Source organism: Neomonachus schauinslandi, chromosome 10 (genome assembly GCF_002201575.2).
Source record: "Neomonachus schauinslandi chromosome 10, ASM220157v2, whole genome shotgun sequence".
NCBI classification, from domain to species: domain Eukaryota; kingdom Metazoa; phylum Chordata; class Mammalia; order Carnivora; family Phocidae; genus Neomonachus; species Neomonachus schauinslandi.
In genome coordinates, this window is record NC_058412.1 from 88,864,870 (window position 1) to 88,996,604 (window position 131,735).

Consider the following 131,735-nt stretch of genomic DNA (forward strand, 5'->3'; position numbering starts at 1 on the left):
GTTCACACACTGCTCCCCACCCTCACCCCAGAGGAGGCTCCCCGATACATGCTCTGAGGGGAGGCAAGTCAGGCTCTAAGCACCTCCTAATTCCACAATCTCCCTCACCTCAGAACAGGAGGGCTGAGTTACACACCTGAGGATCACTGATGAGTTCTGAGTCACCAAATCGCCAATATTTGTAGGTGGGACCATGGATGTAGCCATTCACAAGGTCTAGAGAGACCCATCCTACATGTTTTCTGTGTTTGCTTCTTGTGCACGCTAATATCCCCAGCTTTTTGCTCACCCAGGACTTTCCTCAGGATATCTGTCCACAGACACAGACTGACAAAAATTCAGGATGGTCCTGGTCAATGCCAGCAAGTGAGGTCCTTTGGAGGACAGCCTCTCGGGCCGTGTGTCCCCAGCCCCTATGGATCTTTTTGTTCTTCCCGTGGGATGGTTTCTGCTTCAGGCCCCATTCCTGCTTGATGTTTCTGAGGTCAGGGTATGTCGTGGAGAGGGTAGGCTGAGGGTCAGGCGGGATGGACTTCCCCTCAGGCTGAGGAGGTGGGACTCCATTCTGCAGGAACTACAGAAGGTTTTTAAGCAGAACTATGATATGCCGCATACATAATCTGTTATCTTGTGTGTGTGCCCCTCTCAGGGAGAGAAGGAGAGGCAGTTTGCTTCTGGGCCCCAGGGAAATATTCACTTTTAAGTCACTTATTGAGCCAAAAAGAATTAACCTCAAACTTGGGGAAAGTTAAGGAGCAAACTGGTGGCTCAGCGAGCTGGCTGCAGGGGTTTATCAACCGAAAAGCCAGAGGAGGTCAAAGCCACTTCCCCTGTGCTCTCATTGTTCGAGCTCAACAAACACTGGGAGAGAACCGTGCAGAACTAGCCCCTGGGGGCTGTGAGAAGCATCGGGGAGGACGTGCGCTGCACAGTAAAGAGAGGTGTTCAGCTGTCGGGCACCCTCATCCCCTGTTGCTGCAAGCACATATGGGGTAGGGCTAAGGTGACAGGTTGAGTCCACACACAGTGGCAGGAAATTAATCTCACTGCATTATAGCCCCATCTCACCCCCCTTCCTCTGTAATTATATGAAATGCCCTCTCCCCAGTGTGTGAATGTAAGGAAGAGAAAGGCCTCTGCACTCGCCCTCACGATACCCCTTGCTCTCTGAGTTTCTCAGCTGGTCAAGGTCACTTTCACACGTCCTGCTTTTGCCAATGAGCAACTCAGGCTGCTGCAGGGCTGCCTCGGGGAGCCTGACACGGAAGTCCCTTCCTAGCGATCTTAGAATAAGTTCATTTTATTTGTAATCACGGGGCTTGGAAAGACCGGAATTCAAACTCTGAGAAACCAGGGCTGAAGGCAGGACCTTAAGGTAACCCCAGAGCATGGGGGGCTGCCAACTCAGCCTCCAGGATCCTGACTAGAGGATGCTGGCCCTGGGGGCTTACTGTCATGAGGAGGAGGATGGAAAGGGCCCCTGAGACAGTCCCCATGATTGATGATCCAGGGACATTTCCTGCGATCTTTTATTACTGAGACCTGCCACCTTCATTCTCCAGCTCCCGCTCTTTCTCACTTTAAGATGAGCCTCTCATTTTGGTTTGGACAGGCTTAGCACATCACACCTGGAGAGGACAGGCTATGCATAAAATCGCAAATTCTATGTAATTGAATTCCACAAACATTTAAGGGAAGCCTTCCCTCCACATCATTTTAGACATTACAGCAGAGCCCCATCATCAAGGTATTTAATTGACTTGCCCTCCATGGATGCAAAGAAATAGAGAGCTCTGGAGGCAGGGCAGAGGGAAGGACTCTCCTCAGGTAGGTCCCTTGATCAATAAGCATTCATCCAGAGGCCACAAATGCAATCAAGCCAAAAAAAAAAAAAAAAATTAATGCATTTAAAGCCAACTCAGACAAAGAATACGAGTGGTTTTAAGGTTTTCCTGCCACAAGGGGGTGAAAGAGGTTCCTGAGGGGATGGCCAGTGTGTGTGAGGTGATGATGATTCCTTCGATATTCAGAAGGAAGAATCCAAGAAGCCACTGGTGGCCTGACAGAAGACTGGCTGTAAGGGACACTCAGAAAACCTGACGCGCTGTCTCTGGGCGAAGGGTCATGGCCACCAGGAAGGGCTGGTACGTTGGAACCTTCCTGCACTTGCTGCACCGTTACCAACAGTGACACACCGTGATAACCCCCTTGATGAACGGGGTCCCTCTGTGCGGTGAGATGTGCTGGGCCATGCTGCGCACGTGGTGCTGGAGGGTTGCTGTTCAGGGCTGTGGACCCCAACTCGTGATATCTGCTAAAGTAACATAGACCTTTCACATTACACTCTTAGTTTATAGGATCTCTACATTTTATATTACAAAATTTCTAGGGTCATTTTAACCACAGGAGGTTTTCACTTTATGCTCTTTTAGAAACTATTTCAAGATGCATCTCCAGGGTATGACCTGAGATCTTGTAACACCCAAATATAACCATTTTGGTCATCTACATCATCAGTGATTATTGCCAGAGCCAGCATGCATCACCACTCTGGAATGACGACCTGAATTCACCCCTCATCCCGGCCATCCTAGCTTTTCTCTGCAAGCCTCCCGTATCCTTTGCTGATGGTTACAGAAAGAGGGGTAGGGACGATGACTCATGTCCATGCCTTTCTTAGGAAGGGAAGGACACCAGCCTGGGGCAGAGGCTGTGAGTGAACCTGAGCTGGCCTCAGGCACGTAAATGTGACATCCCCATCACTGAGGACACATGAGGCTCCAGACCAGGATGGAGCATGCCAGCCAGTCACCAGGCTCCAAGCCACTCACTATCCCAGACTTCTGTGTGTGTGGTGGCACCTGAGCTGGCTTCGGGGCATCTCAGTGTCGCCCCCTTGGATTCACCATCCCTGACGTCCCTGACCACCTCTGCGTGGCCCCATCCAGGCCCATTCTGTCACCTGCCTTTGTTTCTTCATGACTTTCCCAAGCTCTGCAGTTACTTTATCAGCAGTTGGTTTGTACGATCACTGTCTGTCTCCTGCAAAGGCTGGTTCTTTCTCTTACCGATCACCATAACCTGTGAGCTCAGATCAGCACTGAGCACCAAAATAAAAGTGTTTTGGATGAGTGCGTGCATGGCTAGTCATGCACACCGATCATTTGGGAATGAGTTCTAGGGGCTATCGTTAAATGTTCTAGAGTTCACTTCAGGCAGGGGCCCTTGTGTGCTGGGGTCGTGGTCAGAGAAGGCTTTCTGGAGAAGGCGGGCCTTGGCTGGTCCTAAAAATGGGCAGAGTAGTTCATGGGCATTGGATGGGGCAGGAAGATGCTTCAGCTGTCACAGAGGCCAGTGTGCCTGGACCACCATCAGACACCTCCCAGCTGCTGCTTACCTCTGGGGGAGGGGGCTTTGGGACCATTCTGAGTTGACCTTTGACAATCCAGGGCAGTGGTACCCAGAGTGCTGTGTAGGCTGGTGCAAAACCTTGTCTTTCCAAATCTGAAAGCTCTACTTGAAGTTTGGGTCTGGAGGGCCCCTGTTGGTTGCTAAGGGAAAGCCCCAACTTGTGGGGGTGGGGTGGACAGGGTCCAGGGCATAGATGTGGGGCTCCTTATGCCTGAAGTTGCTTGAGGAGGGTGTGGAAAATGCTGTCGGTCTCCTAGGGCTGCTGAGGAGGTGTGGGAAGCAGAGTCCAGGGAGGTCCATGTGCTCACAGCTTCTTTTTTTTGTGGCACATTCCTCAAGATCCATCCTTCAGGCTCTGTGGCTCAGCTGAGGCTGGGGGATCCGGTCTGGTTCATTTTCCATGGAATCAAATTTGCTTTTCTAACTTTTAAGCTGAAAAACATATTTATTTTTCTCTTTGACACACCTCTTAGCAGTGATGAGAGTTTTCCCGGCTGCACCACTCTAATCCAGCTCTGCTCCCAGAACAATGGAGCTGGGTTTTAGTCCAGAAGGCGATCTCTTCTGCATTGATGAGCGAGTGAAAATTGAGGAAGTTTAACTGCACCAGGAACCACAGGATAAAAAACAGTATAAACTGCCATGTCTCTGCAAACCGTGGTTTGGCAAACATTTATGCTGAACATTAGCTACACCTTCTCCTCGGTTCTGCTAACAGTGGCCTTCTGCAAACAAACACAGGCCTACAGTCTTTTGCAGACAGAGAGAAGTTTGCACTGTGCTATGCAGTCTGAGCGGATTCACTAAGTCTGTCAAACCTGCCTCGGTCAGAGTGAGTCTGTGAGGGCCGAACGCTGCCAGCACCTGGGGGGCAGGAGCCCGGGGGAGGAAGGCACCCGTGGCCTTGAGTCCGGAGCTGTCTCCACGGCGCCAAGTCTTGTCCGTCGGAAGAGGGGAGGCTGGGGCGGGTGGGGGCAAAATGAGGGACATGAAGGCACTTCACAGATAGCCTTGTGGCTTGGGGGTGTGATGGTGGGAAGAGGGAGGCACCCGTGGCTCGTCTCTAATGGCTCATGAATTCTGGGCCTATCTTTTTACTGCTTTGGACTTCAGCTTCGTACAATCTGTGTTCTGGTTTCCCAGGACTCACCAGCAGGGACTGTTGTCGGCTGGGTTCTCCAGGAAGCAACTGGGCATGGGGGGTAAAGACGTTTCCTGAGGAGTGAGTGTCTGTGTGTGAGTAACGGAGGAGGCTGGACCGGGCAGCCAGGGGGCACCTGTGGCCAAGGCAAGTGCTCCCCGGGGCCACGGGTGCTGGGTGGAAATGGCCAGGCTCCGTGCCTCCACCTGGCTCAGCCCTCGGCCAGGGCTGTCCTGGGAATTGTGTGGCCACAGCTCCAACACCACAGGCTGCCAGCCGCCACGCTCCTCACAGAGGGCAGCCAGGATCTCGGTGTCTGTCGGACACAGGGCCATGTAAGAGCAGCTGAAGAGGTCTTGGCTCCTACCCTCAGAAGCCAAACTGAAAGTTTGACCTGCCAAGTATTTCTGGGCATTTCTCAGGGCCACCCCCTCCAGTACCTGCAGGTGGCCGTCCTTTCTAGTTCCCCTCTCTGCCCCACCTGGGGGTGGCCCTCTGTCCAGGCTTCTTTCATCTGTGTCCTGGTGGGCCCCACCGTTCCCACCTGACCCAAGGGATGCCAGTTGCCAAGGGGCTCCACAATGAGGCGAGAAGAGCTACAGGCTGGGCTCTCTGAGTTTGACTGGGAACCCCTGTCTGACAGGCTCAGCTGTGGCTGGACTGAAGGCAGGCCGAGCGAGACCCGTGTGGCCCCTAGCCTGAGGGGCTTCATCGCTGTGTCACCAGTCAAGCCTGGCTCCTTCTTTGTCTCAGATGCTGGGGCACCCTCTGCCTGCAGGATTCCGGGAGCCTGGCTCAGCGACACAGCCTCGTCAGGATCCCACACGGGTATAAGCTAGTTTCCTGTTGTGGGGACAGTGGGGCCTGGGATCCTGAACATGTGGGCAGCTTGAGCCTTTGGGCCACCACACAAGGTTTGGGTGAGACCTACAGGCACAGATGGACAGAAGGGCAGACGTGGGTGGGGCTGAGGTAGGGGTGGAGGGGAGGAGCGGTAAGGAGTTTGGGATGACTATGGGTGGTGTCTGTGCATGAGGGGCGGCAATCACAGGATGGAGGATGCACAGGCTTGGGTGCTGTAGGGCTCAACTCTGTCCCCACCAAGTCCTGTGCTGACGCCTGGCTCCCAGTACCCCAGAGTGTGACCAAATGTAAAGATAAGGTCTTTAGAGAGGTAAATAAGGTAAAATGAGGTCTTAACGGTGGGCCCTAATCCAATTTGACTGCCGTCCTTATAAAAAGGGGAGATTACCCTTTCGGCTGGAACCGCCATCTTCCAGTAATTCGCCAAAATGACCAACACAAAGGGAAAGAGGAGAGGTACTCGCTATATGTTCTCTAGACCTTTCAGAAAACATGGAGTTGTTCCTTTGGCCACATACATGCGAATCTATAAAAAAGGTGATATTGTGGACATCAAGGGAATGGGCACTGTTCAAAAAGGAATGCCCCACAAATGTTACCATGGCAAAACTGGAAGAGTCTACAATGTTACTCAGCATGCTGTTGGCATTGTTGTAAACAAACAAGTTAAGGGCAAGATTCTTGCCAAGAGAATTAATGTACACATTGAGCATATTAAACACTCAAAGAGCCGAGACAGCTTCCTGAAGCGTGTGAAGGAAAATGACCAGAAAAAGAAGGAAGCCAAAGAGAAAGGTACTTGGGTTCAACTGAAGCGCCAGCCTGCCCCACCCAGAGAAGCACACTTTGTGAGAACTAATGGAAAGGAGCCCGAACTGCTGGAACCCATTCCCTATGAATTCATGGCGTGATAAATGTAAAGAAAATAAAAGACCTCAAGACTGTAAAAAAAAAAAAAAGGGGAGATTAGGACACAGACACATACAGGAGGAGGAGCACGTGGAGACACAGGGAGAAGGCAGCCATCTGCAAGGCAGGGAGAGAGGGCCCAGGAGAAACAGCCCTGCTGGCTCCTTGATCTTGGACTCTGACCTCTAGATCTGTGAGGAATAAGTGTCTGTTGTTTCTGTCAGCCTCTCTGCGCTGCTTTGTCCCTGTGGCCGGGGCACACCGGGACAGGCGGGACTCTTCCAGGGGACATGCTCACTCTCCCAGACATGGGGTTGCAGCCTGCTGTGCACGTTCTTCCAGCACATCCGTGCCTTCTGTGCATCCTCACCTCCACTCCCGGCCTGGGCAGGGCCCCTGGGAGGCGCCCAGGCTTCTCTGACTGATGCACAAGCGGAGGTGCCTCTGGGGAGAAGACAGGGCCGCCTGTCTGAACTCTGGCTCTGGCCTGCCATGGACCCGCTCTGTCATACAGGCAAGGTCCTGGTTCTCAGACCCTCAGTTTCCCCATCTGTAAAGTGGGAATGAAGAAACTGGGACTACCTTGAAGGGTTGGGGTGGGATTTCCAAGGGATGGGGCGCATGATGGCGTTTACTCCCCACTGACCATGTGCTGGCCCTAAGGACACAGCTTTCCTCCTTCCCTAGGGCCACCACCATCTTCCAGAGATGTGGGGACATGGGTTTGATTTTCCCAGGCTCAAAATAAAATAGGATCGATTCTATCCAAGGAAGGGAAGGGGACCAGAAATCTCACTCCAGGGCAGTGGAGAGAGCATACCAGACCTTCTTGGTCCTGGGACTTCACATCTGACACTTGATACTGTGGGAAAACTAGAAAGGCCACCCTCTGTTTCTCCTGAGCACCAGTGGCAAACAAATCGGATTCAACCAAAAGGCATGTGTTGGGGCATTAAGACTGTGAACCTTGGATTCAGGTAGAACTGTAGCATGATTCAGATTTTTGTTATTTGTGTGACCTGGGACAAATTCTTTCCCTCTCTAAGCCTTGGTCTTCCTGCCAGGATACAGGGCTCACACTAGTGTGCAGCACCTAGCTCCTGGCATGGACAGAAATTACATCCCTAGAGCCTGGTGACTGACAGATGCCTTGCTCTCTGTAATTCCCTGTTATCCTCAGTGTCACTGTTCCCTTATCCTTGGACTGAGGTGTTACTCTTGACTAAAGGGGGATGACCCAATCAATTCTTCAGCCACCAGATTATTATTTTGTAGGTCGGTGGCCTTATTCTGTGGGAAACGAGGCTTCAGCCTTTGGCTATGCCCAACATGAACAGACGTGCGGTGATGACCATCTGTGGCTGCTCACTGGCCATGTGTGGTAGGTGAGACCATCACCCATGTTCAGGTAGACTTGGAGAATGTCTCCATCTTGTGCACGAGGCTGGGCAGGAGCACTCCCATGAGTGTCAGTGACGGTGTGCCCTGGGCCACGTGCTGCATTTGTGAACGATGTCAATGCAAGTGTAAGAACTGAATGAGCTACCAGGAGTGCAGGATGAAAAGTTGGGTCTTTGCTGAGTTTGCTGCCCCAGGCCTGAGGAGTGCCCCCACTGCAATGAGCTTTTGGGCTCAGGTGTCCTACGGCCTGGACATCGCCCAACCCCATCCTGTAGCCCATCTTCTGGGGTGCTGGTACCCACAGTCTTGGCTTCTACTCCTGTTCTCCCTCCTGGGAGGCTGTGCACTTCCCTAGATGTGATCCCTTTCTGTCTTTGTCACCCAAGGGCCCATCACAGCCTTTGTACCCAGCTGTCCCAAGGCACTGAACCTCTGGTTCAAAGCCTTGTCTAGGGCTCCGAATGGATGAATCCTGTGGGTAACCAAATGAAAATCCACAGTTCCCCATGACCCCTCTGAACTTCATCCAACCTCCGTTTTCAAACTTGGTCCTCCCCTTCTTCATTGAGAAGACACAGCACCTTTTCTATGACCAGCTTTAACCACGTGCGAGCTGAGGGGTGGAGGCACATGGCTCCCTGGCAGCACCTGGACCCTTGTCATGGAAATGACAGTAAGAGCTGGCCTGGCAGGATGGCCTCCCTGGCCCTCACCTTGACAGGGCAGTGGGGGAAGGGAGCTTGGCCGCCAAAGAGGAGACCTGAGTCCTCTTTACAATGATCTGACCACGCCGAATTAAGTCCCCTCTATGTGGCACCTACAGCCTCTTCTGACCCGGGGGATTTCTATGGCACCCAGCGGACAGGAGATCTCCCTTTGCAAAGCCCTAAGTCCTGTGAAGTGGGAGGTGTGTTATCACTGTTCTGTGACTGTTTGACTAGGACCACCCCGGGCTGATGGAGGCAGGCGATGGGTGGCCAGGCAGCGGCAGCCGGGCTGGCCTCAGGAGCCTCCTTCCAGGAAACGGGGGCGCCTGCCTTCCCCGTGTACAAATCCTAGCGTGACTCTGGGGAGGGGTTGCTAGTGAAGTGTGGCTGTTCTATGAGTGATTCCAAGCTCACTTCGCGGGTTGGTGCTCCACCTGGGGGGTGGCTAAATCAGACTCGGTTTTTCAAATGTTTATGCTGCAGGTGACCGGGGTGAATAATCGAGTGCAGGGTTCTTGGCCCTGCTGATGTTTGGGGCTGGCTGACTCTGTCGTGGGGACCGTCCCATGCCTTGTAAGATGTTTGCAGCACTCCTGGCCTCTACTCGCTAGATGGGCAACTGTGACAGCCAGAAATGTCTTCAGACATTGAAAAATGTCCCCACAGGGTAGGGAGATGGGAACTATCCTTGTTTTGTTCATTCATTTGTGGCCAGACCTTGACTATCTCTGTGCCTGGGGTAAGGGGTCCAGGGCTCTGGCTTCACTCTCTCCAGCCTGCATGCCTTTGGCTTCCTCCACTGTTGTCCCTACTTCCCCATGAATTAGCCTCTGACAGCCCTGGGGCTCAGGTCGGGATAAGTTCCCTCTCTGGTCTGAAAAGCCAGACTGGCTCCCACTCATACTCTGCCTGACGTTGGAGGAAGCCTGACTTCCCCAGCTTCCCGCCTGTCACCCATCCTCCTCTGGGGTATCAGATCCCCCAGCCACGTGCCTTCTTGCCCAGGCTTCCAGGAGACTCGGGTGGAGCCTTGTAGTCTCCTGGTTGTGCTGGGGAAGGTGTTGGTGCCAGTGCTGCTTGGCTGAGCCCAAGGCCAGGTTCTGTTCCTTCCTTGCCTGTGACGATGGGGACGGCAGCCTCCTGAGCTCTGGTTCTGCATCATGTCACGCCTGGCACAGGGCTGCTGTGAATATGAAGCTGGATCCATTTGCAATGCCCTCTTTGAATTTAAGGTCCATATTATTTAAAAAAAAAAACAAAAAAACTATTTGGTGCCTGGGTGGCTCAGTTGGTTGGATGGCTGCCTTTGGCTTGGGTCATGATCCTGGGGTCCCGAGATCGAGTCCTGCATCGGGCTCCCTGCTCAGCAGGGAGTCTGCTTCTCCCTCTGACCCTCCCCCCTCTCGTGCTCTCTCCCTCTCTCATTCCCTCTCTCTCGGATAAATAAATAAAATCTTTAAAAAAATAAAAATAAAAATAAAAGAACTATTATCTGAGAATGCACAAGATGTCAGATGGAGATTGGTTTGGGTTGCTCGAATAGCGGGATCTCTTTGGGGATGACAATGAGGGGGGCGTCAACTGGGGACCTCCACACTGCATTCCATCTAGGACAGAAATGAAGGGTGAGGGATCCTGGAGAGGCCTAATGTCTGCTTCTAAATCAGGTAACGTCACTGGACAGTGACCATCTCTTGCTTCCAGTTGTTCTTGAGGGATAAAGGAAAGTCCTGCCTCAAGGTGCCCCAGTGGGAGACTGTACAGCTCTTCACCAGCTCTCATCTACTCCAGCCCCTCTTCCATGTACCAGGGATATGTCATGTACCAAGTCAAATAGAAAAAAATGCATATTTAAGAAAAAGTGCTGGGACCATATCCAGGGAATGAAGACATGAGCTGACTGCGAAGAATGCTAACTGTTCCCCATCTTGTCCCAGCTATACATCTTGATTAGCTTAATAAAATAGTTTGAATGTAAATATGGGTTCTCTGGCGTAGACAGACAACAGACCCAAATCACTGTCTGTTTTTCAGCTGAGTCATGAGCTAGGTCAGGTGACATGAGGTGTCATAGCCTGTCTCACTGGCCTGGGTAAGCACAGCCGTGTGCTCACCGTGTGCTAGAGGAAAGGGCATCTGAGTGACAGAGGGGAGTGATGGTAGCACTCAGCTCAAGGTGCAGTCATCTCGCTGCCCGGAGCCTGGATCTGCCTTGGAGGCCGCTGCACTGTGGGGCCTGCTGAAGCAGCAGTGAGGACCATGGCACGTAGGCCAGAGCAGTCTCAGAGCTGTTGCTGAACTCAGTGGAGGCAGAAAAGCCGAGACAGCCTGTCCCACCGTGCCTTGCGCCTCTCAGCACTGTCTGGGTTTGGAAGCCCTGGGAATGTCTCCAGCCTGGTGCTTCTTGGAGGCACCCACATTCTGCTCTATCAGCCCTGTGATGCTTCCTGAGCCAGCCACACTGTCTTTTCCACCTGGTGGATTTGGGCACATCTCTTGAGCCTCCAAGGGCCTGCCCCTGCCCTCAGATGCACTCTCCACGACAGAGACCCGTGTGGCCCTCCACTTCCCGTGGTCACCATGCCCTGCTGTGTCGGCTGCTGTGCTCTCTCTTCTCATTTCCCTGGGGCCTGTTCAGAGGCTGCAGTGGGCCATGGCCCATCGGTCATCCCTGCAGCACAGGGCGGCCCCGGCCCACGGGAGCTTGCTGTGCCCTAAGTGCAGGGCCGGCAGTTCCCGCCCCTTCCCTCCTCACCCATGCGGAGCTCTGATGCCTTGCTATGGGGCTCAGCCAGACGACAGATTCATTACTTGTTTTACATGCTTGTCTGGCAGGGAGCCAGCAGTCTGCAGGCCCTGAGCATCTGCGGCTTTGGCGTCTGCCGTTGCTTTGCTAGGTTGAGCAGAATCTTTAGATGAGTACCCCACGAGAGGGAGGCCACCACCTCTTGGGCAGCACAGCTCCTCCTGAAGACCAGGGAAGGGCTTTCAAGACGTCACCGGGTGGGGACATTGCAGCCATAGCCTCTTTCCACTTAGGGCTCTACCTGAGGCTCCCAACTTCGAAGGCAGAACACAGGGGTGAACGCGGCCTCTAGATAAGAGAGGATACAGCTGCATTTTTTTAAAAGGCAGCCCCAGCTCAGGGTCTGAATTTTAATGGTTTGTTGGCAAATTGGGTCACCAGATGTCAACACCCATGACAACAAATACAGGTGAACTTCGAGGTGCGTGAAACCCTTCTCATAAGGGCTGTTGCTCAAGCCAGTCTACAAGGGGCCTCTAGGAGACCCTGTAAAACCTCAAAGGCAAGGCCCTGACCCTCAGGCCAGGGGCTCTGAGAGGCAGCGCTGACCGTGGCTCAGTGGCGGTAACATTTGGCATCATTTTCTGCAACAATAGCAGCTGTTGGCAAATGGACAGGCTGATGCATTTTAAACCCAGAGGCTGCTCTGAATGAGATTTCCTCTAACATCTCGAGAGGGGCACGGTGACTGGCTGGCTGTGAGGAATGCCCTGTCCCAGCTTTTGGAGAGGCTGGTCCTGTTTCCTAGCCATAGCTGTGTGGCCTGACTGTGACGTCTTGGACAGCCGCGGTGGGCACAGTGACGGACGGATGCAGCCCCTCCCACCGCGTCCTCCTCGGGAGCCACTGTAGCCCCCCGGGGAAAGCTGGACTGTGTGGTCAGGCGGAGACAACTGGTGAAATGGCGATCCTCGGTGAAGCAGAGGACCCCTGATGAATCCGGGGATGCCTAGTGAAGCAGGGGCAGAGAGGAGCTTGAGGGGGTGAGGTAGGCAGGCCGGGGACATCTCTGAGGATGCGGGAGGGACATGTGTAGAGGAAGAGGACCTGCCCTAACCACATGTACCAAGGTGTCCTTTTCCAGGGAAGTCACCCCAGCCCCCCTACTCGTTCCCGCCACCCTCTGGCAAAGATATGCTGTGAAACACAAACCAAAGTAGGTTTTACGTTCCCGAGAGTCTTGACCCACAAACAATGTGATCTGTGCCCAGATGTGATTTTTCTTGCTTTGTAGAGCTATGCCAAGGCCGTGTGGTTTTTAAGAGGAAGCCGAGTGGGCTTAGGATGTGATGGTTGGGGTTGCATCTTGACTGCTATTTCCCTGGCACATAAGTTTGAGGAAAAATTACTTATAAAATGCTTGTAGTAAGGGTTTTTGCAAGATTGAAATGAGTGGCTGTGGAATGGGGATCTTCATCTGTGGTCAGGGGCGAGGTGGAGTTTCTACCTGTTGTGTGAGCGGCAAGGCCACACATGCTTCTTCAAGTTGTCCTCTGACTGGTTTGGCCGTGACCTTAGCACCGTCACACCCTTAGGGCCACCTGCGCCATTCGGTCTTGTGCTGGTTCTTGGGAAAGGCTTGGCAGAACTGGAGAAAGTACAGAGAGGCTGAGTCCCTTTCACCTGAAGCCTTTCCATGTGGAAACACAGGGGGCTGAGAGAAGATGGGAAGGTGGTCTAGCAGGAGACAGAGCACCTGGGCACCAAGGGGCCGGGATACAGCAGCCATGACGGGGGCGGTGGAGATGGTGGGGTAAACATATGGGGTGGATTCTACTTCTCAGCCAAATCCAAAGATATAGAACTTTGGGCACCTCTTGAACTTAAAAGGGACCGATTTAGGACCACTACAAATAGGCCATTTCGCACAAGGTCTGTCGTGAGGAATACACCCTGAGATGTTGGGCCAAGAAGATAGGAGGACACAAACAAGTCGTGGGACGGGCTATCCAGGACACTGGGAGCAACCACGGTCACCCCATCTCTGGCATGCCAACCTGGGCCAGGCACTGGGCTCCGTGTCCATGAGTTCGCCAGCAGTCCTTGGAAGTGGACATTTGTTATCCTCTCCTAGAGATGAGGTTCAGAGATGTGCACCCACATGGATCACACAACTGGCTTGACCCCAATCCATGTGCACCATCACCAAGTTACTGTGACTCTTACAGGGAGCTTTGGGCTTCCTCTATATATTCTTCTTCGGGTTAGGGTCTTAGACTGTACTTTTGGAGCATCCACTAGAGACAGATGCTAGATGGATCTTGGATTTGGCCCAGGAAGGCAGTGCTAAACACTTTCAGAATATGAAGCATTTAAGGGCAAGGGGAAGAGGGGCAGGTGAGGGAGAGGAAACCTGAGTCTGTATTCCAGGACACCTGACATGTGCTGCCCACGAGCACGACCAGACAGTGGCCCTGGTCAGTGACATCAGGATTTCTGGGGCTGGGATCCAGGTGGCAGGGAGTTTTTAAGTGCCGTGGATGGAACCACTGTTCTAGAGAGATGGCCTCTGGGTCCCCTAATATTATTATTAGGACAAGAATATTAACGGTGTTCAAGGTGAAAACTTAAGCAGCCAGGGGTGTTGTGACCCTTGTCTTAGGAGACCCTCCCACTCTTCTACCAGCTGAGCTCTGAGTTGCTCTGTGGTTATTTAAGACGAGTGAGAAGTAAAAAATGAAACCCAAGAATGGATATTCATTAGAAAAAAAAAAGTCTTAAGCAAGAAAAGCTAAAAGATAATTTTTGTTAAATAATGAACACTCGTAAAACAGCAGTGAAATGGTATTAAAATGTCTGATTACTTATTTCTCAGCGTTCGTCTGATAATGTAAGCAGCATGAAGCAGTAGTTGCACTTAAAAAAATGACAAGAAAATAGCTATTCATTTAGTCGACAGGGAAGGTTCATTTCCTTTTAAAGATCACTGGTGTCACTGCTTATCGCCAGGGTGACTGTCAACACAGGCATCTTTATGCTGAGACGGTGCCCATAGCTCCTTTGCCTACAGTTCCCGGATCACACCTCGGTCCTTCCGGGAGGGGTTGGGAAGGGCTGTGGCCTGCCCCCTGCCCTAGATCAACGAGGCCCCGGGCCCACATATTGGTGCCTGGTGGCTGCTGAGTTTGGACACATTCCAAAGGAGGCCCGATGTTCCTAGGCTGGGGGCAGCGTGGAGGGAGTGTCCACTGGGCCTGGGGACAGACCCCATGCTATTCATTCTGACGTTGCACTCTCAGGGCTGGATCCATCTGAAGACCAGTGACAGCTGGCAGTCCTGTCAGCAGTTTTGTCTCCCTTCCCGCCAGCCCCATTTTCTTCCTGCAGGGAAGGCTCGTGGGCGGGGGGAGTGCTGGAGGAGTGAAGCAGGGCCACAGACAGAAGTGACGTGTCTCCTGCCCTCTGCCTATTGCACCATATTCCATAAAAAATAAACACATATGTACTGTTCATGTATTGCTAATGCTATGGCATTCCAGGCCCTGGCAGGCTGCAGAGAGGGCTGCACTGTCACGAATCCACCAGAATCCATCCAAGACGGCTTTGCGGGTCAGGATCTTTGGAGCTTCCCTTTGGAAGGGTCAGCAGTGCCCATCTGCCTCGTGCTCTACACAGTGCTCTGAAAATGAAATTAATGGGTAAAAACAAAAGAAATCCCTGGGTAGAAAATCCCAGGGCTTTATGGAGTCGTTTGGCAATAACTTCTAGTGCACAGCATCGCACAGGTGTGTCTACCTGCGTGTCCACCCCTTGCCAGCCCTGCCTTCTCGGCATCTGCGTACGACTGGCCCTGGCTTCTTCCCCTGAGCGCCTGGATGAAGCTCATAGGTGGTTGTTCTTGGAGAGGTAGGCGATGAGGGCCACGGCCACGCCCACATAGATGCCAGTTCCGATGGTGATGGACAGCACAGCCAGGAACAGGGCCCGCCGGGAGCTGGTGCTGGCCTGGTGGAAGTCCCCCTTGGCCACGGCTTTGTTTGTCTGTTGGAGAGAAAGGAGGGAGGAGCAAAGGAAGTCAGGATGAGCAAGTCAGAGCAAATGAAATGAGTGGGGTGCCCACCTCTGGTGCCCTTCCAGCCTTGAACTTAGCTGACACCAGACAGGGAGGACTCGCTAAGGGGTAACTGGGCATGCTCCCAGCATGATGGCATCTGTTCCGTGACTGGTAGAGGAAATGGGGGAGTATTGCCCCCCTAGACTGCAAGACAGGCAAAGCTTAAAGAAAGGAAAGAAAAGAGCCCCCAGGAATGTCCATGGCTGGCAGCACTCCACCACCAATGTGGGGTCGGGGCCTTGGGCACCAGGATGTGAGGGAGAGAAGAGATAGGACACCCCCAGCACCCTCATTTCTACCGAAGGATGACCTTTCTTTCATTTGAATAACACTGAATTTTTAAAAATATGTTACACTTACCTGATTTAATCTTTACAACATAGTAGGGGTGTGGGGAAGGAAATGACAGTTCTCACTTCCCAGAGAGGAAAGTATGGCATAAGATCATTAAATCAATTGCAGGATACTTAACACATCATTCTTCAGCTGGTGGCCATGGAATCATGCATTTCTGACTATAATCCTTCCTCACCATAGCTGGAGTTGGTAGAACTCATCCATCAATAAAATATTTGATATAAGACAATACCCATATTTCTGTTCACTCAGTTGCCTAACAAGGTGTTGCTTTGATAATATTCATGTTTCTTGAGGTCACGGGGTGAATGGGAATATGGAGGTCTTGGATGTTGTATCTGGTTGGGTATTTTGTAGCATATCCTATGTACCCATCCCCAACCCCTTCCTTTGCCGTTCCCCTCCACAAGTGAGATTAGAAACGTGACACAAGAGTGGGAGAACTGTCGTGTGCTGCAGCTGTAACCATCCTGAAGGGACCAGCTGAGTAAAATGGTAAATTTGGCTGATGGCGGTGGAGGCTACCATGGCACCCTGACCCCTGGGAGGGTCATATGATGCTGAGGAGAGCTAACCCCAAGCTGGCTGGGGATTCTTTGTGGTCAGGGTAAAGGCAGAGCCCACTCCCTTAGCTCATTCTCTGGCCCATCTCCAGAAAGCCAGATTTTCACCAGCCCCCCTCTCCGCGTGTCCTCGGGGATATTTCTGCATTGTGTAAGCCGGTAGGGGAGTCGGTATGTTCTTTACTCAAACTAAAATATGTCACCGCATGTGCCATGGACCACAAAGGATGAGACTCAGAGGTAACTCGTGAAATGAATTTCCACCCTCCACAGTCCTGACCCTGATCGATGAGATGTGGATCTCTGCGTCGGGCTGAGGAGGGACCCTGGTCCACTTGGTGGCCTCTTTTTCCCTCCCTGATGGATGCTGGAGGTCAGTTTTTGTCCTCCTCCCCTCATTTTCTGGCTTGGAAGGGAGCTTGGGAGCTTGCTGCCGACAGTTCTTAATGAAGCAGAGCTAAGGGAATGCAGAATGGGAAGCCTCCTAGGACAATACTAATTAATTAATTAAGCCTTAATTAGCTGCATTTCATTTTATCTAATGCAGTACTCTCTAACACTCCAGCGTCCCATAACATCATTCACTTGAACTGCCCTTCCTTAGCCAGGCGGCCACCCTCTGTTCGAATGGGGCTTTGCTGCTCTCTCTCATTATCACCAGCCCGAGCCCCCAGGAGAGGACACAGATGTGCAGAGAGGAGGGCAGGGTGCACTGGGCACTCCCTCCCCTTGAACACAGCCCTCCCCAACCCCCCACCCCCCTCCGGCCCCGCCGGAGCACCTTTGTCCCAACCGACCTATCTTATCGGAGCCCATGCGTTTCAGTAACTGTTAGTAGTTGTCTTCCCGGCTCAGCCGTAAGCTCCAGAGGCAGGTCCACGTCTGCCTTGTCCATGAGGTCTGCCTGGAGCCTGAGGAATGGCAGGCACTCACTGCACTCTTGAATGACCAGCTGAGTGGGCTGTACAAGATCAGCTCCCTTCAAACACTTCCAGGTGGTACTGGCCCCAGGTGCATGCTCCTGGGTTTGCTGGTGGCCTCTAAGAGGAAGGTAGTAGCATGGGGCAGCCTTGACCTAAGCTCTGGCCCGACCCCACAAAGCTCCCCTCTGGTGGGTTCTGAGCTCACAGCCAGCCCTCTCAACCCCAGGAACCTGGAGCGTCTGCTGGGGAATCGAGCTCCACGGTTGACTCTCATGGTCCAAGCTGGGAGAACTCCATCTACGATTTGTTTGGTTATAGGGCAACTGTTCCAACAGGAAGTGTGTAGTGTTGAGCTGCTATCAGCTGAGATGCGTCAGGACCAGCAAACAGCCTCATTGACAAGCAGTCTGCTTTCAACAATGCCGCTCGGTGTCTGCATTTCGCAGAAGCTCCCATGAGGTAGCTATGCCATCTGCACCCCACGGACTGGGCATCCTGGTCTAACAAAGGTGGTGTCTGATGCATCCTTTGTTTCAGAAAATGGATCCTGTGGCTACGAAGCAGGTTGCACATCTGTCTGAGAGGGTGCAACTGCAGAGAAATATTTCCATTCTGAAAACTTCTGGGCTGTCTCCAGGCTCATCTTGCTAGGCATGAGGGCAAGGGTTCTTGTCCTGGGTCCAGGGGTCTTCGAAGCCCTGATGCTGAAAGTAAGACTGTGTGTGCATGAGCATTTTTATGAGTTGAAGGTCAGCCACGATCACTGGATCCCCAAAGCAGCCACGTTCCCAGTTGCTCTGACTGCTGCATTGGGGCGGGCGCTGGTTGGAGAAGGAGAGGGGGTACCAAGGAACAGAGCCAACCCCGTGTCTCCTGGCAGGGACAGGAGGACGTCACAGGTGCTTCTTGGCTGGAATGAGCTGATGTTGTTTGCTTGTCCTAATTGGGAATCTAGACTTGTCGACACCCTGGTCTGCACATGCAGCCTCTGGTTTGTAAGTGAGTGCGCTGCAGGCATTGCTGAGAACCCGTACTCGGAACGGCCCGTGGGTCTCGTGAGCACAAACTGCACCCCGTCGGACGGCTCTGCAGCAGGAGTTCTCGAACCTGGTGCACATTCCAACTGCCAGGGAGCTTTAAGAATTCCTGATGCCCCGGTGGCACCCCGGGCTAGGAAAGTCAGAAGCTCTGGGCTGGGACCTGGCTTCTGTGCCTTTCATACTCCCAGGTGATTTCCACGTGCAGGCAAGGTCGAGACCAAGGTGGCCAACTGTCCTGGTTTGCTCAGGACTGAGGGGATTCTCAGGACTTGGGACCTTCAGTGCTGGAATAGGAACAGTCCAGGCAAACCGGGATGAGACTCGCTGTTTCGCAGGAAGGCAGCCCTGGATCTGGCATGGAGAGCATCCTGGTGACCACCTTTTCTGACGGAAGCACCTTTTCATGTCAGCGGGCCTGTGGTAGAGGGAAGTGCCCAACCTGAGGTCCACCTACACGTTTGGTTGTGGTAGCTGTGTGCCCTCATGGCCTGTCCGACTGGTGTGCAAGGCACCGTTTTGATTCCTGCATGTGGATGTTTGCAGGAAGGGAAGCCACATCCTGGGCACTCATCGTTTTGTTTTTAGTTGGTGGGGTGTCATTTCCAAACCTCATTCCCTCTTGACCGGTTTATGGCCCCCAGGAGTTTATAATCTGTTGGCATTTTACCTCCTGATCACCTCCTTTCTAAGGGCAGCATCGGGCTCAGCCCTGTTTTGGCAGGGCCAATGTGCCCTGCAGGTTGGGGCCCCATCCTTAATCTGAGTCTGTCCTCCTGGGGAAATGCCTTCCTCTGTGGAAGGTGATGTGTGCCGAAGGAAACAGAAGGCTTACACCCCCTCCTACTTGTTCTCAGACATTCAAATGGCTTACTTGAGTGGTGTTGGGCTTGTTTGGGGCCCCTGCCTCCTGATTTGCCTGCACCTCTCCTACTCTCTCTAAATGCTGCCCATGACAGACCCTTCCATGGCAGACTTGCTGTGGTCCCTGTGCCTGCAGCATGGCATGTGTGGCCTTCTGACCCTGAACTCTGTTCCTGCCCAGCCTCATCTCCTCCCACTGTGGGGTGGCCTGCCACCAAGGCCCTCCCACTGTGGGGTCAAGGATACTCCCAGCCCAGGGAGTGTGTGTGACTTTATTTCAAATCAAATGCTCCACTGACTTTAAAAAGGGAACACTGAGACTCAGTGTTCCCATCTGTGCAGTGGAGCCATGGGAATGAGGTAGGCCTGGTCAGTGGAGGCTCCGAGACTGCCTCCTGCCCTTCGCCCTCCAGACCCATGCTCCTCCCACATTTGCCTGCCCGTGGCCCGGAGGCTGACTGGGCTCCTTCTCTGGTCCCCAGCTTCTCCCTGAGTGCTGCCCAGCAGGCCCATCAGACTGGAGGAAGGGAGGGGCTCACCATTTGTGAGGGCCTAGCACTGACGCCTCCTGCAGGTTCTAGCCCTCTGTCCTACTCTCTCCAGGCCTCCACGTGTGGTGGCTCCGACACACCTGTCCCCGTCACTGCACTGTCCCTTGCGGCCCCTTGCCAGCCACCTTTGTAAATCGACCCTCCCCAAATGATCTAACTGGGGTGAGCCATCTATTTCCCAAGTGAAGCAGCTACAGCTACGGGGGTGACAAATGTTTGCACCCACCATGATCTGGCTGTGGGCCTGCAGCAGCCTCTGTGAGGACCTGACCCCCAGGCTCTTTGTCACCCGTGAGACACTTGCTGGTGTCCAGGCACCCAAACCAGCCTGCTCTCTCCTGATAGCTGTGCTCATCATCCACTGCGGAGAAACACATCATCCCCAACTTTGTGGCTTCAGACAAGAATACGCACTGATGTGTCTACCGGTTTCTGAGGCTCAGGAATTTGAGACCTGCTCAGTGGGGCGGCTCTGACCTGACCTCAGGGGGGCCTGGGCTGTGTCTCCTTAGCGTCCTTACTGCGTTGTGGGCTGAGGCAGGCCACTGGGCTGGAGGGGAGGCAGGTTTCACCTGCTCACAGTGTCCTCCTGCCAGAAGCTTCTGGGCTCCTTCCTCATGACTCTGCTCACCTCCAGTCTGCCCAGAGTCCCCTCCTAGGACAGAGGCCTGTCCTTGGGGCATCTCGGGATCTGCTCTGCGGGCCCCTTCACAGAAGTGCAGCCATAGCTCAGGCTGGCTCCTCCTTGCCCAGGTGAATGTAATCTCCCATGAAGCCATGGCACGCACGCATGATGTCATAGTCCGGGGCTTCTCCAGCCCCCGCAGAGTCAAATCGGCGCCGACTATTTGGGCAATGACCATTCCGGCTCCCGGGACTAGGCTAAGAGGCGCTCCTCCCCACGGAGCTCATGTTCCAAGGGCGGTTGCCCACAGGCAGCTCTCTCTCAGTGCCACCTCTGTCATCCCTGAAGGCCAAACTGCGCGGGTCACCGCACTGGACAGAAGGAGGTGTGACACTGTGAGCTGGCCCCTCTGGTCCAGTCTGCAAACAGCCTTTCCCATTCAGGCCCCTGCAGAGGAAAGAAAATCTACCTGCTCCCACTTTGGGCTGGGAACCTTACCTCTTGGGACTGGGTTTGCCTTCCCTGCCCTTTCTCCAACAGGTCATGAGTGAAGTTTGTTACTTTCATCTGGGGGCCTTTTGCTTAGAAAACAGAAAGTGCAGGTGGCTGGCAAGGTCCTGAGCAGCACCCAGCTGTACCTTCTGTGGGACCCAGATCTGCACCCTTTGGAAGGCGGCTGGGAGTAAAAGTCACAGGGGACGGGGGAGCATAAGGAATCTGCGATCAGAAGGCAAGAAGCCCTTGGTCCCCATGGGGCACCCTGGGGGCAGGGCTCAGCCACAGCCCCGACTGGGGAAATGTCCTCCAAACCCGCACCCGGAGGCGTTCAGCCCTTCAACACCCCACTGGAACATTTCACACTGAGACATTAAATGTGCACTCTGGCTTTTCAGTTACACAATTACCCTCACTTATCTGGTTGTGAAGATACATAGAAAACCCGACTTTTAAACTAAAGAGCAAAAGGAAAACATTAATGCTAAAAGTCATGAAAACCAACGGCTTCCTTTCCTCTCCCTTGAGTGAAGGGATTTACACTGAAGAAATAAAAATCGTATCAGCAAAGAATGCGCAACCAGGACAAACATGCTTTGGCTAAGCGTGAGGTCAGTCAGCTGTGCCACGGGGGCTGGGACAGGCAACAAGTCGGTCCACCATGTCAGGAGAACACGCCATTTATCACATGGCAGGAAGCTTCTTGTACTCAGTTAAAACTCATTTTGCTCAGGTTTTCACGAGAATGGCCAGCTTGCAGAGGACTGAAGGCAAATTTACATTTCTTGGGGGGCACTTTTTAATGTTTATGCTTATTTATCTAGCCACACCTCTCTCTGTTGGCAGTGACAGAACCTGCCGAGTGGTAACTTTTAGGGGCTTTATCTGCAGGGACTGGCTTCTCCTTGTGGTCTCCGACCAGACTGGGGGCCCTGCTTTCCTCTGCTGCTTCCTGTGTGTCCAGGTCCTGCCGTAGCCAGGGATCAGCCAGGCTGCCCAATTCTCCCCCCTTCCTAATATGGCTCCCCTTCTCGTTGCCCACTCAGCTCTGGGCTGACCTGCGATTTATCTTGGCGTTCATTGGCATGCTGAAGCTCATGACCTTATTTGTTCACTTTCGCCTGCCTTCCTTCTTCTGCTCACTCACAACAGCTAGAAGTACTGTCTGAGGCTCGACGTCATAAGAGACGTGGCCCAGGAATGGTTATATAGCCGCTTATCAGCATTTGCCAATTTTCAGAACAGGAGAGGAGAACCAAATCAGACATCTGAAGCCCTGTGCCCCCATGGAGAGGACAAAGGGGTTGGGTGTTTGCAGGCAGGGAAGGGAATCTGAAGGGACCTCAAAGCATGCTGTGAGACCCAGGTTCACTCCATTAGGAGGGTAGGCGTTTGCCTTTCACTTTAGGAGAGCAGCTTAAATGCGACGCTGCGGGGTCTTGTGTGTGTCCCCTACATGGAGGGCATGAGGCCAGTTCTTGCCTGGAGAATCTCGAAGGCAGAGGTGGGCTGGCCAGTGGCTTCAGGGTCAGAGCTGAAAGAAGTGGTGCTCTGTGGGGACAGGCCAGGCCCTCCCATCGAAGACCAGACAGGGTGGGCTGCCACGGGGACCATCTTAGATCCTGTCCAACAGAGACCAACTGAGGGGCAAGCAGACCTCCACAGAAAATGCTGATGGAAAATGAATGGCTTGTCTCAAGCAAACTGTAGTTTGAGGATGAAGAATGTGTGTGGGGTCTGCTAAGAACCCACCAAAATGCACAGATGGGAAAGAAAGCAGTATACATCCTCCAGGCCCAGAGGGTGTGAGGCCTAGTGTGACAGGTTGAGTTGGGTAAGACTGCTCTATTCCCTATCTGGCCTCACCATGGCCAGACACCATGGCTGGCAAGCTGGAAGAGGGGGTGGGGGGTAGAAACGGCACCTCTCCTTCCTGGGCATGCAGGCATGTCCCAGCGGTGTACAGCTTGAAAGAACAGTGTTGCACACCGACCCCCAGGCTCAAATGGAAAAGAGACTCACTACCAAGTATTGGCGAGAATGTGGAAAAACCAAATTCTCATACAGTTCTGGTAGGAGTGTAAAAATCTTATCACTACTTGGGGAAAGGATCAGTACTTCTTACAGCTGAACATATGGGCATATTATCCAACAACAAATTTACTCTTGGTAAATACTTAAGAGATATTATTTATATGTTCACCAAAGGACCTTAACAAGAATGTTTGTAACAATAACCATCATAATAGCTCCAAACTGGAAGCCAGCCAAATGTCCAACAGCAATAAAAAGGAATAAATAATAATGGTACCCAGTAACGGTAAAGAAATAAATCTCAGAAACATAATGTGGAACGGAAGAAGCTGGACACAGGATTCTCTTTACATAGAGTTCAAAATAGGCTAAAGTATTCTATGCTGTTGGCATAGAAATCAGGTTACTGGATATCTTTGGGGAGGGTCAGTCATTGGAAGAAAGCATAGTTTAAAAAAATCTACTTTTTCACTCCAAGATACTTTTAGAAGTGATTCTCCCAAAAATTAAATGACCAGATAAGAACTATTCATTAAGAATAGAGAAACTCATTTTATGAAACTAGTAAAATCTTGATATCAAAACCAAAAAAAGGGAAGTAAGAGAGAAGAAAAGGAGATGCTGATTTCTCCGTAAACACAGAAGCAAATCGAGGAAGTGTGCTCCGGCTTCCCTCTCCACACTGCTCTCTGGCCTCTGTATTTGCAGTGGCCTTTTAAACCCCTAACTCACCTACTGTATCCTCACAGGAGCCTTACCTGCCCTGCTGAGAGAGGGGCTCCTGGGGGTCTGGTGCTCACCACCCAGCACCCTACAGCTGCACGTTTCAGGAGCCTGGACAGGATCAGTGCACATTCGCTCAATGAATGAAGAACAGAGGACAGTGCAGCCTTTGTTCCCACTGTTCCCGAGTGCAAACACGCTTTGGTCAGAAACATTCCCACCTTGTACAGGAACCCCCTGGAGGCATCCCCGAGGTTGACATCACCGGCCTTATACAGAGTCTACAAGCTGATAAGGAAGATATAAATCAAGGATATCCATAAAGGAAATATTTACAACCACGCCTCCTTGCTGTGCAAGGTAAAGCCTAGTAGGCTTTGCAGCTGAGCACCAGGAAGGATGTGGCTGTTGAAGTTTGGGCATGATGCAATGCTCTGCATGACAGAGAGAGAGGGGTTTGCTGCCCCTCAGGGAATCCAGGAGAGGAGGGGGAAGAGAAGAGCCAGGAAGAGGGTCAGAGGCTGGGTCAGAGAGGGACTGTCTAGTGTGTGCCCTTCAGGAGAGCTTTCTGTGAGGATGGAGGTGTTTTATGTCTGTGCTGTCCAGCATGGTGACCACTAGAACACCTGCCTCGTGTAACTGTGGAATCTTTCATGGGGACATGCACTGGCCCCCGCTAGGTGACCATCTCCCCTTCTTGAGATGATCTGGAATGTCCCAAAGGATCTGGGCTCTGGTCCTTCACAGATGGGCCAGGAACCTTGGGCCAACATTTCTCTTAGCTCTGGGTTGAGTTTCTTACAAGCTTTGTCAACGTCTTCACTTCCTTTGGCTGGAAATATTTGAGGTTCGAGTAAAATCATGATTTTACTCTGAGAGACACCCTGCTGCTTTGTTTCTCTTACACTTATTTTGAGGGTACGATTGGGTAAGGTCAGATGTTCCCACGTTCCATATCACCCATGGACACATTCAGTCCATTCCTGTTGAGGAACAGGGTCCAGGCACGGCTGGGAGGGCCTGAGCAGAAAATGCCAGCACCTGACACCAGCCTCCAAGATTTGTGACAGGCTCCCAAAGACACCTGCTGTCTCCAGAACCATCTCTCTGGAAATTTATGGCACTTTGGAAACTTTATGGCTCATTTTTCCTCTAGTACCAATATCTGTCTGACTGGATTACATTGCTTTGCATTATTTCAAAGGTTATTTCCATTATTTATTACTGTTAACATTTGCTATGCACTGACAAGTTACTCAGAGCTGTACTTGAAGAAAAGACAGACTCCATGTAACATTCTGAATGAGAGCAGCAAGATAGTTTGGCCCTAAGCCACAAGGATGTAAAACCTCCCAGAGGCAGACGTCTCACACCAATCCTCAACACGCGTGTTTCTTTCCTCACATGTATTTAGTTCCACGTGCGTTTTTATGATTTCCCCCTTTTAAGCAACTGTTGTATTTTAAGCCATTTAAGACAATGGATCTCGGGGCGCTTGGGTGGCTCAGTTGGTTAAGCGACTGCCTTTGGCTCAGGTCATGATCCTGGAGTCCCGGGATCGAGTCCCGCATTGGGCTCCCTGCTCGGCGAGGAGCCTGCTTCTCCCTCTGACCCTCCCCCCTCTCATGTACTCTCTCTCATTCTCGCTCTCTCAAAAAATAAATAAATCTTTAAAAAAAAAAAAAAGACAATGGATCTTCTGTTAGGTCTGTACAGCAGAAAGGAGACTGGTTATGGAACAAATGTACAATTGTGTTAGAGGAAAACCTGACGCGAACCTCAGTCACCTGGGTGCGGGCACCGAGCATGGGCTTTCACAGAACCACCGCACCTGTCCTTGGTCTGGGCCACTGCCCTCGGGGGCCAGACTTCCTGCAGGGCCATCCGAGGGCCCCTATCTTCAAAGTCATTTCTTCTGTGGATCTCATTTCATAGAGAACATAACTGCAACCACACACACGTCAACAGGAAGAGTGGCCACTGTGCCACGCTCGTGTGGGGCATGTGAACTACTGTCATCTGGCATTCTCCACGGAGAATGGCGGATTAGAGGAGCTGCCAGACCCTGGAGCACCCAGCACCCAGCTCCTGAGAGGCCTTCATGAGGGCCTTCCCCCCTGCAGCCTCTGGCCAGTTGACAGCTGACACTTTCTCCACGCCGCCCCCCAGGCTGGCCTCCGGTCCCATCCTGAGAGAAGCTTGCCGTGGTTTCCCCACACACTTGTTTTGTTTGCCTGTGAAGGGAGGGCTGGAAGACTGGAACTCCTCCAGGGAGAGCCCGGAGAACTTGAGAGGAACCCAGGCCAAAAGGAAGCCTCTGGGGAGGGTGGGGGGGCCTTCCACTCCCCCCTGCCTCCTGGTGCCTCTGACCGCCACCTTCCTGCCCAGGCCACCCCTCTACACTCCTACCTAGTGCCCCAGCCCCTCCTGCTGCTTCTGGGGACACAGGAGCTCAGAATGAAGGCTGTTAGGGTTGGCAGTGATCACAGGATCATAGGAAGTTCTATTATTAGTCAGAATTAGAGATGAAATCAGAGGGACTGAAAATTGTCACCTTCTCCATTTCTCAAATTTCAACAGCAGTAAATGGCCATATATTTGCATGTTGGCTTATTCTGTGTCTTTCATTCTTTTAAAAAATGTGTCTATATAAATAAATAAGTGTATCTGCATATACATAGGTAGATACACACACACACACCACATATGTATTATATATACACACACCAATATATGTAATATATATATACATATACACATCCACACCCTCCCCAAATACAGTATTCATAGTGAAAGTGCAAAATTCATAAACATACAACTTGGTGAATTTTCACAACATGCACACACCTGTGTCACCAGCATCTGGATGGAGCGCAGAACACAGTCACTACCTGGAAGCCTTCTCTGTCCCCTTGCTGTCACTCTCCCCCTGCAGAAATCACCGCCCTGACTTAAAACAGCCTATATGAACTTTGCTTTGAAACTTCCTATAACAGATCCACAACAGTGTGTGTGGCTTCCTTCACTCTCAGAGAATCAACCCTGTTGGGTATATAGATAATTTATTCTCTAGTGTCCTACTGTATGAATATTTTATAACTTATTTGCCCATTATCCTGAGCGAAGGTCGTATCCAGTTTTTGGCTATTATGAATAGGGCTGCTATAAACATTCTAGTATCTAATTTTAATGAAAATATATACTTATTTTTGTTGGTATACAGCTAGGAGAATTGTTGATAATAGGGTATGTGTATGTTCAGTCTGTAAAATTGTTTTTACAGTCACAGTAATGGGTTTTCTGATAAACTAATGTTAATACTTTATCATAAACCAAAGCCCATTTTTTAAAAACTTACTGTCCACCTTCTGTCCATCCCAGATACCACACTGTATTCAGATGTCAGGTCTCCTTAGGCTCCTCTTGGCTGTGACAGCTTCCCAGACTTTCCTTGTTTTGGATGACCTTGACAGTGTTGAGGAACACTGGTTAAATATATTGTAGGATGTCCCTCTACTGGGAGTTATCTAAAGGATTTTGGGGAGGAAGAGCACAGAGGTAAAGTGGCCTTCTAATTTTTAAAAAAAAATTTTTTATTGTTATGTTGGTCACCATACATTACATCATTAGTTTTTGATGTAGAGTTCCATGATTCATTGTTTGCGTATAACACCCAGTGCTCCTTGCAGTACGTGCCCTCTTTAATACCCATCACCAGGCTAACCCATCCTCCCAACCCCCTCCCCTCTAGAACCCTCAGTTTGTTTTTCAGAGTCCATCGTCTCTCATGGTTCGTCTCCCCCTCCGATTCCCCCCCTTCATTCTTCCCCTCCTGCTATCTTCTTCTTCTTTTTTTCTTAACATATAATGTATTATTTGTTTCAGAGCTACAGATCTGAGATTCAACAGTCTTGCACAATTCACAGTGCTTACCAGAGCACATACCCTCCCCAGTGTCTATCACCCAGTCACCCCATCCGTCCCACCCCACCCCCCACCTCAGTTTGTTTCCTGAGATTAAGAATTCCTCATATCAGTGAGGTCATATGATACATGTCTTTCTCTGTTTGACTTATTTCGCTCAGCATAATATAAAGTGGCCTTCTAATTACTTCATGTCAGGGTTACATCCTATCAACGGGACTTATCACTGTGGCTGCTGACCTTGATTGCCTAGCAGAGGTGATATTTGTCAGGTTTCTCCACAGTCACTCTTCTTCCTGCCTTTCCATACTGTTATCTGTCACAGGAAGTCACTGCTTAGCCCACACTTATGATATGGGACATGTGCTTTGCTTCCTTCATGTGGAGTCCCTACATAAATTATTTGGAATTCATCTGTATGAGAGATTTGTGTGTTCTCCCCCATGAATTGATTCATCTGGTCATTTATTTATATCAGTATGGACCCTTGGATATTTACATTATACTTTGGCTTATAATTCAGTACTGCATTTTTTGCCACTTTGACCATTGAAAGCTCTTTTAGGTTGGTTCCTGTGTCCCCTTGACATGCTCCATCCTTTTGCTTTTGGAGCACTTTTTCCTTTTTATACTATAGGATGCTGTTCCAGGTTCATCTTGTATATTTCCTGCCCAAATCCTAGAATCAGTCATTATAATATATAATTATACTCACACACACACACACACACACACACACACACACACACACACACAAGCATCCAGTGCTTGTTGTCTCAAGCCACTTGGCACTTAGCTACAGAGCAATAGATCACCAGAACATTCACTACTCTGTCCTAGGTACTGGGTCTTAGTACCAAGATGTCGTGACATAATGACTGATTATCCTCAGTTACAGAGGAGGAAACTGAAGCACAGGGAGGGACAGAAACTTGTTCAAAGTCACAGCACTGTTAAAATGATGGATTTGAAACCTGTAGGTCTGACTCTATAGTAATGCTCTTGCATTAAGCTGTGCTGCTCCCAAAAATGCTCAAAAATACTTTGGAAAGGAAATGAAAAAGAAATTAAAGTCCTCAACCACACCACCTGGGATCACCGTAGTCGAATGGATGATGCTGTGTCAGCGTGCTTCTCTCCTGGTTGGTGGACTGAGCTTCCTGTTAGAACAAGGAAGCCAAACCATCCTCGAGCACCCTTGCTCATTAGTTATCATTATTGTTTCAACTGAAAGCATCTGCACCCTGTTGAATGTGGATCATCTGAATGGGAATGCCAGCCCTTTTACCCAAAACACAGATGAGCAGACCCCATAGCCGGCTTTCCAGCCACGAGCCAGCTTTCCCACGCTGCCAGGAGGGATGCTGATGGCTAGATAGGCACCGTCTGTCCCAGTGGCTGCAACTCCCACTGAAGCAGCTCAGCAAGGAAACTGGGCACAGGCTCCAGAGAAAGGAGGGAGGGTGAGAGAGCAGGCAGGGAAGGAAGTAGGAGGGAGAAAGGCCTCCCCATTGTGGGAGGCAAGTCCTCAGCCTTGAGCAGGCTCTCTGGCCAATGAAATGTCTGCACTAGCAGATGGTCCTGTTGCCCTGTTAACCTACAAGCTGCAGGTCTACACCTGGGCTCAGAAAGGGGGGCCAGGGGAGAAAGAACCTCATGCCACCAGTATATATTGTTACCATTGGATTTATCTTGTATTTGCAGGGCTGAAAATTCTCAGCAAATCCTCATGTGATACCATCTCAACAGTCTCAGAAACCAAAATATTCAGACCATGGGTCCCTCCTCCCTAACCCAGTGGGCTGTAGCAGGAGCACCTGGGCTGGCCAGTTGCAGAGGACAGGCTTCTTTCTCCAACGGTGGCCGGCACGAATCAAGGCACCCTCTCTCACCTGGACAGAAGCCAAGCTTGAAGCGTAGCTGGGGATGGATCTATCATAGAGCCTTGTTGTACACAGAGCTGCTTCCATCTGCTGTAGCCTCCAGGAAGCTCCCCTGCCCACATCTGAGCTCTTTTCCAGTCAAATTCGATGTCAGAGTAGAGACCTACCCTTTGAAACCCAACATCTCATTTGAAACCCCCAAATTCATGTCCAAATGCCATTCTGAGGAACCCGTATGTCCCCTCTGATGCTGGGAGGTCCTGTGGACAGACCAGGGACCGTGTATACACCCCAGTTCACCACTGAGCTGCACTGCCTGCATACAAGGATGGTTTTAAATTATTGGCATTAGGGGACTTTTAAAAATTTCCCCTATTCTTTTAATCCAATAAAAGCAGATTTCCTGCCTTTGCTTTTGAATTCATTCCAACCAAGCAGGTTCTCATTAGCTCGCATCTGACATCTGGCACTTCATTAGAAGGTCTAATAAAGAAGTCAGCATAGGCATATTTGTGATTTGCACTCTGCTCCCAATCGGGGAAGCTGGGGGGGACGAAAGTGCGGAGTTTGCGCACACGTGGGCAGAGTGAATGACAGCACTTTCTCCACAGCTTGAAATCCATGCATCTGAGCTGAAACGGGGCGATGCAGTGGAATAAAGGGGACTCTGTCTGTTGTGCATTCATATTGCATCAAATCATGCCTCAGAGGCAAAATTCTCAAAATAGGGAAAGGAAAAGCAGCACTACAGAAACATCCTCTTTGAACCAAACATTTCCCAAAATGTTTGGGACAGGAGATGTGGCCCAATAGGCATTTGTGGGAAACAACAGGCACTTTTTACTTCAGGTTGAAATATCAGGATTCTTCTCAAATGACAGCTCTCAAGTACTCAGGGAGAGCAGGAGACATCTGGACACCTTTCAGAGAAAATCCCATTACGATGGCTGGTCCAGCTGGAACCTGGTTTCCAAGTGGAAATTCCCATTTTTATTTGGGATTTAAAAAACAAAACAAAACAAAACTTGGGAAATGAGTGTTTTATACTCATAATTAGGTAGATGCAAGGGAGGCCTGTGGAGGTTGGGGAGGGACTGGAAAGTTTGTATCTTAGCTTGGGTTGCTGTAACACATTACCAGAGACCTGGGGCTCATCTTTCTCACAGTTCTGGAGGCCGGAAGTCTGAGATCAGGGTTCTGGTGAGGACTCTCTTCCTGGTTTGCAGATGGCAGCCTTCTTGCTGTGTCCTTACATGGAGCAGGGAGAGCACTTTGGTCCTTTTATCCCCTTGTGGGGGGACTAATCCCATCATGGGGCTCCAACCCCATGGCCTCATCCCAATCCAATACCTCTGGAAGGCTCTACCTCCAAACGCCATTGCATTGGGGGTCAGGGCTTCCACATGTGGATTTGGGGACACAAGCTATCTTCGGCAGTCTGGTTCACAGGCAGGTTTCTGGGGGACAAAGATGCAAAGTGAACTGAACTGAAGCCCTTGTCTTGAAGTGGACACTTTTCCTTTCAGCAGAGGCGCTTTGTGAAGGTTCCTGTGTGATTTACAACTACTGTCCCTTGGGGTATGCCCTGGTGTCACGTCCCAGGGATGCTTGCCATGATCACCACACCTTCATTCCGCTTGACTCAAAAATAAGTTCTGAGACTTGACTCCCTCTTTCCCACTATGTCATCACACATTCGGAGTTACTTCAGGTCAGGAATTCTTGCAGCAGGAAAATAAAAACAAATTACAGGTCCCTTAGGAAATAATACTGGAACGTGCACAACCCCAGCTGGCAGGCCTTGCAGCCAAGCAGAAGGTGGCGAGTTTCCCGGGGAAGAGGCCAGCCAGCCAGGAGCGAGCCCCAAACAGGGACCAGCACGAGCTACTCACTGGCAGCAGATGCAGAACAGTTTTAGCAAGTTCAAATCCAGCTCCTTGCTATGCAAGCCATCATTAAGAGGACTGACTGAATGTTACAAACGAGGGAGCAGCCAAGTGCAGCAAGGCAGAGGCCCAGCCGCCAAGCCAGACGCAATCTCAGCAGCAAACACTGTGATGCTCACAGCTTGGGGTGGGGGCGGGGGGCATGTCTGCAGGACACATCATTGCTGCATTCACAAATCAGCATGGTGTTTGAATTCATGATGGAAAAGGTACTGATTCACTCAAGTGTTTGGGATTTAACTGCAAAATCATTCCTTAAAATCCTTCATTCATTAAAGGAATATTTTTTAGCGCCATCCTCATGCAAGGTGCTGTTGCATGTTGTGTTGAGTGTTGAAGATAAAAGGGTTGAAGATAAAAGGGTGGGGAGCTGAACATTAATGTCATAAATGGTCCCATGAAAGCATGGTACAGAGGAGCATGACCTGACCCAGGGGCCAGGGAAGCCTTCCCTGGGGACTCAGGGCTTGAGCTGGGAGATGTCCTCTTGTGGGAATAGGCAGGGGGAGGGCTGCTGTCAGCTGAGGGTGGAGCACAGGTGAAAGGACCTGTGAGGCCAGAGAGGACAGAACAGAATGGAGAGGCAGGGAGGCCCAGACCGTGCAGGTCTGGTGAGCACCTTAAGGATGGAAGCTACTGAGGGTCTGCTTGAAGAAGAGGGAAGGGAGTGTGGGTGGGAGAGCATGAGGTGTGCATCTTTCAGATGTTCCCCATGCCTGTCCCAGAGCAGCCCAAGTGCGGGACAGGGATAGAAGACTGTGGCTAGTCAAAGGTGATACCAGTGAAACAGAGGGAAGTATATAGATTTGGGGGCACAGGGGCCAGCAGGTTGGTGGCAAATTTGACCTTGGGCCCCGGCTTTGAGGTTACCTTTGAGATATCCAAGTAACGACACATATTTGTCTATATGCATCTGGGCTGGAGTTATGAAACCAGAAGTTCACTATATGTAAGTGGCGGTCAAAGGGGTGGTCAATGAGATGGCCAAGGGTAAAACAGTAAAATAGGGAGATGAAGGGCTTTTGTTGCCTTTTGTTGATTCTCCCACAGCCCCACCATAATGTATCCTTACGTGTATTCAGCTTACTTTTTTCTGCTCAGGACTCAGTGAGCTACTTCAGTCTGATGATTTTATCTGTCTTCACTTTGGACAATTTCTGGCCATTACCTTTTTAAATGTTACTGCTACCTCATTCTGTCCTCACTTCTCTCCTTCCGGAATTCCTATTGGTTGCATGTTGGAACTCTTCTTTCTGTGTGCTATGCCTCCTTCCTGTTTTCCATCTTTCTTATCTGGATGATTCCCATGTATCTATCTCCTGGCATACAAATTCTTTCTTCAGTTGCATCCAGTCAATCTGCTTTTTATTACAGGCACTCTATCCTTTCCAATTCTAAAAATCCTAGCTGTACATTTTCCAAGTTTGGGTTTTGAAAAAATTTTTAAATATGATCTCTTATTCTTTCATATGGATTTCTATTCCTCCTTAATCACTTAAATGATTTTAATCTCTTTGAGTTTGTTGTAGAGTTCTATAATAATCTCAGATTAAAAATGAGTTGTTTTGAGATAATTGAATTCTGGAAGTAATAGTTCTGTTTTGGGAGATAAATTTGGGAGATAAATACCCTGACCACCTCCTTGTATGATTTTCCCCCTTGTACAGATTATAATGTTCTATTGTGGTTTTATCAAGAACTAGGATTAATTATTTTCTTCCTTGCTGGTTTGCAAAACTGTCAGTCCCTAGAAAGCATCTTTTTATTGTCTGTGGCATAAATCCTGAATCTATGTGTATTTTAAATTCTCAGCATGGTTCCCGCACCATGCTTATATGTAAATTTGGGGCCCACACCTAGGATTAACCTGGCCCTGAGTTTCTGACAGTGCCCTGATGGTCCAGGATAGACACAGAGCTTACTGCCTGGTTTCTGAAGCCTAGGGGAAAAGTTTCTAGGCCCTTTCATAGATGGCACTCTCTGAAGCTATGGATTTGTGCATGGTCCTTCCTGGCCAACCACCATGTTCTCTCTTCCCTCAAAAGAATGAGAAACCCAGCCACAGTCCCCGGACCTACCTCCTGGGAATAAGTTACCCTGGGTCTGCATGGTTCTGTGTCTTGCCATGTTGGCCAGCTTGCCATCTTGCTGGAATGCAAGACGTATTTCCTTGCATAGATAAACACTGATGACAGTAGCATGTGTTGCAGGGATAAATATTCCTGAGAGCAGATCTGAGATCCAAGAAACAAGACACAAAGAAATCAAAAGGAACCCCTAAGATGAGGTTAAATGGAGGCCATTAAAGAGCAGTCAACTTAAATTGGAGCAGGAAGACAGAAGACCCCAGGAGTGTGGTCTCCAGGAAAATAAGAAGGAATCCATAGTTTATCTGATATGTTTGGTCATATCATGAAAAATTGTATTTAGAGGCTATTGGTGAGTGTGGTAAAGAGAAAGAGTAAGTCCATGAACTACAGTAATTGAGGCTGGGAGAAAAGCAACAATACCACTTGGCATAGCAGTGACTGGATGTCTGTAGTAGATAATGAGTTAATGAGATGCCGTGATGACCATATTGGGAGGATGGGGGTGGGCAGAGGTGCCATGGGAAGAGTGGGCCGTAGGGACAGAGGACTTTTGTAAGAAAACAAGTCTTCACCCACCACGATAGCTGGCCCGTGGTAAATAAATGGTAAGCCGACAGATTAAGAAATAAAGACGTTTCATAACTTCTTAAGGAACTACTAAATACCAGACAGATCCACTAAAATGTCCCAAACGTCCCTGTGAAAGGGCCTCAGACATTGGGAAGCACTGGTGGCACCGCCATGGATGCTTTGTGCTACAAACCTTTTGTGCAATGTATTTATTAGTTGTGACAAATGGACCACACCCTGAGAGGTCAACAAGAGGGGAGATTGGACAAGGGGTAGATGGGAACTCTCTGTACTGCCTCTGTAAATTTTTATAAATCTAAAACTATTCTAAAGTAAAAGGCTTATTTAAAAACAAGGCCAGGCTATGGGATGGGAGCAGGTGAGAGGCCGGGAGCGGTGACCACAGATGCAGGTCCTCCTTCCTGTGCTCCATCCTTGGGGACCTGGAAGGCAGAGCAGGGCTGTGGGAGAGGCTCTCCTGGCTCAAATCCAGGGCTGACATGAACTAGCTCAGGCCTTGCACTACTCACTATTTTTTGAGTACCCAATTTTATTTTTCTCCCTAAAACAGAGTTGTGATCCCTACCTAGCTGGTTGTTGTGACAAATATTAGCAGCAATAACACGCTGACTTCCCGCTTTATGTGGGTCACCACACTGACACTTTACTTGTCTCATCTCATTCCTTCTTTCCACAGCACTGTGGAGTATGTGCCATTATTAATACTGTTTTCCCTAACAATGTATTATGAAAATCGTCAAGCACACAGAGAAGTTGAAAGAACCTACAGCGAACACCTATGTATCCACCACGTCAGCTGGCTATTAGCATTTTGCTCTATTTATGTTATTAGATGTCTGTTCATCCGTACAACTATCTGCCCATCCATCAGTCTGTCTTTTCTGGGGCGCATTTCAATGTAAGTTGCAGATACTTTCTGCTAAACATGTCTGCATGTGAATCCATTAATGCGAGCCTAGAAATGCGGAATTAAAGTTCAGTGAGGTGAACTTATCCAAGATCACACAGTCGGTGTGGACCTCCTCTCACACAGGCGACAGCCTCCACCCCACGACCGTAACAGGTGCTCATCAATGGAAGCTACTGCCATCATTCTCAATCTCTAGGCAAAAGTCCCTCTTCTTTCCTAGAGATAAATGGGTGTTGGGTGGGGGGTAGATTTAAAGATTTAAAAGCTAGAAGATGAAGAACAGATCTTTCTCTTAAATACTCATAGGGGACATATAAAAATTCTCAGGAGCACAAATGAATGTTTGGACACTTCAGAATGATCAGCTGGGTCCTGGTGCCCCGGGGGCCTCCCACAGGACGTGGGGTGCTTCCCTGACGTATGTGCAGCACCTGGTTGTGCCTGTGGAATTCTATCAGGGTGCCAGTCCAGTGCCTCCACAGAATTGGGGGTCCACACCATGATGCCCAGAAAAGAGAGCCCCAGAACTTGAATTTGTGTGCACAACAAAGTTTCTTGTAATTGCTATAATATGGGTGATATGTCAGTTCTCTTGTTCTCCTCTTAAATACGCTCCTTCCAGTCCATTTCACAGAAAACCAACTACATAATAAACAAAACACATTTGTTTTAAAAAGTCTCCCCACAGCAGGGCCACTAGATAACCAAGAATTAAATTGCTTTAATCATCTTAAGAAAAGCTTATTAAAAAAAAAAGAAAAGCTTTTTTCTTAAGAAGTGACAGTAAAGACTAGCAAAGATTTAAGTAAAACATGAAAAAAAAAAGTGTTATTTATTAGACTGGAAAGTTGGGGGAAATCTAAATGCTTTAAAAGGTGAGTAATTAAATAATCATGTTATCTCCCTATGGTGGGGTATTAGGTAACAATTATGCTCACTGAGCATTGCTAATTATATGAAAAATGCTCACAATATCAGTTACAAAACAGGTGAATTTAAGACTTAATCTTATATATATAGAATAATGCATAGAAAAAGGGATTGGAAGGAACAGACTAAATTCTTAAATGTAGTTGATTTTACAGTTTTCCCCATTGTTTTTATAGTTAATACACCACCCAAAATTTCAGTGGTGGTAAGCAGAAAGCCAAAATTGATACGCGGGGTCCATTTTCTCCTAGACAACCTCAGTCCCACCCCTGAGTGTGTGCAGCTGAGAGGTGTTAGTGTGGGTCCTTGGGGTGGGGGAAGTTCAAGTGCAGCGACCCCAAACATTCGTCCAGCACTGAGGATGCTGGGACGCTGCACAGAACCCAGTGCCCTGCTGCCTGTGCATCTGATCTGACTGCACTCTGCCGACTCTGAGGCACAGCACCTGCCCGGATCCCGGGGCGGGCCTCCCCTGGGGATGCAGGTCCCTCGCTGGCCATCCCTCAGCCCTCTCCGGAACCTGGTCACACTCTCCTTGGCCACCACTCACCACGCAAGGCAAGCCTTTTGTGCTGCTCTGTACCAACCTCCCCTGTCTCCACGTTTCAGACGGTGGCAGGGGGCTCTGTTATAATCATGTGAGCATCTGTCACTCTTGCCGTGAGGACCACACCTCCCTCACTTCTACTTCCTGGGCTCCCTGTTCACCGTCCTGCATCACCCCTGGAGAGAGGAGGAGTGTGAGAAGAGCAGGTGGCTTTCCAGGCCCAGGCGGCCTGCTGATTCAGTGCAAGGCCTGAGAGCCTGGCCTTTGACCTTGGGCATTTGTGGGCCGCTGGGGGGACACTTCATCAATAACACAGTGTGTTCACTCTGTGCACTTGGAAAAGGAAAGGATCACAGCCCCGAGCTGAGAATCATGGGGAGCCCAGGGCTCCGGTTTCACATTTACTACACCATTTATGCTGACAACTGCCCTGCCTCTTTCTGTGGGTTGGTTTGTTTCCAGTAACAATCGCATCTATAGATATTCATCCAGGGCCACATTTAAAAAACACACCAATTCTATTTTTACCTTACACCGTATTGCTGTTCTCAGAAAAATTTGCACGTTCGTCCATTATCGTCCCTTGTAAAAAATCCTGTTGTGCGTCTGGAGCAGAAAGATGAGGGCTGGCGAGCAGGTTCCTGTGTTCCGGGGGCTGGCCTCCCCCTGTGTGCCGGGGGCGGGGGCGGGCAGCAGTTCAGCAGCCTCCTGGACCTTCTTCACCGCGCTCAGTCTCTATGGTATCTCTTCCTTTCCTCCTAGCTCCTGCTCTTCCCAAGGTGGGAGGGAAAGGGTGTGTCTCAAATAGGGTGTTGTCATGGCAACGCAAGGCCGAAGGGCCTTTGACAAACCCTTGGTTTCTGAGTGCTGTGAGGTGAGGCGAGGTCAGCTTTTGCCTTCTGAGGCTCAGAGAGTTGCCTTCCCCGAAGCCCGGCTCCTCCTGGCACGTGGCGGAGTGCTGGGGGCCAGTTCAGGCTTCCATGAGTCCAGGCTTCCCCCAGCGTTTCACTGGGTGAACTGTGACCCCAATTCCACCAAGTTGGCCAGCATGGCCCATCCATCCTGCTTTCTCTGGGAGCTGGCTTGCTTGTCCCGGCCATGTCAGGGCTCTCTGTCACCATCTGTCCCTTTCAGCCTGTGCTGTCACTGAGGGGCTCAGCATCAATACGAGGTGGCAGTGCTGGGTTGTGCTGGTGGCTTTTCTTCTTTGCTTAGAGGACCTGTTTGCCTTCACGTTTTATGATCCTTGGGAAGCTAGGGAATGTGACGTCTGGAGGGAGCACTCTCCCTGACACTGGATAGGCAAGTAGGAGTCCTAGCTTGGCCATTAACCAGCTGTGGGCTGGGTCAAAACATTTAACCCTACAGGGTCTCAGCAGTGTCTAAGATGTTTCCATGATGGTCCTGGATTGTGTCCAGGGAGCTCTGACTACACAGAGTCCACAGGAATTAGAGAGGTTTTCTGGGGCACAGGATGGAGGAACTGCAAAGTGAACCAGGTAGGTAGAGAAAGCAGCCGGCCCGCCCTCATCCCTGTTCCTGCAGCCCGTCCTTCTGGTGAGACCTGCTGCCTCTGGTGCTGGATCCCTGGATGGTGCTTGTTGGGGAAGCATCTGTTTTGCTCTTTGCTTGTTTGTTTTGTTTCTGGAACATCTGCCTTCTCCTTTCCTTGATTTGGAATTTAGGACTTTAATGACTTGGTATGTATCACATCAAGGGATATCAGTGTTTGAGAAAGCTCTCCGCTGTGGCAGGAAGCTAGGGGAGCCATTTTTCTGGTTTTTTCCAGGTTAGCAAGAGGCTTCTGAAGAAGATCCGATGGCCAGGTGGGACTCGAGAACATGCCTCTCTGATTTGAGGGATTGTCATTGCAGGTCCACTTTCCCTCCCATTTCTCCAGCATCCTTCTTTTTGCTGGGGAGAGACTGTTCAAGTGAGGGAAGGGGGCAAGGGACAGAGGGAGAGCCTTGAGGAAAATGTTGCTCTGGGTGGAAGGAATTTTAGGTTACCATATGAAATACACACACACATAGTGCGTTTTGTTGCTTGCTCTTCATTCACTGGCCTGTTTGCGATGTATCTGGCACCTCTGCTGTGTGGGGTGGATCCTGTGGGTGCTGTGCCCTGACCCCTGGACCCCTCTTCAAGGCCAATGCCCCCTCTTTGACTGCAGGAAGGATGGGCTGCCGATGGCTCCCAGGGAACTGTCTTACTCAAGGTTCCCCTTCAGGGAAACGTTGACCAACGCCTGGCAGATGTAGAGGGGGACATTGTCAAGAGAGTTCTCTGTAGGACTGACCAAGATAGGGTTCCCTTATAATGCTACATTAAAATTGCTTTCAAAATATGTATGATGAAAAGGAGTTAATTGTTTTCCTCAATAATGGAAGGATCCTACTTCTGGTTTAGCCTTATATACCAGTAAATAGGGATATAAACTTTCACCAAAGGCTACATTTGACCGAAACTTTGTTCATAGCCGCCCCCCCGACCCAGAAAGAGTAAATGCACAGTGATGGAAGACAGTTGAATAAATTACAATTATCTTCCTGTAGATTTCTGCATGGATATTAAAAAGAGTAATATGGGTTTAGTAAGAAACTTCAAGAGTGTTGGGAGGTGTTGTCAGAGAAAACACTGAGATGCGGTAAGTGTGTCAAATCTCATCTAATTTGAAATAAATGATAGGACCCCACACAGGTAGGTGTACTTGATGCAAAAGTGCACAGATGTGCACATACAAAGGGCTGAAGATAGAGGGGCCATGGTGGGCATTTGAGGTTGGAACATAGACGCCCAGTGAGGGACTAGTGTGGGGGCCCAAGCACAACACGGAGGGAGAAAAGATTGCATGAAAAAATAAGGAGCGTGTGTGAATAATTACATTTGGTGCAGTTGTGCAAAATCATGTGTTTTTTAAATGCATAAAGAAAGAAAATAAAGGCTGTAAAAAGGTATTCTTTTGGACTCCTCATCCAGATGTTTTTCCAATTTAGAAACACAAGTATTTAACCGGAGGCAGGAGCACTGGTTGAAGGACCATGCAGCCCCCAGAGGATACCACATTGTCCATTTAGGAAAATGGGCGATGTCCACCGGTGTCTCCAACTAGCCTTTATCATGCCCATCACTTCCTTTCTTCAGCATCCCCGCTGGGAAACTATAAAAGACTACCAGGGCATGGAAAAGCCGGTCAGAAAAGTGCAAAGTCACAAAACCGGTGAATGGTAAGAGAAAGCTGCCTTAGTAGGAGGCTCTGTGAAGCATACGCAGGAGGTGCGCGTAGAAAGAAAACGTGAGCTGAGCAACGGGTTTTACTGGCAGGACCATAGGGATCTTCTGCACACAGTTTTCTCCTCTTCTGCCGTCATCTGATGACGGGAAGAAAGTACACTCGACTCTACGTGAGTTCCTAATTCACCAACGTGAAGAGAGCCCAGCATGGGGCAAGCGGCGGGCTCTACTACTTTTCCTCCCCTGTGCTGGAGCGCCTCCTGCTGGCGGGAGGGGGCAGGTGGAAGCCCATTTTTCCTCCTGTCTGGGAAACACGGGAGGCTACGGAGTTCCGCAGCCAGGCTGCTCCTGGGGCTGCTCTGTAGGAGATGCTCATTCAGATGGGGTCTGTGAGACGCCAGCACTACTTCCTGCTTTCTGCTTTCTGCTAGGTCACGGTGAGATGCTCAAAAATTTGCCCCTGTCAGCTGTACCGACCGGACCCCGTGTTCTCTGAGTTTCCGCCCAACAACCACAGAGAGATCCCAGGACTTCTCTGTCTGGAAAACACCACTACTGACAAGTCTGCTGGGAAGAAATGGGATGATAAAGCTAATGGCCAACAGGCTAAAAGCTTTAATATGAAAAGAGTGTGTGCCAATCAATAAAATGTAAAAGCCCAATAAAACATAGGTAAGGGTATGAACTAGCAATTTATAGAGGAAATAGTAGAAACAGCAAAGATGTTTAACATTGTAGTAACTGATGAAACACAAACTGGAAAGCGTAAGATCTCTATTTTTATCTATCAGATGAGTGAAAACTGAACCCTGAGCCCAGGTGGGGAAGATAGCAGCCAAATCTTCTTAATGAGGATAAAAATTGGCTCAGACTCTTGGAGGTCAATTCATAATGTACTAAGTTTACATGTGTGTGATCTTTGATTCATTGGGATTTCACTTGCGGGTGTGCTTGCAAAAGGAGAAATTTAAATGAGCGGTATGTTCATTTTTAGGGAAATGATTAGACAGTGCACATTCATACACGAGAACACCACAGAATCACTAAAAACATTGATGCTGATCTCTATGTATTGATACGGAAAGTATTTACAATTATGCGGAAAAGTAAGTTGCAATGCATGTTGGTCCTCTTTTATTTGTAAACCCAAACTACACAAGTGCACAGGTTTATAAATGCACAGTATGAGGAGGTTCCCTTGGGGGCAGCTTTGAGGAATGGGCATAGAGAGAGAGACTCACTTTTATCCTTGCTTCTCCATTCTCCTCCTCCTTCTGTTCACCGTAAGAGTGTTAGTCAGGTGTGATGACTGCCATATGTCCGTGGGCTTCCCTGATAATTAAAGGGATATGAGGCAGAGAGTGGGGGGTGCTGGTGAACTTAAAGGGGCTGGGTCTGGAAAGTACCGGGTGACAGCATGATGATGTGAGCCCTCAACCATGACTCAGAACAGGGCATCTGGTGCAGGGTAAACCACTCGGCTCCCTCTTCTCATTTCCTCCTGGTGAAATGTGGAAAGCAGAAGAAAGCTCTCCCACTCAAAAGCTCATTGATGACTTGAACCTTGGTTTTTACTTTTGTCATAGTGCACTGGTTTCTTTTTTTTACACTTTTGGGTAATCTCTTCAGCTAGAAAGGAAAAAAAAGTAACACTACTTTTCCCCACCATATAACTAATAAAACTGCCTGTGGGAACTCATCTCTCCAACTCAATACTGAACTGAGTCCCAATCATGTACCAGCCATGGGAGCAGATGACAGGACACCTGAACAGGTGGGAGCACACCCTGTCTCAGGTAGCCCACAAGTGAAAGCAGAGAACCACACTCTGCATGGCTTTGACAGGAGCCCATGCAAACCACCAGAAGAAGGTGGGGTTGGGGAGGTCAGAAGGCTGCCTGTAGGAGGTGCTCTCTGAGCTGAGTCCCACCCTTCTCATAAGGACCAGCCTGGTGATGAGGGAGAGAAGGCATTCCAGAAGATAGCCCAGTGAAAAAGTCTGGAGGTGAGGGAGAGTTTGGCTGGTCTGACATCCAGCTGAGAAACTTCAGGGTTGGGCACAAGGGGAATGTCAAGGGGTGATGTTGGAGAGGAAGGCAGACGCCAGCGATCCCATATTTGCATTTAGGGTTGTAACATCTGCCCAAATCGGCAGAGTAAGGGCGTTCTTGGGTCTAGAGATGATCTTTGATCAGTGGGAGACAATTTCCAGGCCTGCCTACTCACTGAATATTTATAACAGCAGTGAACTTGCCACATCGTATTCACATTAAACACAATCCATTCATCACTTCTGATTGTCCTGGGGAGACAAGGACCAGAACAGAACATGAAGAGCCACTGGAAATGATGGAAAGATTACTCTGTGCTACGGAAGCTGACAGTAAATTTATTGGCCAAGAATAAAATAAGAAACATCACATCATCTATGGCAGTATCCTCCAGGGCCTTTGAAATGCCATGGTTTCTTTCACATTGTTTTAGCTTCTCACAGATTTATTCCAAAAGGGAGGAAACAGTTTGGGAGCCCCTGTTTGTGAGACTCTCCCATGCCCATCTCCTTTCTCAGTGCTCAGCTCCAAGAGACCGGTTTCCTCATAAAGGCACAACTGTTTACTGCCCTCTACCCCAAAACACTCATGAAATACCTGGCAGAAAAGGCAATTTCCTGCTGCTTTTCTGGGCTCACCCTACCCATGGCCAAATTACCCTCTTGGTACCTGGAGTCCCTATAATGAAGAGGAGGGGCCAGAGTCCCTGGACAATTTTGATAAAAATCTCATTGAAATGGCACAGTTTGGGGTGCTGCGTGGCTCAGTCATTAAGCGTCGGCCTTCGGCTCAGGTCATGATCCCAGGGTCCTGGGATCGAGTCCCACATGAGGCTCTCTGCTCAGCGGGGACCCTCCTTCTCCCTCTCCTCCCTGCTCGTGCTCTATCTCTTTCTGTCTCCCTCTCAAATAAATAATAAATAAAATCTTAAAAAAAAAAAAAAAGAAATGGTGCAGTTAGCATCTCCTGCATATTTTCACTGGAGTTGTAATGCTGTAATTAAATTAGGTGCTAAGTCCAGGCAGCAAGAATTCCATATGACTGGCAAGGGTTAAAATGAATTGGTTTCCGAGCTCCTCACCGCCTACACTGCCCTCACCCCATGGCCAGCAGCCTGCGCTTCAGCAGTATATTTGGAGAATGAAGAACCATTCTGGTCTTGTCTGAGGGCAGAGAACAGGACCACAGGGTCACGTGAGGTGGACAGTGGTGACCTTTTGTCCACAATTTTCCAGGATCCTGGTTGGTGTAACTACCAGAAATCTAAGCTGTCATCCAAATGTTGAGCCCCTGGTTCCAGAAACCATCAACACTGCAAGCCCACTATTCAAACATAAGTCAGCTGATGGTGGGGTATAGAAACAGCCAAGGAGGTTTATGTTATTACCATTCTTTCAATGCTCATTGAAAATAAGACTGACACAAATAATGTATATTATTTCCCAAGAGAGGTGCTAGAGGCAAGGGGAATCATTAGGCTCTTTTCTGTAAGTTTTACTTATTTGTTTCCAGGTGAGACACCTACAGGTGCAGACATGTCAGCAGATCTTACATCGTGAAATTATGCTTTGAAGTCCTTTCCAGTATACTCCTGATAAACTAATATCATTTCACCTCAGCCATAATGTAAAAAATCTCTCCTTTCTTGGAAAATAAAAGTTTGGGGAAATTCATTCCAGAATGAGGAATGTTGTGTCGGAGGCTGAGAGTCCTGGGGAGGTGTGGCCAATGGAGCTGTCTTCTGGATGAGACGATAAGACCACCGTGGTGGTGGGAGTGTGCAGCTGTGGCTGCCAAGGCCTTCCATGGCCCTCATGACCCTCTGCTGTGCCTCCACCCTCCACAGCCCTCACAGCCACCCATGGTGACTTCTGCTCCGCACCAGGGCAGCTGAGCTGGGGCTGATGCCACGGCACCATTTCAGCCTCACCTGGGCCCACCGCTGGACGTTCTATGAGCCTGTTCTCTGATTGCCCCCGATGTTGATCAGAAGCCCCTGCACCACAGCCTCTGCCTGTACTTTCTTGTGCTTCCTTGTACTTCACAGAGAAGTAGAGGCTCACCAGGTGGGACTTCTAGGGACAGCACTGAATTCTCAACATTGTCCTAGAGAACAGTAATGCCCTGTAGATGACACAGGGATCTGTGATCTCCCCAGTTAAAAACCTCCCCTACTTCCAGTCAGCAGCCAAGCTAGTAAATCTTTGGGACCTTGCTTGATCTGGCTATCCTCTAATCCTTATAGTGTCATTTTTGTCGTTCTTGACAGCTTTTTCCTTAAAGTTTAGTTGCCTGGTATTGACATCACTGCAGCTGGATGCTTCAGAACAACCTACCTCCTAGACAGGAACTCCACGATTCATGGGTTCTTCTAGAAAAGCAATGGAAGGAAGGTAAAACTCACAGTATGGGTGGCCCAAAGTGGTAACAACCAAGGTGCTGATGGATGAAGCCAATGCCAGCTCTGAAGGATCGAGTCCAAGGGCTTCCAGGAAGCAGTGTCTCAGGAGCATGGGCACTTCTGCATGCAGCCCCAGGAGGGATCCTGCTGTCTTTGAAACAGAGGGGCTCAGCTACCCCAACCAATGTGACCTGCCTGGTAAGCCTTTCCTTAGTTGCAGGGGCCTTTAGGTCAACCCTCTGGCTGTTCTTGGCCCTCCAGTTTGCTTCCAGTTTGGGACTATGATGCATGAAGCTGCTAGGTGCAATCCTGTCCAGGTCTTTCTGTGGGTGTCCATTTCTCTTGGGCAAAAATCTGGGTGTGAAATACGGAGATCAATGCTTATGTTTATAAGAAAATGTCAGACCATTTTCCACAGTGGTTGTAGCATTTACCCACCTACCGGCAGTGGGCTCGGGTCCCACGCCTCCACATCCTCACCTGCTGTGATATCAGCATTTTAATGTTCACCATTCCACCGGGTGTGCAATGGTAGTTTCCATTTGTACTCCCCTGATGGTAAGTGATTGTGAGCACCTTCTCTTGTGCTACTTGGTCCTTCACGTATTCTCCTCTGTGAATGAACTATAAAGATCTCTGTCTTTTTATTATTGAGTCATTGGCACTTTCTAGAGTCTCCATATTACTGTTTTTATATAGGCATCATCACTGCCAGCAGCATCTCCCATTTCATGGATGAGTAAAATGAGGCGCGGCAAGGTGAAGCATCCATGCAGCTGGTCCCTGTGGCACTGGGCTTGTGATCCAGCTTCTGACAGTGTGATTGTGCATGGTCCAAAATACGGCCATCCTGACTGCACAGCAGAGTGTCTGGTGCGGGGCCGGGCAGAGGGACAAGTGTCTCTAAGCAGCTGTGTTGTCTACTTTAGCTGCTGATGCTATGTCACCTCCTGGAAGCTGGCTGTACTCTGCATGGTCACCCATCTCCCTGGAAATGGTGCTTTAACATGATTTTGCAAAACCTCCACTATATTCATTTCTCTTTGCTGGCATTTTGCTGGGCTTTGTAAGTCACTTTCAGTTTTGATGACTCTGTGCTTTACAAATGCACGGAAGGCTCCCAGATCTCACGTGTTCCCATGGCACACCATGGCAAAGGCAGCGGTGAGCTTCTTTTCTGTGGCATGTTCATACACTGTGGACTCTAGAAAGTTCTGGAACACTGGAAGAGCTAGGGTGCCTGCCAGTGCCTTTTCTCTGTGGTCCTCATTTTTCTTCCTGTCTGATTTCTTCCTCCTTCCCTCTTCTTCCTATCTCTGTTTTTCTCTTTGGTACGCTGTTATTTTAAAACTGCCATCATTCTTTGAAAGGCCCTGACATCAAAGGCATCTTTTTTGACTCTCTTGCATAAGAAGTTGGACAAGGGACCTGTCTTCATCCCGGTACATGGCTCAACATGGCGAGTAGTGGACGCCATCCATGGAATTCGGAAGAATGCTTCCCTCGCTCTGGGGAGGTCTTTTTGGCTTTGGTGGGGAGATGCAAACCCATAGGTATGGAACAGAGTGAGTCCTCACCTACCCTGCCTTCAGAGTGGCTCACGTGGAATGGGCTGGAACCCCTCTTTCTCACCCAAGTGCTGTGGGCAGCTCCTCATCCAGATGTCCACCGCTACCACAGCTCAAACACCGCTTTCATTCTGCCCCCACTGGGCCCTTTACATGATATTCAATGAGGACAGATACAGAGAGTGGTGGTGGGCACAGCTCTGCCCCCCAAGGTCCTGCCAAATCTCTAAATCCCACCATTGTTTTCTGAGGGGTGGCAGAGGTTTCCTTATCAACCTGATTGGATCTGTATTTCTAAAGAGTATTTCAATCTCCCTTCGGACTCTGTGGTGGCTCTATTTCAGGCAGGAAGTTGGCCTCTGTGTGTAATGTCAGTCCAGCAGGCCCCCACAGGCCTTCACCAACATCCGAAGCTCTCTGAGGAGGAACGGCAGAGGCAGGGAGGAGCAGACACTGTGTCAGAGCATCTCTGGTCATGTGGCCTGGGGACAGTCACTGATGTCACCTGCTGGAATCTTCTTCCACATGGTGGCTGTGGGCCCCGCTCCCCCCACCCAGGGGCTCCTCCAGCAGGTGTGTGAGTATGGTCTGGGAGGAGGAGATCCCCAAGCCACAGAGCAGTGCTCCCTGGCTCATGATGATGGCTACCCTCAGAAGATCACCATCCTCTGCCTTTTAGGGTCTAGATCTTACAGTCGCGTGGGGACTTTGAAGAGTGTACAGCATGGACTTGACTTCCCTCCTGCCCAAGCTCTGACAGCTGAGGCTGGCTTTCACTTTTGGTTCTGGGATGACCAAAGGGAAGGTTGGGAATTCAGCTTCATAGAAATATCCAAGAGTCATAGAGAGCCTTCTTCACTTGGAAATCTTTTCAACCTTTCTGCTGTAAAGCAATGTTACTACACAAATATCACGGTGCTAATTCTTCTGCTTTTTCCTTTTTATCCAAAGATTTTTACCTAAGGAAGCAGGGGCTGAGCATGCCAAGGACAGCCCAGTGGGGAGTTGTGCTGACAGCTTGCCCGCTGTCCTCTATATGCAATTTCCTTGTGCCTGGCTGGTGAGCACCCCTCTCTCATCTAAGTGCCCTAAGTACAGATGATCAAAAATGATTTCACATCCACATTGTACACCCATGACATGAATAAAAGATCTGAAGATACTGCCACAGCCAAGAGTGGGTACTCTTCAATTTTTTATCACCAACTTTACTATCTGGGCCCCAGGGATCCCCGTGCCAAGCAACTGTGAACACTTTATTCCATAAAGCCATGTTTATACATATCTGGGTGAGGAGGTCCTACTCACAGGGAGTCCTGTGGAGGTGTTCCCTTCTTCATGGTTCCTTCACTCCTGTGCTCAGTCTGGTGGTGAGACTATAGAGTCAAACACAGGCTCACAAAGGGCTTCCTTTGTAGTTTGGCAGCAGAGCATTTTGTTATTGAGAATGCATTATTTCCCATTTCTAAGGCTGGGGATAAAAGTCAGCTCTAGTCACTAAAATTGGGGAGACTTCATGTTTTTAACTATTAAAAGATTCACTAAGAGAAAAGCTTCTGAAGAGTAGGGAAACACCATTTTGCTCAGAGGATGTCAGAATGTGGAGACACAGGGAGAAGCAGTTTGGTTGGGCATCTCAATTACACAGGGGGTCCTAACACTGGGGTGCCCAGGCCCCACTCCAGCCCCACTCCAGCCACATAAAGATTGCCAGGAGTAGGACCCAGGCATCGTAGGTCTTCCAGGTGGTTCCAACATGCAGACAAGCCTGAGAATCATGGCTTTCATGGCTGTAGGGTAACTCAAGTTCTCCATCCATCCTTCAGTTAGTTTTGACAGTTTGTTTTCAAGGAATTGGTCCCTTTCATCTAAGTTTTTGAATTTATGGGCATAAAGTGGTCCACTCTGGGTGAATTTTCTTGTTCTCTCTCTAAGACATCAGCAGTGACAAACATCTCTCACTCTTGATACAGATCCCTCTCTCTCTTTTCTCAGTCAGCTGGCATAGAGGTTCATTAATTTCATCGATCTTTTACAATTTTATTGATTTTTTTTCCTTTCAAATGTTTTCATAGAACTGACTTTTAATTTTGTCGATTTTTCTCTACTGTTTGCCTGTTTTCAATGTCATTTTTCTCTTCTCTAATTTTAATTATTTTCCTCATTCTTTTTGTCTTAATTTACTCTTATTTCTCTAATTTTCTAAGGTCAAAGTTTAGGTTATGAATTTTAGATTCATTTTCTTTCCTTATATATGCATTTAGTGCTATAAATTTCCCCTCTAGGCACTGCTTTAACTACATCCCACAAATTTTGGTAAGTTTTATTTTCATTTTTATTTAGTCAGAGTATTTTAAGATTTCTCTTGAAACTTCTTCTTTGACCCATGAGTTCTGGAGACGTGTATATTTTTGAGTTCCAAACATCTAGGAAATCCCCATCTTTCTCTTCTTGGTTTCTATTTTGATTTCTGGGTGGTCTAGAATGTACTTTGTATTTTTTGTATTTTAGGGGTTGTTCTGTGGCCCAGAATGTGGTCTATCCTGCTGAATGCTCCATGTGCACTTGAGAAGAGGTGTGTTGTGCTGTTGTTGGATGGGGTGTTCTTTTAATGTCAGTTGGGTGAGGTTGGTTAATAGTGTTCAGGTCATTCTGTGTCTTTACTGATCTTCTGTCTGGTTGGTCTATCAAGTACTGACCGGGTGTTGAAGTCTCCTACTGTAATTGCATCCAGTTCTCTATCAGTTTTTGCCTCAGATTTTGGCTCTGTGCTTAGGGGCATACACATTTAGGGTTGTGATATTTTCTTGGAGAATTGCCCCTTCTATCTTTATACCTGATAATCTTCTTTGTTCTGAAGTCAGCCTTGTCTGAAATTTATACAGATACTCCAGCTTTATCTTGATTTGTGTTAGCATAGTATGTTTTCTCTGTATCTTTACTTTTAATATTTACTTTTAATCTATCTGGGTCTTTACATTTAAAGTAGGATTCTTTAAATGTAGACAGTACATAGTTTACACTGTAGACAGCATATAGTTGGGTCTCATTTTTCCTTTTTTTTTTTTTAAAGCAGTCTGACGATCTCTGTTTTGCAATTAGTATGTTTAAACCACTTACATCTAAGTGATTAGTAATGTAACTGGTTTAATATCTGCCATCTTTGCATATTTGTTGTATCTATTGTTCCTATTTTCTCTTTATTTTTAGCTTTCCTGGATTTAATCGACCATTTTATATGATTCCATTTGCTATCCTCTATTGATTTATCATTTATACTTCTTTTAAAAAAATATATAACTCAGTGGTTGTCTCAAGGGTTATAGTAACAGTTTAAACCAATCCAAGTCTACTTTCAAATAACACCCCATAGTCCCATGTGTAGTGCAGGTGTCTTATGACAGAATCCTCCCAAATCCTTCCTCTCCTCCCTCGTGACATGTTACTTCTAACTCTCACATATGTATAATCATCTGATGCACTGTTACTATTTTTGCTTTAAACAGTGAACCTTGAGATAAATTAAGAAAAACAAAAAACTACATTTTTTTTACTTATTTCTTTATTTATTTCCTTTTTATTCTTTTTTTTAAAATGCAGATCTAGTTTTCTAACCTGTATCATCTTCCTACTGCCTGAAGAACTTTAATATTTCCTGTAGACTCCAGATCTACCATCAATGAATTCCTTCAGTTGTTTGTCTGAAGCAGTTTTTATTCATCCTTGACTTCTGAAGGATATTCTCACAAATATCTTTCTTGTTGAAGGACATACAATTCTAGGTTTGTGGGTTCTTTTTTTTTTTAAAGATTTTATTTATTTATTTGAGAGAGAGAATGAGAGAGAGAGAGCATGAGAGGGGGGAGGGTCAGAGAGAGAGGCAGACTCCCTGCTGAGCAGGGAGCCCGAAGTGGGACTCAGTCCCGGGACTCCAGGATCATGACCTGAGCCGAAGGCAGTCGCTTAACCAACTGAGCCACCCAGGCGCCCTTGTGGGTTCTGTTTTAGTCCTTCAACACTTTAAAAGATTGCACTAAACTGCATTCTTAGTTGCGTGGCTGCTAATGAGAAATCTGCTGCAATTTTTATCTTTGTTTCTCTATAGCTCAGGTGTTTTTATTCACCTTCAGGAATGTTTAAGATTTTTCTCTTTGTTTTCAAATTTCTACAGTTTAAATATGTCATACCTACTTTTTGTTTGTCTTTTGTTTGTTTGTTTGGCTTTTGTTCAGTTCTGCTTGGTGGTCTCTGTACTTCTTGGAACAGTGTCACTGATACTGGAAACCCCTGGCCATTATTTCTTTAAATATTTCTTCTGCTTCTTCTTCTTTTGGTATTTCAATTACATTACATGTTGTGTCATTGTATATGGTACCACAGTTCTTGGATGTTCTGTTCCTTCTTTTCCCCCATTCTTTTTTCCTCTTTGCGTTTTAGTTTGGGTGACTTCTTTTGACCTAATTCACTGATTCTTTCCTTGTCTGTGCTAAGTCTACCAACAAAAACGTTCTTCATTTCTGTTACTATTTTTAACTTCTACCATTCCTTTTTACAGTTTTCATCTCTGTGTGCTCATTACCCGTCTGTTCTTGCATGTCGTCTCCCTTTTTCATTACAACTTTAACATATTGATCACAGTTTTAAATTCTCTGATAATTCCAACTGACATCTGAGTCATATTTGAGTTTGGTTCTTATGATTGCTTGTCTTTTCAATCTGTTCTTGACTCCCAGCATGCCTTGCAATATTTTGTCATATAGGGCAGTAGATATTGGGGTAAACAAACCTTTAGTGTGAGAGTTTTTGTTAATTTGGCCAGGAGTGGAGCATTTTTGATGTTTGTTGTAGCTTTAGGTACGAAAAGCTTCAAAGTCCTCTAATGTCCTTATTTTCATCTTACCTCTTGGCTTTGGGGCTTCCTATATACTTCCTATATACTGCTCTTCAAACAGAGTTTATGTCTTTCATCTCTCCCTGCTCAAATCCACGGTCATTGTACCGGAGGCTTATGCAGCAGATGTGGGCGGAGGGGATGTTCTCTGACCTTCTGATTAAGTCTCATTTTTTTGGAGTGCACAGTGGGCCTAAGGTACACTGCACAAAGAATGATAAACTCTTTCTGTCACACTTCCAGGGTAGGGATATCCCCCCTATCAAAGAAATGCCAGAGACCACCTTGTAGCAGATATGAATACAGAGGAAGTAATGATATCCTCACAAACATATCATCAAAGGGGCTTGGGTCCAAATAGCAAAAGAGTTATTTAAAAATGTGAATAAGCAGGGTGTTGACTTATAAATGCAGTAGTTCAGCAAACCTGAGATGATACATTTTGTAAATTGCCACTTAAAAAAACAAAAGAGTGTGCCAAATTGGTGTTAACCTTGTGCTAAGCCAAGCTCAAATCTTTGAAGGGAAATGCACTTATGATAAATTATTTACTTAAGTAACAAAAGCAAATAGGATAGGTTTTCCTGGCACTTTGATTTTAGAATAACAAATGAGATTCATGTTGAAGATGAACAAATGCTTTAAGGTGGCTCTTTTGTTGACACAGTGTCTATTTCTTTTCTCTACATTCACATAGCATCGGGTGGTAGGTATTTAAAGAAATATGCCAACTTGGCTTATTTTTAAAATCATTTAAAATATTTAATGTTATTATTTAGCCTTACCAACATACTGCTGTTTGCCTTGCTGATCAAAGATTCACAAGATTCTCAGCCCTTTGATCTTCATTAGGCAATGTGTTTATCATTGTTAATGCATGTCAACATGCATTGATAAGTATAATAACTTCCGAGTAAAGATGTCTGTAATAATGCCATGACCTCAGAAACTAGAAGGGATTTTAGGTCTCAGAAGTATTGTTAATTTGACATATTCTTTTTCAATATATATTTAGGAAAAAAAAGTTGTTCTGTCATTATTCATTTTCCTATAAACTTGATAATACAAATATGTTGTGTGTCTAATTTTCTTCATCCCTACAAATGAAGTTCTGAAAGACTATATTTTCCCCAAAATGCCTGCTACAATATTTCCCATCCCTCATATTCTTCTAGAGCCTTGATGTCTACGTTTTCTCCCATGAGTCTGGATGGACTTCTACAAGTTCTACCAGTAGAGCCTGGCAGGAGTGATGCCACAGGTTTTGAAGGCAAGATCATACAAGGTCTCATGCTCCACCTTGATAACTTGAGACACTTGCTCTGGGAACCTAGCTGCCATGCTGTGAGGGAGCTCAAATTAGTCCATGTGGAGAGACCACATGGAAAGGCCATGCAGTGGGTACTCCCGTGGGCAATCTGGTTAAAGTCCCAGCAGATAGCCAGCATCAATTACCAGACATGGGTGTGAAGACACCACAGGGGTTGCCAGCCCATAGCTGTGAAGCCATGTCAGCCTTGAGCCTTCCCAGACATTTCGGAGCAGAGACAAACCATCCATATGGTGCCTTCGGAACTCCCAGCACACAGAAACCATGAACATAATGAAATGGTCATTTTCTGCCACTAGGTATATGGTGGTTTATTTTCCAGAAATAACTGGATCACCATCCTAAGTAAGATGTAGAGGTTTATCAGAAAACTGGGACCAGTTGTTGCAACAGTTGTTGCAACTGTAAAACCAGGAAGAATTACATAGATTGTGGGAGTTTGCAGGAAATGATACAAGGTCCCGGAGGTGGAAGAATTCGCCTCCTGTAGAAGTCTTAGGGCAATCTCCTCTTATTAGCTGCTAGGCTTTTGAGTCCATACTTACATGGCCTGGCCCTCAGCTGCCTCACATGCAGAACCTGACAATGTACCAAGCTCATGTAGGCTTCATGAACACAGAACGGTAGTTTCCACCCCTTTCTTCTCCACCCTAATGATGCTCTGAACCAGAGATTACTGAACTGTGTGAGTTTAGACAAGAAATCTGGGTTGGGTCACAGCACATGGGGTCAGGGATGTGGCATGTTCTGGTCACTATCTAGAGGATGACTGCCCTTTTACCCCTGGAGATTTATTGTCTGGTAAGCTAATGAAAATATTGTAGCCAGGAAGGGCTATACTATTACAGGATCACAATGCTACATTTATTTGACTTACAAACGTTAAAAATAAATACAATGTATGGTAAGATTCTTAAATTGTGTGTGTGTGTGTGTGTGTTCACGCGCACACATGTGCGCACTTCCTGTTTATAGATACCAGCTCCCGTGAGACTCATCTAGGAACAGGAACACCTGGATGGCAGCTGGAGGGGGATCCCATTGGAAAGGGGAATTTGAGAGGTGTCTTGGGCCCGTGAAACTTCCTCCCTGCTCTTCCTTTGTTGTGTGGTTGCCCCTTTTAGAAACCTCAGCATCCTTGCCACCCTCTTTCCCGCTGTAAGAAATAAGAAAAATCTCCAGAAGAAAAGGCCCCGCCTACCTGGAGAATTAGTACAGAAAGAATACTTTAAACTTTGCTCCTTCCTACTTCCTACTCCCTTCCAGACCATTCCTTTTGGTAAGTCCCATGCTGGGGCCAGGTATAAACAGGCCGACCTCTGTCTTATTTCTTTTATCACCCCCTGAATGCATGATTAATGCTGTACAAGTGACTTGCTGCCTCCAGTTCCCTTAATAAGGGCAACATTGAAAGAACAGACTTAACTCTGACAAGTGACAGTTGAGCAGGGAATGGCCTGGGGGTGGCAGCTCTTCAGAGGAAGCACAGTCCAGGCGGCTGCTTCCGCGAGGAGCGTTCAAGGACATGCTGTTCCTGCTCCATCCAGGTCCTTGTTACGCACCCTGGGTAAGGATCCTTGGGACCCAATAATGGTCAGGTTCAGCTGCGGCTTCCAGTAAGTCAGACTTCCAGGCTTACCACAGACTTTTACACTTCTACACTTTTCCAGCATTCAAACAAGGTGATACATTGTATACTTTAAACATGTCCATTTTATTTATCAATTATACCTCAATAAAGCTGGAAAGAAAACATGATAAACCCAAGACCACAGCCTCCCTCTAAACCCTTTTGGCAGATCTAAATCACAGGACGCTGATTGAAACAAAAGACACTCATCTGGGGTGAACTGTACTCCCAGTTGCTCCCCAAGATCTGAATCTTCTCATACAAGAGCTTGATATTTTGCGAGGCCATAACTGGAGGAAATGAGTGCTTTCGTTTCCCTCTGTATTATCTGATGATTTTCTTTGTTGTTGTTCCTTCAATTGAGGAAATACTAATTCCAGAAGATGCCCTGGTTGTTTGGCTATAGGGGACTGACATCTGAAATGGAAAAAAAAAAAGCGCAACCTTGGAGGGAAGGAATGAGAGAGAAAAAAAATAAGAGACTCTTCCAGAAAGAAGGAAAGGTCACTGCATCTATTTTCAGTGTGTAAAATATTCCATTAGCTTTATTATGTGGAGGACATTAGCATTATGCACGGCAGGAAGGAACATTTTAATACAGAACATCTTTTCCTAGCTTCAAAAGACAAGAGTAAAATATAAAGGTAATGAAACTGCTGTTGGGATGATGTCTTATTCTCCTTGGGGGCTTTGTAGGTTGGCAGAGTAACAGGCTAGCAGGAGCATAATTTGCTGGGTCAGAAATAACCCTGGCAAGAGAAGGAGAGGCAGGTGGGGCCCTCAGGGCTGGTGAGGCCCGGGGCTCTGATCTGCAGAGCCCCTGCAGGACCGCCCTCTGGGGCTCCCCTCCGCCCTTGGATAGAAGGAACCAAACAGCTTTCCTGGGCAAGCCCTGGGACTCTGATCCCCTCCGGTTCCCTTGGTAAATGGGCCTTCCCCTGGGGCTTTTAAATTCACAAAATAGAATGCAAAAGGTTACAATAGGAATCAAATGCATGGAAATAAAGCTGTGAAAAAGTCATAATTGTGTTGCATTAACAAATGTGGTAGTTTACTAAGGCATCAAATAGTAACTAATACTTGGATTTTCAAGGTGGTGATAAACATAAATAACATTTGGGGATGTGCAGATGCTTGGTTTCTACTGGTCACGTAGCCACAACGATGCGGTGTGTTGCCTACCTTCATAATTGAAGGAAATGCCACATTTTAGTTAGAGGTTGGTAAAAATCATGATGTACTTCATTTCCCGTCCAAGCTCACGGATACTCCAAATGCTCTCCACCAACCTCTTAGGGGCCCAGGGACCTCCCCTGTAGATGAGAGAGGAGAAGGGGGGCAAGCCTGTGCTCTCTGGGTGGAGAGGATGACACTCAGGGCTCTGGGGAGCAGCATGTTGGACGGACCAGGTAGGAGATGGAACACCCCGCTGACCCTCTGTCTCAGGGACAGCAGTGTGGGGGAAACTGAGGACCTGTGTCCCATCTGCAAAGGTGCCTGTGGGGAGAGACCACCTGGAGAGGGGCTGGGGTGTGCTCTGGGCAGGGAAGAAGGCTGCTGAGCCCCGGACCTTGGGGAGGATGGAGTGGGCACAGCAGCCTCTGGGTGCTCCCGGGCCCCCTGCAAGGTGTCAGGAAATTCAGAAGTGGCCTCTCACACTGGGGGAGGAGCCCAATTCAGGAAGAAGGAGGGGCTGCAGAGGAGACCCTCAAGGAGGCAGGGTTTGGGGTAAGAAGACCTGGCCTCAGTTACCAACTAGGGATTCTAGGTGGGTCATGCGTTGTCTCTGAGTCTCAGAGTCGTGTCTCCGGCCACACTGGAGTGACCCCTGTCCCCTGGCTCATTCAGATGGGTGTTAGGACACCTGCAGCCTTGTAAGAACATCACATGGCAGGGGCAGGCTACTAGGATAAACGAAAAGCTATGAGGACCAATTAAATGGATGTTAAAATATTAGCAAGGAAGCTGCCTTACTTCACACTAATGTCTGTAAGAATTTGATAAACATGTACAAATAGTTTGTTCATTTCGACGATTAGCTTTCATTTATTAAAGTAGGCAATTGAAAAAACTCCTTTGAAATATAAACTAGTTAACTGTCAGGTGATTCAAGTCCTTGAAAATAATAACACCGCATTAAAAATACCTCACCGTTCATATCTTTTATGACTTTTCCTGACACATAGTACAAACTCTAAGCTATTGTTACGTTCTGTTCATATCTTTTCCCCAACAGTATGTGTTGAAAAGGAGGGCTTGTGTGTTTGGGTTACATTAATTTCCATATGATAAATATTCTAAATATATTCTGAGCATTTAAATAGGCGAAGAAGGACTACTCCTTGACGACAGTTTGTCAATTAGTACTTAAATCATATTTATGTCTTATTTATACCCTGACAACCTCCAAAAAAGATCTCAGTGGAGGGTTATCTCATTTCCTGCATGTAAGTGATCTTTTCTCATTGCATTTCCCTAGCCCCAATTTCTAAGGTCTAATTGAATATATTGCCTTGATCACTCCAGAATCTTAAATTAGGGACTTTATATTAGTTTCCCCAGATCGCCTTTTTCAGCCAATGAGAGTGGAAAGCTTTGGGGAAAAGTGCTCTTGCATGCCAGGTCCCTTTTTTCTTAAATGTTGCCTCCATGTTTTAGTGTTTACACCAACCAATCAAACACAGGGATGAGTATTTATTATACTCCTTTGCTAGTCCACAGATCCCATGAATACTAAACACTCTAATGATGCATGTTTGGGTTGTAAAGGGATGCATAACTCCCTTGATCACCTGTGCGCTCTCCTTTGTCAACTTTAATCAGCACCATGAGCAGCCCTCACCCCACTTGGGAGAGGGTGTGCCCTCTCCACCAACCCGAACCAAAGCCTCATAAACCCATCTTCTTCTGCCTCCAGAAGCTAGGAATTCAGATTCCAAGTCTTATTTACATCCTTGTCATCTGGGGGTCATGGTCCCTTCACATAACTGGAGAAGAGCTTCCTGTCCCGGGGGCTACAAGGCAAGGCAGGTAGCAGAACTCAGCAGCACTCAGAGGGTCTTCTGAAAGATGTCAGCAAGGAGGTGACTCACTCTCACATGAGCAAGTGTTCCTGCGTGATGACCAGAGGGCAGGCAAGAAGGGAGAGCCTCTGGGTGGGTGCTCTGAGGCAGGGCGGGGCAGTTGGCTTTGGCAACTGCAATGGGTGGGAGCACTAGGCCGGGTGCAGGCAAGACATCATGGGGAGGCTGCAGACACGTCCTCACCGTGGCGGGCTGAGGTGTTTGTGTTCTATCCTGGTGGCCCTGCAGAGCCCCAGTGTTTCTCAGCAGGGGTCCCATGGGCCGCTGTGTGTCTTAGGAAGCGGACCATGGGGCCAGCAAGCAGATCGCATGGTTTGGGGGATGCCCTTCTGTTCAGGGAGGCAGATATATGGACATGGGGAGGCTGTCCAGGTATGAGATGGCGCCATTCCACTGACTATGCAGATTGTTCACCTACTTTCATCGAGGGCAACACAATGGCTGTCAGTGGTGCCAGATGGCACCGTAGCCTTAACTGATTTGGTCTTATCTTTAAGGCCCCAGAAAGGTGAGTAACTCACTCTGGGTCACACAGCCAGGAGTGAATGTCACTGAGATGGTCTCTAAAACCCCAACTCCAAGCACCCAGACCCTTTATCTGAATAGCATGGAGCTATGGTATCACATCTGGTTTACTTTGCATAGAGGCAGGTTAGAGACATGCTGAAAGTGTCTGTTCTGAGGCGGGTCTCCAGCCCAGGTCTGTGCCCTGCTCACTGGCCTTTACGGTCTGGGGCCTCAGACAAGTTACCCGATCTCCCTGAGATCGAGCTTCCTCGTCTGTAAAGCACTTCTCTGCATCAACTAAGGATCGGAAGGGGACATGTGTGATAATGCTCGTGAAATGCCTAGCCTGTGCCTGGCACATGCAAATGCTTGGGAGACACTATTACTGTCCCTGCAGTGGATGCTGGGTGACTTGCCCTGTTCCTGAGTAGCCAACAGTGATGTTTCCAGATCAGGGAAACTCCCCAGACCCTGAGGGCCTAACTCTTACAATCATCTGTTTCTCGACCCCCATGAGCTGAAACCCTTAATTCACACTTCTTGATGGTGACAGACTACTATTATAATTCTATGTTGGGAGCTGAGGGGGACTCGTTCTGAGTTAAGATATATTTAGAAGCACAGCTAAGGTTGACTCTGCTTTAAGCCTCCCCCCCTAGCTTTTGAGTTCTGTTAAGTTCCTGGGACATAAAATCAGCTAAAATCACTTGCAAGCCCAGCTCCCAGAGCCCTTCTTTGGTTTTCTGGCCCGTGACACTCCATGTCACACAGGATGGATGAGCACTTCTTTTGTCCACTGCTCTAAGAGAGGAGCACCAGGAGCTCTATGTCAGAGGGCTAGTCACCATCTTTCTAATCAGAGGGAGGCTGATGCTTGGGGTGCACCTGAGTTCTGTCCTGGCCACGAAGGGTTAAAATCCTAACTCAAAGCCACCACCTTTCCATTACTTTCACCTGCAGTCAGACTGTCCGAATCTAATGAAAAAGCAGAATTTATCTGGGTTAGAGCTCACTCGCTTGTGAGATATACCAAGTCACTTTGGGGCCTCCTCGCTCCTGAGATGATGAGGAATGACAAAGAATTTTTGGAAAGAATTGGCCTTTCTCATGAAAAGCTGTTATGCCAAGAATGGAGGCAAGCAGAATTCACCCTGCACTGAACTAATCATGCACTTAGAGGACTCGATAAATTAATGCAATATTCACCGGGGCAATATTTTCTTGCCACTGCTGTGAAGAGGTTATGTAATGCAGCACAGTCATGCAATGGACTTGGATAAAACAGGAAGACTCCCATGAAGTTGTGGAATTATAGGACAGCAGGGAGGGCTCTGTGTACTCCCTGTATGTTAGGTTAGAACTCCTGAATTACAGGTTTATCCCCTCCTGGGGATCATGTCTGACACCCACAGGTAGACGGGTCTGGCCCAATTCCCCGTGAGTCTTGAGCCAAGCTGGTCCCCTCACCCATCTGAGATGGGCACCAGGGAATGGAAACAGCCAGAAAGTACCAGGGTGTTTCCCTGGAGGGGCCGCACTATGTGAAGGCCTGGGTCCACAAGAAGGGGCTGAGAGAGCAGCCAGCAAGGATTTCTGCAGACCAAGTGAGTAGACCACAGGGTTGGAGGGACAAAGGCTCCTGGGGGGAGTGGTGTGAGGACCATGAGCAGGTCTTAGGGAGGTTGGGCTGTTGGACGTAGAGACCCGAGTCCAGGCAGAAGGGCTCCAGTCTGCTCTACAGACCAGTGGGAGCCCCTGCAGTCTGTGAGCTGGGGCCCCACATGGGCTTATGGCTTATCTGCCGAAGGAATATTAACTCGGGGCCTTGACAGATATAATTAAAAAGGGAGGCTCTGGAACAGGGTCCTGAGCTGGAACAAGTTTCATGTCTCAAAAAACAGGTCATGAGGCCCTAGAGTCAGGCAAAGGGACTGAGGGAGGCGCAATGATGACAGGAGTGTTGTACAGAGAGGCTTTGAGGATTCCCAGAGGATGTGGTGGGCAGAGGCCAGGGAGCCTTGTATGTGGGCAAACACTACTTCCATGAACAGAAATCAAGAGAACTCTCAGGTAGCACCCAGAATATCCGAAGCAGCTCAATATTCACGCATGGGAGCAGATTCTAGACAATCCTCCATGATTGGTGCCTGAGAGCCCACCGTGGACAGAAAATGTCCCTCCGACCCAAGGACAGAGATGTCAGCTCCGCCTCCTGCTGTAAGTGGGCGGAAGGTCCTGCAGCGAAGAGACAAACCTTCTCTAGAAGGCCAGACTGCCTGGAGAGACTGCCTTTCATCCGTGGGCACACCCCCCCGGAGGTGACAAGCACACCTCCAGCAAGAACACCCACAGGTCCCTGAGCAGGAGAGGCCGGTGGCTGCACTCAGGGGCTCTGGTGTCCTTTAGACCCAAGCATGTCAGCTCAACTTTGGCAACTCCATTTCTCATGATTCAACATTCATGCATAATAAATCATGCCACGCTGTGAGCGTTCCTTGTGAGATACCTTGCCAATTACCTAAAAACCACCTTAAGGGCCAGAGCAATCAGGCGCTGCATAAATCTGAGCTTCTTTTGTGGGCGGTGTGCGTGACTCAGGCACCCTGCTGTGGAATCAGAGATGGTGCTCTTACCCGAGGTCCCGCTGATTAGCGCTTGGCTCCCTCGTGTGCAATGCTACATGCATAAACATGCTCCCAAGTGCCCCTGACAGGGCGATCCCAAATTGTTGTGTGGACACAGATGGCTCTGGAAGGAAGATTTGTCACTTACAAGATTCATTTGGTTTTCACATGCTGCTTGCCATTTCCAAAGGAATGCAAGGCGCTGTAACAACTAAGCGAAATATTCAAAATCATCTCAGGAATGCAGAGAACTATTTTATTTTAATTATATTTTTAAAGATTTTTATTTATTTATTTGAGAGAGAGAGAGCATGAGCAAGCGAGAGAACACGAGAGAGGGGGAGGGGCAGAGAAAGAGGGAGAAGCAGAATCCCTGCTATGCAGGGAGCCTGATGTGGGGTTCAATCCCAGAACCCCAGGATCATAACCTGAGCTGAAGGCAGATGCTTAACTGACTGAGCCACTCAGGTGCCCCAAGAATTATTTTAAATTGGGCTCTAAGGACAGTCTTAAGATGCCCATGTCTTTACCAACCTATCATGTCTCCACCGCATTTAGAAGGATTTTTGGAATGACCACAAAGTACTGCCAGTCTGTTTTTGGTGCTTTCTGTGCCTGCAAACCATCCCAGGACAGCCTGGAAGCTCCTGTGTCTCCCTTGGTGATAAAGAAGAGACCACCAGAGACCCCATGTGGTGGTGGTAGGCCCTGCGGACCCGGGAGGGGGCAGGTGGCCTTGGAGCGTAGCAACTTAGCAGGAGGCTGGGGGATAGTGGCAGAATAGGGGTAATGGAGAAGCCGTGGGGTTCATGCTTGCTTTGAAAATGCCCAGTGAGTTTGAATGGAAGGCACAGTACCAGGGAGACTCCTGCGGGGTGATACTGTCCACGTGGAGGTTGGGCCTCGTAAGGGGAGCTCAGATAGGAAAGCTAAATTGGAAAAGCTTTCTGGAGAGCCACAGTTCTGTTGAGATGGAGGATGGCAAGGGTCCAAGGCATGGCCAAAGGAGGTGACTGGCCCCAACAGCAGATGACTTATACTCATAAATTCACCACAAGCATTTTACTATGCCCCAGTGCACGGCCAGTTCTAGAAGACACCTCTCTCTGCCTGCATACCTTGCTGTTGCCTAGTCCCCTAAGCAAACTGCAATCATGTCATTCAAGAACTCATTGCTTTGTCATTTATCTTTGAATTATTTCTGGGTCAATCAACCCCACAGCTCTTCTTTACCAGCTCACGAGATACACCTGTGGGGCTCTCTGTTCTTGCGTGGGCTTGCACATCGCGGTGACGCAAAGCTCAGGTGGACAGAGACGCAGACCGACAAAAACACATTCTGCAGTTGTGCTTCAAAGATTCCTTACTATTTTATATACAACCTAGACAGGTTAAAAATAAAGAGGGCCCCATATAAGAAGAGAGAGGGGAAAATCAAGATGAGCAGTATAACACGCATGCTCTGCAGTCACAGTACATGTTGTGCTCAGGGTAATTTTTTCACCTCTGAATTCAGCATCTGCTAAGCTCTGTGTCTGGTGTTCATATGACTCTCAAAGTTGCATAAAATGCTAAAGCTTATCAAGAAGGCAAGGAAAGGGGGATTGCCAAGAATACCCACCTCCAGAGTCATCAGGCAGGGTCTTGTCCTCTTTCTGTACCATTTTTTAAAAAAGATTTTATTTATTTACTTGAGAGAGAGAGAGAATGAGCAGGGGGGAGGAGACAGAGGGAGAGGGAGAAGCAGACTCCCCGCTGAGCAGGGAGCCTGATTTGGGGCTTGATTCCAGGGCCCCGGGATCAGGACCCGAGCTGAAGGCAGATGCTTAACTGACTGAGCCACCCAGGTGGCCCCTTCTGTACCATTTTTTATGCAGAGGTGCAGATGGTAATGTTGTAAGTACCTTTAAAATATCCACAGAGGATTGGCCTGATGGGTGAGGTAGTCTGGTAAGAGACTCTCTGTCAGTGTTAGAGACTGAATTCCACTGATGTCAAAATGGAAATATCAAAGACATACCAAAAACGGCGCTAGATTCCCATGAGTGTCTAAAATGCGCTCATCAACCAATGACTCACCACAACCCTTCTTGAATTGGTATGTTCAGCTTGCATCAATACATTTGTGAGCTGGAACAAAGGAAATTGCTGCCCTCTGTGCAAGCTGGCACTTACTTCTATGACCAGCAAGCTGGATCAGTAGCCTTGGCCTGTCCCCAGTTCAGAGGAGAGGCAGGGGTAGCCCACTGACCGTCCCTGACACACATGGAGCCCTGAGACCTGACTGGAGGCCATCTGAGGCTAACAGGGGCTGTCCATGTAGCTGCCCCTGGAGACACTTGTGGTGACCCTTTGTTGCCTCTGTCATGGACCAGCGAATGCCCGGCCAGGCTGGACTCAGCATTCATCAGCATGGCCAAGGGCCACCGCACAAAACCAGAAGCCCCTGGCACTGTACTTCTATGTTAGTGCTCAGGATGTCACAGGACCAGTGTAGGGGCCTTAATCTTAAAAGAGATGCAAAAGAAACATGAAAAACCCTGCTTTTAGAGGCACGTTATATCCTCAAAGCTTTATATACATCATCCAAAAACAAAAAGTTTACACATTTGGAAATGTAATTTGAGGCAACCCATACGGCCAGATGGGAGAATGTAAAATTTAATACATTGAGATTTTAACCCTAGATTCAGAATCTGCAGGCATGGCCTGGGCTCTGCCCTTGGACAACCAATGTGTGGGTTTCTCTGCTACAGACAAATAATCACAAAATCAAGATGCTAATTACTGAGACAATGCATCTTCTATATCTGGAAAAAAATGCCTGTAATACACTCCAGGGAACAAAACAGACATGATGTATTTGTTCATTTATACACCAAAACTAGTTAAAAATCAGTAACTTATATCCAGCATTAGATTCCAGAGGAAAAAAAAAACAAAAACAGATCAAAATCTGATTTGTCTTGGCTGCCCCAGATCATTAATATTTATATGGAATTGTTTAAAGTTGCAAAACAACTCTCAGAAGCTACAATCAGCATATTAAATGTGCATATGGAGATACAGATATCCCTGGAGCAGGGGAGAGGGAGGAAGGAAAGGAGGGAGGAGCAGGGAGTGAGAGAGAGGGAGAGAAAGGGAGAGATCTTTTGATGGCCATCAAGCCTCCACTGCACAATTTCCTGATAGAAGTTAAAATATATCCATCTGATAGAGTGAGCCCATCCCTCAGTCATGTTTTTAAATCATTTGTCTACAAAGTCAACTCTATTTCTGTGCCTGCCTCTTATAGCCCTGGAGCTCCCTCTTTATAACCTTAATTGACATGGCACTCACTTTGGGAGACTGAGGTGGACCTGTTCCAAGTCCTTCCCATCCATTCTGTCCCTTGGTAACATTTTTCTCCCCATGTGGCCCCTTCACCCCTGTTTCTCTGCACTTCCTGGGGCCATGACATGCTTTGCCAGGTCTTTTTCCCAGACTCCAGCCCAGGTTTTGTGGCTTTAGTAGTTACCCTACTGAGCCAGAAAATCTCTAACTCTCCGCCTATTACCTTGGATGACTGGTGATTCTTTTTTTTAATTTTTTTTAACTTTTTTTTTTTTTAATTCTTATGTTAATCCCCATACATTACATCATTAGTTTTAGATGAAGTGTTCCATGATTCATTGTTTGTGCATAACACCCAGTGCTCCATGCAGAACGCGCCCTCCTCAATACCCACCACCAGGCTAACCCATCCTCCCACCCCCCTCCCCTCTAGAACCCTGTTTGTTTTTCAGAGTCCATCGTCTCTCATGGTTCGTCTACCCCTCCGATTTCCCCCGCTTCATTCTTCCCCTCCCGCTACCTTCTTCTTCTTCTTTTTTTTTTTTCTTAACATATATTGCATTATTTGTTTCAGAGGTAGAGCTCTGAGATTCAACAGTCTTGCACAATTCACAGCGCTTACCAGAGCACATACCCTCCCCAGTGTCTATCACCCAGTCACCCCATCCTTCCCACCCCACCCCCCACTCCAGCAACCCTCAGTTTGTTTCCTACAATTAAGAATTCCTCATATCAGTGAGATCATATGATACATGTCTTTCTCTGTTTGACTTATTTCACTCAACATAATACCCTCCAGTTCCATCCACGTCGTTGCAAATGGCAAGATCTCATTCCTTTTGATGGCTGCATAATATTCCATTGTATATATATACCACATCTTCTTTATCCATTCATCTGTTGATGGACATCTTGGCTCTTTCCACACTTTGGCTATTGTGGACATTGCTGCCATAAACATTGGGGTGCACGTACCCCTTCGGATCCCTACTTTTGTATCTTTGGGGTAAATACCCAGTAGTGCAATTGCTGGATCATATGGTAGCTCTATTTTCAACTTTTTGAGGAACCTCCATACAGTTTTCCAGAGTGGCTGCACCAGCTTGCATTCCCACCAACAGTGTAGGAGGGTTCCCCTTTCTCCGCATCCCCGCCAACATCTGTCGTTTCCTGACTTGTTAATTTTAGCCATTCTGACTGGTGTGAGGTGGTATCTCATTGAGGTTTTGATTTGGATTTCCCTGATGCCGAGCGATATTGAGCACTTTTTCATGTGTCTCTTGGCCATTTGGATGTCTTCTTTGGGAAAATGTCTGTTCATGTCTTCTGCCCATTTCTTGATTGGATTCTTTGTTCTTTGGGTGTTGAGTTTGATGAGTTCTTTATAGATTTTGGATACTAGCCCTTTATCTGATATGTCATTTGCAAATATCTTCTCCCATTCTATCGGTTGTCTTTTGGTTTTGTTGACTGTTTCCTTTGCTTTGCAAAAGCTTTTTATCTTGATGAAGTCCCAATAGTTCATTTTTGCCCTTGCCTCCCTTGCCTTTGGCGATGTTTCTAGGAAGAAGTTGCTTCGGCTGAGGTCAAAGAGGTTGCTGCCTGTGTTCTCCTTTAGGATTTGGATGGACTCCTGTCTCACATTGAGGTCTTTCAACCATTTGGAGTCTATTTTTGTGTGTGGTGTAAGGAAATGGTCCAGTTTCATTCCTCTGCATGTGGCTATCCAATTTTCCCAACACCATTTGTTGAAGAGACTGTCTTTGTTCCATTGGACATTCTTTCCTGCTTTGTCAAAGATGAGTTGACCATAGAGTTGAGGGTCCATTTCTGGGCTCTCTATTCTGTTCCATTGATCTATGTGTCTGTTTTTGTGCCAGTACCATGCTGTCTTGATGATGACAGCTTTGTAATAGAGCTGGAAGTCCGGAATTGTGATGCCGCCAGCTTTGCTTTTCTTTTTCAACATTCCTCTGGCTATGCGGGGTCTTTTCTGGTTCCATACAAATTTTAGGATTATTTGTTCCATTTCTTTGAAAAAAGTGGATGGTATTTTGATTAGGATTGCATTGAATGTGTAGATTGCTCTAGGTAGCATTGACATCTTCACAATATTTGTTCTTCCAATCCATGAGCATGGAACGTTTTTCCATTTCTTTGTGTCTTCCACAATTTCTTTCATGAGTATTTTATAGTTTTCTGAGTACAGATTCTTTGTCTCTTTGGTTAGATTTATTCCTAGGTATCTTATGGTTTTGGGTGCAATTGTAAATGGGATCGACTCCTTAATTTCTCTTTCTTCTGTCTTGTTGTTGGTGTATAGGAATGCCACTGACTTCTGTGCATTGATTTTATATCCTGCCACTTGACTGAATTCCTGTATGAGTTCTAGCAGTTTTGGGGTGGAGTCATTTGGGTTTTCCACATAAAGTATCATATCATCTGCAAAGAGTGAGAGTTTGACTTCTTCCTTGCCAATTTGGATGCCTTTGATTTCTTTTTGTTGTCTGATTGCTGTGGCTAGGACTTCCAATACTATGTTGAATAGCAGTGGTGATAGTGGACATCCCTGCCGCGTTCCTGACCTTAGGGGGAAAGCTCTCAGTTTTTCCCCATTGAGAATGATATTCGCTGTAGGTTTTTCATAGATGGCTTTTATGATATTGAGGTATGTACCCTCTATCCCTATACTCTGAAGAGTTTTGATCAAGAAAGGATGCTGTACTTTGTCAAATGCTTTTTCTGCATCTATTGAGAGGATCATATGATTCTTGTTCTTTCTTTTGTTAATGTATTGTATCACATTGATTGATGGATGACTGGTGATTCTTAAGTGGAAAGTTGGATCCTGTGCTAATTCAGAATCTGCTAGTGCTCACAGATGCATTCATTAGGTGGTATTCAGTTTACTATGAATCAGGGGACATTTGAGATGATGAACTTGAGGACAAAAGAGGTGCATGGTGAAGTACATAAACCACTGGACTCGAAGATATGCTGATGATTACGAACAGCACCATTCAGCACGTGTGGAATATACAAGAGTCCAGTTTTATGTAAATGCACCCGTTTTAAACACACAACTTTGGAACAAAAAGAATAATGACTGTTTCAGAGGTATGTCCTTGTGACAAAGTTTAGAATGGAGAACATAAATGCTGGTTTGTTTTGGTAAGAGAAGTGTTTAGAAAGATGGACAGGTGACAGCTTCTGAAAACACCCAAAGCATTTTTCTTCAAACATTTGAAAAGTCCCAGTTGGTTTTCACCCCCGTCAAAGGTTTGCTGTGACTATGCATCTGGCTGACGGGAGGGTGGAGGAAGGTGAATGGCCCTGGGTCTTCCTCCATCTATCTCCAGTGACCCCAAGGGTGTATGGGAGACATCCAGAGAGACCCCACAGTGCCTGACAAATGTGTCTGCTCACTTCCTTGTGAAATGATTTTTTAATCTAGAGATGAGTCTATTTTAGAACATACTCTTTGCATACTGTGCTTCCTGACTATTCTTCATGGTGTTGTACTTCCAACCTGTTACGTTCTGTTAACAGACTCTCTGCTCTGCATTCAAGGCTCTCTGGTCCTTCCCTGTCTTCTCAGTCCTATGTCAATTGGCTTTGTTCTGCACCATAAAGTTTATGTCAGCGTGATTTACTCCTCCCCCCACCCTTAGGTCATCTCTGTCTTTATACTTTCCAGCTATGAAGCGGGAACAAGCCAGATGGGCCAAAGAATTAACACCCCCTGAGAACAGCCCACAACCCATGACTGACAGCACCTCCCACTGTTGGTGGAGTGCCTTGGAAGAGTAAGATGGGCTCTGTCTCCCAGAGGTTCCCTGTGGGCTTACTGCCAGTTGTCCACTGTCCTTCATGGGGCATGTCCCCAGACTATTCTTCGGAAGCCTGACTTGGTCTCTGTCATGGCCAACTTCTCCCAGCTCTGTCTGGACACCCTTAGGTGATAGTACATTTATAAGCCAAATGGCTCCTCTTTAGGAAAGGACCAAGCAGAACATGGGTGTGCACATCTCTGCATCAGACACAGGTGCAACCAGAACTTAGTGAGCACCTAAGTGCCAGACCCTGTGTTTGGTACCATTTACACAGGGATGCTACTTCCTCTGAGTGTGATGGGCTTTGTCCCATTTTCTCACACACCTGTCAACCTCAGTAATTTTGTACTTGGTCACTCATGCAGAGCAAAGAGCCAGTTCAACTTCTTGTTAGCACCAGAAGGAATGGGAATTCAAGCAACAGATAATCTAAGTTCTTCAACCAAGCCTTCAATTTTCTAATTAAAAAATATTCCTGTTATGAAATAAATATATTCCCCATATAAACAATTAAATAAAGAGAGATGCAGACTTCTGCTTCTGGTAATGCCTCTAGTAACTTCTCCACAGAAGACAGATAAAAACCCTAGAGCAAATATTGAAGAACATTTTTAAAAGCATCAAAAAGATAAGAAAATGAGGAGTTATTAGGCCAAGCCAGAGGGAAGGTGAGAATCTGGAGGGGTAGGCCAGGCACAGGGAGACACTTCTGCTCTGGTGATGTTTGCTGACCCACAAGAGGAGCCTGAGAGGGAGTGTTTTGGTTGCTTTTGGGGCTCAGAGCCCACCCGAGATGGAGATCTTGGCAAACAAGCCGCTGCCAGAGGATAGAGCACCAAAGAGCTATCATTGAAGAAACAGTGAAGTAAAAGTATACCCCCCTCTCATGAATTACAGCCTTTACATCTACTCAAAACTTGAGTTTGGGGACCCCTGGGTGGCTCAGCTGGTTAAGTGTCCGACTCTTGGTTTCAGCTCAGGTCATGATCTCAGGGTCGTGGGATCAAGCCCCATGGCTGGTTCCATGCTGAGCTCTGCTCTGAGCTGAGGGTGGAGTCAGCTTGAGATTCTCTCTTCTTCTCCCTCTGCCCCTCTCCCGCTCGTGTGAGCACTTTCTCTCAAAATAAAATAAATAAATCTTAAAACAAAAACAAAACAAAACAAAAAAACTTGAGCTTGGACTAAGGTGACCCTGAATTCTTTGTGCCCCAAGTCCCGGCAAAAGCAAAGAAATACCTATCTGAAGGAAGGTGGCATCATTCTAATCCTCAAAATATTCCATGGATACTTTTTTAAAAAAGATTTTATTTATTTATTTGATATATATAGAGAGAGACAGCACAAGAAGGGGGAGTGGCAGGCAGAGGGAGAAGCAGGCTCCTCATTGAGCAGGGAGCCCAGTGCGGAACTCGATCCCAGGGTCCCGGGACCATGACCTGAGCCAAAGGCAGATGCCCAACCAACTGAACCACCTAGATGCTCGTCCATGAATACTTTTTTTTTTTCGAAAATAATGACCAGCATACAACAACAAAAATCTAAGATCATATGTCATGAGTGAGAACAAAGAGAAATAAAAAAATGGACTCACAGGATTCCCTGATATTATAATCATCAGGCATAGACTATAAAACACCTCTGCTTACTATATTCAAGAAAACAAGAAGTTTAAAATTTTGGCAGGTAATGGCTATAAAAAAGTGTTATAGCAGATCTGAAAAAGAAGAAACAAATTCTAGAGCTGATACATTAAAAAGAAAAAAAATATTCTACATTGGTGAATGGTTTATCAGAAGCTTCAATACACCTGAAGAGGGAACTGCCACCCAGAATTCTGTATCTACTGAAAACACCTATAAGAATAAAAGTAATAAAACGATATTTTCAATGACACAAAACAGATAGCATTTCACCAACAGACCCATATTAAAGGAAATTCTAAAGGATGTTCTCTAGAAGCCGGAAGGTCAAAGATTCAGGAAGGAATAAAGAATGAAGCAAGTGGAGTATGCGGATATATGCAAATATAAGACAGTAACAATAATATCTTCTTGGAGGTATATCTGTCTATCCACCCTTCAATGTATATCTAAAAAAGGAAATAAAACAAGAAAGGCCCAAATTCATACTTTGGAAAGATTAATAAATTTGATCATGTAGATGAAACTGACAAAATTCTAGAAAAATATGACTTTCCAGAATCCAACCTAACTTATCAATGTTAAATACATTAAATCAGTAATTAAAAATCTTCCTACAAAGGAAGCTCCAGGCCCAGATAGCTCCACCAGTGAGTGCCATGAAAGAGACAACAAATAAATAATTTCAGTTTTATATAAATTTTCAGAGAACAGAAAAAGAAGGCAATGAATGCAAGGTCAGTTTAACATTTTCCAACCAGCCAATGCAATTCACCTCACTGTAGATTGAAGGAAAACACTCACATAATTTTTCATTTGCACAAAAAGCTTTTGATAAATTCAACAACCTTTCATGATTAAAAAATAAGGTATCTGAAAGATCCTATGTCACTATTAAGGTTGGAAATTTTCCCTTAGACACCTGAGACATGATGAGGATGTCACTTATACTGAACAGAGCTTTTGCAATTTCAGTCAGGAAAGATAGAGCAATGAGGGCTTGGGAATGTAAACTTAGGGGATAAATAATAAAGACATGCAAAGAAGCGAGCCCTAAGGAAGTCACCACAAGTGCTCACTGGTGGGGTCAGGGGCCAAGGTCAGGAGAGAGTGTGGCTGGGGGGACACTGGAGATATTGTATTTCTCGACCTAGGTGATGGTTATTTGGCCATGTGCTTTAGACTAATTTGTTAAGCTATACGATTATATATATATACTGTTTTGAGTGTTATTTTCAAGCTAAGAATGGTTTGAAAATCATCTTCACATTAATGGTGTTAAACACTCAAATAGGGGTGCCTGGCTTGATCTTGGGGTTGTGAGTTCGAGCCCCAAGTTGGGGGTAAAGACTACTTAAAAATAAAATCTTAACAAAAAAACCAAAAACACACACAAAAAACCACGAAAAATAAACACAAACACACTTGTGCAAAGGAGAGAAAAGCCTCTCATTGCCTGTATTTGGGGTCGTTTTCCTTCTAGTCCCTTTCTATTTTCCTGACTTTCAGAAATGTATAACAATATATTCCACACCTGGAGAGCTCAACACTGTAATAAAGGAAGACATAAAAAAGAATCAATTGACTGATTCTTCCAAAAAACAACCATGGGATAATTTTTGAAGCCACAAACTAGCTCTTGTTGGAAGGATAAATGGGACTGAGAAGAAAATAATAATTTTTACATGGGAACTCAAATCAATCAGCATTAAATTGAAAAAAAAAAAGCGATCATGGACGAGACTGAATTAGGACTTTTGGTACCAAATGTGGGCACAGAGGAACTCTCTTGGCATCGCAGTGTTTCCTTAGAACCTCGCCTCCAGAGGCCCCGTTCTGGTGTGCAGTGACCTGTTATTGTGATCCTGAATACGTTCAACTAACTTGCTGAGATTCAGCTTCCTCACTTGCTGGGCCCGAGAGAACCTGCGTCTTGGCCAGTGGTCCTCGTGAGGATGAAGCACGATCCCCCATACACCTGCTCTGCAGAAGTGGCTCTGAGTGTATCTGAAGGATTCATACGCAGCACAGACCCCGATGTGAACAGGGTCTGCACACCTTTTCCATCTGTGCAATGGTGATAATACTAGTACCTCATTGAATAGTATCTTTGTGATAATTAGGTGCCCATAAAGCACTTTGCCCACTGCCCAGCTCGAATTTAGGGCAATGCTCTTACTGTCGTTCTGGTTCCGTGGAGGGGTGCTGCTCTCGCCCAGTACAGAATAAAGACTGGAGGTCAGCTTATTATATCACCCACTTTCCCTTTGGTGTCCAGTCTGTGTAGACCACAGAGAGTCTTTCTGCTGCATTTTCAACATTCCTGTGTCCTTGGAGGAGGGGCAGCCCTCGGGGGATAATAGGGGATAGAACCTCAGGTTGCCGGATGCCCATGTGACTAGCTCAGCACCTGTGCTTCCTGGAGGAGGGACATGAGACACATGTCCTGTGCCTCAGAGTCCCTCAGCCTCCTGCCTCAGGCTGGCCACCAGCTGCTCTGCCCCAGGCCTCTCCTCCACCGCAACCCAGGCAGGCATGACACTCCACCAGTGCAGGCCATGGGAGCGGGACAAAGCTCCCTCTCCGGTGGCCCCTGCCAGGAAGGTCCTGTTGCTGGGAGGTGGTGGCCAGTGTGGTAAGGCACTTACATTTCTTTCCTTCCATATATCATTTCCATTCTCCCTCACTTTCGTTGGCCTGGGATTGTACCTCTAAATAAAAGAGCACCCCAACCTTGCTGCAGGTTCCATGTCTAGGGAGCCAGGGGCAAGTCCAGGGGGCGGGCAGACCTTTCTGCTTGGTGCCCGTCAGCCTGCTGCGGTGGTGTGAGGCATCTCCCGGGGCCCCACAGGGGAAGCAGCGGCCAGCGGCCTTCCAGCCCCCTCGGGCCGGGCCAGGCCGGGGCTGCGCTCAGCCACTGCAGTAAGGGCTCGCCCTCTCTCGGCCCAGCATCTCCTGGAGAGTAAGGCCCAAACTAATACACTGCCTAATAACTGTAGTTCTCTCAGAATTGGACGTAACAAGGAATGGGGCAGTCCCTGGGGAGGCTGAAATATGTCCTGAACTATTAGAACAGAAACAAGGAAAATCACATGCAGCGCTTCCCCTAACATAAAGCCCGAATCTCTTCTGCACATGCTATTTCTTCCCTCCAGCTTGCACTTTTAGCTGCAGACAAATGCAGCGTGGACCTCCATTATCCATCTCCTGAGCAGCAGTTCCTCCAAACGCATCCAGGAAGACCGCGAGAAGTCTGGGTGATAGGCTGGCGGTAAGGAAGGAGGAAGAAATTCAGGGGCAATCTCCTCCCTGATCAATGGAGGAAACAATCTCATTGGCTCAGCATGCCCCAGACACCGCGTGCACCTCTCCGTGCCTCCGTGAAGCTCCCTGCACCCCAGTCACAAGAGCTGCTGCTTCCGGGCTCCTGCATGAGCCACGCGTGTGCGCAGGGCGTGGCACTGCCCCGTAGTTGGCGCAGAGACTAATCATGTAAACATGGTAACAGTTGATGGTCGTTGACATCTGGGGGTGCGTGGGGGAAGGGGACATGGTAAACACATGTGTGGGCTCTGTGGAGAAGTAATCTAACAAGGAAAAAGGTGCCTTCCCATTTAATCATCTCTCCAGGTTGCTCTTGGCAAAATACACACACACACACACACACACACACACAGATACAGAACATGGGAGGCATTCCAGCTGCAAGAGGTCAGAAGTCTAGGCAACGAACAGAAATCCCTAACAGTTTCCTGCTTCATATTTTTAAATCATCTGACCAATCACACATTTTTCTAAGGGCAGCTCAGTTTGTTCTTTTGATATCAATAAAGTGGAAGATGGGGCAAGTCATCTAAGTCCCGATGGCCCCACGGATTTGTTCTTTTTAGCTCCAATAGAGTGGTGGCTCAAGAGCCAACTACGAAAGCGAATCCAACAAACGGCATTATTTGGCAGTCTGCAAGGAAATCATGCCCTCACTCTCTTTGAGAGGCATGTCTTGAGAGTGATTATAGAAATGTTTGGGATCTTTCTGGGAAATGGAGTGAAAACCTTGACAAGAATCCTATGAATCAGCCATAATCAATTAGTATTAATATCCAAGATGGAGATTCAGGAAGGAGGGAAGCATTTCATTCCCACCAGACAGTGATGGTGTCTTCTACCAGGGCCTCATGTCTTCTACCAGGGCCGACCCGAGTGGCAGGTTTTTACACCCCAAATGCCATAATTGTTTCCCTCCACCTTTGCAGAATTTGCAGTCACTTATTCAGAGGGAAAAAGACAGCCTACAATGTACTTGACTTGTGTTTCTACTCTGTTAGAGAAAGTCAAATTCAAGAAAAATAAGTACCTTTAGTGTATATTATTACTCAGGATTGCCTGGTTCTCTCCCGTAATTTAATAGCATCCAATCCTAATGGAGTCAGATGGGGGAAGGACAGACACATCCCTAAGAGCTAAAATCAGCGTTGTTATTTCACTGAGAAAACAAGAGGAGAGGATTCTAGATATGGTCCAGACCACCACTGGATTGTCTATTCCTGGATGATTATAGCAGCCTCCAGCAAATTGTCCTGGCTTCTACCCTTGCCCTCCACAGGCTCCCCTGATAGAGTGTAGACAGGTGGAGTCTTTCCCCTGCTCAAACACCCCAGTGGCTTCTCGGCCCAAAGAAAAAGCCTAAGTTACAACCTAAAAGGCCCTGTGAGGTCTGCCCCCACCCGCCCCTCTCTTGGCTTATTTCCTTCTCCACCCCCAAAGGGCACCTGCTGCAGCCACATGGGCTTCCACATCATTCCCTGTGTGCACCAGGCATGTTCCCCACTCAGGGCCTTTGCACTGGCTATCCCTCTGCCTGAGATGTTCTTCCTCAAGAGGTCCTCACGGTCAGTCTGTAGTTTCATCATGAAATGTCGCCGCCTCAGCAAGCCCTTCCATGGCCACCCTATTTAAAAATGTATGCTCCATATCCATTTCCAACTTAATTTTTTTCCTGTGTAATGTATCACTATTGGACACTCTCTAAGTTTACTTTTGCATGTTCTCTGCTTCTCATCACGAGAATGTCTCTCTGTGAAGGTGGAGTTCTGCTTTGTTCACTGCTGCATCACTGCACCCAGAGCAGGGCCTGGCACATAGTAGGTGCTCAGTAAATATCAGATGAATGATTGGATTTTAAGGATACTATTATAGGCCAGGTTGAACACTCATTCTTCTAGTTTTTATACCATAGAGAGATTCCTCTTTTTCCCCCCTATTTTGTCCAATTCCCCTTGCTGGTGCTATTCATACAATTCATAATCTGGTTCTTAATACCCTTTTCTCATTTACTTACTGTTATAATGCTGCAGTTAGTAAAAGAAAGAAACATTTTATGAAATGAAATGAAATCAAGACATAATAAATACTGGAAGGTAGGAGATGTTTGCCGCTGATGCAGCACACGCAACTGTCCAGGCCGTCCAGTGCTCAGGTGCAGACCCAAGGCCTCCTGGGGGAGGTCCTCAGCCTCTGTGTTGCTAGCGCCTACCCTGTGGGATTGAGTGAAGGTGCTGAGGGCAAGCACCACAATCCTGTCTAGAACGGACCTTTCTTTCTTACTACAACACGCTGTAAGCAGGGTGGGGGATGGTGGATTTAGAAGCAAGTACTGCACTTCTATTTTTGTTTGCAAACAGATAAAAGTTAAAATTATATTGCAGAAGATTGGATTTTAAGGGTTAGAAATATCGATATTTACATCATGTACCCATACTTGCTACCTCTCCAATTTCTATACATCATTTAATCCTTTGAAACTTCAGTTTTCTCATCCATAAAATGAGGATAATAACTGCCCATCTTTCAAACTCATTGCAAGGATTAAATAAGAAAAAGTGTGTGCAATAACCAGCTCATAGCAGCCACTCAGCAAACTAGGGATTCATTTCTATCCTCCACATCATTCGGAAGCATCGGTTCCTAGATGGATCTACCAAAATTGCACACAATACTTTCCCCTCTATAAATTGGCTTATAAAATCTGCTTGCATTGAGAGCTGGATCAAACAACTGATGCAGCTGGAGTAAAATCAGGCTGTGCATGAATGCCATGCTCATCTCCCCACCAGCCTCCACGTCGAGTCCTCCATCCTGAAGGGCCCAAGCAGCTGCCTCCTCCAGAGGTGGCTCTGCACCAGGCCATCCTGGTAATCTCAGCCCACGGCCAGCCACCTCTGGCCTTAGGACACCATCCGGCCTCTCTGAACCCCAATTTCACAGCTCACGGAGTGATATGATGGCAGTGCTGCGTCCCAGATTTCCCATGTTCAAATGCAAATTCCTGGGCCCTACCTCCAGATACTCTGATCGAGCAGGTGTGTGGTGAGACCAGACAATGTGCATTGTAAACTGTGCTGGCCATGTTGATGCTGCTGGTCAGGATCAGGCCCCGAGAAAGCAGGTGCGCAGTATTTAACGTGGGACCAGCACCCATGAGGTGCTCAGCGGCTGTCACCTAGTTTGCTAACACTTACAGTACTATTGTTACTATTACTTAACTAACATCGTTTGATTTATAAAATCTGTTGGAGAAAATATCCTCTGTCTCCTTCCAAGTGTCCCTTCACTAGGGACCCACATGTGTATAGACAACTGGGATTTCCAGTAGAGCATGGTCAGCCCCTGCTGACCAAGCAGTTCCTGCTTGCAGGAACCTTGTGGGGATTATCTCCCTAACTTCACTTCCCTGGTCTGGCTGACTACATGCTGTAGGCTATTTTGATACCATTTTATGGATCAGGAAACTGAAGTGTGGTTAAGTTTCCTGCTGACCTGGACCCAGCTGGAATAAGGCAGAATAAAACATAAGTCGGGTTTTGTAAGTCCAGGGAACCTATTAATTCTCCTCCCCACTGCCCCGTGTCATCTAATCACTGAGATTTGTTTTGTTTTGTTTGCCTGGAATGGACTCACACGTTCCTGAGTGGTTCGCTGAGTGGTTATTTTGACAATGCACAGACATGATCTAATTGTCAGTGACTACACTGAGATCTGATCTATAATAAAAGGGAAAAAATTACCCAACGTCACACTTAGATGTCAAAGATTTCCTTGTGAACACCGTCTGGAACGTGAGGGGTCCTGTATTCACAGATAGGCCGTGACCTCACTGGCCCAGCACGCCCACCCCTGAGGGCATCAGGAGGCCCTGGCGGCAGGCCACAAGGGACGGCAGAGAAGCGGGCTCGGCCCTGAGCTCTCCTCTCTCCAGTGCGCGTGGGGAGAACTCCCAGCTGGCCTCACCTAGGAAAGCACTGATTTAATTTAGTGTAATGACCCCCAGAGTGTGTCTGTTCTATTGCGTGCCCCATACTCGTCCCTCGGCAGCTGCCTGCTCTCCTCCAAAGCCTGCTGCAGATTTTGTGTCTGCATAGAAGGCCCCACAGCCTGATGGCTGGGCTGGAGCACTGTGTGCCCAGGGCTGGTCGTCCCCCAGGTCTGCAGGAAAGCCCAGAACTGCCAAAGCTGTGGGCTGTCGAGCAGCAAGCGTTGTGGGGAGAAGGATCGGGACACGGGCCCAGTGAAGGGCACTCACCTGCAGACAGTTCTCTATGAAATGCGGTACCCTTTCTTTGCTGGGGTTCCACTGAGGCAAATCCACGCTCATAGCACCATGAAAAGAGGGACTGAGAGCCTGGGAGCCGGAGGGGCCCGAGAGCCCCTCTTCTAATTCCAATGCTGCAGGCAACCCCGTACACTCCTCAAAAGTATTTGCCTTTCACTTCGGAGCAGTGTGACCAGAGGCCTCCACAGACATCGCATTTCACATTCGCTGCGGAACGAGTAATCAGAATGGTCTTTACCACCTAAGGTGTTAAACGTCACGCATCAGGCCCAAGTAAGAGGTTCTTAAGGTGTGAAGAATGAAATTACTTTCTGAGAAAGAATCTAAATGCCAGCCTTGGCACTTGTGGCCTTGATATTTATTATAGTTACTATCTTTCAGACAAAGATGCCGTGCACAGCTTGTCCTGCTCCAGAGATGGGGGCTTCACCTAGGATATGGAGTAGCCAAGACAGGGCAACCTCTCCAGCCTTTCCTGGTGCCCAGCCATTTACCCAGTGCTCACTTCTGTCCAGCGCCCTGCCCTGCCCGCACGTTCATGCCGATGTCGGCTGCCATGCCTTTGAACAGGTAACACCTGTCCCCATGGAATCCAAGGGAAAAATATCAATCCCACTGTAAAATTTGGCAATCAAGATATAGCTCTGACATCGATGGTACTCCGCCCCCCAACCCCAGCCAGGATAGGTAACGGGCTTTCTCAGCAGGGTTGGCCCAGGAGGTTGGGAGGGACCCGCCCCGCCTCACCACAACAGGTGGCAGGACTGGGATGCAGGGGAGAAAGCTGATGTCACACATGCAGCTCCTGGGAAAAGCCTGACTGGCCTGTGATGTACGAGAAGCTGGTTCTCTTTGCCCCACACTCCCGTCCTTCCCTTTCTTAGTGAAACTACCCTGGCCCATTTGCAGCAGGCTCACTCAGGTTCAGGGTGCAGTTTACACAGGAGCGGGCAGGCTCTGGGCCTTGGGGATCTTCTTCAGAGCATATTCCACTCACTGAGGGCATCTGTGCACATGCCTTTCTCCCGGTCCTGCTGTGTGTCCCAATCCTCGCCCATGTAGTAGTGCCCATGTCCCCTTCTTGGCGTCCAGGTACACCCAGGCCTGACTCCGCCCCACAGCCACCCAGGCCCCTGCCAGACCTGGAGTCTTGCTTCCTGGCCCATGCCTGTTCCCCCAGAGAAGAGGGTCTTTGGCATTTATGGGATAAAGTCACAAAAGTGAAGTTCAGATAGACCCCCCCAGGCCAAGCTTGATATGGAACAGCGGCTGAGCCCAACCCCAGCAGTGCAGGACTGCCCCCATCCTCCATCTCGCCCTGCCCATTATCTTCTAGAATTCGGACCATAGTACAGTGCTGGGAGGGGGGCCTGCTTCATTCCTGCGTGGAAGGGTCTCTCCAGAGTCCCTGCTAAGAAGCACCTGCTCTCAGGGGTGTTCACTGCTCTCCCCTGCTCCTCTGTGATGTCATAAAAGGAGGGAGGGGAGAAAGGAAAATGTATCAAGGGAGTCTCCTCTCACCAAACAAAACAAGGTCAACAAAAAAACTTGCAAAAAGCAGTGAGAGGCCACTGCTGGGCTCAGCCAGGGGACCAGTTTTCAAGCCAGGAGAAATAAATGTTTCAAACACAAGACCTGCCAGAGCCCCAGAACCCTAGAAGCTGGAGAGGGAGCCCTGACTGCTGAGCAATGCTCAGCATGCCCCAAGGACACACATGGGGGTGGGCACCATGTTCACCCCGCGGACCGAGGGAGCTACCTTCCTCTGGTCTAGCTGGGATGACGGTGTCCATGTGGTGACGCTGAAACACTCCGTGACTGGCAGATCAACAAAAACCGGTACAGAGACTGTTGTTGTATGAATACTCTTCATTTGCTACAAAACACTTTTCAAAGCCTGGCTTCCATGAAGGCACAACAGGGAGCATGCTTTGCATGAAAAAGGCCCAGGGACCGACCCCCAGAAGCCCTCACACTGGAGGAAGGAGGGCACGATTCACTGTAGGATGGGCCATGTCCTCCAGCAGAACTTCAGCTGGGGAGGAGTACACACGGACTGCTGGAACCTCATTTTATCTGAATGAGACTCTCGGCAGAGAGAACCACCCCGGCTACCCACCTGCTTTCCCAGCAAGTCTGAAGTCCTTGCCCCGGGCACGGCGCCTCCCAGCACTGGGTCCAGCCCACTGGCATAACCCCTGTGCCTGCTTGAAGGCCGAACTCCCAGCCTGCTTGCCTGGGGGCCACAGGGCAGTCCCAGCATGCTGAGCTGAGGCCTCCTGACCCCCCTCGTGGGCCTGTCCTAACCAGAAAGCACAGGCCCCAGGCCATGGTCTGAGCTGCACAGGCTTCTCGGGCTCTCCTCCTCAGCGGCCTCACTGTGCTGCGTGTGGGCTGAGGAGAGGGCTTACCTCGTGGGACAAGTAGAAGGCGGCGATGCCCAAAGGCCAGAAGCAGCAGAGCATGGAGAAGACGCTGAGGCCCAAGTGGTCCCTTGGGGGCATCATGAGGAAGTTGTCCTCGCTCTCTGTGTCGCTCGAGTAGTCGCTCTGCAAGACAGAAATGGGCAGGGATGGGACAGAAGAAGAGAGCATTAACAATGGAGTCACTCTATGATGCCCCGGTCGTGGGTGTCGAGCCTGGCGCAGAGCAAACCCCCCTGATAAGGTCACTGTTGTTATTGTGCAAGTATACTTCCCTAAAGAAAGGAAGCCCCTGGTTAAGGAGATCTTTATCAAGAACAGGAGGAGAAAAATCCCAAGTACTTGGCTCTTGGGTTGTTCCGTAGAAGGTCGATTCCTACAGAAGTCCATTATTTCACAGATCTTTGGGATCCAGGGACACACAGTGGGGATAGAGGTTTAATCTATATGAGGATGGGATGGGCACACTCACCAGCATGTGGACTCCTCTCTTTATTCTAAGACTTCAAACTGGTTTACAGGGCTAGGCAGGGCCAGTGTGGGGCAAGGGGACAGTCCTTGAACCCCCTTCATTTCCTTAGACTCTGATCTGAGTTAGGATGTTGCTGGGCCTAGAGTCCACCCCGGGTGTTTGTGCTCATCCCAGAGGAGCTGATGGCTGCTGTGTGAGAAAGCTCCTCTGGGATGAGGCCACTTGGCAGGCCCACGGGCTCCTCCCAGCCCTGGCAGAGCCTCCTAGGGAGTCTGGTACAGGGGTCAGGGACTGGCACAGGGATTTGCAAAAAGCAGCTCAGAAGACTCCAGCACTCACCGAGCAATGGGAACCGGGGACCAAACCTCCCTGCCGAAAGCTCCCTAGCTCCAGGATGCTAGATGGCCGTCCTCCCACCAGCACCTCCACCTCTAGATGCTGTGCCCAGAGGATGCTTTTAGCCTCAGGGATTATTCCACTTGCTGGGCCCCCATCCTGAATTTTCTCTCCTCATCAAAACATGGCACACTCAACGCTGACTCATCCAAAAACCAGGGCCAGCCTATCTCTGTGCTTATTTTAAGCAAAGACGGGATTGCATTTTACTCCAGATTTTGTTTCCTAAAAAAGAACTGGAGCATTTGTTCCTGAAAGAGGGTCATTAACTTCCTCACTCCCTTTGCCAGCGCCAGAGGTGGTTAAACATGCAGCCTCCAGCTGCAGGGTGGAGGCATTCCGTGCACACTGCAGACAGGCTGGCCGCTTCCTCAGGTGGCTCCAGGGCAGGCGGTGACCTGAGGCACCAAACACCCGGGGGGACACCGTGTATGAGCGTTGTGCTGTGTGGATGCTGTCACTGCCAGGACACCCCCAGCAATGCCGCTGTATGTCTCTCTTGACATTCCCACGCACAGACAGACAGATGAAGCCCACAGGGGACCATGGATCCCTCCCTATCTTGGTTAACTAAATGCACATATCACTGCCAATCAGAGCCTCCAGTTGGCGAGCAGACAGCCGCGGGGCTGCAGGGAATTAATGGAAACTTCCTGTTAGGACTCTGTTTCTGGGTAGTTGAGGGAGAACAGGCACATTCTGAGGGTATCATTCAAATCGCAAACAAGGACCCTCTCCAGAGGACCTGTGCTTGAAGCGGGCGATGCACTGTGGACACAGCCCCCCTCCACCCATCCCACACTTGCACACATGCACACCCCCGCCCCTGCCACCGATGAGTCAGGAGCTGGGAGGTATCCCTTGTCACAGGGGGCTGGCTCCTTCCCACCAGGCAGGCTCTCTGCCCTGGGAAGACACTTGCCCCTCACGACACATCCCTCCACGAGTCTGGGACCACACAGCCTCTACCAACCCCCCCACCCCCCGACAGAGCCTGGTCTGTGAAATTTCTATTCTTTTCACTCTGTAGCACTGCTTTCCATATGGTCTCTCAAACAATGAAGGGAAATGAGAATCACAATCCCTATGTCTGTCTGGAAAGGGCACTGAGCAGCCCCTGGAATGCACAATTCACAGGTGAGACCTGGGGTCGGAGGGCTGGCCAGGGAGAGATGCACGTGTGCCCGTCTGCTGGGAAGCCAAAATCTTTTGATCTCAATGAAGGAGTGCAATGTCCTGGCTGAGCCTGAGTGTCCTCACGGCTGTGTGTCTCCAGACAAGCAGCCACATGCCAACGCCTTGGCCTCTAGACCCTCACTCTGGGAACAGCAGAGTGTCAGTGCCGTTGGGTGGCTTAGCCGTGATGCAAAGGGTCCTCTGCATGAGGAGCTGGCGAGGTCTGGGAAGGGAGGCACCTACGGTGACAGTGCCAGGGCAGGCCATGACTGTGACCAGAGAGCCCCTGGGAGGGCTGGAGGTCGAGGTATAAAAGAACAGCCACTTCCTCCAGCCCTGGACTCAGACATGGAGCTAATGGGCGTCACACCAACCGGTCAGGATGCTGCAGGTGGATGTGCTTGCACACGGCCAACAGCTCTGTCAATGGATATTTTCGTTTCTCGGCTTTTGTGGGGCTTTTTGTTTGTTTTAGTTTACGAAGAGTTTATATACCTGCGCTGGCTGGAGTCTCAGGGCAACTCTGGAAATAGGTGTCATTACTATTTTTATTGTTATTTCTACTTTACGAAGGACAACGCTGGGCTCGAGAGCTAAGCGTCTTGCCAAATCACAGAAGTGCCCAGTCAGTGGCCACTCCTTCCAGAACTCTGTAGTGTTAGCTGTGCTGGACAGCAACCACTGCTAAAAGCAAACCCCATTTGGGCTCAGTTGCATCTTGCCCAAAGGTGAGGTGTCTTCTCCGCCCTGCCCATCCCTGAGATTCCAGTGACCGCTCCGGACTGGTCTGCTTCATGGTGGCTACAGGGTCGCCAGTGGGAGTACTGGGCAGGGAGAGCCCCCCCAGTCACGTGCCGTGTGAACTGTTGCCACAGACCACATAGGTACGCTGAGCCCCGACTTCCATTTTTGGAATCTGCCTAGAATTACACTGCTATCCCCATGAAGCAAAGAATTAGATTTCAGGGCACTCCCCCAAAATCTTCACAGATTTTTATTTAGAAGCATAAGGGAACCACACTCTGTAAATTGCAAAGTTGTGGCTACACGGTACCAAAATAATTAGTCAATTTTGATTAAAATAGATTTTAAAAATTCAGGCAAATTACAGGGCAGACAGAAACAGCCCAGTCCATTTTATGTTCTGTCTTCCATCAGCGGCTGTTCTGTGGGTATAAGCAGCCGTGGGCATCTTGCCACCAACAAGGAGGAGAGGAGATGAGAGGAGGCTTGCCTGGGCGAGGCTGAGTAGACACCAATACACCAAATAGGGAAAACACACGCAACCACCAGCACCAAGAAATTCATCACGCACAGCAGCTGTTTCTAAAAATGCTCTTCCTGGGTCATCAGATTAGAGAATTGCAAGGCCGACTGAAAGCATTCCAAGGGGGCTTACAGTCCCTGCAGGGGCCCTGCTCCGCGGTGGCCAGTACGGAGCAGGCCCAGGCAGAGGAGGGCGCTGTTGAGTCCACGGGCACCTCACACAACGGGCCCATTCTCTGCCTGGTTCCATCACCTCCGCTCAGAGCGACAGCTCTTGACCCCGTGGGGTTTTCTTCATTAGGGTATTTTAATAAAACAGTCATAATGCCAGGCATGATGCCCTGTGTTTTGCACATCACAATTCGCTCGGCTATGTGAGCCTGGGCTGCGAGGAAGCCATTTTAGGGGCACATAGCTGGGCTCAGGCATGTCATTTGGTGTCACTCAAGGCCTCACACATCCTCCTGCCGACCCCTCTGGGCCTCGAACTGCCCTCCCATCTCCCCCGGATGCTGCTTGCTCCTCTGCAGCGCCGCTCTGCATGGCCCCAAGGAGAGAATGTTGGGGAACAGAGCAGGATGGCACAGCCCCGGCTTCGAATGCAGGGCTCCCCACAGAGGCTCCCTTTCTAGGAATGCAGGGGTGTTTGTTCTAGAGTGTTTTTAACAGCACTGTTTAAAAACAGCTAAATCACAGAAGAATTCTACATAGAATTCTATGGATTCACGGAAAATGATGTTTATAAAAACTCAGATGAAAAACTAGAGTAGAATGTCAGAAATTAGATGCTTCTGGATGGTGAGGACATTGGTGATTTTTTTCTTTCTGCATTTCTGGGCTTTAGCATTTTTCTACAACAAGCAAGGTCATTTGACAATGAAAATTATAAAGGTGCAGATGTGCTAACAGGCGCAGGGCTTCCGCCATCCCTTCATCCTCACATAGAACCCTGCGGAATATGGTTTCGCTGAGATTCGGTACAGAGAAATTGCACAACGTGGGCCCAGCGCCCGAAGAGCTGCTGGTGGAGCAGCTCGGAACTCATCACACCCCTGAGCCTGCTCGCTGACACACGTCAGGCCTGACCCCGTCACTGGTCCCCTTGGCCTTGTCTCACGGGGGGTCAACACCAGAGGCCTCCAAGCAGCCCACGACACACATCTGTGCCGACGAGCATGCCGGCCATAGCCATGTGGATCCACTTAAACTGAAATTACCTAAAATCAAATATACCTAACGATTAGTTCCTCAGCCAAACTACCACATGCCAAGGGCTCAGCTGCCCCAGGCGGCAGCCGCCTATCCCTGACAGCCCAGGATAGAACATTTGCAGCCTCTCAAAAAGTTCTATCAGACGTCACTGTCTTATAGGATCTGACCCCTATTAACTCTGCCCTCACTGTCTTTCGCCCCCAGGGAACTCTCTGCTATTCCTGCAATATGCTCAGTGAGTACCTGCCTCAGGGCCCCTGCACTTGATGTTCCTCAGCCTGGAACACTCTGCGCCAGAAGACACACAGGATTGACTTCCTCACTTCATGTGGGGCTTTGCTCAAATGCCATTCCTCATTATGGCTTTCCCTGGATACCCTGCAAGACTGCCACCGCTGGCCCCATTACTGTCCCTTTCCCTGCCCGGCGCGTCACCTTTGTACCACATGTGGCACTGGCTTCTTTACTCTGTGACTCTTCCTTGAAGCAAAAGGAGGGCAGGAAACTTTGCATGTTTTGCCCACAGCTGCAGCCTAACTGCTCAGAACAGTGCCGGGCACATAGTAGGCACCCACAGCACATGTGCTGAATGAAAGCAGAATTCACATGTGCACGTAGCCAGCATGGACGGTACCAACCGAAGCAACAAAGCTCCCAGGATTTGCCCAGAGGGCACTGGAGTAACTAGGGGATTCGCTCCAAGCGGGCTATTGGTGCCCATGAATACGCTGCCTCCAGCCCTGCTTCCCACCTTGGCTCCTCTCCTCTCCCCCCCTGAAGTGCTTCCCTATGCACCCCAGGGTGCACAGCCTAACCGTCCATTAGGTGCGACCGCAGCGAGGGTGGGGGAGAGCGGTGGCTCGGGCAGGCTCAAGGCTGTCTTACTTAGGGCAGCTGATGAGCAGAAGGAAGGAGCCAGCACAAGTATGCAGGCAGGTGGATGCAGTTTCCGCAGCCTCCGTGTGTCTGTCAGGGGCATACCCAGTGGTCGGTGGCCTTGCAGCCGGCACGGAGGGGGAGACGCCCTGTCTACAACAGATGATTGATTACTTCGGCCATATAGTTTAGTTTCTCCTACTAGGTAGTAATCATCTTATAGACAGAGGTTATTTGCTACATCGGTGCAATGAGGGCAAGAATAAACCAACGAAGTCTTCTGCTTTAACACTGAGACTGCTCTTCGGGCCACTTTGTAAGCACTTGTTTGTTGAGCATGTCGTTGCATTTGGATGGCCCAGTGGAGAATGGGGCAAGGGGCTGGAAAGAGCCCCCCGGCTTCCGGGCTCCCTAGGGAAGCCTGTGTGGGAGGGGGGAGGGGGGTGAGGAAGGGAGGAGACAAGAGGGTGGGCGGGGTTGGGGGTGGCTCGGCAGCAGGGCCCTCAGCAGGGGGGCAGGGTAGAGACCACCCCGGAAAGAATCCCAAGTCCACGTATGTCACCCCCTTCCCGGTGCTCAGCAAGGGCCAAGGAATTCGGGAGTTTGGAATTTGGGAGTCAGCCCAGACAAGGAGCAAAGCAGATTATGAAGGCAGAACCTCAGCCTTTGCTCCAGTCTCTTTCAAGTATGCGATGCTCGGAGCTCATGCTTCACAGGGCAGCTTCCTTCTGCCCTGCATGGGGACAGCCCAGAGCAGGCACGACCAGACTTTCAGACTTTCCCCAGCAACGCTCAGCAGCCATTGCTCCCGAACTCATGCCCTGGCTCATCTTTGGAAGGTGAAACTATGTGCAGTGTCAGTAAAGTATCACATGTACTTCACTCTCTATTCTAATTCCTAAAACCTAGGAATTCAGTTATTTTTTGTTAATCAAACTCCCCAGTGATCAGGCAGTTCAAAGAACAGAAATAGAAGATTTCCTAGTAGATACACGTTTTTCACTGCAACATGTTTGATTTGGCTCCAGTAATGACAATCAGTGCATTTGGTTTGGGGGAAACATCACAGTGTGCATGGTATTGCAGGGGCCGCATCATTTCTCACTTAATGGGGGGAGGATGCTTCTGTGCTGTGGTCCATGCGGTGTGCTGGCAGCCCCCTGAAGGGCAGTCTTCAGACCCAAATCACCTGCACTTAAACAGCTCCAGCTCTTCTTGTATGGATGTTGAGTTCCCAAGTAAACTTTTTTTTTTATTATTCTTATGTTAATCCCCATACATTATATCATTAGTTTTAGATGTAGGGTTCCATGATTCATTGTTTGTGCATAACACCCAGTGCTCCATGCAGAATGTGCCCTCCTCAATACCCATTACCAGGCTAACCCATCCTCCCACCCCCCTCCCCTCTAGAACCCTCAGTTTGTTTTTCGGAGTCCATTGTCTCTCAGCCCAAGTAAACTTTTATAAAACAAATGGCTCTCAGCCGAAGGAACGAAGGAAGGATGGAAGAAAGGAAGGAAGGAAGGAAGAATGGAAGGAAGGAAGGAAGGAAGGAAGGAAGGGAAGGAGGAAGGAAGGAAGGAGGGAGGGAGGGAGGGAAAGACCGAAAATGAGGGAATTAATGCATTACTCAGAAGTAAAAATTTTTTTTTTTTTGCCTCCTGGTAGTATCTGGCACAATATTCCCTTGATGATTTTATATTCCTTGAGGAAGGAGGTATTTTTAGAAGGCAATAATCCGGTTAAGAGCATAGAAATATGAAATTTTTCTGAAGACGGGGGAAAAATAAAGTTAACTCAGAAGGGATATCAAATACCACGCCAGTGTCTCCTGCGTTCCAGGACGAATGAGACCCAGTTCCCATGACCCACAGTCCGGGTTACGCCTGTGTAAATAGGTACACACAATGCGGGGTCAGCCACCTCTCAGCGCTCACCTCCCACCTTGCCTGTCTCTTCGGGAAGCTCCAATGTTGATTCCAGGGTTAGAGCGGATGCTCACTAGGAGGAACTACCTCCTGGTTGTTAGCAGGAGAGCTGTTCCTGGGGGCTGAGGTTCTCCCACACTTTGCAGATGGCCCCTCAGGTCCCCAGAGAAAGTCCTCAGGAAGACGGAGGCCAGGCCAGGGGGCTTCTATGTCTTCTTCTCCTGAGGGTCTATGGAGAGCACCTGTTACAGAGCCCATGGAGAAACTGGGGATGTTAGTAGACACCCTAAAAGTTTGAATCAGGGCAATGCTAGATGGAGCAAGACTACCACACTCAGCCAATACCTGGGAGGGGTGAGGAGATGGGGGCCCATAAGTGTGGGTATCCAGGATGATAAACCCCATCCCTGCCAAATAAATAAGCACAAAGCACAAATATGCATCCATGTGTGTAAGACTTAGTGTACAATAACACCACATGAATCAGGTAAAACTGATCTGGGCACAGCAAGCAGTCACTGTGTGTTGGTAATTAGGTTACTTTTTCACAGTCATGTGTTTGTGTTTTATCCAGTGTGGATATAACTGAGTTGTACAGTGGACTTCAGATTTTGTGACAAAACTGAGATTCCGATCTGAAGGCCCCTTGCTCAGTTAAGGACCTGGGGGCAGCATGTGCAAAGGCCCTGGGTCAGGAGCACTGTACACACACAAGGCTCTAGACAGTGAGAGAGAAAATGGTGTGAAGTGGGAGCAGAGAGGTGCTCACAGCCAGACCATGCACAGTACTGGCCACTTTCCACTGCTTGAGAAAACCAAGGCTTATTCTATATCAGGAAATAAATAGGAATGTAGTCTTTTATGGCTAACCTAGTCTTTTACAGTTGTAAACCAACCCTAGCATGTCTAGTTATCATTAACTGCTGACCCAGTTTCTAAAGGTGCATCCCTACTTCTAATCTGTGCTATTCGCATGTGTGATTTTCTGCAAGCTACATACATCATTGCATAAGGCGATGATTGTCCTTTTTAGATCTTCTTGCTTCTAGTCTACATTACATTTGTCTGAGGAACTCAAAACATAATCCACCGAGTTCCTCACTGTTTTCAGATGGAAAGTCCAAGTAGTTGTAGCAAGGTGGATTTGGACTGGTTTGAAGGTGAAGAGGGGAACTAGGACTGAACTCTTAGCCCAGCTCCCTTGCCACTGTGGCGCTCCTCACTCTCAGAGTCCCTCCTGCGCACGGCCAGCATCTGGGATGGAGTGCCTCCTGAATTTTCATGGCCTGGGCACTCTGCCTGCCTCCCCCTTGTCCAGGTGGAATCATGCTCAACCTCACTCACAGAAAGGACAAAGAAAACTACACCAAGACACCATTTTACACCTATTGAGTTGTCAAAAATTAAAAAGCACTATCAAGGTTATTATTAGGCTGTGGGGAAACACGCTGATTGGGATGCAAATTGGTGCAACCTTACGAAGCATATTTGTCAATATAACACAATTTAATATGTGTTTATTTTTGGTCCTGTAACCTCACTTCTAGGAATTTATCCTGAAGAGTCACCTCCAATAATATGAAAATACATATGTGTGAGGTTATTTGCTGCAGCATTGTATGTAATTGCAAACTATTGGAAATGACTTAAATGCTTATTCAAAGGAGAGTGCTCACATAAACTGTGATACATCCACACCATGGAATACAACGCAGCTTAAAACAGCATGAAGGGCACCACTGTAAGCTGACTGGACTGGAACTGAGGGTATCCATTTCCATCTGCCCATAACACACAGTTATATAGATACATTGTAATATATGCACATAAGTATTTCCTAGCTCTGTCTGCCAAAAGTGCCTGAAAACAGTGATCCTCCTCCCAGGGGCAGTGAAGAGACTTAGCACCCAGATGCTGGTTTCTAAATAAAAGCAGCCAGGGTTCTTTGGAGAAATGGCTGATTTCAGGGCTAGGGTTGCCAATATAAAAGATACATCTAGAACAGCTAGGAAATGATGATGAAGATGATTAAGGAATGTGCCCTTACATCAAAAGGGCACAGAAGCCAAATTGAAAGGGCTGTCGAGTATATAACAAAGTAAGCATCATAATAAATAAACAATAAATAGTGTAGTAAATGGAATAGTAACCCATTGAATAAAATAAGAATCAATGACACAGCCTGAAATAAAGTTCTAAATGAGGGAAACAATATATATGGGGGAAGGGAAAACTGTTTCACAGTGGAATGCCAACCAATAAATACAGAAGGGACTATGGGATTACCAATTGTGGGAGAATGCTAAAACCAGCAGGTAAATGACGAGTGGGACATAGGATGTCCCCATAGTCTCATAATACCTCCTTACAGGATACTGATTGATTGCAAAGAATTGCTATCTCTTGGCCAGTGAGAAGCTTGGCTAGCACCATCATCAGCAGGTGAAGAAAGTTATGTGTCACGCTGACACCATGGGCCTCCTGATGCCTTGTGCCAGGAAGGGCATGGCTTCACTTCTGTGGTGGTCTTGCCAAAAACACAGGAGGTCAAAAACTGTGTGGGTCAAATAGCCAAACTGAAAAGAGCTGAGATGTCCATTAACAGATGAATGGATAAAGAAGCTGTGGTTCATATATACAATGGAATATTACTCAGCAATCAAAAAGGATGAATACCCACCATTTACAAGGATGTGGATGGAACTGGAGGGGATTATGCTAAGTGAAATAAGTCAAGCAGAGAAAGACAATTATATGGTTTTACTCATATGTGGAACAGAAGAAACAGCACAGAGGATCCTAGGGGAAGGGAGGGAAAACTGAAGGGGAAGTCACCAGAGAAGGAGATAAACCATGAGAAACTTTTAACTATAGGAAACAAACTGAGGGTTGCTGGAGAGGAGGTGGGTGGGCGATGGGGTAACTGGGTGATGGGCATTAAAGAGGGCATGTGGTGTGATGAGCACTGGTGTTATATTTAACTGATGAATTATTGAACTCTACATCTGAAACTAAAGATGTACTATATGTTGGCTAATTGAATTTAAATAAAAAAAAACAAAAAAACCCTGCGTGGGTCAAATAGGTGGATTTTTTTCAATAAATACAGTACAGTAAATGTATTTTCTCATAATTTTCTTTATAAGGTTTTCTCTAGCTTACTTTATTGTAAGAATACAATATATAATATAACACACAAAATACGTGTTGTTTATGTTATCGGTGAGGCTTCTGGTCAACAGCAGGCTATTAGTAGTTAAGTTTTGGGGGAGTCAAAAGCTATATGTAAATTTGTGACCATGTGGGGTCAGTGCCCTACCCCCTGTGTTGTTCAAGAGTCACCTGTATATGGATAGAGAGAATGATGAAGGAAGTATGGTGAACTATTGACCCTGAGGAAAACAGGGTGACAAACATATAGGAGTTTTTATACTGGTCTTGTAACTTTTCTGTATGTCTAAAATTATTTCAAAAATAAAAAGTAAAAAAAAAATCTTTCCTACTTATGCCATTTTAGAAGGAGAAAATTATACTTTAAATTGATTTCTTAACCAACTGAGCCACCCAGGCGCCCACTTTAAATTGATTTCTTTTCCTTTAGGGACTATGCATTGCATACATTGTTTTCTTTTTTCGGTTGTGCTTTAATGGAAACACTGTGAGCATTATGGGAAAAAATGAAAAAATATTGAATTCACTTTTTTCATGAAACATGAATAATTCATTTTACATTGCAATTTGGTATTCCATCAAGCTTGTCCTTTTCATGTTTCCACAGAGAAACTATTTAGTGGCATTTTGGTATCACACACCTGCCCACGAGAGCACAGCACGTCCAACACCTCAGAGAGGTCTGGCGGAGCTAAACAAGCCCAAGGGGGCTTCCAGAATAAAGCAGGGGCACCACACACAGTGAGAAGTATCATTTCCCAGGACAGGGCAACTGAGTGCCACTGCCAGGGCCCATGGGAGCAATAGGCTCCTGGGGGATCTGGCAGAGGATGGCTCATTAGTGCCCACAGTGAGGCTATTCACAGGATGCCCAACCTTAAGAGCTCAGAGAAAAGCAATGGATGAAATTTCAGGCTGAGGAGGGTGAGGAGGGGCAGGCTGAGAGCCAGAGGAGCCTGGCAGAACATGAGCTCTCCTAGGCATAACAGGCAAGCTTGGAGGAATGTGACATCATCCATCCACAACTCTCCATCTACCCAGCACATAGTCTGTGAGTCTCTAGTAAGGGATTATTCTAGATGCTGTGGGAGGGGTGCAGGTGAACACCACAGTGCCCCTTCTTTTAAGAGATCACTGGTCATCTCTGCTCCCCCTACCCTGCCCAGCCCTGTCCTCCACCCCAGGGAACCAGTAACCTCTTTTGTTTGAGTGAGAGGCTTGACCGTCTTGCTCCAGAATTGGTAGAATGTGGATCCCCCACCTGACTTGTTCAATGTCTCTTCTGTCCTCTCAGAATTTCAGGCATTGGACAAAGTCACCAGCCCTTACGTGCTGTGAGACCCCTGAATCCACATCTTCCATCTCTACAACGAGAAAAGACAACTTCGCAAAACATGGGATCAAGGAGAATCTTGCATTTATGTGGTTACAGAAGCCACCTGCCTGGTCTCTCTTAGCTCACTGAGGGCCCATGGACCATAACCCCACATATCTGGAAGCAACTGTGACCCATGTGGGCTCCCTAGTTTGTAAGAATTAGAATATTTTCCAAACCAAAGGTTGCTTCTGTGCAAAATCCAATTATAGTTAACCTCTGGCTACATATCAAGGGATTGACTGGGGTGTTCTAGGTAATCAGATACCAGCCATTTAATAAAAACCATTAATTTCCTCATTTTCTTTATTGTTCTAAAATATTCTGCTTTACTGAAAGGAAAACATGTATCTAAGTTGTATTTTTAGTTAGTTTTTGAAACCTATAGATAGAATGTTAAAATTCATTAAAGATGACCTCATACAATATGCATATGTGTGTATATATATGTGTATATATGTATAAACTATTTCAGTGTGTGTTCAATTGAAACAGTTTTAGACTCACATAAAAGTTTCAGAAATAGAACAGAGTTCCTGTAGAAATTGCAAAGATAGAACAGAGAGTTCACACATACCCTACAGTGCCTCTTACATAAGTGCAGCACATGATCAAAATCAGGACATTGACTCGGGAGCAAGGCTAAACCAGACACCTAAATCGGATTTCACAGCTTAGCCATGCCCTCCTTTGTTTGTTTGATTGTTTGTTGTCTAAAGGCCTATGAGTTTGTTGCATGTGTAGATTATGTAGCCACTACAAAAATCAGGATATAAGGAAGGTCCCATCACCTCCAAAAAACTCTTTCTTGTTATCGCTGCCTTTTTATAGTTACCTTCTTTCTCCCAACCTCAACTCTTGGCAACCACAGAGCTGCTGCCTGTTGCTACACTTTTATCTTTTGGAGCATGTCAGAGCAATGGAATCAGACAGTATGCTACCATTAAGACTCGCCTTGTCTGCTCAGCACAATACCTGGGTGTTCAGCAATGCATTCCTTTTATTCCTGAGTGATATTGCATGATAAGGAAGTGCCACCATCCATGAACGAAGCTCATCCATTCATCCACTGGAGGACGTTAGTTTCTAGGTTTTGGTTATTACAAATAAATGCTATGATATACACATATAGGTTTCTGTGCGGACATAAGTTTTCATTTCTTTAGAGCAAATACCCAGGAGTGGGATCATTGCACCGGATATTTGTGTAACTTTATAAGAAAGCGACTGACTTTTCCAGCATGGCTCTACCCTTCTGCATTCCTACCAGTGATGAATGAGAGTTCATTGCTTCATCCTCCCCAGCACTTGGTAGTGTCCGTGGCTTGTATGTCAGCCATTCTAAAAGGTGTGCCCTGCCATCTCATCATGGTTTGAGCCTGTGTCCCCGATGGCTAATGATGCTGAAAGTTTTTGTGTGCTTAGCTGCCATCTGCATACCCTATTTGATGAAGTGTCTGTTCAAATCTTTTGCCCTTTTAGAAGTTAGATTATTTGATTTCCTACTTTAGAGTTTAGAGAGTTTTTAAATATACTCTGGATACACATTCTTTGTCAGACATGTGATTTGCAAATATTTTTCTTGCAGTCCGCAGCTTGTCTTTTCATATTTAAAGCATCTTTTTTTCAGAGTAAATTTCTAATTTTGATGAAGTCAAATTTATCTATCCTTTCCCTTAGGGATTGTGCTTCTAATTTCACATCTAAAAACTCTTCACCTAACTCTAGGTTACAGAGATTTCCTATGTTTTCCTCTACACCTGTTAGACTTACACACTTAACATTTAAATGTGAATGCGACAGCCCATTTCTTTTTCAGAGCAACATTGCCACCATTTGTGCAGTAAATTAACTCAACCACAAAAACACAGTGGCCTGTCAACACAAACTCCAGAAATGAAATACGACGCTGGGAATGGTGTATGATAATTGTGAAACAGAAGGTTAAAAGTGGATTAGTGAATAAGTGGTACAGAGACAACAGCTTTCTTATTTCTTGCATCAACACGCACTCCAGCAGATAAAATGTACATGACAGTGAAAATAAGTACATAGAGAAGGCACCCATCCTTCACTCAGATTCTACCATTAGCATCACTACTATACTGACTTTATGATACATTTACCAATTTGTTCATTCTTCTATCCATCCATCACTTCATCTAACCTTCGTTTGGATGCATTTCAAAGTAAGCTGCAGACATCAGTATACTCCCCCTAAACACTGCAGCATGCATGTCGCCAACTGAGGTTCAGTATTTATTTTCCAGAGTAAAATTGACAAAAATTGATTTTAATAAAAAAAAACTGGCATTTCTGCTTCTGATTTAGGTAATTTAATCAACAATGACAAAAAGATACAAGTTAGTTATTATGGTAGAATGGAAAAAGTACAGGATTTAGAGTTCAAGTTTGGTCTGTCTCTCCTAGCTGTGTGACCTTGGGCAAGTCACCCATGTCCTGGGGTCTGGCTGTCCTTGGAGGCTCACTTAGGGGCTTTAAGATTCCTGATGCTTGGGTCCTCTGATGTTCTAAGCATCAGGGATTTTATAAGTATTTTATATGTGATTGTAAGTTTTATATGTGATTCTAATATGCAGCTAAGATGGAAAACCACTGTCTGGAACCTCAAGTTCATGATCTGTAAAATAGGGGTGCCACATCTTCCTGATCAAGCTAGTGAAAACACTAGGGATGAAAGCATACAAGAAGTGAGTCACTCTTCCTTACATGTACTACCTGAGTATTGAATCATTTCTTCTTGCCTTTTCTTTGCACCACAGAGAAATTCTCTTAATATGGTCCAAACATAAATATCCTTAAAAAGTTAAGGGTAAGAAGTGGGGATAATCGTTAGTTTGCAGACATTCCAGAATTTGTATTTCTGATCCCAAGAAGTGCCAATTTCTTTCTCAACAGGTTGGCTCTTGCAGGGCATGCACTTTCTGTCTCCTGACAGGGGGTGAGACAGTTTCTATAAGCAGATTTTGTGATGAGCTAGCAGATATTAATCCTGCTATGCAGCACCCCCCACCCCTGCCACAGTTTCTTGGGTCTTTACAATGAGTTATGCACTTACACTATCTCAGAGAACCCCAATTTATCAAGTAGTGGACTTGGTGACTCCTGACACTTATTTTTTTTATTAAATATTTAATTTATTTATTTAACAGAAAGAGAGAGAGAGAGAGAGCACAAGCAGGGGAACGGCTGGCAGAGGGAGAAGCAGGCTCCCCGCTGAGCAGGACCCTGGGATCATGACCTGAGCCAAAGGCAGACGCTTAAGCGACTGAGCCACCCAGGTGCCCCAACTCTGTCACTTCTAAGAAGTGTGACCAGTGGGTCCAGGACCACACCATCTGTTCATCTGAACCAGTTTAAGCTGCAGTGAATCTTCTGAAAGAGGATTACAAAAAAAGTGGTACCCACTGTCTTATTTCATCCCCAGCCTGGAGACTAGCCCTTACTAATACAACAAATACTATGTGTACCTTTTACCTTCTGATAGCACATTTTGAGTGTTAATGGAAATATAGGAATTTTTTAAAAAGATTTATTTATTTTAGAGACAGAGAGAGTAGGAAGGAGGGAGGGAGGGGCAGAGGGAAAGGGAGAGAGTCTTAAGCAGACTCCCCGCTGAGCGCAGAGCCTGAGATCAGAACCTGAGCCAAAAACAAGAGCTGGATACTTAACCAAATGAGCCACCCAGGTGTCCCAATACAGGAATTTTTAATTTTATCATGTTTTGAAAATCCTCTCTGCTGCTTCCAGATCCATAAAGCTGACTGGGATGACATGTGCCTCTCATTTGTTGGCAGCTGGTTCTTTCAAAACTCTCCTCACAATCCTATCACTTTATCACAGGACTTCTGAATACTGAAGTCCTGCCAGCCAGGGTGATTCCAGGTGCTATGAGAAGCACATCAGAATAGACAGATCAGCAGTTGGCCTGGTAAAGAGACAGCCTCCCAAGGGCATCCAGTTCTAGGAGCCTGATATTCACACCTCTTCCCCAGTGCATGCTAACAACAGACAGATGGGGCTGTTACAAGGGACAATTCCAGCTGGAATAATATGGCCCAGTCTGCTAGCAAAGCAGAGAGCTGTGTAAGTCCCTTTTATGAGCACATTTTTTTCCTCCAGGTCATTGCCTGAAGCAAAGATAAAGCTTGAACCTCCAGGAGCCATAGTGCAAGGTTCTCATCTACTTCTTCTATAAAATTGGACCAGTGGCTGGCATTTTTAGAACAAGCAGAGGAGATACGGTGTAGAGGATCCCAGCCCCAGTTACACCCAATACCTCGACATGGAGGCTGAGTGTCAAGAAGTGTGAGGACCCACCCCCGTTATGGAAAGAGCAGCAGTGGGAGGCAGAGGAGGGCAGTGAGGGAGGTAGATCTTGCCCAGAAGGGCACAAGACCCTGGCAGGGCTCACAGGCCACAGAGTGGGGAGGTGTTTCAAGGAGGGAAGTATCCAGAAGGAGAGGTAGGGGGTGGGCTCTCTACATCGGCTTCACACAGGTCAGATCACTTCTGGATTATCCATTTCTTGGTTCATTTCAAGAGGGATCTAGAGGGATCTAAATGGCCAGGAGAGTAGAACACTGTCCTAAGACGAAGAGTGGAGACACTGGGGGTGTTCTGTCCAGGGCCTGGCAGCCTTGGTGGGGACAGTGAGGGGTGTGAGGGGCCATCTCAGAAGAAGACAGACACGGATCCCTGGGCTTCCAGAAGGGTCTGTAAGGAGTAGGTCTACCTCTAAAGTAGGTCTACCAGAAAATGTTTCCAGTAAATGTTGATCTTGAATGTTCTCTGACCGTAAGGGGACTAGGAGAAGCCGTCTGGACCACTGGTCAGGGAAGCTCTCTGTCCTTGCTGCTGAGTGTGGTTCAGGGGCAGCCACAGCAGCATCGGCTGGGAGAGGTGAGAAATGCAGACTCTCAGGCCCCGCCCTGGACTGCCTGAACCTGCACCCTAAAAGCCCTTCCACTACAGGAAGTGATTCTTTCACACACTCAGCTGGACGAGGCTTAGAAGTGTGTGGACGATTAGTTGCCCGGGACGGCTTCTTCCCTGGGAGCTTCTCTCCAGCATGGAGCACCAAGGAGTCCCCTAACTGGGACACTCCCCAGCTTTCTGCCTGAGCTACCTGGCCTTTTTTTTTTTTTTTTTTTTTAGATTTTATTTCTTTATTTGACAGAGAGATAGAGAGACAGCATAAGTAGATAGAGCAGCAGGTAGAGGGAGAGGGAGAAGCAGGCTCCCCACTGAGCAGGGAGCCCGATGCGGGGCTCGATCCCAGGACCCCGGGATCATGACCTGAGTCGAAGGCAGACCCTGAACAGCTGAGCCACCCAGGCATCCCCAGCTACTTGGCTTTTGTCCATCCTCCACTTCGGCAAACAAACAGCAGCAACAACAGTGTGATATACTAATAGCCTCTCCCCTTGTTCTCTGTTCATAGTTCAGCTTCCATCCTTCCTCCAGGATCCTCAGGATCCATGAGCTTCTCCTTCATTTTGTTCATTTTGTTTCAAGATGGAGTCTCTCCAGGTGACAGTGGCTTTCTGGAGCTTGTCTGCACTGACTTCATCCTGCAATGTGATGCAGGTCCTCATGACAGGGCCCAGACGGCTGTCACAGGCACTGAGACGTAGCTCACCTGGCGTGGTACCAATTGGCTAGGGAACAGCTAGGCCCGTGTGTACTGTGGCACACTGGTTCAGGAGGTCAAAATACATGGTGTTTTGAAAGCCAAAAGGCTCAGGGTCAAATTAACCCAGGAATTACTGAATTAAAGTCAACCATATGGGGGCGCCTGGGTGGCTCAGTTGGTTAAGCGACTGCCTTCGGCTCAGGTCATGATCCCGGAGTCCCCGGATCGAGTCCCGCGTCGGACTCCCTGCTCGGCGGGGAGTCTGCTTTGTCCTCTGACCCTATCCCCTCTCATGTGTTCTCTCTCTCATTCTCTCTCTGTCAAATAAATAAATAAAATCTTTAAAAAAAAAAAAAATAAAGTCAACCATATGAATTTTGACTCAGCCAAAACTGACCATAGGACTTGTAGGGCTGTAACTTTGTAAGGAGTATCAGGAGTTTCCAAGGGTTGCCAAACCCTTTCTGTTTTCCCAGGTGAGTGTTCCGTGGAACCCACCTTAGGGAATCTGTGCCAGGGTTGCTGCCTGGAACTGGCCCACAGTTCATAAGCTAAGATGTCCTGGAACAGCTAGTCGGTTAAGATCGTGGCATATACACACCTTCGAACGCTGTATCACACTGCTGGGGCTTGAATTAGCACCACTTGTGGCCTTTACAAAAAATACCGACCCCAGAGATTGTGATTTAATTGGTTTGGGGTGTGACCTCTGAATCCCTGGGTTTAAAAGCTAGGGTGGACACGGATGCCAGCTGAGGGTAGGGCTCTGGACTGAGGGCAGGGCCGGGGAGAGGGTGGGTGTTGTCTGGGCCCTCATTGCCTTTTGATTGCTCCAGCTTTTCTGTTGCTTCTTCCTACTCTACAGCCCACAGAGGAAGAGCTATCTGGGTAAAATCACTGTGGGGTTTCTTTTTTTAATGAAACACCAACGGTGTGTCATTTATAATATTCTTCATGTCATGCTTCCTCCTTATTCCTTATTTGGAGCCTGTCTTTGTTTTTGTGGTTTGTGAAAAACACAATCTGCTCTTGTGTTGCAACACAGTGCGAATGTTGCCTGGGAGCAATTTAACATGCGCCACTAACCAGCAGTCCCAAGACAGGAAGACATGCTGATGCTACCGCAGTGCAGCTCACTGTGCGCCTGGAGGCCCCTGTTCTGTTTCTGCTTCTTGCGCTTGACACGGGTGACTTTGTAAAGAAAACAAAGTCAAGGTCATATAAAATTCTTGCCAAGAAAACTCTCAAGGAGCTTGGGTGCTCACACAGTCTGGCTTCATTTCTATTAAAAAAAAAAATCTTATGAACTTGATCTTGGAATTCTCTTCCCTCTGATAGATTCATTTTTTCATTAATAAATTAATGAGCACAAATACTAACTGCATGCCTACACTGTGGAGCTATGGGCTAAGCAGTGCAGACATACGCAGGAGTTTATACCTCTGCTCCTCACCCTGGAGGCTGCAAACCACTCACTTACAGCTCCTGTGGGAGAAGTGGTCCTCAGACCACCAGTACATGACCCATACTCAGGTCTCCCAGGGCCAGGCTGGGGCCCCCTCTGTGGAACTTAGCCTGAAACTCCCCTCCTAGGCTTGCTGTCCCAGCTGGCTGGCTTGTCTTCCCCAAGAGCATTTCCTTAGTCAATCACTTGCTCATGAATCCTCACATTGCTGTCTTTTTCTGGTCAACTCAACCTAAGACAGCTGTGGCAAAGAAGACAGAAAATAAAACAGTAAGCAAAGAGATTATGAACTGAAACTGCAACATGGATGCTGAGAAGAAGCCAGGCCAGTGAAGGGCAAGGGAAAGAACATTCCAGGCATCAGGAATGGTTGTAGAAACCCCGTGGTTGAAAGACTGAAGGAGCCCCTGAGCCTGCAGGTGGTAGGGAGGCAGCAGGGGCGTGGAAGCCTTGGGAGAGGAGCGCTGCTCATGGCCTCCCTGAAGGCCCACAGGGAGTCTGTATTTTATTGAACTCTGGGTGATCTGCTATCTAGCGATAGTTTTAAAGAGATAAAAGCAAAAGTCCTAGAAGAGGAGGCTCAGTGATTGATTTTTCCTCTATTTTCTAGAAGAAGCATCAGAATAAAATTCCTTGCAATCTACCATATTGAAACGCATCCAGATTGTACCCGGCCAGCACAACATGGACAGGTTGCTAGAAAGAGGGCTATCCTCTGGGATTTGACTTCAGTTTACAGATGGCCTACCTCTCTTGTCCTGGCCCCTCCACCAGCAAGCTTCCCGGAAACACCTCTATCTCTGCTAACTCATTCTTGAATCTATATCTCACAGTCTAGACCTCAATGGGTAATATCTTATTTAAGGTTATAAGATTCCAAGCGATGTATTCTGTTTCTAAATATATTTCTCTTAACTGTGAAGAATGTTTCCTGACTCCACACATTCTATTTGTTTTATGATGGCACAGACTTCCACCATATTCCCTGGTAGTTCTCAGCTTCCCAAGCAAGAGAGTCTAGTTACTTGTCCTCGGACATATGACACCACTGTCCACTGTAGGCTGGCTTACATTCTACTTACAGGTACTTTTGAGGCTCAGTGTGAAAACTTACTGAAGACTCAGGTTAACCCTACGAAGGGGACGTTTTCAATTAATATCACTGTACAACAATATACACTTCTTATTTTGTAGATTCATTTCTTAAAAACTGGACAGAGGCTATTTATCCTAACATAATCTAGCATTTCTCTGGTGACAGGTTCACGGTATACCATGTGATTTTTATCACCTAAGAGAAACATCTTTTCTTCTGAGATCTCCAGCCAGCTCCAACTGCTTCCCTCCACTCACAAATAAGAAAGATGAGCCTGGCAAGAATCACTCAGCATAATTTCCACAGTGAAGTCCTCCTTCTTACTTCCCTCTCCAGCTCCTCCATGTGCATAAAGCCCAGGCCACACGCACCACAGTCACTGGTTCCACTGGAAGATGCCTGTGTTTGTTCTTCCTCTGTGAGGACAGAGCCTTCCTCACCCTTGTGATGACTGAACAGGAAGAGCTCCTTGAACCCACAAAATGCCTCTTGTCATGGAAATTGCACTGAAAAAATCCCAGCTCACTGGAGGGCAGGAGACCTGCCATGTTAGTTTTCTTTCTGCACATGAATGTTGGTGATGCACTCCAGACCACCTGTTTCACTTGTGTGATATCCCCCCCCCCTTCTATTTTTAGGAAGCACTGGAATGGTTTGCTGGAGAAAAAAAGTGAAAAATATTGGTTCAAATGAAAGCTGGGCTCATCTCAGATTTTAATGCTGTATCTGTCATTGCTTCCGGTAGCATGATTCGTGGATGCTGAGCTGTGCTGGATGTAAGGACCCTGCTTCCCAGCACATTCTCATCACCAACCCTTTGATGCAAAGGATACATCTCTTCTAACAAACTTTAGTGCTTGTCATTACTTTCTTTTTCTTATGGTATAATGATATGGTAAGAAGGAGATGATGTTTTTATGAGCATTGGTCAGGGTTACATGGTACCCCCAAGGTCTCAAGGCTGTCCATCAACAGATGAATGGATAAAGAAGATGTCGTATATATATATATATACATATACATATATATACATACATATACATATATATATACATATATATATATACAATGGGATATTACTCAGCCATCAAGAAAAATGAAATCTTGCCATTTGCAACGACATGGATGGAACTAGAGGATATTATGCTAAGCGAAATAAGTCAATCAGAGAAAGGCAATTATATGATCTCACTCATATGTGGAATTTAAGAAACAAAATAGAGAATCATAGGGGAAAAGAGGAAAAAATAAAACAAGATGAAATCAGAGAGGGAGACAAACAATAAGAGACTCTTAATCATAGGAAACAAACTGAGGGTTGCTGGAGCGGAGGTAGGTGGGGGGATGGGGTAACTGGGTGATAGACATGAAGGAAGGCACGTGATGTAATGAGCACTGGGTGTTATATAAGACTGATGAACCACTGACCTCTACCTCTGAAACCAATAATACAGTATATGTCAATTAATTGAATTTAAATAAAAATAAATAAATTGCCTGCCCCTGAAAAAAAAAGTCTCAAGGCTAATCATAGAGGAAGTCTGCTTTACACACTTAATAAAGAGTCATCAGAACGTTGAGGTTAGTGGTGGCCTGGAGAAGAAATGTTTCCATAAATTATTGTGCAAATCTACATTACATGGATCTCTAAAGAATCCTGTCTGTACTGGATTTCATTCAAATGAGTATTACCAAAGATAAGTGGCCCTTCAGCTAGCTTGAGGAAACTTTATTAAAATACAATTGGGTTTAGAATAAACATTTTGCTGGTATTTGTTCAAAACGGAGTATGGCAGAAATTCATCAGAAACCTGAGTCTTCTCTTCGCTGGTATTCAGACTACATTTACCCGTGTTAGAAAGCATGTAGCTCAGAGCTACACGTACATATATCAAAGCTGATTTCATTACAAGAAATACAGTCTTACAATGACAGAAGATTCCAATTCTCTGGCACGGATTCCCTTTATTAAGGCAGCTGTAGGTATGACAGGCCCCTCCTCACACACAACTGTGACTAGTGGCTCAGAAGTCCCAGTCAAGAAATCTGGTCAGCACAATGAAAAATTTAAGAAACCTTTTATTTATTTGACATATTAATTTGGTTTGATGCCCCCACACTTTTATGTATTGAAAAGTATTTCAGAGGAATATGAAAAATGATCAGATTGTATTATTATGACAGATGGATTTATTATCTTGGTAGATTCTCTTCCCATCTAATGGCTATAATTACACACTCCACTGCCTTTTATTGATATATAAGATGAGAATATGTTAGATGAGAACACAAGAGATTGATTTTTATTTTTTAAGAAACAGGCCTTGAATTCCACATTTAAATAAGTTATCATTGATACAGAAAATTAAAACAATAAATGGCATACTATTATGCCAATCACGTTTATATTTCACAAAGTATTTTTGAACTTTTCTTTGGAAATTGTATTTAGAATGCCCTCACTAGTGGAAAATATTTCATGAAAGTAAATTTAATTTCTAGATGAGTCAAACTTACTCATACAGTGCCCCTTTGAAGAATAAGGTGGTTGCTGCAGTTTGGGCAATACAAAATGAGTTATGACTATAAGGAGATAAACTATTCCTTTGTGTAAGTGATCCACATGTGGATCCAAAAGAAACTGGAATATCTAAATATATTTAATTACAGACTGTCCTAAGGGAGAAAAATGATAATTTAATTTCCCAATGCTATAAGCAAATATATGTCATATTATTTAAAGATAATTAATTTGATTAAAATTCTTAACCTAACTGCAAGCCATCTGTGGACGTTTGAACATATTTTTTGTCTGAATCTAGTGATGCTGGAAAATGCACATCTAGTACTTCAGGTAATATCCTGGCAAGACTTCTTATATGACAGTGTCAGGAGGTAGGCATATCTTGTCTTCCAGAAACAAATGGAAAAAAAATTGTCAATACAGTTTTATAAAGGCTCTCAACATTGACCAAAGGCCAATAGTATTTGAAAAGTATTTACTTACCAGCCACTGCTGAAATCTGAGTAATTATAGTGGGGGTCTATGCTTGGCCCATGCAGTATTTCTGCTAGGGTGGGGCTAGCCATGGGAACTAGTCACTTCATTGTTGGAAGGGGCTTTATTGATTGGAAGTAGAGTGGAAAATCCATTCCCAGCTATGAATGAGAAAAGCCTAAAGCTCTCCCAACCTATGGCTATAGTCCTGGTTGGGTCAAATGGCAGATTGGGGGACAACCCAAGCATTTAACAGGGAGCTCCTGAAAATGAAAACTAATAAGCTCTCTTCACATCCCTGGCTGACATGGTGGCTAACACCAAAAAATCAGGAAGAGGAAAAAAGAAAACAACAACAAAACCAAGAAACAAGTGGAAAACAACAATCAAAATGGAAGACAGAAACCCAATCATATAAAAATTACATTTCACGCAAATGGACTAAATATTCCAATCAATTAACAGACTGTAAGACAATAAAAAAAGAAAAAAAAAAAAACCCAAGATCAACTACATGCTTCCTTTAAGAGATATACTTTAAATTCTGAGACAAAAATTAATTCTAAGCAAAAAGATGGAAAAAGATGTATCACACAAACAGTAGTAATAAGGAAGTGGGAGTGGCTATATTAATGTCACACAAAATAGACCTGAAGACAAGAAATATTATTAGACATAAAGAGGAACATTTTATGATGATAAAATGGTCAATACTTCAGCAAGATACAATAATAATAATAGGGGCACCTGGGTGGCTCAGTAAGTTAAGCATCTGACTCTTGGTTTCAGCTGAGGTCGTGACCTCATGGATCATGAGATCGAGTCCTGTGTCGGGCTCCACACTCAGCAGGGAGTCTGCTTGAAGATTCTCTCCCTCTGCCCTTCCCCCTGCTCTCTCTTTCTTTCTCCCTCTAAAATAAATTAATAAATCTTTAAAAAAATAATAAATGTGCATGCACTACCAATGGGGCCCCAGAATACATAAAGCACACACTGACAAAATTAATGGATTAGTCAGATAAACAGCAAGGACAAAAGACATGAACAACATCATCAGCTAACTTGACCTAACAAACATTTATAGAATATTGCACACAATGACAAAATACACATTCTCTCCCAAGTGTGCATAGCACATTTCCTGGAACATATTATATGCTAGGCCCCATATCAAGTCTCAATAAATTTAAGAGTGAAATTATACAAACTATGTTCTTCAACCACATGAAATAAATGAGTAAATAATAAAAAACATTGGGACACTTAAGGATATTTGAAAAATTAAACAATACTTTTATAAATAACCCATTAGTAAAATAAGAAATCACAATGGATATTAGAAAATATTTTGAATTATATTAAAAATGAAAACAACATATCAAAATTTGTATTTGAAACAGTGTTTGAGAGAAAGTTATAGCTTAACAAATATATATTATGAAGGGGAAAAAAATCTCAAATCAGTAACTAAGCCTCATGTAAAGAAACTAAAAAAAAGGCAAATTTAACTGAAAGGAAACAGAGAGAAGGGTATCATAAATATCTGAGTGAAAATCAATGAAATGGAAAACCGAAAAGCAAGAGAACAATCAATGGAATCAGAAGTCAGCTACTTGAAAAGATCAACAAAATTTATAAACCTTCGGCTAGACCAAAGAAGAAACAGAAAACCTTGAATTACCAAAAGTAGGCATGAAAGAGGAGACAACACCAACCATACAGAAAGTAAAAAGATTTAAATGGAATATTATAAAACAACTGTATGCCAGTAAATTATATAATTTGAATAAAATGAAAAAATTCCTAGAATGACACAAATTAATAAACTTGAGTCAAGAAGAAAGGAAAATCTTAAGATTTTCTTTAAAACAATAGACTGAAAACAATAAAGAAATCAGATCAGATCCGTAATCAAAACTCTTCCCACAAAGAATAGCCAAGACCAGATGTCTTCACTGATGACTTCTAATAAATATTAAAAACAAAAACAATACTATGCAGAATCTTTCAGAAAACAGAAAAGGGAACCCTTTCTAACTCATTCTATAAGGCCAGTATTACCCTGATACAAAAGCCAGGAAGAGATATTACAAGAAAAGAACCACAGACTAATTTCACTCATGGACACAAATATAAAAATTCTTAACAAATTATTAGTAAATAAAATTCAGCAATATTTAAAGAGGAGTACATATTATGACCAAGGGTGATTTATCCTCCAAAGTAAGGAGACTTTAATATCTGAAAATCAGTTAATGTAATAGATCATATTAATAGAATAAAGGACAAAAGAAAAAGCCCCCACATGATAATCCAAATAGAGAAAAAGCATTTGTCAAAATTAAACAACTATTTTTTATGAAAAAAAGACCAAATTGTTCAACAAAGTTGTGACTTTGTTGCCCTTCCCTTAAGAGGTAAGCTCTCTTCACATCCCTGGCTGTGAAGGGAACTTCCTACCCTTGATTAAGAGCATGAGCAACATTATCCTTCATCAGGAAAGTCTGAGTGCTTTCCTAAGATCAGGAGCAAGGCAAGGATGCCTCCTGCTCACCATTTCCCTTCAACATCATATTTGAGGTTCTAGCCAGTGCAATGAGGGAAACAAAGAAAATCAAACCCCAAATCCTCCTGCCCCAAATCTCTCAAAGGGAGACTAAAATATTTTTTATAATATTGTCGATTATTAACCATGAGAGACCATGGACTCTGAAAAACAAAGTGAGGGTTCTAGCGGGGAGGGGGGTGGGAGGATGGGTTAGCCTGGTGATGGGTATTAAAGAGGGCACGTTCTGCATGGAGCACTGGGTGTTATGCACAAACAATGAATCATGGAACACTACATTAAAAACTAATGATGTATTGTATGGGGATTAACATAAGAATAAAAAAATTAAAAAAAATATTGTCGATTATTTTCTGAATTATTTCTGTTTCCTCTGGGTCAACTTTTCTATTGTTGTTATTTTGTCTCATTCATGCTTTTGAATTTTCTTCAAGTGTTGGTTGAGTCCTCCCCCTTTGCTCATTATTTATGAAAGGGGCACATGTCAGCGTTATACCACAACTGTGAAATTCTGTCTGTCTTGACAGGCTTCAAGTGTGTAATAGGAGGGCAGACTCCCGGTCTTGGGAAGACCCAGTTGCAGGCTCACGGCAGTGAGGAAGTGGTCTGTGACCACCCCAGCTCTGCCTCCTTGTGCTTTACCTGTGGACTCTGAAACAGCAGTTTACTGTAACACATACTTTTTTTTTTTTTTTTTAACAGCATCACCATTAGGAGGCAGGAGTTTGAAGTCAGCATGTCTCAGTTCCAAGAGCTGCCAGCACAGCCAACTGTGTGACCTTGGACACCTCCCAAGTTTCAGTGTCCTTGTGCACAGGGTGAGGCAGGATCAGCACCTGTGGCCCAGCGCTGCCATGTGGTTACATGACAGAGGGTGCACGAAGGGCCTGGCATAGACAGATGCTCCATCAGCAGGTCCTACCTTCCCCTTCCTTCCTGTGGTGAAGAAAATGCTCCCCCACCACCTTGGGCATTGTTTCTAAGTGATGACATTCCATGTGCTCTAGGATCCTGAAGGGTTGCACTATTACAAATAAATGGGTAATAATTGGCCTTTCAACATTTGATAAGCATCTCTAATAGCAGGAGGGCTGTTAGGCCTCTCTAGCCATGAACTTTGCTTACTTTATTTCATAGCTTTAAACTCAATTTTTCTATTTCATAGAACTGCTTTATTACCAGAGCCTGAAATCTCTGTTTGAGTTTTTCTGTGTGAAAAGGAGAAGTGGTTTCCTGCTGTTGGTGTTCCTGAAAGCTGAAGTTTTAGCTGTGGATTGGGCACTGGATGAAGCAGTGAACAAACATCAGGCAGGAGGCCCTGGGGCTGTGGAGAACCAGGCTCCAAATCGTGCACCCAGAGTGGCCTGAGTGTCCCCCCCCCCGCCCCAGGGAGGCCTGTCTGGTCACACTGAGTGCAGTGACACCGTATGATGAGCAGCCACCTCTGCATTCCCGCAATCCCTCAGAGGCCCCCTGAGATCTCCCTATCTTATTTAGAGCCCCAACAATTCACCAGGAGTAGCAGCTTCCTCTTGGGTAGAGCAGGGCAAACCTCAATTTCTGAGGCCTTTCCATAAAGATTTTTGAAATTAGCTACAGAACCTACTCATATTAATACAACCTTGAGGGCTACCCAAAAACTCCACATGTTCTTGCAGAAATGTGCATCAGGTGAGCAAACCTCTCTGGATCGGCGATGTCTTCATTATAAATGCCAGGGATGAACCTCTCCAGGTAGAGTGATAAGAGGACAGGTAAGAGGCAGGTTGCCTGGTACACAGGAACTCTAGTGACAAGGACCCCTGCTTTTCACCAGCACAATGGCTTTCTGAAAATTGCAATTTTTAGGTAACAGTATCAATTTGCTATAGACCAAGTGAAATTATAGAATTCCCAGAAGTTAAATTCTTATTTTTTGTTGTTGTTTTGTCTGAAGTAATACTGCCTTCTGGGAAGAGCTCCAGATCAATATCTACTGTGTTTTCTGTTTAAGTCACAAAATAACTCCAGCTGTTGTCACTCTGTTCAATTAGATGATCTTAAAAAAATATATGTCAAATAGGCCAAACATTTTTGCTCTGTGGTAGACTACAGACTACAATAATTGGTACCCAATTTGCTGGCACTTTCCTATACTGTCGTCCTAAAAAGTCCCTCCCACACTGGCTTTGGGCTTAGTCATGTATCTTTCTTTGGCCAATAAGACAATAACATGCATAACACAAGCAAAGACTTGGAAAGGTCTCGTATGCTGGGACTCACCCTCTCTTGCTGCTCCGGGAATCTCTAGCATGACTGCCATGTGATGGAGTAACCTGCTGGATGATTAGAGACATGAGGTCCAGTCACCTCGTCATCTCAGCCAGTGGCCAGACAGCATTCTCAGGCACAGCTGTGTAGCTGAGCAGCAGCCCCTACAGACTAGTGAGGGAAGCCAAGTGAGACTAGCAGAGCAAGAACCATCCAGCAAACACCCATTCCGGTGGTTGACGCTGAGAATCATGACCAAAATAAATAGTTGTGTTAAGCCATTAAGTTTTAGGGTATTTGTTATGCAGCAAATGCTAACTGATACATGCCCCTTTATTATTTCATGGAATAGAAAAACAATAAATCTTAGAACAGTTGCTGCATGCACGCTGACTCTTCTAGCTACTCATTAGTTTTTCTTCATAAAGACTGCCATGTCCCCACCATAAGAATGTTGCTGAGAAAATACCTTGTTTTTACAGAGTTCCTAATGGGCCATGCCAACCACTTTGGATGACTCCCTGGACTCCTCCATGGCTGTACTAAACAGCACTGAAGGAGTGACAGTCGCCACACTGTGTCTTGATTCCTTCCCCCAGACCTGTGCGAAAAGCCATTTCTTAGTCTGGGTTTGCCAACCAGAAAGTCTCATATGAGGCAGCCCAACTTTTTTTTTTTATGTGCATATATTTTTATTGTTATGTTAATCACCATACATTACATCATTACTTTTTGATGTAGTGTTCCATGATTCATTGTTTGTATATAACACCCAGTGCTCCATGCAGAATGTGCCCTCTTTAATACCCATCACCAGGCTAACCCATCCTCCCACCCCCTCCCCTCTAGAACCCTCAGTTTGTTTTTCAGAATCCATCATCTCTCATGGTTCATCCCCCTCTGATTTCTCCCCCTTCATTCTTCCCTTCCTGCTATCTTCTTCTTTTTTTTTTTTTTTAACATATAATGTACTATTTGTTTCAGAGGTACACATCTGTGATTCAACAGTCTTACACAATTCACAGCGCTCACCATAGCACATACCCTCCCCAATGTCTATCACCCAGACACCCCATCCCTCCCACCCCCCACCACTCCAGCAACCCTCAGTTTGTTTCCTGAGATTAAGAATTCCTCACATCAGTGAGGTCATATGATACATGTCTTTGTTTGACTTATTTCGCTCAGCATAACACCCTCCAGTTCCATCCACATTGTTGCAAATGAGGCAGCCCAACTTTTAAACAACTTGTTGCACCGATGTCATTGGGTGTGCTCTTTCTGACTAAGGTATAAATGCCAGCATGTTCCACCCTACTGCCATCAGAGGTGACTATAAACATGTTACTACACAATAGACACTATAATCACAAGTAAAGATTCCAGCTGCTGTATCATTAAAGTTAACTGTTTCTGATGGGCTATTGCTACTGTTGCCAGGACAGGGAAACAAACTGGGTGGCAGAGCTCACTTCCCCAGAAACCTGCACTACCTGTCAAAGCCTTGGACTGACCTGGTAGAAAAGCTTGTTGTGCCAGCCACCCACCTCCTAGCATTTAATTTAAACGACTGTCTCTAAGTGGGTTCTGGTCCTCTGCAGAGTTCCAAAAGCCACATCTATTGGCTGAGGTCATTGTGTGAAAACTGTTGCGAAAAAATGGATTCAGTAATCGACTGCCAAAAATGTAGATTAAGACATATTATGAAAAGAACATTTGCATTTAAATAATGGCTGTATTTTTTGCAAGCTCAATCTGAAGCCCATGCAAGTCTTAAAGGAAAAGGAATACGATTCCTTTCAGTGTATTTCATTATGAAGTCACAGAACAGAAGTAGACTAAGGACTAAGAAGATGGGTTATTCACCTGTTCATCCTCACCTACCCTGGTGGAATGTAGTTATTCAAGGATATGGACTTTAAGTCAATGGATATAAGGAGAGGGAGGGAGGAATGAAGCCCACACAAGTGACAAAGTGATGATGGAAACTTCCACGAATTTCTTTTACATTTTCAGTCTAGTAACTATCCCAAACTTTTAAATTCTGATAGATATTATATATTGGAGCTTATTTTCCAAATATTCCTAACAAAGCTGAAAATCCTCTGCTGACCAGCTTGACCATTTGGAAGCTTAGGGACATCTTTGCACAGGACAGGCCTGACCCCTTCCTTCCCATCATCTCTGAACAATGGCAAACTTCACTTCTTAAGTATTTCTTCACTTCTAATGCTGTCCTGATTCTCTCACCATCTCTTATGACAGGTCCCAATAGGTTCTGTGAATCTAGTTTGGTCCTAGCCCCATGCCCTTCCCCCTCCCCCATCTCCCCACTCTGTCCCACTGTCCCACTTTGCAGCCATAGCAGCTTCCGAAAACTCGAATCTGACCCCAGCCTTCCTGCCTGAAACCCCTCAGGGTTTCCACACCCATGACCTTTGAGGTGCAGCAAGCAGCATCCCTATGGCTGAGGGTGGGCCTGGACTCTCTAGTCTCAGGCCACTCCCTCAATATAGGGTTCCTTCTTGATGTTGTTACCTGTCCTTCCTCTTGTAGACATCTGGGTCTGTGACCTCGCCTAAATTCCAGCCTCCCTTCGAAGGCTGGTATGGTCCTCAGTTATGGTCCTGTCTCCCGACTTCCATGATCCATAAGTCTTAGCAACTGTAATCAGTTACTGTTCTCTGCATCCTAGGTTGGATGCCTCTGTGCTTTTTCTGCTCATGCTGTCCCCTTGGACCAGGGTTCTCCCACCACCTCCCCATGAGCCTTTTTGTTCATAGTCTTGTTCTCCTCCTCAAGATGTAGTGCAGGGGGTGCTTCCTCTGTGATGACTCCTGACCCCTCACATTATACTTGGAGTCCCATCTCCTAATCCTTTGCATGCTCTCAGAGCAGGATTGGTACTCTACCATCATAACTCCTGTGTTTTGTGAAAAGTGCATTTTTGTATATTTGTTTCCTGAACTTCATGCAGGTCAAGAGACATTTATACTTCTGCACTTAGCAATACCCTCAGGCCTTGGAAAAGAATGGACACATGACAGAGCCTTGTGAATGGAAGCCAAAGTACTTCTTACAGCTTTCTAAAAACTTTGGCATTGCCAGAGCCTGTTCCCCTTAACAGGTGTCACCAGAAGATGTGAAGGTCTGCTCTGATGGCCTTTCCTATAACTTGACTTCTCTGGACTCCCTGCCAGTTGGTTTTCATGGGTTCCATTCACAGGAATTGCTACAAAACATTTCCCATTTCTGAATTTCCTTTCTAATTAAAACCATCTCTTTCCAGCTGCTTCTGGTTCTCATTGCACCTCCAGGCCCGATGCTTCTGGTTTCCTTGGCTGCATGTCCAAAGTGCACGTTTCAAAGCATGTAATACAAATGCCCTTACTTGCCCCCCAGTCTACTGAAGAAGTGACTCTTGAAACAACTCAACTCATCTTCCCTTTAGGCTAGCATTCCTACTATTTTTTCCAGCAGATTTAGCTATACCAAGGATCCCTTAGTAGAAACTTTGAAATGCTAAATTAAGGAAACTGCTTGTGGCAGCAAAAACTCTTCTCAAATTGTCCCCACACATGCCTTTCTAGCCTCATGTGGCCCTAGGACCCTGTGTCCCTCTCTCACCTTGATCACTTTTGCCAATGACCCCTCTGTCCCAAGTGGGGGGTGTTAGCAGGAATCCCCAACTGACTTCTGGTGCTGGCAACCCTTTAGTCCACCAGTAGCCCCATTCTCATGGCCATTACCTTGGGTCATCTCTGCCAGTATCCCTGCTGAAGCCCCTACTGGGTGTTGGTCACCTAGTCTTTCTCCACTTCATTTTCAATGGATATTTAACAATGTTTCAGTTTCTCTGCATTTTTGCACCCTAGTTGCATTCCCTAACTTTTGCCAGGCACTCATGAGTCCCCACCCAATCCTCATGTCCCGTTCTCAAAGGCTCATGATAAATACATCCTCTGACCTCCAGCTCCTGGAATTCCTCCTCCTCCTCCACGTCATAGGAGAGGGTGTGGATCTTGATGTCATCAGCCGAGAGGTCGATGAACTTCCCATCAGGGTACTCCAGACTCTCTTTGGTGGGTGACCGGTCCTCAATGAAGGTAGTCTCACAACAGTCGGCAGCCACGCCATCCCCCCAAGAGCGCAGCACACCCTCCGAGTAGAGAATGATGTTGGGTCGGAAATGGGACTCCACAGACTGCTGAAGTGTGTTGGGGTCCAGCAGTTGCTGGACTGGCTCATTCCTGCTGCCATCCAGGCTGGCTGGTGCTGCGCTGCCCACCACCCGGCAGCTCTGGTACTGTGGCGCTGGGTAAACGGACACCAGGCCATCTCTGTTCTCGGCCATGAAGTTTCTTGTGTTAATTAAGCCATTCCTCTTACCAGCATCACTGATTTTACTGTGCACCAGCATGCTCTTCTGTTCAATTATGCCATCCATGGTTCTCTCCCTTCCCGACTGGGCGTCAGGCTGGTGGGCCACACTCCAAGGTCACACTTGCCTCATGGGACCCATTTCTCCTGGAGGAGGAGGAAACAGAGATGAGACAAGAAAATCACACCTGAAAAAAAAATCTAATCACCCAGACCCTTGCTGTTTCAGCGTGTACTAGTCCGCTGATATGCACAGAAGCTGGGGGGGGGGGGTTGTCAGATGATATTCTAGTCCTACCTATTCTACCAATTTTTAAAAGGCTCTATCAGGGCAGCCAGTCAGAGAAAGCCAGAAATTGATTACTCACATCCCTATAAAGTCTTTGCTTCCAAAAAGAGGAGACTCTGCAGAAATTGGAACCACTGCAGCTCTAGAGAAACCTGTGATTGCCAATAAACATCTTGAAATCATGGGTAAATCCAATCACATTAGCATTGGGCCAGTCCACAGGGAAAATAAGGCTATAAATCTGCAATGGGGATCAACTCTTCCTGGGTCCATGGCTATTCATTTGAGCAGAAAACATACACCCAAGGAAGAAAAGGTTTAAAATAATGTCCCACACAGATTTAGAAGATAAATGACAAGAAAACTCATGCCATTAGGTCTGTATATAGACAAAATTTCCAAACTAAGGAAACACTCACATGTACATTCTAATGTATGTATTAACATTAGCTCAATGCTCACACACGCCTACTGGCCTTCCAACATGGTCCCAGGAATTGAACTAGAAGTTCCCCTGCCTTAATGGTACTCAACTTAGAGAAAAATCCACATCTATGGGATACAATTAAAAAGCCCTCTAAATTGTTTCTCCCTAGATCACGTTCCTTTCTAGGGTTTTGAATGTTCAAAAAAAAAAAAAAAAAAGGAGGGAAAGAAAAAGATACCAAAGATTAAGATTTTAGAGATAATGCATTTCCTTGCACAGCAAAGGAAACCACCAACAAATAAAAAGACAATCTACTGAATGGGAGAAGATATTTGCAAATGATATATCTGATAAAAATATGTATCTGATAAGAGGTTAATATCCAAAATATATGAAGAACTTACACAACTCAACACCAAACAAAACAAAACAAAATTAAAAAAAAAACCAACAATCTGATTAAAAAATGGGCAGAGGACCTAAATAGACATTTTTCTAAAAAAGACATACAGATGGCAAACAGACACATGAAAGATGATCAACATCACTCATCATCAGGGAAATGTAAATCAAAACTATGGTAACATATCATCTCATACCAGTCAGAATAGCTAGTATCAAAAAGATAAGTAATAACAAGTGTTGGTGAGGATGTGGAGAAAAATAAAGCCTCATGCACTGTTGGTGGGAATGTAAATTGGTGCAGCCACATGGAAAACAGTATGGTGGTTCCTCAAAAAATTAAAGATAAAAATACCATATGATCCAAATGCCAAATACTACTGGGTATTTACCCAAAGAAAATGAAAACACTAATTTGAAAAGGTATATGCACTCCTATGTTTTTTTTTAAAAATATTTTATTTATTTATTCATGAAAGTCAGAGAGAGAGAGAGAGGCAGAGGCAGAGGGAGAAGCAGGCTCCCCGCCTAGCAGGGAGCCCGATGCGGGACTCGATCCCAGGACCCTGGGATCATGACCTGAGCCGAAGGCAGACGCTTAACCATCTGAGCCACCCAGGCGCCCCTGCACCCCTATGTTTATTGCAACATTATTTACAATAGCCAAGAATTGAAGCAACCCAAGTGTTCATCAATAGATGAATGTATAAAGATGTGTTAGATGTATATATATGTGTATGTGCATATATATGTGTGTGTATGTGTGTATACACATATATAATGGAATATTACTCAGCCATAAGAAGAATGAGATCTTGCCATTTATGACAACATGGATGGACCTGGGGACTAGGGGGCACAATCTTCCAGTTATAAAATACATAAGTCACGGGGATGAAAAGTATAGTAATAATGTTGTAGGGTGACTGATGGTGACTACAATTCATCATGGCGAACACTGAATAATGCATAGATTTGTTCAATCACTATGTTGTACACCTAAAACTAACATAGTATGTCAACTATGGTTAAATAAGAAATAAAAATACTTTAAAAAATTTTAAATAAAATAATTTAAAAGCACTTGAGTAATTTTCTTATAAGGAAAAAAATTAATGATGACTTAAAGACAACATTTACTCAAGATTTATAAATGCTTAGATTTTCCCTAACAACAACAAAAAGAATGAATTTCCCCAAGTATTTGCAAGTTAGTAAGTAGTAAGTTTGCAAGTTAGTAGTTAGTAGCTATTATGTATGAATTATATTATATATGTACATATGTACATATTATATATATACATATAACACATCTTTATACACTCATCTATTGATGATCACTTGGGTTGCTTCAATTCTTGGCTACTGTAAATAATGTTGCAATAAACATAGAGGTGCATATACCTTTTCAAATTAGTGTTTTCATTTTCTTTGGGTAAATACCCAGTAGTATTTGGCATTTGGATCATATGGTATGATTCATATATAATAGCTACTTTGCAAGTTAGTAGCTATCATGTATGAAAACTTTCCATCTTGGGGACTTTGAGTACTCTGGCTTTCTATGAGATTTCAGAATTTTCTGATATCCTAGCTGCTTTATTTGGTGGTAGCTATAAGAATTTAACATTTCAGACCAACCAAGAAATAGAGAGGTCTCCTTTGTGACTAACTGGAAAATAACACTTTAGTAGAACTGACAAATGACTAGTCAAACTACAGCATATGCACAGAGAGATGGTGGGTATTGTTTACGTGATACTGTGTCAGATTTTAGAGAGGTCAAAAACACCCTGCCACCTCTGCTGATGTGGCACTAAGAAATACTTAGCTCTGGAGACACATTTACAATCTGAGAGCTAAAACCATTAATTAAACTATTTGGACAAGATCTTTTGAGCACTTGCAACATGCAAGGCACAACTTGTGTCAGCATCATCTCTGGGACTGATCATCTTCCAAGCTAGCGCAATATGCTCATTGAGGTGTTTCTGGTCCAAACCCTCAACTTCTCTAATCTTCTCCTTCTACAGAGAAGCCACTGGGTTAATCTCAGAATTGGGCCCTTTGTACAGTTTGTGATTGCCAGATGTACTACCAAGCTTAGAATAATCTTCTTGAAGTGTAGTTGGGTTTCTCAGATTGAGCTCCTTCTCCTCAAATCTAAGTATCTTACGAAAGACATGTAGTTGCATCTGTTCAAAGCCCACCTCTTCAATGGAGTCACATGCTCTTGCCCAGCCAGAAGGACCTCCCCCTTTTCTGGTGTGTTCTACAGTTTCTGTTATGGGTCCTATTGTTTCCTTCTCTGCAAACATGACAGCTGCTAATGTCAACATCCTCCTCCAGCCCCTGCCCCTGCTCTGGTCCCGGAGCTGCTTGAGACTAAAAAAACCAATATTACCTTTTCCCTTTCTAACACCCAGTATGCAGTAAGTATTCAATGAACTGTTGAAATAACGTCTCAAGTGTTATGTAATTAGAATAATCCCTACTTAGTGACCTCCTTGAGCTGCACAAGCCCCAAATGTGAATCTGATATTACAGCATCTGGAGGCAGGCACAACTTAGGTCTCTGAGGTGCTATCCACAGTTTGACACCTAAAGAGCCAGCTGAGACCTGGCAGCATCAGCACCACCTGGAAGTCTTTAGAAAGGTGGAATCTTCAATACACCTGGAACCACTGATTCAGAATCTGCATTTTAACACCACAGAAAATGATAATTCTGAACATAAAGTTGAGGGGCCCTGTTCTATGGTATAGAGTGCAAGTTTTGGCCTGTTGCACTAGTTGGCTCCATTGTACAATGGATAATTTACTATCTTTTAAAAAAAGTCTTCAAATAAATATATCAAACATGCTTAAAGAACTTTCATTTTCTTCTTGAAGTAAATTTTTCCAACTTTGAGCATCGTAAGTTATGATTACATTGGAATGAAAGAGGCTGAAATCGGTGGAATCTTATCTTTATCACTTGCAGCATCCTTCAATATCTCTTTAAACACAGACCAGCTTATTATATATATTGTATTTCACTTCATAATTCCTATTAGCTCGTTTCCTCTGTGTTCACTTCTACCCTGTCCTCCCTGATAGCAGATTTCTGCCAGCCGGAGTTCAGCAGCTCAGAGATAACATGGAGAGAAAATGCTGCTACTCATTGGGGTAATCCACCAGCCTCTTCCCCACTGCTTTCTGGAGTCCTACCCAGGGACTGTGCTATTCTTCCCAGGCTCCTTACAACAGACATATATTTATATAATATCAGTGGTTATATTGTGTAACAAATAATGTTTTGCTTATTCTGTGTTTTTTTTTTTTCTCAGTCCATGATATTCAGAACCAATGGCTGTCTCCCACTTGACCCTTTATTTGCTTAAATAGCCTCGACTATGTCTTGGATGCCGCCTCCTGTTGACAAAACTCTTGCTGGACTGCATCAATGGCCAAGCTCCCAATTTCGATCTCTGGGTGAAGTCTTGGAGGCTGTTTCTGTGAGTGCAGCACTGGAAGCTGGTTGGAGGGCATCACCAGTCAGTTACGCTGCACCTGTTGCTTTTACAGTGCTGGCAGGTGGGGGGGGCCTCCATGCCTGTGACCCCCAGTTACTCCTCCTTCCCTGGTTCTTGCTATCTCTACTAGTGCTTAAAGAACCCTCATGTTCACAACTTTGGATGAATACCAGGCAGATAAGAAAACTGGTATGATCCAGCAATTGCACTACTAAGTATTTATCCAAAGGATACAAACATAGTGATTTGAAGGGGCACGTGCACCCCAATGTTTATAGCATCCATGTCCACAACAGTCCAAATATGGAAAGAGCCCAGATGTCCATTGACTGATGAATGGATAAAGATGTGGTATATATGTACAATGGAATATATTACTCAGCCATCAGAAAGGATGAAAACATGTTATTTGCAATGATGTGAATGGAACCAGAGGGCATAATGCTAAGTGAAATAAGTCAGTCAGAGAAAGACAAATACCATATGATTTCACTCATGTGTGGAATTTAAGAAACAAAACATAAGCATAGGGGAAGGGAAAGAAAAATAAAATAAGATAAAAATTGAGAGGGAGTTAAACCATAAGAGATGTTGAACTCTAGGAAACAAACTGAGGGTTGCTGGAGGGGAGGTGGGTGGGGGAGATGGGGTAATTGGGTGATGGGCATTAAGGAGGGCACTTGAAGTAATGAGCACTGGGTTTTATATGCAACTGATGAATCACTAAATTCTACCTCTAAAACAAACAAGCAAATAAAGTTAAAAAAAGGAAAAAGAAAATGGTGAATCTAAGTAATCCAAGCCACTACAGTCCCTTCTATTTAGGATCAGAATATCACTTCTGATATTTCATATCAAAGTACATGGTCTTCCAAGAGATAAATTTTATGGCTCAAATAAATAATTTTAGTGAAGAAAAAAAAAGGAAAACTAATAGAGATTGTGAAAAAGAAAAAAAAAAAAACCCAGAAAGTAGGTATCCAACATCTATAAAAATTTCATATAATATAGAAACAGGATTTTCTTACTTTGAGACTGTCATGCTATAAAGAGAACTATACTAAGAGCCAGGAACCAGGGATTTAGCCACAGCTTTGCTACTAAATATCTGTGTAAACTTGGGCAGGTTGCTTATGAAAGTGGAATTGTTAATAAAGTAGTTAAGCAAGAGAAACTTTAAGGTCCCTTTCAGCTCCATGATTTGTACCTCTTGGCCCATGAGTCTTGGGTTTTATCAGATTAGACAGAGCTTTTCAACAAGGTGGTGAAAAAATCTCACATTGATCATAATAGCCTAGGTTTCAGTTTAATAAAATAGATATTTATCATTTGTTATTGTAAGACACCATGTTAGGTGCTTGCTGGAGATAGAATGATGAGTTTCTAATAGTAAAGGTCCAATCAATGAAAAGGTAAGCAATGACATAAACTGCTGTAATAGTAGCTAGATAATGAACATACCAGAAAGTCATGCCAATGTGAAACTGGAATCTGATATTTCAAAATAAGCTAAAAGCAATTAAGAAAAGGATAGATATTATGAGAGAACAACATATAGCAGAACTGGGGAAAAATCAGAAGCAATGTAATTTGAGAATAGAAAGAGATGTGATCAGAGAGGGAGACAAACCATGAGAGACTCTGAACTCTGGGAAACAAACTGAAGGTTACAGAAGGGGGTAGGGTGGGGGGATGAGGTAACCTGGTGATGGGTATTAAGGAGGGCACGTGTTATGATGAGCACTGGGTGTTATACACAACCAATGAATCATTGAACACTACATCAAAAACTAATGATATATTATATGTTGGCTAACTGAACATAAAAAAAAAAGAGAGACTGAACAGAACTTGGGAAAGAATTCGAAAGAAAGTAATTTCAGAAATCAAGGCTAAAAGGCCAGGGAAGCAAGGGCAAAAATGAACTATTGGGACTTCATCAAGATAAAAAGCTTTTGCAAAGCAAAAGAAACAGTCAACAAAACCAAAAGACAACAGACAGAATGGGAGAAGATATTTACGAATGACATATCAGATAAAGAGCTAGTATCCAAAATCTATAAAGAACTTCTTAAACTCAACACCCAAAGAACAAATGACCCAATCAAGAAATGGGCAGAAGACATGAACAGACATTTTTCCAAAGAAGATCCAAATGGCCAACAGACACATGAAAAAGTGTTCAACATTACTCGGCATCAGGGAAATCCAAATCAAAACCTCAATGAGATACCACCTCACACCAGTCAGAATGGCTAAAATTAACAAGTCAGGAAATGACAGATGTTGGCGGGGATGCGGAGAAAGGGGAACCCTCCTACACTGTTGGTGGGAATGCAAGCTCATGCATCCACTTGGAAAACAGTATGGAGGTTCCTCAAAAAGTTGAAAATAGAGCTACCGTACAACCCAGCAATTGCAGTACTGGGTATTTACCCCAAAGATACAAATGTAGGGATCCGAAGGGATACATGCACCCCAATGTTTATAGCAGCAATGGCCAGAATAGCCAAACTGTGGAAAGAGCCAAGATGTCCATTGACAGATGAATGGCTATAGAAGATGTGGTATATATATACAATGGAATATTATGCAGCCATCAAAAGGAATGAGATCTTGCCATTTGCAAGGACGTGGATGGAACTGGAGGGTGTTATGCTGAGCGAAATAAGTCAATCAGAGAAAGATATGTATCATATGACCTCACTGATATGAGGAATTCTTAATCTCAGGAAACAAACTGAGGGTTGCTGGAGTGGTGGGGGGTGGGAGGGATGGGGCAGCTGGGTGATAGACACTGGGGAGGGTATGTGCTATGGTGAGCGCTGTGAGTTGTGTAAGACTGTTGAATCACAGATGTGTACCTCTGAAACAAATAATATATTATATGTTAAAAAAAAAAAGGAGAAGAAGATAGCAGGAGGGGAAGAATGAAGGGGGCAGAAACTGGAGGGGGAGATGAACAATGAGAGACTATGGACTCTGAGAAACAAACTGAGGGTTCTAGAGGGGAGGGGGGTGGGGGGATGGGTTAGCCTGGTGATGGGTATTAAAGAGGGCACATTCTGCATGGAGCACTCGGTGTTGTATGTAAACAATGAATCATGAACACTACATCGAAAACTAATGATGTAATGTATGGTGATTAACATAACATAATAATAAAAAAATACAATAATAAGTAAGATTAATGGTAGAGTAAAGGAAAAACAAATGGGTAATAAAAGATTAGAAAATTAAAAAAAAAATCAAGGCTAAACCAGAAGGGACACAGGAGTGAAAAAGCACAATGGGTCATACCTTAAAAGAAACATAACATGTAAAATAGAAAAATGTGTTAAATTTGAAAAACATTAATATTTCAATTTATATGAAATTCTAGAGCAGACAAAGTGTTGTATTGTAGAAGCAAAAGAAATGTTGTTTGACTCAGGTTGGGAAGGGCTCTGTCATGGACAGGGCAAGGGAAAGGTCCTCAGGTAATGCACACACTCTACATCTTGGGGGAGCAGAGGTTCCAAAGCAAATGGAACTGTAACACTAAAGATGTACATTTCCCTGCGTGCATTTGAAGTGCCGAAACATTCTGAAAGAAAGTAGCAAATAAAGAATAAAGATAAAAAAAGCAGGTATGTATATAAAAGGAGACTTTAGAGGAGCAAACAAACAATGGATAAGAGCAAATACTAAAAGTATGATTTAAGAAAATTTTTCTGTAATTAATGTTGGAAGGGTACACTAAGTACCTGGGAAAACTGACCCAGAATGACCAAATCCAATATAAATTATAGTAAATCTACCAAACTTTAAAGGAAAACAGACAAACATAAAAACACCTTTGGTTATCCAGGAATTAAGAAACAAAACAATGTGAGTCACTAAAAAGAATAAGAAAACCAGATTATTATTAGACTTGTCAATAAAAATGCTTAATCACAGAAGCCTGTGGAGTGAGGCACTGAAGATACTCACTAAAACATGGTCACGGATTTTATACCTAGTCACACTGACCTCCAAGTATAGGTAAACTAACACAAAGAACTAGAAAAATGCCATTCACAGGAGATCTTCCTATGGAATCTAAATGAATATAAGCTACAATGAAATAATCAGACAGGTGTTATATAAGGGCTGGTAGTTGCTGATGGCTGCTAGCAGGACAAAAATAAAGACAATTACATGCCTTCTGATGACAATGCATGCTGTCACCCATGATAAAGGAAATTTTCAGCTTTTAATGCCTGCGGGCCCTGCTCCTGGGCTCCCAGGGAAGCTATACTTTAATATTTACCAAGGTCAAAATGACTTGGCAAAACCTCAAAGCATGGGCTCTGTTTCTGCCCTAAGCGCACATTGTACATCTGCTTCATTAAAAAAATAACCAAAAAGAAGTATTCCAAACACAAAGACAAGAAAAACAAAAAAACCTTTCCTGGTCACTGTAAGATTAGAGTCCTACGTCCTTGCACATACTAAAAACATAAGATAAAGTCTATGATTTTCTGGAATGTCCTCTGTCATGATAATTTGTGACTCCTTATATAAACAAAAACAAAAACATATATAGCCCTGCACCAAATATTACTTCCCTGGGGCACTTTCTTCTTTGTGAAGATTGTGTATCCCAGGCAGCTGTCCTCACTTGGATTTCAATAAAATTCCTTAAATCTCTCTTTAAAATTTTTAAAAATGTTTGTTCATTTTGCGTCAACACCCACAAAAGTCTTCTTGCCAAACAAAGCAAAATGAAACAAAACATAGCCTTATTTTAATCAAATCTCTATATCTAACTACCAATTATAGGAAATTCAGAGGACAGGAGAACATGTCAAATGATGTTATGGTTGTACGCAATCAGTAAAATCCAGAATGGGGACAACTCTACAGGAAGAACAACCAGAAAACCTAAGAATTAAGAAAGAGAGAGAGAGCACAATAAAGATTCTATGAATTAAAGACACTTAGAAGACATAGCAACTAATTGTGAGTATATATATATATATATATTTTTTTTTTTTTTTTAAAGAATCTGTTTATTTGTTTGACAGAGAGAGCACAACTAGGCAGAGAGGCAGGCAGAGGGAGAGGTAGGCTCCCCGCTGAGCGGAGAGCCCAAGGCAGGACTCGATCCCAGGATCATGACCTGAGCCGAAGTCAGATGCTTAACTGACTGAGCCACCCAGGCGCCCCTATCTATTAGCTTTTACTTTTTTAAAGATTTTATTTATTTATTTGACAGAGAGATACATAGTGAGAGGGGAACACAAGCAGGGGGAGTGGGAGAGGGAGAAGCAGGCTTCCTGCTAAGCAGAGAGCCCGAGGCAGGACTCGATCCCAGGATCCTGGGATCATGACCTGAGCCGAAGGCAGATGCTTAACCGACTGAGCCACCCAGGTGCCTCCTAATTGTACATATTAATCTTATCTGGATCTAATCAAACAGATGAACTGACATGTTTTTGTATGTACATATGTATGTACATGCCTATGTATACACACAAACACATCCACATACTTATACAAACACATTTACACATGAGTGTCTCTATATTTACACGTATACTCACATCCATTGCTATAATAGACACTGGAGAAATGAGAGCACTGGCTAGCTAGTTGATGACACTAAATTCTTGTAATTTTTTTTAAGCATTGTTAATTTTTGAAAGTATATGATGAGGATTATAAAAGAGCTACCTAAAAAAGAAAGAGCTACCTGCTTTTAGAGATTCATACTGAAATATTTACAGATTTAATAAATATTGTGATGTCTGGGATTTGTTTAGAAACCATCTGTTTTAGGAGGAGGAGTGGGTAGCATATGGAGAAAAGAAGATTGGCCATGGGCTGATAATCAATGGAGTTGGTTGATGGGTACATGGGGTCCATCCATTGTCTACTTCTTTCTACTTTCATGTGGGTTTAAATAAAGAGTTTTTAAAAAATCAACAGGTGAAGATGTATAAGAAAGGTGCTGTAGGCGGAGGGAAGAGCATGAGACCAGGAAAGTGGCAGGGACATGCAGGTAGTGTTGGGGCAATTCTGGCAGAAGGGAGCTAGAAGAGAAGTTGAAGGTGGGGGAGAGGCTTCATTAGGAGGATCTTGAGTGTCAAACTCTACTTTGGCGATGGGCATTGGGGAAGAAAGGCCCTTGGGTGGAATGTGAGGACTACGGAGGCAGCTGGGTCTGTGGACAGCATGGGGAATGGGTGAAGGAGAAAGCACCGCCAACACTGGGGGTCTGGCTCTGAGGGACAGAGCACTCTGTGCATGTTCAGCTGGCCTCAGGACAATGGGGAGGGACCAATGCCCTGCAGGAAACTTTAGGGTGGCATGAGTCAAGACAGCATGGATTAGGATTCCTGGGTTTTGTGCATTTCATCCCTTTGACAAACTGATCATAAAGAGGTGGTGTGAGTAGTGACATCAGTAGCTGGAGGATGCTCAACAGCCAGGTCCTGAGCTGCTGTCCCAGCAGGGGACAAGGCTGCCCTGGGGGTCTGGAGACCCTGCCGGAAAGCTTTCACTTCTCATCATGAGTCCTTCTGATTTTTTAAAATATTTTATTTATTTATTTGAGAGAGAGAGAGAGAGCACAGAGGGAGAGGGAGAAGCAGGCTTCCAGGCAAGCAGGGAGCCTGATGCGGGGCTCGAGCCCAGGACCCCGGGATCATGACCCGAGCCAAAGGCAGACGCTTCACTGACTGAGCCGCCCAGGCACCCCATGAGTCCTTCCTATTTAACTGAGGGCTTCCTCTGTGGGGGTGTCTGCTGAACACAGGTGTGCTGCCCCTCTCACTCGTTCACCACAGGTACGACCATTCTCCCAGCTGTGGGTGGTTTTCCACTTTTCAGAAGATAGTGTTCAGCTAGGTTTACGAATGACAGACGGGGGGTCTAACACTGAGATGGCTGTGGCCTGGGGCCATCTCCCAGAAGCCCTGGGAGAGCTCTGCAGGGGCACAGTGCTCCCTGCATAGCCCCCAGAACCTGGGAGCCCTGGGCTGGCCCTCCCTTCCCCGAGACGGGGCAGCAGGCAGGCTCACTCACTCAGGGGTGTCTCTGAGGGTCACAAGGCGAGGACTGATGGCAGCTCATTCACTGGTTTGGAGGCAGAGTGGGGTTCACCCAGAAGGTGAAGGCAACAAAATTGGCCCCTACTCACATCAAAGAAACAAGGATTTACCCCAAACTATTTCTGAATAATTAATGGAAAATAGTTGTGAATCCCAGATAGAGGAGCCCCCCAGGAAGAGAAAACAGCCAAAATAGGGAATCATGAGCAAGGGGAGGGGCACAAAAATTGGGAGCACAGCTCAGGGTAGAGTTCTTGGTCCTCCCCTCCCATTTTGTTGCTGGTTTGTTTACTTGGTGTTTGATTCTTGGTGCTTCTGTGGCCAATAAACCGAGTTTCAAAATCACTCTCCACACAGCTCATCCCTTCAAGTTTAGAAGCCATTCTCAAACTTCCACTTCTCTCCACTGTCTCCTGCAGTCACCAATTCTGTTATTGTACCTCAGAGATGCCCCTCAGGTTCAGGCCACCCAGAAAGCCCTCCTCAGCTGGTGGTCAGACCAAGGGTCTCCAAGGCAGCGCCCCCAGGGTCCCCAGGACAGGCAGGGCACACCCATGTCTCGGGGCAGTAGCTGGCTCCTGATACCTGCTGCCTCTGTCCCTGCTGAAATGTATTTCTACGCAGCCACTTCTCATTTTTCAAAAGATACTCCAAGTAAAGATGTTTATGAAAAATCTCCCAAATTTATTTACATTAACTCATTTTTGTACAAAAATTATAAATGGTGCTCACCAAGTCCTTCCCCAGCACCGTTGGTGTGAGGGTCAGGATTACACTGGGACTTGTGATTATGTCTCTCCTGAGAGGGTCATGTGGGCCTACCGTCCATCCTCCAGGCTCCAGGTTAGCCTACGAGGCCTGATGCCTCATGTCTCACTTTCCTGAAGACAAATCTATGCTCTGAACTGGCCTATGCATGTACTGAGCCCACTGGATCTGTCACACTCTCCTGTCCATGCTCTCCCCTCCCTGGCTTCCTGCTAACTCCATAAGCAGTCTTCGTTATACCTCATCTCCCCCATGGAGCAGTGTCCAGGTCAGACCTCTGTGACATCACCGGCAATGCTCTCTCTGTGATTCACCTTGGACAGGGTTTTGCCTCAACGGGTCTGTGAGCTCTTCCAGGTTAGGGATCAGCAGTTTCACCATTCTTTGCAATTCTGAAGATGGGTCCTAGATCATCCATAGGGTCCACGAGGGCTTGACGAATAACTAATGTTTTGTCAATATAGGCTACAACTGGACCCTCAAATATGTGTGACAAGAACTTCACTGATGAAAACAAAACCTTTGGGCACCTGGGTGGCTCAGATGGTTAAGCGACTGCCTTCGGCTCAGGTCATGATCCCAGGGTCCTGGGATCGAGTCCCGTATCGGGCTCCCTCCTCAGCAGGGAGCCTGCTTCTCCCTCTCCTACTCCCCCTGCTCGTGCTTTCTCTCTCTGTCAAGTAAATAAATAAAATCTTAAAAAAAAAAAAAAGAAAACAAAACCTTTATCAATTGAGAGAAAATACCTGTATAGCCACTAACCTAGCCAGGTGGGTATTTTAAGAGCTCACCTTTCTTAGACTGAGTTATTGAATGCTATGGCTTTTCTTGATTTATAAATAATCTTTTCACTTAGGAAGAAGCTATTCCAGCCAGAAATTCTATGTTTTATAGGGGGAAAGCATATTTCCATACATTTGCTGATGAGGGTTGGATTTTCATCAAGCGATTTCCTAGAACTTCCTTTGGCACAAAGAGCAAGCATTCTGTTCTCATCTACAAAGTTTTTGCACTTACGCCAGCAGTAAACCAGCAACTACTCAGATCCTTCCCCCAAACAGGTAATGATTCCCATTTCTCCCCTATTTTAATTAAAGATAATAATAGGAGCACTGTTTTCCTATGAGTCTGGATGCTGAAGACTTTCTAACCTGGACTAGCAAACACTCCGCACCCCAAGCGACAATGATCTCTCAGTGTCTGGGGTTGGAGAATCAGGTTCTGGGGGGACAAAAGCCAGCTCGCCAGAGCAGACTATGGCCTGAGCAGAGGTGGCCTCAACCCCTAATGCAACAGCACCAGAAAATTTTCAAAATGGAATTTGAACTCCCTCCCCCAAAACCAGGTTAGGAAGGAGGTTGGCATGTATCTAGCACCTGGCATGTGGTGAGCATGTACCAGACACTTCCATGCATCCACCTGACAGGCATTTAATGGGCACAGGAGAACTGTCTGTGAATAAGCACTGAACAAGGAGAAGCCTGCCTTTAGAAAATACACAAGAAACTGGGAGCAATTACCTGGGCTGGGGATTGGGAAAAAGCCTCCCGTGGAGCTGTCATTGAAGATAAGATCTGAATGGTGAGGAGGAGGTGGGGGTCAAGGCGGGGTGGGGAGTGTTCCTGGCTGTCAAATGCTTTAGGGCTCAAGGCAAGGAACCAGCAGGACAGGGGGCAGTGCAGAGGTTGTTAGGACAGGATGGAGCAGAGGGCTGGGAGAGACAAGAGGGTGGGGATGGTGGCGGGAGCACTGGAACCTGTCCTGACAACCTCAGGCAGCCAGCGAGGGGCGGGATGGACAGGAAGCAGGAATCCCAGCTGAGGTGCTGGTGGCTGGACCTCAGGAAGGGCCATGAATGGAGAGATGTGTTCAGTCCCAGAGCATGTAGGAGGCAGGGTCAACAGGCCTGAGTGCTTCCTTAAATATGTACAAATGAGGGGCGCTGGGTGGCTCAGCCATTAAATGTCTGCCTTCGGCTCAGGTCATGATCCCAGGGTCCTGGGATCGAGCCCCACATTGGGCTCCCTGCTCGGCAGGAAGCTTGCTTCGCCCTTTTCCACCCTCCTGCTTGTGGTCCTGCTCTCGCTATCTCTCTGTCAAATAAATAAATAAAATCTTTAAAAAAATATGCACAAATGAGGCAGGGGAGTGGAGAATGTGGGAATGAAGCACCCCTCCTGGCCCAGTCCCCTGGTGGATTGAGATTCTATTGCCAAAGTAGGAAACAACAGGTGAGGGATGGATTTGGGAAAGTAGCGGGGATGATGATGAGTTCACATATACAAGATGAGCTAAGTCCATGGATGCCCCTGCCCATGCCCTGGTTCCCACCATTCTGGGACTGATGGCAACATTTTGGCTATCACAGGCCCGGTCAGAGGGGTAAAGGCCCTGGCTGCAGCTTCAGCTAATGACAGAGGGAAAGTGGATGGATGAATGCCTAGCATCTTTGTCCCTTGGTGAGACAGTCTGAGGCAGGCACTCTCTCAAGGCCCCAGCAGCCTATCCCCCCAGTTGCCCAGAAGTTATCTTGCTGGGCAGCACACCATTTGGTGGCACCCTCCCTCCCTGTCTCAGTTCCCCTCTCCTCTACTGGTATTCTTGAATTCTCGTTTTGGGGCCTGCTTCTTGGGAACAAACCCAAGGCATCAGACTATTGTCCAACAAGCTGAGAGGTGCTACCACCACTTCTAAAAAGAGAACCAAGTGACCCACCTTGCAAGTCTACAGGCTCACAAGACTATGATACTATTGAATGACTGAACTCATTTCTCTTGTCAGAACTTGTAGAAGTGGTACCTGTCTGCCTTTACATACCCACACAGAAGCCACCGAAGGAGACAGAAGCCCTCCTAGGCCAGCCAGAGCAAAGAAAAGGTAGCATGCTGGTTTGGATGAACATGTTTTAAAACAAAAATTAAAAACAGGCCTATGGGACAGTTAGTTCTCTTTGCAAATTCATAAGCTGCCTATTACAGGGACGGGGTGTGTGGGATCATTCATACAGGCTTCGTGCCCTCAGTCCCCAAGGGATTGATTCCTCACTGCTAATTGGTAAATTTGCAATCTGTGTCCAGGGAGCAGTCTCAGGTAGGATAATGTAAGCCTGCCCTCTAAAAGATGGATTCTCTCACGAGTTGGGAATCGATTAGATTTTCTGGCCTCAAGCACACAGGGTAAGACTGATTTACCAACTCTCTTCGCCAAGATGAATGCCTCCAGTGGCCTCAGGGATTCAGGGGTCATGTCTCTCGTGGTGTCTTTCAAATTCTACAAGGTCCTAAACCCTCACCGCGAATGATTTAAATACAAACAGAGAGGAGTGAGGGAGAGGAATAGGTGGGATTTGAACCCAGGTATATCAGACTCCAGGCTTATGGTCTCCTCATTCAGCTGGAGTCATGGTGACCCATTACCTGAGAAGCAGGCCAGACTGTGGGCCTGCACCATCAGCTCTCACATCTGAAAGGCATGAGGTATTTCAGGAAGATGCCAATTCTCTTGCTCTCTTTTTTTTATTAGTAGTTTTATTCATTTTAAAAAATAACAGCATTATTCAGATATATTGCACACTATAAAATTCACCTAACTTTTGAAGTGCACAATTCTGAGGGTTGTAGTATATTCGCAGAGTTGTGCAACTCTCACTGCTATCTAATTCCAGAACATTTTCATCATTTCATAGCCAGTAAGCTGCCACTCCCCATTCCTCCCTTCCCCAGCCCCTGCCAACCATTGGTCTACCTTCTGTCTCTATGGATTTGATAATTCTGGACATTTTATATAAATGGAATCATAGAATATGTGGTATTTGTGTCTGCCTTCTTCCACTTTGCATGACACTTTCGATGTTGTTGTATGTATCAGAACTTCACTCCTTTTTACGGCTGAATAATAATGCATTTTAGGGATATACTGCATTTGGTTTACTGCTTTCACTAGGGGATGGGTTGTTACCACTGGGCTACTATGTTATACTGGTATAACTACAATTGATCTCTCTTGTTGAATGGTCGATAAAATAGTACATTCTTTTTCTGGCAAATATAGCGTGAGGATGAAATTGTCTTAAAAACAAAACAAAGCAAAACAAAGTCTCAGTCTGCACCTCAGTCTGTACCTCTGGAGTGAGGAGAAGGCATTTCACATATGGCTGGGAACACCGAATGACAGACACCATAGATGTTTGGTAAGCAGAGGTGGGGTCTCTCAAACATTAGCTGGACCAGAGAAGCCTCACTGGCAGGCAGGTCATGTGACCTGCTGATGGAGAAAACACTGCAGGCTAAGCCTGCCTCCTCCCTGTGAAATAGAACACTCAGACACCCAAACGTAGGAGATGGTTTGGTATATCTGAGTTTCAAGTCAGAATAGGCAGCCCATGCTACAGCAAAAGCCTCCACCTTCCTCACTAAGAACAGGGTCTGAGCAATTTTATGTTCTATCTGCTTCTAGCCCCTACAACATATACCCTTTTTAAAGAATCCTAGCACACTCCACCAGGAATTATGTACTATGAATATGGTAGAATTACACACAGACCTATCCATGGAGAAATTGGGATTATACATTACAGGATGCATTTTTCTCAAATTTGTCTCTAATGTTTAATAGATGCTTTGCTCTGAGGAATAACTAGAAAAAATCAAATGTAAGTTTCAGGAACCAGTGTTATAAGTACAGTGATTTCCAAACAAAGGCATGAACACAGAAGTAAAGACAAATGGAAGTACTGTCTCATAGTTTTCTTTTTTCTGAGTCTGCGAACGATTCTAGATTTTTAATAATTCTGTCTCCTGTCTCACCTCCCCTTGCCCCCACACACCCTTCCAACAGGAAGATTTAAAGATCTGCACTGTTGGGCTTAGGATTTGTTTAGTGTTTAGTAAGTATATTCCAAGACACATGAAATATTTTACAAAATATTATCTAATACCTGTACCTCCGTGGCTGATTAACAACCTTACATGCCAAAGATTTTGTGTAGTAACAGTTACATTTAACACATAAAACAACCTTTAGAGCAGCATCTCCAAGTAGAAACAGAACAGAGCAAACTATGCAACTGACGTGGAAAATTAACTAATTAGCAATTAGTTTAGCCAGGACGCTTGGGATGTGTGACAGGCATGGATTGCTCCTAACACTTTTAATCCCTTCTCATACGGCTCAATTAAGGAAAACATTAGGGCACCAGGTGCTATGTCTTCCCTAAACCCCAACACTGTTAGATGCCTTTTGTGTAAACAGAAATACTTGCCTCCTGCTAAGCAAATGATGTATGTGTTTCCGCCAGTGCCCAAGTGTTGAGAGAAAAGAGCTGCTTGCAAATCATTAAAACAATTAAAACTTGCCTTTGGCAGAAACACATAGAAAAGCCTGTGATTTGGCAGTGGAGACAGTTAATGAAGCATTCAGAACCAGATCAGTTATTGTTATTTAACATTTAAATGGCACATTACAATTGCAAAATGCTGCATCATCGAACTTATCACTTTTGGTGACCTGGGACTTCCTATGCACAAGGCCAATCCAAACTTCTGCTAGTGACAAAGGCTTTGTCACAGTACCTCCAGGAAAGAGTCTGCAGGAATTCTAACTCGATTCATTAATGATCAGAGAAGTGCAGAGGAAATGCTGTGATATTGGAAATGAGAAAACCTGTGTATTAAGGCCATTGCTGCCATAAAAGTTATGCCAACTTGCTTTAGCTTTGTGGGTCTCCATCTCAGTTTGAAGGAAGATGTTAAAGGAAGGTGACTTCTTCACCAATAGTGCCTACATGTCCACCTCTACCAGTTCCACCACATTTATCAGCTTTAGCAACATCATCATCCTATAATCACTATCATTACCTTCACCACCACCACAATCAACTCCATCACTACCATCACCACCACCATCATCTCCATCCATCACCACCACCACCATCATGACCACCACCACCATCACCATGACTGCATCACCATCAGCATCATCAACACCACCACCATCAATCATTTTGACCACCATCATCTCCATCACCGCCATGACCACCTCTATCATCCCCACCTTCTTCACTACTACTTCACCATCTTAATTACCACCACTATCATTATAACCACCATCACCACCACCACCATCATCATCATCATCCCCAACACTAATAGTACCACTAGGAATTGGCAACTGTAGCCCACAGGACACATCCAGCACACAAGTTTGTATAGTCTACAAGCTAAGAAAGATTTTTTCAAAGATTTTATTTACAAATGAGAGAGAGAGAGAGAGCACAAGTAGGGGGAGGGGCAGAGGGAAAGGGGAAGTAGGCTCCCCACCAAGCAGGAAGTCCGATGTGGGACTTGATCCCAGGACCCTGGGATCATGACTTGAGGTGAAGGCAGACGCTTAACTGACTGAGCCACCCAGGCACCACTGATTTTCATATTTTTAAGTGGCTGAAGTAAAGAAGTATATTCCAAGACACATGAAAACCATAAGAAACTCAAACGTCAGTGTCCACAAATAAAGTTTTATTGAACCACACCCACATCCATTCATTCATATATGCCTATGGCTATTCTGCACTAGAAAGGCAGAATTCAGTAGTTGTGCAGGGGCCATTTGGTTTGCAAAGCCTGAAATATTTATTATCTAGCATTTCACAGAAAAAGTTGATATTCCATAACCCCTCCCATTCGACCATCACCACTACCACAATCACTACCCACACCACCACCACCACTAACACCACCTCTACCAACACGATCAACAGCAGTGACACCCCCGTCCCCAACCCACACACCACTTTATGGTTTGGAGATATAGAGGCTGCCCATGTGGTGTTGAAGAATTCAGTGAGAGTACAGTGAATGTGGACACATGCTCAAGCAATAAGTCTTCCTCCCCACCAGTGAGTGAGAGAGACAGAAAGCCTTGAAGTTATTCTTGTCTCTAAAATTCTTGTGGGTAACCTATTGTTTCTGGAGAGTGCTAGGGTGACTTCACCTATGAGAAATACTGACCATAAGCCTACACTCACACTCAGGTTTCACACTCTCAATGTGCCTTGAAAAATTCAGCTGAACACTTAGTTTGGAGTGTTTGGGACTGGAAATCTCGCACCCTGATTCTTGGCAGAGGCAAATGCAAATCCCTTCTGGGAGAATGTGTTAAAGACAGGCCTCAGAAAATGTCCATAGATAACTGTTAAAAGAAACTTCAGTTTGAAATTAAACATATAAGGAAATAAGCCACAATTAGCAAAGGTAAGCAAAAATATCACCAAATTAGATCTCAGTGACTGCAGCTATTGATATTATCAGATAAAGGTAATAAAATAAATGTGCTTAATATGTTTAGAAATGAAGAACTTAGCACTTTAGAGATAAAAAATACATTTGTCGAATTAAAACCTCAATGAACAGAGTGTCACTTGCAGCATTATAGCTAACTAGATGCTCTGAGGGCTTCTCTTACTACAAAGTAACACCCTGGATTTGAACACACTTGAGATATTGCTGGTTGAGAAAAAAACATCAAGATTACCACCATCTCATGAAACATTACTAGAAGGGGCAGAATTGCATTGATTTAAAATGCCAACAGTAACAAGGATAGTAAATTACATGGCCTTGTTAGAGACACAAGATGAAGAAGTTGAGACAGAACCCCTATGCTCAGCTAAGATTCTTTATGGAAGTTCTCAAATTTAAGCATGCCTTAGAATCACCTGGAAGGCTTGTTAACTGTAGATTGCTAGGCTTCACCAGCAGAGTTTCTTATTCACTGTGGAATGGTATCCAAAATTTTTCACTGTTAAGAAGTTCATGGGTGATGCTGATGCTGCTGATCCGAGGACCACACTTTCAGAACCGTAATTCTGAACATTCTGACATAGTGTCAAATAAGCAATGGCCCCTGGCTACAAGCAGAAATAAAATCAAACCTCTGTGGTAAAAACTCCCCAAATTTAACCACATAATAAAATCGAGCAATGAGTTGACAATTAAAGATCACCATGTACAAAAGACCGCATGTCACTGTGAGTGAGAATCAGTAGAAAAGCATAGCTTTGAGCAATCAAGGATTTCACGTATTAGAATAGTAAGACTATAGAACCATTATTCATAAAATATTTATGGAAATATTTGTAGAAATATAGAAAAGTTACAGAAATATAAAAATAATTTATAATATATAAAAATGTATGGTGATTAACATAATAAAAAATATATTTACAGAAATAGGTAAATAGAGATACTTAAAGATGAGCAAGTAGCAAGACTCTCAGAAATAGAAAAAAAAGAAAATGGATTGAATTTTAAAAACAGAAAAATTTTCAGTTGAAATAAAAACTTAAAAGAATAATTAAAATTTAAAGAGTAAAAATATAAACTAAGGTAGATTTATGAAAAATATAGGCAGACCTCAGAGATATTGTGGGTTTGATTCCAGACCACTGCAAAATGAACAGGAAGAGTTATGTACATTTCAAACCAGGAGAGAGAAAAACTGACTAAGAGTAAAAACAAAAAGCACAACCAAAGTG

At 46.2% G+C, this 131,735-nt stretch overlaps 2 protein-coding genes across 2 annotated transcripts; one reads left to right on the forward strand and one right to left on the reverse strand.

Annotated features, from left to right (window-relative positions):
• The first annotated feature begins 5,810 nt into the window (after positions 1-5,810).
• Positions 5,811-6,369, forward strand: LOC110589977 (60S ribosomal protein L21-like). Its single transcript, XM_044918897.1, has one exon. The coding sequence runs from the start codon at positions 5,845-5,847 to the stop codon at positions 6,325-6,327; it is 483 nt and encodes a 160-aa protein (XP_044774832.1). The 5' UTR covers positions 5,811-5,844; the 3' UTR covers positions 6,328-6,369.
• Positions 6,370-15,047: 8,678 nt separating this feature from the next.
• SYNDIG1 (synapse differentiation inducing 1) lies at positions 15,048-110,796 on the reverse strand. Its single transcript, XM_021700729.1, has 3 exons — positions 110,317-110,796; positions 78,432-78,569; positions 15,048-15,220 (listed from the first exon to the last, which is right to left on the reverse strand). The coding sequence occupies exons 1-3, from the start codon at positions 110,794-110,796 to the stop codon at positions 15,062-15,064; spliced, it is 777 nt and encodes a 258-aa protein (XP_021556404.1). The 3' UTR covers positions 15,048-15,061.
• Between the last annotated feature and the right edge of the window lie 20,939 nt (positions 110,797-131,735).

Bases quoted from the DNA above. Each gene is read 5' to 3' on its own strand.
- LOC110589977 (XM_044918897.1), top strand. From the start codon at position 5,845: ATGACCAACACAAAGGGAAAGAGGAGAGGTACTCGCTATATGTTCTCT.
- SYNDIG1 (XM_021700729.1), bottom strand. From the start codon at position 110,796: ATGGATGGCATAATTGAACAGAAGAGCATGCTGGTGCACAGTAAAATC. The intron at 78,570-110,316 runs GTCAGAGGATGT...TCTGTCTTGCAG, and splicing joins AGGAATTCCAGGAGCTGGAG to AGCGACTACTCGAGCGACAC. The intron at 15,221-78,431 runs GTAAGCCCTCTC...TCTCTCCAACAG, and splicing joins CCTTCTACTTGTCCCACGAG to ACAAACAAAGCCGTGGCCAA.